This window comes from Synchiropus splendidus, chromosome 4 (genome assembly GCF_027744825.2).
Source record: "Synchiropus splendidus isolate RoL2022-P1 chromosome 4, RoL_Sspl_1.0, whole genome shotgun sequence".
NCBI classification, from domain to species: domain Eukaryota; kingdom Metazoa; phylum Chordata; class Actinopteri; order Syngnathiformes; family Callionymidae; genus Synchiropus; species Synchiropus splendidus.
In genome coordinates this window covers 2,790,515-2,899,030 of record NC_071337.1, presented here as the reverse complement: position 1 = coordinate 2,899,030, position 108,516 = coordinate 2,790,515, and the positions used below count along the sequence as shown (strand labels likewise).

General features: G+C 49.0%; 3 protein-coding genes across 3 annotated transcripts; 2 read left to right on the top strand and 1 right to left on the bottom strand.

Annotated features, from left to right (window-relative positions):
• Window positions 1-14,783: 14,783 nt before the first annotated feature.
• On the top strand, window positions 14,784-55,435 carry sema3c (sema domain, immunoglobulin domain (Ig), short basic domain, secreted, (semaphorin) 3C). The gene is made up of 18 exons (XM_053861726.1): window positions 14,784-14,922; window positions 19,352-19,518; window positions 32,536-32,696; window positions 34,229-34,291; window positions 37,437-37,556; window positions 39,867-39,957; window positions 40,706-40,825; window positions 42,805-42,947; window positions 43,027-43,141; window positions 43,490-43,559; window positions 45,550-45,694; window positions 46,364-46,586; window positions 47,962-48,050; window positions 49,044-49,085; window positions 49,244-49,401; window positions 51,034-51,101; window positions 51,994-52,124; window positions 53,755-55,435. The coding sequence occupies exons 2-18, from the start codon at window positions 19,383-19,385 to the stop codon at window positions 54,178-54,180; spliced, it is 2,301 nt and encodes a 766-aa protein (XP_053717701.1). The 5' UTR covers window positions 14,784-14,922; window positions 19,352-19,382; the 3' UTR covers window positions 54,181-55,435.
• Window positions 55,436-56,116: 681 nt separating this feature from the next.
• Window positions 56,117-62,871, bottom strand: cd36 (CD36 molecule (thrombospondin receptor)). The gene is made up of 12 exons (XM_053862895.1): window positions 62,673-62,871; window positions 62,321-62,481; window positions 62,111-62,255; window positions 60,091-60,237; window positions 59,934-60,025; window positions 59,828-59,877; window positions 59,695-59,764; window positions 59,442-59,629; window positions 58,732-58,850; window positions 58,596-58,669; window positions 57,202-57,256; window positions 56,117-57,117 (listed from the first exon to the last, which is right to left on the bottom strand). The coding sequence occupies exons 1-12, from the start codon at window positions 62,793-62,795 to the stop codon at window positions 56,941-56,943; spliced, it is 1,401 nt and encodes a 466-aa protein (XP_053718870.1). The 5' UTR covers window positions 62,796-62,871; the 3' UTR covers window positions 56,117-56,940.
• A 4,104-nt stretch (window positions 62,872-66,975) lies between these two features.
• gnai1 (guanine nucleotide binding protein (G protein), alpha inhibiting activity polypeptide 1) lies at window positions 66,976-81,187 on the top strand. Its single transcript, XM_053861973.1, has 9 exons — window positions 66,976-67,317; window positions 74,165-74,207; window positions 75,289-75,430; window positions 75,496-75,653; window positions 77,517-77,645; window positions 79,342-79,471; window positions 79,546-79,699; window positions 80,639-80,848; window positions 80,968-81,187. The coding sequence occupies exons 1-8, from the start codon at window positions 67,200-67,202 to the stop codon at window positions 80,827-80,829; spliced, it is 1,065 nt and encodes a 354-aa protein (XP_053717948.1). The 5' UTR covers window positions 66,976-67,199; the 3' UTR covers window positions 80,830-80,848; window positions 80,968-81,187.
• The last annotated feature ends 27,329 nt before the right edge of the window (window positions 81,188-108,516 follow it).

The window sequence follows — 108,516 nt, the reverse complement described above, 5'->3', positions numbered from 1 at the left end:
TTCTATTGAAACATCAACAAACCATGATGTTGGAGACAAACTCCACTCATAAGTTTATCATCATCATAAAACAGTTTCAAGAGAGAGCAGCATCAGGTCACATGCTCGCCACTACTTGTGTATTTCGTTGAAGTGAAACCTGTTTCTGCAACACTGTGAAAAGGCCGACAACATTCACACGGTTTCACTCTGTTTCAGATCAGCTTCCTCCTGACTGAGACCTAGTGTTCCAGCTGCAGAGCTGCTGGAATGCCGAGCCGCATATTTGAGAGCAGAGAACGCTGGCGGGCCGTGGGACGCTCGATAACACTCTCCTGTCCTCCCTGAAGTGTTATCTGACGCTGCTGTGCCGCAGGCGTCTCCTGGGTGTGGAGGTATGTTGTGGGGAGAACAGTGGATTGACTTTGGCAGGTGGGGCGGGCTCGGGGGAAATCCTGGGGTGGGGATGAGAGCCTGATATTGAAAGTGCACGACTGATAAAAGTCCAGGTCTCATCCATGCATGGATGTGAAACACTGATCCACGTGGTCAGGGCAGCAGAACCGTGGGTCAGTGGCAGACTTCATGAGGATGGAACGCCACTCTGCAGCAGCTCCACACCGCTGACTGTGATGCTCTTCCTCTCTTTACTAACAAACATGCACTGCTTTACTGTGCGTGAGTAGAGCAGTCTCACCAAAGAGGAGCAGCCGTGGGACTCCACTGGTCTTCATTCATGAAGGAGACCCGTGCCCAGACCCCGCTCACCAGTCGCTGACTCTACTCTGGGCTTCTCACAGAGTCAGGAGGTTCACTCCCTCACTGCAGTCCATTATTGCTGCAGTGACTCATGCAGCTAGACAGATAGATAGATAGATAGAGAGATAGACAGATAGATAGATAGAGAGATAGACAGATAGATAGATAGATAGATAGATAGATGGACAGATGGACAGATGGACGGACGGACGGACAGACAGACAGACAGACAGACAGACAGACAGATAGATAGATAGAGGTATATAGATGGATTGACGGATGATAGATGGACAGATGGATAGATGGATGGATGGATAGATGACAGATGGATAGATGGATAGATGGATGGATGGATAGACAGACAGACAGACAGATGGACGGTCAGACAGACGGACGGACGGACAGACAGACACACAGACAGACAGACAGACAGACAGATAGATAGATAGATAGATAGATAGATAGATGGACAGATGGATAGATGGATAGATGGATGGATGGATAGATGGACAGATGGATAGATGGATGGATGGATAGACAGACAGACAGACAGATGGACGGTCAGACAGACGGACAGACGGACAGACAGACAGAAAGACAGATGGACGGTCAGACAGACGGACGGACAGACGGACAGACAGACAGACAGACAGATGGACGGTCAGACAGACGGACGGACGGACAGACAGACAGACGGACAGACGGACAGACGGACAGACGGACAGACGGACAGACGGACGGACGGACGGACGGACAGACAGACAGACAGACAGACAGATGGACGGTCAGACAGACGGACGGACGGACAGACAGACAGACAGATGGATGGTCAGACAGACGGACGGACAGACAGACGGATGGATGGATGGATGGATAGATGAGTTTGGCAGAGAAACAACAGTGAGACAGGAAAGTCTGTGCAGCGGCGTCTTCTTGAATACATTGGTGACAGAGCGTCATAATCCCAGAGGCCTCTGGGCCCGGGGCAGCAGTGGCTGGACATTGTGCTGAGTCCACACGACGCTGCGCACACGCCTCCCATCTGGGCTCCATTTGCAGATCATGGCGTCCAAACCTCCTCAGATCCGCTTGTGTCAGCTGGGTGAATAAATAACGTCAGTCAGACGCCCAATATCGAGCGCTCAAGTGACGGCCCTGATGTCAGCGTCACGTATGAGCGTCCTATTGATGCCACTCCGCCAACACTGCCCCCGCCCCCCGAATAAACGCATCGATCGCCGTATATTACACAGCACTCAGACTCATTACTGTGAACCCATACTGCACACAGTCCATGATGGTGTTGCTCTGATGCAGTTGTTTCAAACATGCTTCAGCGCATGTGAAACTATGGCGGCGGCGGAGAACACGCTGCACTGATGTGAGGCGGAGCTGTGTTTACCATCACTCCGAAGCACAAAGCGATGGAGGAACAGGCCGGTGACACACGTGGCTACACACTAGCAAAGCTCCAGCGCCACCTGAGGGTTTGTTCCTAGGTGAGTCCCAACAAGTGGCGTGAACACACCACGTGTTGATCCTGTCAGTGGAGCGTCAGTTGTGATCCAGACTCGACGTTTCCCACAGAACTCTTGGTGCAAATGAGCTGCTGCTGCTGCTGCTGCTGGGCTTGAATGAGCTTGGTTGGCGCTGCTGAGCTCCAGCTTCAGTTAGCTTGGTTGTGCTAACCTCACTAGCTCATGTGTGTCACTGCAGCTAGTGATGTGGCGGCGACATGTTGTCAGCACCGACGGACTCAACAGTAGAGAGACATGAGAGTTTTGGCCAATGTTCAGTGTGTTGTGCGCCACCATGTGGTCAGTAAGCAACTGATCAAATGTGTTGTTTCTTTTCTGAAAATTGTTGTATTTGGACAAAATGATGAAACACATAAATGTGTGTGTGTGTGTTATATCCATAATACTGCAGTGCACATTTTTATATTTGGAAGATATTCAGTTATATAGTATATAGATGTGATATCCTCATATATTTATAGATAGTTATGTAGTATATACAGATATATAGTTGATGTACCTGCAGGAGTCTGTACACAGTGGTAAGTGCCTCTTTTATTTCTTATTCATACAATAATAATTTCTCTCAGACTGAAATAGACTAAAGTGTCATTGAGCTTTCGTCACTTAAAACTAGACAAATCTATTCCAAGTATTCATGACTGAAGTGTGACTCCAACTGACGGGTATTTCTCGTCCAAAACACTCGAACTCAGAGTGAAGCAGAACTGGCAGCCAGAACCAAGCCGACCCACAAGGAGAGCCCGTCCCCTCCTGGAGTCCAGCGCGGCTCCGGTCCATCAGCGGAACACTCGCACCTGTGCCGCTCACAGTGGACTCACTCTTCTAATGAGCAGAAGCCATCCGTCTGCAGGGGGCGGCGACGCGGCGCTGCCACTCGGGGGTTGGAGCCATTAGAGCGGCGCTGCCTCACTGACTGAGTGCCTCCGCTCATTTACTTCAAGTCTTTTCATCAGCGTTGCACCCATTGACTGCTACCTGTCTAATGAGCTCAGCCGGGGGGGAGGGGGGGAGGCAATCTGGGGAATGGCTGCTGACAGGCAGCAAAGCTCATCTGGAGGTGGATGACGCTGGAGACTGAAGATCCATCGAGGCGGCTCCAGTCTGATTCTCTGTCAGGCCGTCTGAAAATGGCCGCAGCATCTGAGGGATGTTTGTGTCGCGCTCATCGCGTGGCGAGCGAAGAGACGGCTATTGAGACAGTCGTGACGGAGTCAGGTTATCTGACTATGTTGGCAAAGCGCGGCCACTTGTCCTGGTCCTCTCCTGGGCCCTCAGGCAGCTGCCGGATGGCTGTGGGGCGGAGCCTCTCTCTTGGGATCAGAGGAGCTTTAGGACATTATTTTTCTGCCTCCACTTTATTCTTGTTTTTGTTGATGTAGAATCGGTGTTTACAGTTGCTACAGAGCAGAGGTTCTGAACCTTTCTGACCTCAGGACTGGCACGAAAACAAACTAAAACCTTGTGAAATGACATGAAACCATGTGCAGCAAATATTAATCTGGTCACGTCTAGTCTAGTCTAGTCTCGTCTAGTCAGGTCTGGTCTAGTTTAGTCTAACCCAGTCTAGTCTAATCTCTAGGCCAGTCTAGTCTCGTCTGGTCTAGTCTAGTCTACTCTAATAGAGTCTAGTCACGTCTAGTCTAGTCTAGTCTCGTCTAGTCAGGTCTGGTCTAGTCTAACCCAGTCTAGTCTAATCTCTAGTCTAGTCTAGTCTCGTCTAATCTAGTCTCGTCTAATCTAGTCTAGTCTAGTCTAGTCTACTCTAGTCTGGTCTAGTCTAGTCTAATCTAATCTAACCTAGTCTAGTCTAATCTCTAGTCTAGTCTAGTCTACTCTAGTCTAGTCTAATCTAATCTAATTAAAGTCTAGTCTAGTCTAGTCTAATCTAATCTAACCTAGTCTAGTCTAATCTCTAGTCTAGTCTAGTCTAGTCTAGTCTACTCTAGTCTAATCTAGTCTAGTCTAGTCTAGTCTAATCTAATCTAATTAAAGTCTAGTCTAGTCTAGTCTAATCTAATTAAAGTCTAGTCTAGTCTAGTCTAGTCTAATCTAATCTAATTAAAGTCTAGTCTAGTCTTGTCTAGTCTAATCTAATCTAACCTAGTCTAGTCTAATCTCTAGTCTACTCTAGTCTCCTGTAGTCTAGTCTAATCTAACCTAGTCTAGTCTAATCTCTAGTCTACTCTAGTCTAGTCTAGTCTAGTGTAGTCTCGTCTCATCTAGTCAGGTCTGGTCTAGTCTAGTCTAGTCTAATCTCTAGTCTAGTCTACTCTAGTCTAGTCTAGTCTCGTCTAGTCAGGTCTGGTCTAGTCTAGTCTAGTCTAATCTCTAGTCTAGTCTACTCTAGTCTAGTCTAGTCTCGTCTAGTCAGGTCTGGTCTAGTCTAATCTAATATAGTCCAGTCTACTCTAGTCTAGTCTAGTCTAATTAGTTCTGGTCTAGTCTGGTCTAGTCTAATCTAATCTAACCTAGTCTAGTCTAATCTCTAGTCTACTCTAGTCTAGTCTAGTCTAGTGTAGTCTCGTCTCGTCTAGTCAGGTCTGGTCTAGTCTAGTCTATCCTACTCTAGTCTAGATTGGAAGAGAAACTGTGGAGTCAGCGTTTGTAGAGAGAACGTGTGTGGCCCATGTTACAGAACGTGACCCTCCTCTGGTTCCCTGCTTTCCCTCCGCAGGTGAGTGCTACTCTGCTGGAAGTCTGGGGGCCGTTTCCTCCCGTGTTTGTGTGAGAATAAATGAAAGCATGCCGGTCCTCTGAGGGCAGGGCATCAGGGTGGTGAAGGTTCATGGTGAGCGGGCGCTGAGATTGCCGCGCAAACATGTCAGAGAAGGTGCTGTCAACCTCCAGGTCGCCACACGCCGACTGAACTGCTGCTTCCTGCTCTAGTGCCAAGGTCAGGTAAGGGATATGACTTGACCCTCGCCCTCCGGGTGCAAGTCACTCATTCGTCACGCATCGCGGGAGCTGGGCTCCCGGCTCCTGGCACATCTGTTCCTCATGCAGGTCAAAGGAGGGGGGCGCCACTCCGGGACCCGTCTCCCGCACTGGAAAGGTTCTGTTTTCATGGAGTTACGTTCACATGAACACAATATTACACTTCAGCTCCTTCCACTCCGAGAGAGTGACAGGAAGCAGAGAATGTGAAAAGGAGGCGTGGCCAGAGAGGCTTCAGGATCAGTGATGCCCCACGTCTCTTGCTCCTGTGGCGACGATCCATCATCCAGCCGTGGCTCATGTCGTCCTCCGCTCATGTTTAAAATCCCTGAAGGGCGCAGTGTTTACATTGTCCCGCGCTCCGTGCGCACGCCACCATCAGGGGTCACCGCGCAGAAATATGGATGTTGGAGGGGACGAGGGCCCGATTCCACTGAGGAGTGGAAAACAAGGTCAACAGATTTTATTTTATGTGTTATTATTATTTATTATCATGTTATTTTTATGTGTTATTACAGTGGAGCGGACAAGGGCCCGATTCCACTGAGGAGTGTACAAACAAGGTCAACAGATTTTATTTTATATGTTATTATTATTTATTATGTTGTTATTATGTGTTATTACAGTGGAGGGGGCGAGGGCCCCGAGTGCACAAACAAGATCAACAGATTTTATTTTATTTATAAACAAATAAACCAGACTCAAACTTTTGCCGGCAGCTCATGACTTGATGAACTGGAGCAGCACTGAACCCAAGTGCCACTGTTGACTCACAGATCGTGACAGGTCCATGAGGCTTCATGAAACAGTGTCCTCATCTTCAAAGCCCTCTGGATGGCGCTATCTGCTGAAAACTCTTTGGATTTCAGCAACCACTTCAAGGAAACCTCACATCATTTTTAAAGCAACAGCGCCACCTACTGTGCTCTGAAAATGAGGACGCTGTTTCATGAAGCTTCATCAGCTCACCACGACTGGAAGGCCACCTTCTCAGGCTGAGAGCCGGGAGTCGCGCTCCTGGTGCGGAGGAGAACACAGCACAATACAGTCCACAGAACAACTTCCGTGATTCAAAATAGTGTCGCTCCATGGTTAAAACAAAGACCCTTGGAGCTCGTGTTGATTCACTCGTGTGCTGGGCACCTGGACAGCAGCCGTGTGATCAGGATCTGCAGTCCTGAAGCGGCTCCATCGTAATTGACTCGAAATACATGAGTTCAATTCCAGAATCTCTGTTCAGATCTGAGGGAGGAGCGATGTCCACAGCTTTAATCCACAGGATTGGTCCCTGGACGTGCGCGGACCTTATTGATGCTGCGTCTCGCTCAGAGGTCAAACTCTGCTTTACATATCGACGTGATGACAATTGACCCCGTGACCTTAAACAATGGGCAGGATCACTGCTGAATGTAAATGGAGCCTGTCCATCATCTGACCTTGTTACGGAGCAGTTTGGGCGGCGACAGAGGGTGAAGCGCTTTGTTTTGCCTGCCGACCAGACGATGCGGCTTCAGGACGACCGAACGCCTTGGACATCACGGTCTAATGATGAAAGCGTGTTCCGTGTTGGATCAGTGACAGTGGACACTGCTGAGCTAACAGCTACGTTGATGGTTAGCATGGCGCTAACTGTGGACTTGTTTTTAATGACGTCCCACACAGGTCAGATCTGCGACCAAGCTTGTTTTTACGGTGATGTAGGGAAGTGTCCCCAGTCTGTGTCCTCGGGAAGCAGGTGTGGTTGTCCTGCACCGACGATAATCACCAGAACCAAACTCAGGAGCGACACTGAAGGCATCATTTCAGATGTGAATATCGTTATTCAAATCAGACTGTTTAAGCACGGTGAGCAGATCTATTTAATGAGATGTTTCAAGGACCAAGAAAGATCCCAGCTGAACAGAACTGCTGCTCTCTGTCCACTGGTCCATGGTTCAGGAGTCACAGGCTTCATTTCTGTTCCAGACCAGACTCATCCCGTCTTCTCTGATGCTAAATCCACAGAGCTTTTTCAACTCTATTTCTGTATCTGTGCTTTTATTTTGGCGTTTCCTGGTGGTTGTGTGCTCTGTTTCCTGTCTTGTGTTTCGTCACTTCCTCCCCCCGGTGTTGCAGGCACACAGCTGGGACCAATCCTCTCATCAACCTTCCCTTCATCGACTCCCAGGTTCCAGGTTCCAGTCTAGTTACTTTGCATCCACCAGTAAAGTTTTCCCTCTCGTGCCTTTGCTTCCTGTGTGGTTGACAGATTTCTATTGTGAGCGCGTGTTTGTTTTCTGTTTGTTTTCATTTCTCATTTGGTTGTCTGTATTTCACTGTTTGCTGTGTGCGGCGTGTGAGTGTTTTGCTACTCACCTTTGTTTCCTCGAGTTACTTTTCTCCCTCGTGTGTGTGTTTGTTTCTCCACCACCCAGTGCTTTTTGTTCTTTGGGCCTCGTGAGATTTTCCGAGTCCATTTTTGTTTTTCGTTATTTAAGGCTAGACTTTGATTCGCCTATTTTCTCGGTCAGGTTTTTCCTCGTCCCTGTATGGTGCCGACATCCTTTGTTTTCCTTCTTTCCTGTTTGTGTCCTGAGTTTGGTGTGTTTTGTGTTAAATCTCTGTTCAACTTTGTCTTGTTTGGAGTTTCACCGTCAACAGTTCAGCACTTGGGTCTGGTCCCCTGAGCCACCATGACATACTCGACAAGTTCTCCTGTCATTTGTGCTACACAGTAAAGCGAGCAACAGGTTTACAGACATCGTCTTTGACCCTGATTTGACTCTTTAAAAACAATTGTTACAATCGTCACAACACAGTTTGAGTGAGTAGCATCATGAATGGAACTGCACTCACCTAAAACCCAAATCTATTTCTCTTCCTTTTTTCCCCATAAAGAATCGATCAGCGAATCACTGAGGAACCGAATCATTAAATCGCGAGTCTCCCCATGACGCGGCGGGGAAGTGATGCAGTGCAGCGGCTCCCAGCACCGTCTGGCCATCTCACCGGACCATGGTGAAGTTCAGCGCCAGAGAAACACGTGGCCTCAGCATCAGAATGTGGAGTCATCAAGTCTGTTCCTCCACAGCATCCACATTGTTCCAGGACTGTGGAACTGAGAGCATCTGCTGTGTGGCTCTGGGTGAATAGACCTCTTTCACTGGCCGCATCATCGCGGCAGGCTGACCTTTCCTCTCCGACTCACCCTCCTGCTCTGGTCAAGACAGTCCACCCGAGCCGTGGATGTGTTCCTGAGTCTGATCCGCTCCAGAACGCTGCCTGCTCTCACTGCTCTCTGTCAAACAGGCCAATAGCTTTGAACAAACTCCAGGCTTGAAATGATGCAGCCACAAGTGGAGCTCCGAGTCCTGGCCATTGCATTGACAACCTAATGTTCTGTACCTTCTTTTTTGTTTTTGTGACCTGCTCACGCTCCTGGTGTCGTGAGCGTCGGCGGCTCTGACAGCGGCTCAGCCTCCGAACATCTGGAGCCAGAAGCCTCCTCCCAGCAGCTGCCCCTCGCTCCAAACACCCGTCCAGGCCTCAGGTCTCTGGGGCAAATTCTCTCATTGTTTAACAACCCTGTCCATCCTGGATCACTGCTGCTGATGGTCGCCTCTCTGGTTGTTATGATCAAGTTGAAATAACTACAGATTTAAAGGGCAGACATTTGCATCAGAGTGTGGAAGCAACATCGGTTCAGTCTGAAGAAGCTTCATGTGTCAGTGTTCTGGATAGGGGGCGCTCTCTCATGCCTCGACTTTGGCACCACGTTCTGTCCTCTCCTGTTAACCGCAATGATTCTTCCTTGTGAGGACCGACACAGACAGTGGCGGTTTTAGGTACGGTGCCAAATCTGGGTTACCTAATGTAACCACAGTTCTATGAAGGACTAGCCGATAGCGGCGGCATGAGCCGTGTCAAAATAAATAACAGGGGACGAGCGCCAGGTCACGCTCTGATACTGCAACACGTGTGTCACTCCTCCTCCGCTGCCTTCCCATCCTCAGAGCAGAGGTCAGAGCAGTCAGCTAGCATGGCTAAGGCTAATCAACAAAACATGAACAGGAAGCAGCAGTGAACTTTGGATCCATTTTTCATCCAAGAAACTGCCGGGTCCAGTGTTGGCCCAGCGGCGGAGGGAGGAGCAGGATTCAGGCTGTTCACCGGCACGATGGCTCAAGGAGTCTGATATCCAAGTGCTGGATTGTTGCCAATACACAGAAGACTCTGCACCACCAGAGTATGAATTAATTTAATACAATACACACAAATAATACAGGAGCAGGAACAGAGAACCGGGGACATCGACACTAGAAGTGGAGCGAGGACAGACAAACACGACTAAACCCGAATAACGGGGACAACTGAAACACACTCGGAAACAAAACTCATCAGGCCCAAATAACATCAAGCGCTCTGTGGTGGAATAGCACACACACACACACACAGAGACACACACAAGGAGTATAAATCTATCAAGAAGAAAAACTAGAGAAAACAAGTGAGGACAACAACTAAGGAGGCGGCAGAAAAGAACTAGCATGCACGTGGAAAACCGACATATAAACAGGAGCAACGAGAGAGCGGAGGGTTGAGAGAGAGAGAGTTTACCGTAGGAACACGAAGTGACCATCTGGCAGCGCAGACTGGAACCCAGGTGTATCAATCAGTGGAGTCTGATCAGCGGAATCGGATCCAGCTGCGCTGCTGTGAAGCTGAACAGAAAGAAGGAAAAGGAAACAACACCCAGGAAAACGGATAATTAGAAAATCAATGCAAACAAAAACCAAAACAACATTCACATTGTTAACTAGACTGGTACTGAAATTCTTATGTTTCATGAGGATGTTTGGGGATTATTGTGTTATTGTTAAAAACACTGTAAGTGGCCTTGTCATTTAGTTTGATATTTGAAACAGGATCACGGTAAAATGCATTCATTTTTAAAGTAGCAAGTTAACCAGCTGCCACGGGGCTGAATCACGAGGCGGTGCTTTTTCTTTTTCTTGTTTTAAAATATATTTTACAATTATAATAAAAAAAGAATTAAAAGAAACACTCATATTTCTCACTTAAATGCTCTATTCCTTCTTTTGTCTCTCGGCTTTCAGGCTAGTTTCTTCTCCTTTGTTTCATTTTTCTGTTCCTTCATCCTCTTTTTTGGATTTTTTTATTATTACAACTTAAAACTACTGTCATACATAATTCATTCAGACTTTGGAGTTGTTCCTTCTTCTTCAATTTTTATTGGTTGGGTTCCTTGTAAAAATAATTTTTCAAAAAATGGATGCAAAAACTTTCAACATTGAAATAAAAATGTAAAGATCCCAGATGGATTCATTTCCTTCTCCTCGTATTGTGTTACGTTCCCTCTCACTAAGCATCATATTCAATTCCACTTCCTTCAATTCTCATATTCAATAACCACTACATGACCGCAAAGTCACATGGCCTGATGCTCAGCCTTGATTTCCACACCACAGTTTTGAATAGATCCGGGTCAGGATCCGTCATGGAGAACAAAATGACACCACACTTGTGGTGTCCCTCAGAAAAGGCAAGTTTACTCTATTCAACTGGGTGGAAGGCGGCGGCGGGGCAGGTTCGCCCGGGGAGTCATTCAGCCAAGGACACAGACTCTTCATCATCAGCAGGTCAGGGACCATCTGTGTGGGTGTGTTTAGGAACAGGAACAGACTCGCTGAGGAGGAAGGTGGTGCCACGATGAGATCAGATGTAGGTGACATCACGTGAAGATGGGGGGGGGCGCCGGATGACCTTGACAAATCAGGAACATCTGGAGAGCTATCAGGGGACGTGTTGTTTACAGGTGTCTGGGAGGACCAACACACACACCCACCCCTGCGAGTCTGAAGCAGCTGCTGTGTCTCCACACAAGAGAAACAAATACTCGGACCAGGGTCACTAATGAGATCCCGGTCCGAGTCTGACCGTGAGACCGCGGCGCTGCCTTGGTGAGGCTAATTTACCGCCGCGGCTCTTTCATGGCGGTCGTAAAGGACCCGCCTGGTCTTTCTTCTCCCTTCAACCTCCCCGATCCATGATTCATCCTCTCTGCCAATAAAGGAGAGGCTTTCACAGCGCAGTAAAAAGGAACCTGCATCACCCTGGTGGGCCGGCGTGACACTTTAACAGGAGGCGCGTAAATCAGTTGTCAGCCAGGATGATGGTTTCCTCCCGTCACATCAGCAGCATCTTCTCTGGCGCCACCAGGACACTTGCGCTGTGTCGCCCTTGGAAGAGGAGCGACACCAGGAGCGCCATCGATCGCTGTCCTTTTACCTGCTCATCTCCCCTAAACTTCTTCGTTTGACTTGGCCGGGTTAGGAGCGGTTCCAGGCAAGCGAAGGTGGCGCTACAATCCCTCCAGCTGGTCTCTCTTCTGCCTCGCCGCCTCCCCACTGATCCCTTTATTTGGGAGCTTCACCAGTGACTCCATGGCTGTCAGAGAAACAGGCTGAGGCCGTGATTGTTTCCAGCATTCCTCAGTCCGGTCACCTGACATTCATCAGCAATGCAGGCGGCGTGTCTCCAGCCCTCACAAAGTTCAGTAACGTCTCCACAAGACGTGATTTCTCTGCTGCTCACGCTCCTGCCAAACATCGAGTCGTCTCTGTCCTCCCAGGTGCTGGACTGAATAAGATGTTTTCAGCTAGTAATCTCCTAATCTCACGTCACCGTTCCTGACCTCTGGAGACACGAGCGTCTGTCTGGAGAGTCTTTCTCCAAATCTGATTTGAGAAGGACTATAATATAAGCCACCCACTAAATCTAATGGTTTAGTTGCAGCAGAGCTTGCCGTCTACACCGTGGAAACACCAGCGATTTCTGGCCTAGAAATGGATGAGGACACGTGACATGACATTGGGAAAGAGGACTTTTGCGTCCTATACGTCCTATATGTCTGCGTAAAATGTTCTTTCAATGAACAGACAGAACCTTCTGTAGTGTTCCACCGTGGGGAGACGTGCTGCCCTCTTCACTGAATTACACTCGATGTCAGTTTCTTCTTTCTCTTATAACCCCTTAGGTGCCTCTCCTTCTCAGTGACGGTAGTGAAAGACAGACGTTTGATGGGCTTTAGATAGCAGTTTGACACATTATTAAATGTAGATTGACTGAAGCGTCACCCTATCAGTCACCCTAACTCCTTTTTTTGCCAATGTGTCGACATGCGACGCTGAACGCTGCCTTTTTCGTCATTATAGGACGCAAAAAGCAACTTTCCCAACGTCGACATGTGACGCCATGAGAGTGAGGACGGGTTGCAACCTTAACAGGGTCCAACATCTTGGCAGACTGAAGCCTGTTTCCCTGTGAAAATTGACATGTTAGTGGAAATTACTGTGACAACTTCTGTCTTCAACAGATGACTCAGTTACTAACTATGGTTTGTTCTGGTCTGCTCTAGTGTTCCTCACTCTGTTCAGCATCCAATGATGAAGAAGCCTCCCACAACCTTCAGGACTCAAGCGTACTGAGCTGATCCATCCACCTGAGGAGCCCCACCTGCTGATCCATCCTGGTATCACATCCCCATAGTTCCAAACTGAAGGTTCACCAACCGTCTTCAGTGGCGACACAGCGAAGCTTCACCTCATCCCTTCCACGAGAGGCGTTCCCTCGCTGCCCCGAGCTCCAAACCGGGGCTTCAGTGACCAGAGTGCTGGGGACGCTGGCTGCCAGGAACCAAAACCATCCTGTTTGTGGCACGACTTCTCACAGGAAGGAATTAATTTGTACTGCTGAGGATAAAACAGAGGACATCAGCAAATACAGAAACATCCACTCAGCGTTTTTAGGAATGTGGTGGTTTGGACCGGGCAGATGCCTCTAATGGCCCGTCAGCCCACTCGCATGAAAACTTTCCTGTTCCTTCACAGGCTTCTAGGCTGTCCAGCGCGCTGCTGATCCACTTCTCTGAGGTCCAACACTGATCGGAAATTCATCTAGCAGCCACAGAGAAGATGTTCTTGTCATGTCTGTTTCCAGGGATCAGGAGTTTGTCGGTGACTTGCTGGGGAAGCTCCGCCTCTGCTGGCACCGATTCAGCACAGGGGAAAGAAACATTGCACAGGGAGGTTTGAGCATCACTGAACAGCAAATGGTGCGGCTTTGAAAATGAACGAGAAAAGCACTGTGACAGGGCAGACCTCCACCCAGCAGATCACCGCCACTGCCATGTTATTGTCCTGATTTGAACCTTGTTCCTGACAGGCTGCAGGTCTCCAAAGGCCTGAGATGGTGGTCTACAACTGATGAGGCTTCATGAAACAGTGTCCACATTTTCCTCGCTCACTACATGGCGCCATTTCTTTAAAACTGAACTTGCAGCGACTGTTAAAATCCAAAGATTTTTCTTTAGCAGTGCCATCTAGTGGGCTTTGAAGATGAGGACACTGTTTCATGAAGCCTCATCAGCCCGTCACTGCCTCCAACGATGCTGATGAAGTCATTGTTTTTTCAAACCGTCCTGAACGCAGCACGTGGCTGCAGCTCACAACGCAGGATGAATCCTGGTTCCAGATGGAGATCCAGAGCTCTCTTCATCTGTTCCTTGTTGCAGCACCATCCTTTCCTGGAAACACATTCACTGCTTTGAGGTGTTTCTGCAGCCATGTTCTGTGTGACTTTCAGTCTTGGTGGAGCTGACCAACCAGCGCAAATGTCGATGTTATTACTGGCATCTTGTAGTCAGAAATGCTAGTCCTGACCCGCCAAACTGGAGACTCCAGCGCCACGTCTGACCCACCACCTCTTCATATAGTCCTTCCTGAAGTCCACACATCCAAGCTCTGATGTCAAGTCACGTGAAAAAGGCCTGAAACGGGATTTGGAGATTGGCAGGCTGGAGCGGAGAAGGTTCCAGCTGTGTTCCGCTCTGTCGCTCAAGCCTCTCGCTGGGCTTCATCCAGGTAATTGATTTCATCAATCAATCACCCGGGGGCGAAAAACGCTGAGTCAGGAATCGCTCTGACCTGTCAAGCATCACCGCAAGTGTGTGTGTGCCTGTGCAGCTGGTACTGTGGGGACCTTTTGTCCGGTCCCTCAAGGCTAAGCCTCAATTTGAGGGTTAAAACTTGAGTTTTAGCTGGGTTTGGTTCAGAGTCCTGGTGTTTTGGATGGGTAGGTTCAGGGGGAGAGGCTGGGGAAAGGGTGATGGCCATGAGAGGCCCTCACAAATATGTTGTGACAAACCTGTGTGTGTGCATACATGTATTAATAATCTTGTGTGGACCAATCTTTGACTTATGAGGAGATTTTGGCCGGTCCATGTAGAGTTTTGAGGGTGAAAAGGTCAAAATACCTGGGTCATTCTAACTGGGCTTCAGTTAGGTTCAGGGGGGGAGAGGCTGGGGAAAGGGTTGCGGCCATGAGAGGTCCCCACAAGGACAGAGCTACGAACCTGTGTGTCCCTGTTAAAGTCATCTGCTGGCTGTCTAGTTAACAGAGAGAGAGGGAGGGAGGATGAGCGAGCGAGGGAGGGGAGTAGGAGGAGAAGAGGGGGGGTTCAGTGAAGGGTGTGTAACGGGACACCAGCCCCTCTCCGTCTCTCCTGCTCCAGTCCTCTTCTCTCTCATTCAAGTCTGCGCGAGAGCTTCCAGATGGAATAGCAGCGCTTCTCTGTCTGTGGAGGAGGATCCGAGCTTGACTTCAGGACCGCGTCTCCAGTGAGGTTCCGGCGGGACTGGACCCATCCCAGGTGAGCCGAGGAAGGGAGCAGGTGTGGTGTCCTGGAGGAGCCTCCAGAATCTCTGGTTTAGTCACCCAGGTCTTCCACATAGATCCAGTTTGAGTGTGGACTGGATGGTGTGTTGCTGGAGGGTGTGGTGCCGACTCACCTCTGGGATCAACATTCTGGTGGTTGATGCTTCAGGATCAGGTCCAGAGGAGCTGAAGGGACGTGAGGTGGATCTGCGGGCAGCAGCTGTTTCTGATATCAGCAGGTAAACAGTCCGCGCGCGGCGCAGGGGCTGGTGGCGAGGAAACTTGAGGAGCGCAGGTTTCGTTTCACCTCTGGAGCGCCACTCACGCACGCGCTGGCGAGGAGCGCTTCCTTCCCGCCACTGAGATTCCTGGCCGCCGGACTGGAACTTTGAAACTTCCGAGGAGCTTTGAGTAATTCACTGCACGTGGCCGCAAAGCTTTTAATAGGAGGAAGCAGGCGGCGGTTACTCCGCGCTGGAGGTGATGACCTCATTCAGATGCTCCGGCGGGTGAAGCACAGGACGCCTCTGAACCTGAGCTGCCGCGGTGTCATGGCACACCGTGATGGCTGAAGCAGCTGTGAGAGCCACGCGGCACAGGTCACCTCCGGGAGCCCTCTTCATCAGGAGGGCTTCTGCAGGAGGTTAGATGGCTGGCGTGAGGACCACCTCACCTCCACTGCTGAGCCAGGACCGGCTTGGTCTCATTCAACACCAGGCCGCAGGGCCAGTGCTTTGTTGTAACCACGGCACACGCAAATGAACCGGCACACATTCGTGTCCCAGGCGCTCGGTGGTGGAGTCGGACTGCAGACTTGGCTCAAATGTTCGACGTGTGAACTCAAGCCGTGGACTTGATCCCACCTGGAGAGCTGAACCTGGTCCCGGGAAGCTCTCTGTGGGGACCCGAGGACTCGCTGCGTGTGAGGGTGTTTGATAACTCACTTGTTTGGGCCTTTTTCAGGCTTTTTTTATTGACAGACAGATTCACTAGTGATGTTCCATTCCACTGAATTCCACATTCCAACATTCAGACTGGTATCGCCGATACAGACACCGATACCTACAGTACTTGTATGTGACTAGGCCCAAATCATAGCTTCCTTAAGAATACAAGAATGGGAAACCTGTTTATTTATTTACTCTGAAAAAAAACATAAAAATAAATTATTTTTAAATGATCAACAACCACTATAAATAGCATATTTACCGTCTGCTGCCTTTGAAAAGACTCGGTACAGAAGTGGCAGTGACTCCCAGGTTTCTCACTGAAAATGATGGCACGACTCAGCACGGAATACTTCATGTTACTAGCTTCAACTGTCGACAAAAAGGGGTACAAACCATTATTATACTGACAACTCAAACGTGAAATTGCTGGTCAAATGTTTAAACAATAACTGCACTGTTAAAGTGATATACATTATTCATTCAAGTGTTATATATTAATTTAACAGGTCATTTAACAGTTTAAGTTTGATTGGAAATAATGCAATATGTTGGTTTTATTCATCTTTTCTCCTCCAGTTTTATAGTCATTGCACTGTATAGTGTGAAAGACCTACTTTGAGTGGTGAACCACCTCAGAATCCTTCCATGAACTCATCCAAACTCAAGTCAGGAAGGGTGAGATCATTTCAGCGACACACATCCTGCTACTTTATTGTTGTTATTATTATTGATATAATCTATGACCATACCTTACGTGGATGTTGCCTGCCTCTGCATGGAATGACGCCCCATAACAGGCGGAAGGAAAGTAGTTCCCACCCACCGCGTGTCCAGACAGGATCTCACTAGTCCAGTTACTTTTACTTCAGGAGATACATGACCTCAAATTTCTTAAGTATCGAAAGTATTGATGTTTTGGTTTGAGAATTGATTTTAGAGAGTCAAGATCCGGTATCGGAGGTATCGATATTTCAGGATCGATCCACACGTCACAAAGATTCACTTCAGTGAATCATGTTTTCACTGTGGTGGTCCTGCAGCTGTCTGCATGAGGAGAAAGAGTCTGGTTTCTCTCAAGCGACTGAAGATCACCAGACGATTCCTGGATCATTTCTGACGTCTGGATCTGAACTTCACTGATAAAAACCTCACATCTCTCTCACTGTGTGTTGTGAGAGCAGTGTGGATCAGTCAAGATGATCCGTATTACGCAGCTTGTTTCCACTGTTTCCTTGTAAAACAAACATGACAAGACTCTTCCATGTTTAGTTTTGGCTGTGAAACACCACGTTCTGTTCCAGCTGTGGCTGAGCTCCGTCACCAGTTCATATCTGAGGTGACCACGACTCGTGGTGTTAAGAAGTGACGGAGAAATAAGAAGGTCAAGCTAATGGTGGTGAATAGGTCAGGGGTCGTGACCTTAGTGTCCGGCAGATGACGACTTCTGTGAGATCTGCTTGGTGGTGGGTCACAAACCAGCTATTTTGCGCAGAGCGCCCCCAGCTGGGGAGAAAAGAGAGGACATCACCTGAGGCTGCACAGCAGGAGGTGCCACCGGAGACAGAACCTGAGACTCTGGAGTCAGAGTCAGAAGTGTCAGATATGAAGCACCATATCAGTCCGTCTGAGGGGCATGTGGAGAAGTTAGGAGGCCAAGATAGGGAGGACAGATGTGGAGAGGAGAGACAAGGGTGGAGGAGAGGAGGGCCACAGTGAAGGTCACGATGAAGGTGCGTGGGGCAAGCTGAAGTGAAGCTGGAGGAGCGTCAGATGTTGGACAAAGAAGGTCTCACCTGTGAACAGTGAAGCATGCGCTTCCTTTCGTCCGGACTGAGCTGCAGGAGCCTCATCCTGATGGAGCACATGAGGAACCCTAACTGTTCGATACAGCCTCAGTCAGTCAAATCCACAGTTGCTGTTGTAGCCAGACGGAACATTTCATTGCAACCCTGCCGCTGTCTTTTCTTATGGCCATGAATATTTCAGAGCGCATCAATAAGCCATGACCACCGGGATCTGCAGATTAAAAACTCTATCAAACCTGTCTTGCAACCTGACGTTTCCATCAGGTCCGGCTCCCGTCTGTGGACCGCACATCCGCGCGGGTCAGAGGTGCTGAGGGTGGGACAGGTCCAGCCGCGGAGGCCCGCTACCTGTCTGTATATCAATTATTGACGTGCGTATGTCGTGTTCCGGAGGAAAAACAGGCGGAGGAGGGAGGGATGTTGCGTCTGTTGTGAAGGTTTATCTCATGCATCTTTCAGGCCAGTGCATCTGCAGAGGTAACGTGTCCGACAAGACCTTCCTTCTGAGCAGCAGGAGCTGCTGCTGGAGGGTTTGCTGTCCTTCATCCTGTGGCTGGTAGTGGGACGGAAGAGGATCCAACTCAAGGCCCGGGGCCAAACTCAGCCGAGCAAGGCATGTTACGTGGCCGGAAAGATGATGAGGAGGATGAGGATGAGGATGATGAAGGTTATGATGATGGTGATCATGATAGTGAAAATGATGATGACGATGATGATGATAGTGATGAAGATGAAGATGTGATGATGATGATGATGACAAAGATTATGAAGATGAAGATGCTGATGAAGATGAAGCTGAAGATGAAGATGAAGATGAAGATGAAGATGATGGTGATGATGATGAAGACAATCGTGATGACGATGGTGATGATGATAGTGACGATGATGATGAAGATTATGAAGATGAAGATGAAGATGATGGTGATGATGATAGTGATGATGATGATTATGAAGATGAAGATGAAGATGATGATGATGATGATGATGAAGACAATCGTGATGATGACGGTGAAGATGATTATAGTGACGATGATGATGAAGATGAAGATGATGATGATGATGATGTAATGATGAAGATGATGAAGATGATGTGATGGTGATGATGATGATAGTGACAATGATGATGATGATGATGAAGATGGTGTAATGATGATAAGGAAGATGATGAAGATGGTGTCATGATGATGAGGAAGATGATGATGATGATGATGTAATGGTGAAGATGATGAAGATGATGGTGATGGTGATGATGATGATAGTGACAATGATGATGAAGATGAAGATGGTGTAATGATGATGAAGAAGATGATGATGATGAAGAACAAACAGACAGTGTCTGACTCTCTTATTTCCTCTCAAAGCCACCTCAGTTCCACCAAAGCTGTGGTTTACATTTGAGTGATGGAGTTGTGGGAGCGTGGAGTCAGAGAGGAAGGCTTCCATAACCAGTGGCGGCGTCTCTCTCCTCACATGTCCATGAGTCATGAGCCAGAAAGGTGGAGCTGCTTCTTCTCTGCCTGCAGCTGCAGTGACGGCACCACCTCCTCTCAGAACACGGCGGGCTTCTTGGTGGAGCAGTGCTTCACTTGACACTTACTTTCAAGCCTTCCCACAATGCTTTGCAACAAACGTTAAAGATCTTCTTTGACTCCTTTCATTTCTCTCCCAGAGCTCAACCTCGACCAGACGCCTTCAGGGTCATGGGCGGGTCAGCGGCGTGGGCCGGGCCACCTCTGGCGTGGACCATGGCTCCTCCCCTCCTGGCTCTCTCCATCATCTGCGCCGCCGCCTCCATCCTGCCGCAGCCTGTGCCGCGAGTCTTCCTCTCCTTCCAAGGTAGGACACCACCAACGCCTCACTGGGGAAAGATCGGGAAAAACCTCTTCCCACCCGGAGACTCCAGGCCATGAGGTAGAGTCAGGAGCAGCACTCAGCTGAGGCTCTCCAGAGAGGAACCCTCGAGCCTCACTGTGGTGACACCTCTCTGTCACCATCTTCTCAGCTACATGTGAGAGCTCCGCAGCGCCACCTACAGGCCATGGTTTCTGTGAGACTTTTCTCTGAAATGACTGTTTATGGAGCAGTCAGAGGAAAAGTCTGGATGGGGAATGAGGTGAGAGGCAGGTGAACAGGTCCAGACACTTTCATTTGAAGATCATGAGCAGCAGCTGCTCGACTGGTGGAGTTGGTGGGAGCGGATGGACTCTTGACATCATCATGACGTAGGAATGAACCCACTCTCCTGGAGCCACAGGGTGGCGCCGGTGGTCACAGCACTCACCTCACTGAAACCTGCCCGGGGAGACAGTGAATCCTCGTGAACCCATGAATGCTGCGGTGATGTCGGCCCCCGACTCTGACTCACTTCCAAATACTTTCCCTCTGGAGACCTTTGTTTCACTTTCATGCTTTCAATTTGACTCAGAATATTCCAACATTCCTTCTCCATTTGAAACAGTCTGCCGCGGAGCGCCAGGAGGTTTCGCTCTGCAGTCAGTCTAATGACCGAATCTGAGACTCCGGCCGAGTCAGAAACGTGGAGTCATGTGCTTCTCTCCAACATTGTTTATCAATGGATTCTGACCTGTGACAGTCACAGCGAAGCATCTGTTTTCGACCCTCGATCAGGAGGAACTCGGCCGCTCCAGGACGGGCTCCATGTTTTTGTTAGTCTGGTGCTGCTAGTTCCAGCTGGTTTATCAGCGTGACTTTGGTTGGTTGGCACAAACCTGCCCCCACTGCAGCTTGGTTCACCCTGACCCACAGAGAGTTTGGTGGCCCACTATTGACTGAAGAAAGACTTGTTCATTCGTGTCGGCCATTTTTTTCCCAGCGCGATTTTCGGCTTGCTCTTCCTCCCAGAGCTTTCATCGTACACACACCGTTCCAAAGCCAAAAAGTGCGGCCCAATCGTGTGGCGCCTGCTATTACTTTTCTCAAGCCTGGGTCCCAGAATTCCCAAGATATTCCAGGATTAGTCCCTAAATTTTCCCATTGAAAATGAATGGGAACAGGATTTAACACTTCAGAAATGTGCCTCTACTTCAATGACTCGCAGTTCCCCCAAACTTTGGCCTAGAAACTCTGTTATGAGCTTAAAATGTGGTCGCACTCGCCCTCAGTCGCCCTAAGAAATGACAATGGAGCCAGGTCCTATCGTTTTTCCACAAATCTGCCTCAAGCAACTGGACAATATGGCAAAAAAAGTTCGAGTGGGCGATCAGGAGAGCGGAGAATAACATTGGAAACAACGGTTTCTTTCGCCGATTGTGACCAAACGCCACACCGCACAAACATGAACATCTCCACTATTGTAGTCACACTTGTCCTTTCACGTATGATGTGTTCAGAAATACTGCAGCACTTTCAGACTGTGCGTGAGACTCAAAAAACGCACAGGCACACCCGGTTTTCGGCTCCATTCACTTGCATTAAAGAGGAGCAGGTTACTCATTTTCAACTCTCCATCCTTGCTCGCTGTCACGCGGGCTTTCATGTGGGTCAAAGGTCATGCGGGTGAAGACCAGATGGAGACTTGAAGGACCAAGGAGGAGCCCGTAAAAAAAGGGGAGTCTCTAGAGAGCCAGTGGGATCAGAGACAGTGGAGGAAAAGTGCCGTCCTGGGACTGATAAAACACCTGCTGGGTGGCCAGAGGGTGAGGTCCCTGAAGACCAGGTCCCGTCATTCTTCGGTCCCCCAGCTGACTCAAGCAAGAAAATAAAGGCTCCATCTGCAGATGAGGGGTATCTGCCGGCCTCTCTCGGTGTCGCTGCTGAAATTCCATCCCGGGGTGAGCGAGGTTCAGGAGCCTCTCTGAGGAGTCGCCGCCTCTGACATTCCTCCCGCTCGTCCTGCCTCCGTCTCCTACCTCCAGCCAAACCACACGCTGTGCCAGTGGCTTCAGGGCACCGCAGTGGACCGTCGGGGCAACGTTTCCATTGCTTTTATTTTTAGCTGCGGGTGTATTGCTCTGATTGGCTGACACCCTCTCAGAGTGACACTTCACATTCCAACCACATGTGTACGGCTGACAAGGCTGACGTCACTCCAGATCCCAGCACAGATGGGACGCACTTGTGGCTTCCTGCTCCAGGAAAACCGTCTATTTTCTTGTCGGACTCTCCACCTTTCCCACCTGGGGTCAGCCTCCTTCTCCTCTGCTCTTCATGTCCTCCTTTATCACCTCCATGAACCTCAACAGTCGTCTTCCTCTCCTTGTTTAGCTTGGTACAGCTAGCTCTCACTCTTCATCCAACATGTCCCCTGCATCTCCAGCCTTCTCTTCCGATATACTAGTGTCTGACGTAGTCTATCCGAGTCACTCCCGATGAAACCTTGGCATCTTCAGCTCTGACTCTTCTCACTCTGCTTCCTGTCTCTGGACCAAACATGGCAGGTCTCACTACTGTCCTGCAGAGCTTCTCCTTCACTCTTGCTGCCACAGATCACACCTGACAGTCGTCTCCACCTGTTCCACCCTGCCCGCACTCACCTCTTCACTTCCCATGGTCTCAGTCCATCACTCTGGATGACTGGTCCCTTGAGGTCATTGGGGAACGTGACAGTGTCAGATCATGTCAGCGTCAGTCTTATGTGAGAGGTTGGAGCAACACCACCAGCAGCAGGTTAGGTCGAGGTCCGACTGAGTCACGTCTGTCCATCTTGCCGAGTCATCATCATTCCGGACTGACCCTCTTCTCACGTGTGGATTAAAGCCTAACAGAGAAGGTTACGTGTTTGAACCTGAGATTGAGTTTAATCTGAAGTTCTTCAGTCGGAGCTGAAGTTCCCTCTGTGGTGCTGAGATGAAAGCAGGCTGGTTGACTGTTGAAGCTGAGGTTATGGACGCACAACCCGAGTGTCAACGTCCCTCAGGTTATGGTGTTTGACCGTCGTTCTAAGTTGCATATTCCTCTCTATAAACATGAAGACGTGCTCCCACCCTCCCCTGAAAGGGTCTGACTCTCCCGAGTCTGTGTTTACGACGAGGATCATTTCCCCTCATCAGTGGTCTCTCCCAGCTCTGGCAGCGCTCCAGTGTCCGAGGACGAATGGAACCAGAAATATAAACACTTCATCCTCAGTCTATGATGGATGTTTACAAGAGAGCAAGTGGCCCCGAACGGGCTTCTCTTTGAATAATGTAGCGGGACGTCAGGACAGATGAAGACGTGGGGCGGCTCCCCCACACACAGCCAGCGGTGGATCCACAGGCCCAGAGTGCAGGTCCGATGAACCAGGTGCTGCCGCCTCTACCACTTTCTCCAGGTCTTCCATCATGCGTCAGCACGACTCACTCTCCTGGGTTGTGTAACCGACATGCTGCTGCTCCTACACAAGCTCATCTCCTACGTGTCTTGTAAGCAGAAGCTAGAGTTGCTTACTAGAACCAGCAACTTATCAGCAGGAACTCTACTCCAAGCCACGCGTGAATGTCCCCCTCTCTTCCGACGTTATTTTCCGCTCTGCTCCAGTCTGATTGTCCACTGTAACTTTCCGCTTTCTGCCAAATGTCGGGTTGCTTGAGGCCGATTTGTGGACGTACAATACGACTAGGTTCCAATCTTCTTATGGGGCGAGAGAGGACAAGTGTGGCCACGTTTTAAGCTCTTTACAGAGATTCTCGGCCAAAGTTTGCGAGAGCTGTGAGCCGTTGACATAGAGCCACATTTCTGAAGTGTTGAATTCTCTTCCCATTCATTTTCAACGGCAAAGTTTTGGGCCAAATCCTGGAATATCTTGAAAGCGAAGCAGCCATGTTCACAGGTACAGGTTGTCTGAACAGGACATGTTGCGCGTGAGTTGTCAAACCATGGTGGTGTAGCGCCATCTACTGGTGAGAATGTCCTACTCAATGTCATTTTTTCATTGTCTTGAGTATCGGTGGCTGGTATCGGCAGCCGTTCACCAGTACTGAGTACACTGAAAAAAGGCTTGGCCGATACCGACACTGATACCTGGTATCAGCTCGTGGTGGGCTGATGAGGCTTCATGAAACAGCGTCCTCATTTTCAGATTAGATGGCGCTGTTGCTTTAAATGTGATGTGAGGTTTCATTGACGTGGTTGTTGAGAATCCAAAGATTTTTGAGCAGATAGTGCCATCTAGTGGGCTTTGAAGATGATGACACTGTTTCATGAAGCCTCATCAGCCTGTCACCACCCCTAAAAAAACATTTGAAAAACCGTTTGCAGCGCCTCAGGGAGCCGCTCAGTAATATTAACAGGGCAAAAGCGACGTGAGGCGGATGGTTTGTTTTCCTCCTTCCAGCCTGGTCATGTGCTGAGAGGCGCGGCCAAACACAGGCGCTCATGAGCCGGCCTTGTTTTAACAGCAGGCCTGCTGATGTCACAGGCATCTGCTGACTCCTGGGAGGTCGGCTGCATCTGAACACACTGCAGGACACTGCGCTCGGTGGCTGGTTTACAACTGGAATAAATGAGCGTCGTGAGCATGACGTCGAATAGATGACCCCCGAAACTCTCCAGAAATCCCAGCACAGCGACCGTGAAAACTTAAACCAAGCACTTCCTTAAACGGCTCTGATGAACCTGGTCTTGGGTCGACCGCAGGTCCAAATCCTGCGCAATAGATTCTCTGACATGGGCTTGGAACAAGAGCTCAGCTGCGTCGGATGCCCCTGTCGTTTAGCTAGCTGAGGCATTAGCGGCATGCCTGACTGGTGCTATGTCGTTTTTTTGAGGTCACTAAAAGGTCATGGGGTCAAAGGCCAGCGCTGACAGGAGACCTTGCTGTGGAGTTTTATGTCTCTATTTGTGCTTCAGTCATGTCAAGAGTGAGCGGCTTGCTGCTTTCCTCTGACCCGGGTCTTCAGTGGTCCACCTGCAGCGGGCGCCACCTCGGGTCTGACGGCGCGCGAGCCGCGCGGCAGCCACTGGCCTGAGCTGTGCTTCAACATTACAGCGGGAAGGCTGTGTCCTGCGTGTCCAGTCTGGAGTCACAGAATGAATAAAAGATTCACTGTGAGGAGGAACTGGAAGCCCACGCTGAGCAGAGGTCAGGGGTCAGCGCTAACAGGTGGCGTCGGAGCTAAAGTCCTCCTGACATGTGACGGCGAGGTCGGGAGCTAATTGAGGCCTGAGGAACCATGACTCTCTGCCTGGTGCGACAGACAGGTCGCGTCTCCAGTTTCTGCTGGGAATATTAGCCAAGGCCTCAGCAGTGAGACCAGGAGATCTTCACGCCATCACGGGAAACTCCCTGCCCTCGGATTCACCCAGCTCAGGCCGCGAGATTTCCGTTGCCAGGATCAAGTCTTCGACTGGCGCGGTATGTAAGAGCGGGTCAGATCCAGTCTCGGATAAGTGCAGCCATCCAGAACACCCCCCCCGCCCCCCGAGCCTGGGCCGGACAGGACTTGGCTCGGAGTTTCAAGTCAGACCTTTAGGATGAAAGCCCCCCATCTCTGAGCGAAGATGAAGTACAGGAGGGCGGCGTAAGCTGCTGCTCCAATATTTATCAAGGCGGGTGCTTTGGCTCCTCCCGCAGGAAACCCATGGCAACGCCACAAGAGTCTTGTTCAGGAGCACAACCCCAATTAGCGCCGGGCTAATTCATTCACGTCGGCTGCTCAGGTGGAGGCAGCGGCGGCCAAGTCCGAGGCTGCTGTTAATTAGCGGCCGGCCCCTCCCGGTTCCAGGTCCAGACAAGTGTTAATGGGAAAGTGGCGCTGCTGCAGATGTGCGAGCGAGCTGCCCAAACACGGCGCTGACTAAAGTCAATAATCCCGCCAGATCACTCCCACAGCTCCACAAAAGAGCCGTGCCATTTAGTTTTCCTGCTCCAAGATGGAAGTCGTGCTCTCAGCCAAGCCTGAACTCGACTTGGAGGCACTCGGAGTGCCACACACCCAGACGTTTGAAGACTTTTATTTTAGCTTTAGGTGGCACATTTCCAAGTCATTATTGCGATTACCTGAAATTCTATCATCCATTGTGTCACGGTGTCTCTCTAAGTCTGCTGACAGCTGTACCTCAAAATAAGTCTTGTCTGCAAAACTACTTTGAGACAGAGACGGGGGACTCGAGTCATGGGACTTAACTCGAGTCCGGGTTAAGTCACCAGATCAGGGACTTGTGACTTGCTTGACAAACAGTGGTAAATGACTCAACTAACCCCAACCCCGACTTTAGAGTTAAGACTTGAGACTTGCTTGAGACTTGAGGGTTAAAACTCCAGGGTTAAGACTCGAGACTTGCTTGAAACTTGAGGGTTAAAACTCCAGGGTTAAGACTCAAGACTTGCTTGAGACATAAGGGTTCAGAGTTGAGACTTGAGGGTTTAGACTTGAGACTTGCCTGAGACACGAGGGTTAAGACTCAAGACTATGCTTGAGACAAAATGGTTCAAAGTTGAGACTTGAGGGTTAAGACTCGAGACTGGCCTGAGACATGAGGCTTAAGACTCGAAACTTGCTCGAGACTTGAAGGTTGAGACTTGAGGGTTAAGACTTGAGACTGGCCTGAGACATGAGGCTTAAGACTCGAAACTTGTTCGAGACTTGAAGGTTAAGACTTGAGGGTTAAGACTCGAAACTTGCTTGAGACGTAAGGGTTCAGATTTGAGACTTGCCTGAGACTTGAGGGTTAAGACTTGAGCCTAGCTTGAGACTCAAGGGTTAAGACTCGAGACCTGTTTGAGATATAAGGGTTCAGAGTTGACACTTGGGGGTTAAGACTTGAGACTTGCTTAAGACTTGAGGGTTAAGACCTGAGGGTGAAGACTCCAGACTTGCCTGAGATGTGAGGGTTAAGACTTGAGACTTGAGGGTTAAAACACAAAATTTGCTTGAGACCTGAGGCTTAAGACTCGAAACTTGCTTGAGACTCGAGGGTTATGACTCAAGACCTGCTTGAGATATAAGGGTTCAGAGTTGAGACTCGAGGGTAAAGACTCGAGACTTGCACAGCCGAGGTGTGACTTACTCCCACCTCTGCTTTGAGACAAAGACAGAAGTCAGAGTCAGTTGAGTCAGAGTTGAAGCTGCAGAAACCCAGAAGGACAAGATGAGGAAGGTGTGGAGGAGATGGTCTCTGCAGGGCAGGTTCTGGGGTGACGGTGTGTGAGGAGCTCTTGGCAGTGATCCACATCTGCGCCTTCACCGCTCGCTCCCTCTCAATAGAGCAAGTACCCTCCAGGATTGAGACGAACCGCCACAATGGATCCCATTTGTGAAGAGCACAACAAGCCACTCCTTGTAGCTGCGTGCGGCTCCACAACTGTGGACTCATTGTGTGGCGCTTCTGTGATTCCAACACTGTCGGAGGCCTTTCCAGGCATGAAACAGGACGGAAGTGTTTTTGTGGCTTCACGCCGCCTCTTTCCTTCCTGTTTCCAAGAGGTTTCACCAGCACTTCCATCAGGGAGGATCAAGTCTGCTGGCTGCTCTCTGAAGTTCCACCACGGCGAGGTCCAACTCAGCATCTGATGTGAGACACGGTCACCAGTGCTGACCACTGACCACACTGGGCTGGCAGGGAACACACTCGAAGCCACCGTGCGTCCATCTGGACCGTGGCTGTCTTCTTCAAATGGTTCAAAAGCTCCCTCAAGACTCAGCTTGAGACTCGAGGGTTAAGACTCGAGACCTGCTTGAGACTCGAGGGTAAGACTTGAGATATGCTTGAGACTTGAGGGTTAAGATTTCGAGACTTGCTTGAAACTCGAGGGTTAAGACTCGAGACTTGCTTGAGACTTGAGAGTTAAGACTCGAGGGTTAAAACCGAAGACTTGCTTGAGAGGTGTGGGTTAAGACTTGAGACTTGAGGGTTAAGACTCGAAACTTGCTTGAGACTTGAAGGTCAAGACTCAAGGGTTTAGACTTGAGACTTGCTTGAGACTCGAGGGGTGTGACTCGAAACATGCTTAAAACTTGAAGGTCAAGGCTCGACAGTAAAGACTTGCTTGAGATATAAGGCTTCAGAGTTGAGACTTGTTTAAGGCTTGACGGTTAAGACTCGAGACTTGCTCGAGACTCAAGGGTTAAAACTCGAGACTTGCTTGAGATGTGAGGGTTAGGACTTGAGGGTTAAGACTGAAATCTTGCTTGAGACCCGAGGGTTAAGACTCGAGATTTGCTTGAGACTTGAGGGTTAAGACTCAAGTCTTGCTTGAAACTAGAGGGTGAAGACTCAAGAGTTAAAACTTGAGACTTGCCTGAGATGTGAAGGTTAAGACTCGAGGCTTGCTTGAGACTTGAGGGTTAAGACTCAAGTCTTGCTTGAAACTAGAGGGTGAAGACTCAAGAGTTAAAACTTGAGACTTGCCTGAGATGTGAAGGTTACGACTCGAGGCTTGCTTGAGACTCAAGGGTTAAGACTCGAAACTTTGTTGAGACTTGAAGGTAAAGACTCAAGGGTTAAGACTCGGGGCTTGCTTGAGACTCGAGGGTTAAAACTCGAGACTTGCTTGAGAGGCGATGGTTAAGACTTGAGACTTGAGGGTTAAGACTCAAAACTTTCTTGATACTTGAAGGTAAAGACTCAAGGGTTAAGACTCGAGACTTGCTTGAGATATAAGGGTTCAGAGTTGAGACTTGCTTCAGACTTGAGGGTTATGACTCGAGGGTTAAAGTTCAAGACATGCTTGAGACATGAGGGTGAAGACTTGAAACTCGAAAGGATCAAGTCTGCTCACTGCTCTGAATCTGAGTCTGTGGAGCCGCTGTGTTGGTCTCGTCTCAACAAAAGCCTTCGTGCTGCTAAGAGCAGGATGAAACAGTTGCTTCCGCTCCAAAGCGTCAGCAGCTTAAAGTGGGAGAGCGACTCCAGCCACCTGCAGAGAGGTCCGCACTCGCGCTGAAGACCTGCTGCCATGCATAATAGAGGAGCCACCACCTGTCCAATCCTCTTCTCTCCTGCCCACTGGCACCGCGGGTTCAGAGGAGCTGAAGAGCATCCGTCCTCTGAAGACGTCAGATGTTCTGACTCGTCTCACAGCACGAGTTTGTTCCTCCATCATGGCTGTACAACAGTGAACTCTGATGGACCGGTCCATGTTGGCTGTCCATCATTTGTTTATTTATTACATAGTTATTATTCATATAACGTATTGTTATCTTTACTTGTGTTTTATTTTTTACCATGATATTTGTTTACATATCACGGCCATTTATTGTATTGTCTCATGTTGTTTGACAGCTTGACTTTTTTTTGCTGACGCTTTGTGGACGTCTTTGATGTTTGTTTTGCATCTTTAATGTCTTTGTTGTCACTGGCTGCTGTGACATGTTGAATTGCCAAAGAATCGGAATCAGCTCTATTGCCAATGTCAATGAGGATCCCACCAACTGGGAAAGTGCTTCAGTACATTGTGCAAAAAGAAAAGAAAATAAAGTAAAACAACGATGTTCCTAGCACGCGAGCGGCGCGGTGCTCACCGCCGCGTGGCTTCATGAACTCCGCGTCGCTCTGTTGACACTCGTGATCTCAGCCAGGAGGAACGCTGTAAACCCTGGGCTAATGAACCACATGTGGCGGAGAGATTTCATTTTCTCTGGAGAGACTGAGAGCTGTTTGTCTTGGACTGACGTTAACTTGAGCAGGAGCAGATTTCACCTGCGATGTCGCACGATGCAAATGAAGCAGGAAGCCGCTGCCCCACGTGGCCGACGCTCGGGAAGAGACTCTGGATCATCCTCACCCTCCCTCCGGACGGAACCTGAGGTGTCTTGATCTTGACTTCATGGACCTCAGCTGAGCAACTCTCCCAGCGCATGGTGACTTGAAATGAACCTGCACAACAAACCCGGGGTCTCCAACACGGCGGCTCACGCAGCAGCCAAGTTTCAGCCGTGAAAGACTCATGGGATGGAAAGTGTTTGAATTGTTGTTAGTTTGGGTTTCGTGACGTTTTATTTGTTCAGCTCTCTTCAGAAGATGCGTTGCATGTTGTGCCTCAGCCTCCAAGCTGCAGCCTCTCTTCTGCAGGGAGAGAAAGAATAACAAACAATAACAAAACAATATGGAATCTTTACCACACCAATCTATGATTTGTGTTTTTGGTGGTTGGTAGGACACTGACTCTGGTCCAGGCCTGAGGTGCCAGGTCTCAGGGGAAAGTTCTCCTGCGTTACAACGTGGAGACGACATGAGCTGCAGACAAAACAGAGTCACTTCCCGAGAGAGTGTGGGAGCAGCTTCACCCCCCAAAAGGCGAGTGCAGCCCAGCGACATGGCTGTCGATGAGAGGGTCTCTGACCCAGGCTCCATGAGGAGGAGAGGAGGAGGGACCAGACCCCCCTCTCCCCCCTCCGTCCTGCTCTCAGCTCTGATTGAAAAAGTGATAAATATTCATGAGTTTGCCTTTACAGCGCAGCTTTTGATGCTGCGGTGGAGGGTCCTCTGTCTCTGGAGTAAATGGGCTGAAAATAACTGGCGGAGGATGTTTTCCTGAACAGTGTGCGCTTTAATGAGTCCGGTCCTGTGAAGGAACCGACAGAGAGTCGATGTGGAAACAAGGAATTTGGGGGCCCCAGGCAAAAGAGAATGGCTAGCATGGCATCGAGCCTACGCCGCCTCCATCACAAGCCAAGCTAACAGTGTTAGCATACGACAGGACAAACAGCCGCGTCGTAGCTGGTCAGATAATATCAGGGATTCAGCAAAATGAACATTTGTGGACGGAGTTTTGCCACTATTTATTCATTTATTTTCATATTGCACATAAATATCTGTGATACGTTTTGAGACAAAGTCAATTGTATTGAAAGGTAATTCATGTTTTGACAAAATAGAATCCAGGAGACTTTACTTTTGAAAATAGGCACAACAAAACTGTTCATTTCTACTAAGCCTTTCAAAACTCTTGTTCTCTTGTCAGAAGTCAGAGGATCAGCTACTGTCATCGTATTAACACAGGGCTCCAGAACACTCGCTGCAAACTGCTATTTTACCCTCGCTGTACGCAAGCGCTTACGTTGAAGCGTCACCATGACGACAGAGCAGGTCGCGCTCGATACGTGACACTGCGAACAACAAGGAAGGTTATGAAATAAAGAGCAAACATGGGTTGCACAGACCAAATGGTTTCGACTTCGACTGTGTTGAACCGTGCCGTGAGCCTCTGCTGAAGTGGTGGATCAGGTGGCCAGGTATCTGTGAATGGTGGAGTGGGTTGCCAGACTTTGGCTTCAGCTCTGAGCTGCATTTTTTGGTTTGAAAAACATGTTCTGTAATACCACCTTGTTGCTTTGAAGATAAGTTAAAGGCATTTGTTGTTACATTCAATTGATAAACCATGTTGTCTGGGGGCCCCAGTTGACTCGGGCCCCTACTAAAGAACTTGCCTTGCTGCAACGGTACTGAACAGGAGCCCGGGTGCGGTCCGACAGGCTGCTTTGGGCCAAATGAAAGAAGTTGCAATTCAGCTGGGCTGTTTTTGGATGAAAACATGATGAAATTAGTGTTTAGTCCCGAGTTAGTCATGAAATGCACGGAAAAAATGCCACATGTTTCCTGCTGAGCTGGACGTGGCGAGGCCTCCATATCCATGAAGAGCCCAGACCTGCCTCTCTCAGAGCAACGGCAGCTCCTGGGTCTGTCCCGAGGCATCCTCCCACTGGGACATGCTCCCCAGTAGGTGTCCCAGGACAGATCCTGACCAGAAACCCAACCTGCCACGGCGGACTTCTCTCAACAGCGAGGAGCAGTGGCTCTACTCTGACTCCCTCCCGGATCTCTGAAGGAGAGTCCTGCCAGCTGTGGAGAAAACCCTCTTCACGCTGTTCAAAAGCTGCTTCACCTTCTTCTCCTTCCTCATTTTTCCTGCCGATACATTCACCGACCGACGTGTGCTTGCTCTGTCCTGTGTCGGTCACGTTGTGCCATTCTGCGCCCTGAAGCCAGAGGCAGCCATTACAAAGAGAACACAGTGTGTGACTCCGTGGAAATGTTTGTCTTTGATCGTAAACACTGGAGGACTTGTTGAGGCAGCGATCATGTGACCAAGAAACACACAGAGATGAAATGTTTCCTCGCTGGTCAGATGAGTCATTGCTCTCATGAGTGAGTCATCAGTGTGAGTCGTCATGAGGCACATGGGTCCGTGTCGGATTTGTTCAATCAATTTTGGAATTTGAAATGGTAGAAATAAAACAAAATAATGGCTCATTTTATTATTGTTTCATAAATGTATTCCATAAAACAAAAAAACAAGTTGTTTTTCGTGCAGTGGATTTTGTGCTGAAAGCAGAATAACAAAAATGAAAATACTACGGGGATGGCTCATTTGAACTGAATACAAGTAACAGCAAGTGCTTATTTTTCTTTTATTCAGTGTCCGGCAGCGCAGCACGTAGCAGCCCAGCATCACGTACGACAGTGACGGCAGCACAGTATCCCAGCTTCTCACTCTCACACAGCCACCTACCACTACAGTGGTACCTATAACACTTGCATCGGCTGTTTTGAATGGCATTCCACTTACATGCAATCTGACTTACGACCGGTTGGTTGGAACCGATCCCGGTCCTAAGTCGGATGTCACTTGTATTCAATTCAAATGAGCCATTCCGATCGTATTTTCGTTTTTGTTATACTATTTTCAGGACAAAATCCTCTCAACGAAAAACGACTTCTTTGTTTTATGGAATTCATTTGTAAAGTAAAGTCATTATTTTGTTTTATTTTCGTTTCACAACTAAAACTGAATGAACGAATCACACTCGGACCCACATGTTCTCGCTGAAGCAGCATCAGAGGAGTCAAACCGACGCTCCGAGGTGGAGGTTTTCCAGTTCATCTGCAGCTCGTGCTTTCTCTGCTGACCTCGAATTGGAATGTCCTTCAGAAACAGCTCCTTCTGAAATCACGCCTCTTCCGTCTCTCTTCCAGATCTGCAGGCGTCCAAGACCTTTGAACACTACAGTCTGTCAGAGACGCCGATGGACTACAGGATCCTGCAGATGGACGAAGACCAGGACAGGATGTATGTGGGCTGCAAGGACCACGTTCTCTCCGTGGACATCAACAACATCACCCACGGCACACTGAAGGTCCGACAGCAGGGTCAAGCAGCACACATTAGCCGCGTCACAGGACGCTCTCAGGTGCTTCACGCCGGAGCCAGAAAGCTGCAGATATGGGCTTGGCTCCCTCACGGGCCCCTCTTCAGACTAATTGACGGGCATGAAGTGCGTAAACAGACAGCCCCGCCCACCTCTCTGCCTGGCTTTTAGCGCCTGATTTATTCAGCGTGCTGGACCTTTGCACCTCGACTCCTCCACAGATGGTGGAGAGGTTTCAGCGCTGCGTCCACGCTCATGTAAATCACTGCCATATTTGCTGTTCTCCTCCGCGGCAGAGCCACTGAAGGAGCTCAGCAGAAATGAGCTCCACGTCAGAACTATCAACACAAAACAAGTTGAACTTCCCACTTCATGCTCAAGACACCAGAGCGGTGCTTCTCAGGTGGAATCCTGAGAGGGAGGTCAGTCACACGCTGAGCCTCAGCCAGTGTTGGTAATGGCTGCCATTCCACTTTCAGCTCTAGTCTTTTGGACAAAAGTAGTTTTAGTCGTAGTCAAGTTTAGTCATGAATACTTGGAATAGTTTTTGTCTAGTTTCAGGCGACGAAAACCCGATAGCATTTTAGTCAATTTTAGTCAATATAACCATGTGCACTGGAGAATTATGGATATAACACACTCACACATTTATGCTGCATCGCATCATGTGTTTCATCATTTTGTCCAAATACAACAATGTTCAGAAAAGAGTGGCCTTAACAACACATTTGATCATTTGCTTACTGACCACATGGTGGCGCACAACACACTGAACATTGGCCAAAACTCTCATGTCTCTCCACTGTTGAGTCCGTCGGTGCTGACAACATGTCGCCGCCACATCACTCGCTGCAGTGACACACATGAGCTAGTGAGGTTAGCACAACCAAGCTAACTGACGCTGGAGCTCAGCAGCGCCAACCAAGCTCATTCAAGCCCAGCAGCAGCAGCAGCAGCAGCGCATTTGCACCAAGAGTTCTGTGGGAAACGTCGTGTCTGGATCACAACTGACGCTCCACTGAGAGGATCAACACGTGGTGTGTTCACGCCACTTGTTGGGACTCACCTAGGAACAAGCGCCGCAGCTGGGCGGGTGGTGGTCGTGTGCAAATACGGGAGCTTCGTCTGACAGATATTGTGGATCATACGCACAATAACGTCTCAAGTTTTGAATGTCTGACAGACCATCGACATACATTTCCGCCAAAAAAACTTGCAAACGTAACCGTCGTTACGTTAGGACCCATGTTTAGCTTGTCGTCGTCATGTTATCGCCATAAAAACAGGGCGGTTAACAAAATATTTTCATCATCGTAGACAGAAAACAACACCGGCTCAAACCGATGACGCATGCTGTGATTGACAGTCACTGAGGGCACCGTAGCACTAGCTATATGATTTCCACCTCGCCAGTTGAACAGATGTAAAAATGGTTTGTGCTGACAGAGGAGTTGTTTTCAGTGGTGTGAGTGACCACTGCAGCAGCAGCAGCTCTTGAACTTATGTGTGCTGTCCTGCAGGTGTTTTGGCCGGCTTCCCCCAGCAAGGTCGAGGAGTGCCAGATGGCAGGCAAGGACCCCACGGTAAGAGCCTTCAACACGAACACGAACAGGTCCAGTGTTTACTCCTTATCAGTTATGAGCGTAAACAAGCTAGCATTTCTGCTGACGGTGACCTGGCCGGGACCCAACCTGGTGTCTTCACTGAAGCAGAGATCATCACTGGCTCTGGACCAGCAGGTCTCACCCCCCACCGCAGGCTTTAGGAGCCACCGAGGAAAAATATATCGCCCTGTTAAACAACTTATCGGAGCAAGCCGCCAACTGAAGAGTTGTGTCCGTGCAGGTGTCGGGTTTGAAGCCCTGACTTTATGTAGCAGTAAAGAAGTCAGAGGACTCAAATCACTCCTTATCAGTGAGAGAGATGACTGAGGATGGAGAAGGTTTTCATCAGTGAAGTCCAGATCCAGACGTCAGAAATGATCCAGGAATCGTCTGGTGATCTTCAGTCGCTTGAGAGAAAACAGTGTCTTTCCTCCTGGCTGTTCAGACAGCTGCAGGACCACCGCAGTGAAAACATGATCCACTGAAGTGAATCTGTCTTTCAATAAAACCAGTTTAACCATGTTTATCAGCCAATACATCGTGGCTGTCTGTGGGATCAGAGCCAGGTGCTGAATTGTCGAACCGACCGACAGACGGCTCGGAAGCGCGAGACTAGATTTAACAAGGTTTATTGGCAATTACGCGAGAACTCAAAAGACGAACAGGAACGCTGAACCAAGGGCACCGACACCAGAAGACGGAACAGGAAACACACTCATGGGCAGGAGAAAACCTGAAACAGAAAACAGGCAACGCTTCGGAAATGAACTCACGAGGCCCAAATAACAGAAAGCGCTCAGTGGTGGATCTACACACACACACAAGGAAATAACTACAACGAGAGGAAACTAAAAGGTGAGTCGTGCAAAGAACTCACACACAATCAGATAGCCAGAAGCGAGAAGCAGAAAACGGTGCGAGGCGGACAAACTAAGGAGGCAGCAGAAAGAAGATCAAGCACGCACGGAATTTGGAACATAAACAGGCGAACGAGAGAGCGGAGGATCAAGAGAGAGTTTACCGTGAGGACGCGAAGCAACCATCTGGAGCGCAGTCTGGAAACCAGGTGTAGAAATCGTCTGATCAGCAGAATTGGATGCAGCTGCGCTGCTGTGAAGCTGAAGAAAGGAAAGCAACCACACACAGGAACACAGACAATAACAAAATAAAAGCACAAGAGTGACCTAATAAAGGTGGAAACAACTGAGCTGTCAACTTCACCCCCTGTGGTGAGCAGGGAGCAGGTCTGCAGCCAAAACCCAACAGAGAGTGTGAAATATTCACACATTCATATCTGGTCATCTGTCAGGTCATAGCAGCCGCCAAACATCCGCCACGCTGACTCAACACTCCAGTCCCAGCTGTCTCACTCTACACATCGCTGTATCTGACATCAGCCACAGCTGGAGCTCCATTCAAGGCAGCTGCTTCACCTCCTTGGACTTTCCCCATCCACCTCTCAGGTCCAGGCTTCTGGTCCTCCTGGTATCAGTGCGGTTTCCTGGGCCGAACGTCGATCCCAGCGCCTTGTTCGCTGACTTCTTCCCGCGCCCTGATTCCAGCTTCATTTGTTAGTGAGATGGAAGCAGGAGGGCGGCGCTGTTCGCTCTAATTGTGTTGCTGCTGGAATCTGCTCTTCTTATAAATAGACATAGCATGAACCAGAGACGCAGCTACGCTCCACAGCAGCGGCAGGATGACTTCTCTGTGGGAAACATGGGAGTCAAACACCGGGCCTAGCTTCCCGTCACGGCTCCAGCCCGTCGTCCCTGGCAACTCGTCTCCGTCGTCAAATCTTTCCGCTTCCGTGCTCAAGTCCCTTCACTGCTGAACTCAGTGACAACTAGTCATCCCCGTGTCCGCCCCCTCCTGGACCTCACCAGGCTCCGAGTGCAACAAGACGCTCCAGGTTTGGCTGTAACCTGGCTCGCATGAGAACATCTTTGCTCAGCAGCTCTCGTGTGCTTTGACGTGGATGAAGAGAAGCACTGGGTCCAGATCCTCGGGTGGGAGGCGCATGAGTCACTTGGACCGTTCGCTCTCTGGATGACTGGACTCTGCTGTGACTTTCCAGTCATGAGCTGGAGCAGTTAGCAGCCATGATCCGACTCCACCTGAGGTTTATGAAACTTGCTGGAGTTCATTCCTTTTGGCTGATGGTCCTGCTGCCGGGTTCTGTTGTAGGTCGTGACTCACTCCCCCTAGTGGAGGAGTCCACGCACTGTTGATGAGGATTGATGGATGGATGGAGGGACTGGATCAGTCAGTCCTGGGCATGGCGACTGTTCTGGAGGTCTCCTGGACATGAGCCCAGGAGGAAGTGTCTGAAATGGAGATGGAGAGGTCTTCCAAAAGCGTTGAAGCTGACTCAGTTGTGCCCATCAAAACAGGCCCTCAAACAGGCAAGTGGGTGGAGGTCTAATGTCACGGCCGTCTCCGCCCTCAACTTCCGATCAGTGGTCATCCAGACTCAAGGTCAGCGTGACCCTGCACCTGTGTCTGGTTTGAAAACACCTTGTTTCCTATCAGACGTTATTCACAACAGTTCAGGTCTGACCTCTGAGTCTGGTAAACTGAAAGCACCGGACTGGAGTGTGGACCGACGTCCTCAGAAGCGCTGGTCCAGATAAAGACTTGAAGGACCGTCTGGTTCCGGCTCACCGGGATCCAGGAGGTGGAGCTATTGAGCGAGGAAGGGAGATATAAAAACACAGATGGGTGTGGGGTGATCAAATATGTGGGGGTTTTCTGTGCGCCCTCTGGACGGACCTCTGAGCTGGATCTGAAGTGCAACAGCTGCCATTTTGGAGGCCAAGGCCCAGTCCCCAGACTGGGACTCGCTCTTCACCTCTGACCTCATGAGCCGTTCCAGCCAAGAGGCCGACTGACCGATCCACGCCTCAAACAGCTTCAGGATGTTGTGGTCAGAGTTGGCCCAAGTGGGTGACACATACAGTTGACTCAGTTCCCTCCTCCAACCAAAATATGAGCTGGAAAGAAGCCCCTGTGCGTGTGCGTGTGTGCGTGTGTGTGTGTCGACCTGGCTCCTGTGACGGACGCCACAAGCTGCTGACAGTGAAACCAGTGACGGTAGTGACTGGTCTGTCTCCTCCTTCTCTTCCAGCACGGCTGTGGCAACTTCATCCGTGTGGTGCAGCCGTACAACCGCACTCATCTGTTCATGTGTGGCAGCGGAGCCTACAGTCCTGTCTGCGTCTACCTCAACCGAGGTCGCAGGCCCGAGGTCAGTGCTGGACCTGTCCGCGCCCACCCTGCTGTCATGCTTTACACTGGTGCCCAGATCATCGTCTTCATCCTCTTCATCCTCATCCTCACACCATCATCTTCATCATCATCCTCTTATCATCATAGTCACCATCATCATCATCCTCATCCTCACACCATCATCATCTTCATCATCATCCTCTTATCATCATAGTCACCATCATCATCATCCTCATCCTCACACCATCATCATCTTCATCATCATCCTCTTATCATCATAGTCACCATCATCATCATAATGATCATCTTCTTCATTATCTTCATCATCTTCATCATCCTTGTATCATCACAGTCACATCATCTTCATCCTCATCGTCCTCACCCTTTTATCATCATAGTCACCATCATCATCATCCTCATCCTCACGCCATCATCATCTTCATCATCCTCCTCCCAGATCATCATCTTCATCCTCTTCATCTTCATCCTCACACCATCATCATCTTCATCATCATCCTCCCAGATCATCATCTTCATCCTCTTCATCTTCATCCTCACACCATCATCATCTTCATCATCATCCTCTTATCATCATAGTCACCATCATCATCATCCTCATCCTCACGCCATCATCATCTTCATCATCCTCCTCTTATCATCATAGTCACCATCATCATCATCCTCATCCTCACACCATCATCATCTTCATCATCCTCCTCTTATCATCATTGTCACCATCATCATCATCATCATCCTCATCCTCACGTCATCATCATCTTCATCATCCTCCTCTTATCATCATAGTCACCATCACCATCATCATCATCCTCATCCTCACACCATCATCATCTTCATCATCCTCCTCTTATCATCATTGTCACCATCATCATCATCATCATCCTCATCCTCACGTTATCATCATCTTCATCATCATCCTCTTATCATCATAGTCACCATCATCATCATGATGATCATCTTCTTCATTATCTTCATCATCTTCATCATCCTTGTATCATCACAGTCACATCATCTTCATCCTCATCGTCCTCATCCTCACGTCATCATAGTCATCATCATCTTCATCATCCTCCTCATATCATCATAGTCACCATCATCATCATGATCATGATCATCCTCATGCCATCATCATCTTCATCATCCTTGCATCATCACAGTCACATCATCATCATCCTCAAGTTGACCCCGTGGATCAGACAGGTGAGACTAGAGCAGACGGCTGCAGCGTCAGAGCCGAACCTCGACTGAAGTGGTGATACACAAAGAAGAACCAGACCCAGATGACCAGAACATTGGTCGCTGTAGCTGTCCTGCTGTTTCAGTGGTTTGTAATTGTAGCTTAAAAGCTGTGACGAACATGTGAAGACATCATGTTCTTGGACGAGGTGAGAAACACTGACGGGTTGCCAGAGTGATGTGACGCAAAAGACAGCAGCACACAAGGTCATCTGAGGGTCATTCAAATAGGCCTCAGAGAACAAGCAGAAGAGTCAGCCATTGTGACTGAGGTCTTGGCTGATGCTGGGCTGAGCGCTGGGTTGGGAACAGTCGATCTGGACTGTGACTCCTCTTGGAGTCTGGGTTGGGTTCCTCCGGCAGGCAGCGTCAGAGCCTGGAATCTGACTCCACTTGCTGGAGGCTCATGTTTGGGAGGAGAAAAGGCTCATTTCGGACGCTCAAACGTGACAGCTCCTCCACGCCAGAGCTCTGTGGTGCATAGCAAGCTGTGAGGGTCCAGACCTTTGACCCACAGTGCACCCGGAGCCTGGGCCAGTTAAATCACCAAACCCACTCGCAACCGTCAACCTGCCAAAGTCTTTGTTTCTTCCATTTAAACATGTTCATTTTCCACTCCATTCATCTCACACATGGAGTGTGTCTGACACGAGACACAATCTGTGTTTGCTTGTGCTGCTCATGAACTGCTTCCTCTCGCCGACATCCAAGGTCAGAGCAGATCCCTCCAAAATGTAGGAAGTGTCGGTCGCATCTGCTGTCAGATGTTTTCCTACGGAGCAGCATGGAGAGGCGAGCCCGGCCCAGATGCTTGATCCGCTTCCAGTCAGGCTGACAGTTTCTTGGAACAGCTGCACCCGACTCCTCTGTTGCGGGAGCATTTTATCTCTTTTCAACTTATTTCCACGTGGGAGGACGACAGAACAAAGACAGAGCAATTGTTTTTTCGTTTCTCATTTTGGAAGTTTGTGGTTTTTAATATTCAATATTTGTTCCTCATGAAACACATTGGATTTATTTGACCTTCCATTTAGAATGAATGAGAGTACCTGATGGATTTATTTCTCTTCGGCAGGAGCAGATCTTCCACATTGATTCCAAGACGGAGCCCGGGAAGGGACGGTGCTCCTTCAACCCCGACGTCAACACCGTCTCAGTCATGCTCAGTAGGTGGCCCGCACCTTTGATAGGATTCACGCGCTGCACTAGAAACCTCTGTGACTCTAGTCGCGTTGTCATCAACCAACCGAGACCAAGACATTATCGAGACTGGAGGGTATTTGGTGTTTGGGATTAGTCAGGACCTGCTGTAAAACCAGCTGTGGCCCTTCTGTGGACCAGTTAGACACCCCTGACGTGTCAAGCCAGAATCCTTCTTGCACCAGTTTTCTCTGTTGGTCTCGATCAGTCTTGAATAGACTCCGCCGAGTCTGAGACAAGACCGAGTAAAGATGCATTTGAGACCCTAAAATAGAGACCAACACCAACCTGGAGTACTACAACACACTCTTTACTCTCTCACCTCTGAAGTGACGACGTGGACTCGGACGCGAATGAAATATCCAAGTGTATTCAGTCCCACTGACTCTGTTGTGAACCTCCAGTGTGTTCAAACAGTCTGTGGGGTAAACTTGAGCCCCAGGGGCCTGTTTGATGGGCTGCAGTGTTGTGTTGCTGTTGACGAGGCAGACGGCGACTCGTCTTAATTTTCCTGACACCAGAGCTCCACCACGTCAGCAGCAGCGACACCCGGCAGGGTGACACTCCAGAAGTGGAGCAGAGGCAGAGGCTCTGATAAAACTCCCTGCAGTTCACAGCCAAACATGTGGTCTCTTGGTGTCATGACAGAACAATAACACTGTCGGGACAAGCCTCACATCTGTGTTCTGACTCCTTGTGGTGTCCTGGATCCAGACCAGGAGCTGTTTTCGGGCATGTACATCGACTTCATGGGGACGGATGCCGCCATCTTCAGGAGCCTGACGAAGAGGAACGCGGTGCGGACGGACCAGCACAACTCCAAGTGGCTCAGTGGTGAGACTGTGTTTCCGTGACCTCTCCCTGCACAACAGCCCCAGCAAGTCCGTGCTCTCGACCCCAAAACGGCTTCCCCTGCATTCCTGAGAAATGCTGAGTCGGTTCTTTTCTCTCTGCTGATGCCACGTTTTGCACAGCAAAGATGAAATAACCCTCATGCTCAAGTGCATCCTTTCTATTTGGGATATAAATCAGAAAGCAGGACAGAAAAACCTTTTGATGTTGGGGACCCTCCAGCACCCCTGGAGGGGGAAAGGCTGTTCCCCAAATCTAGCGATAAATGCAGTGGTGAGTGGATGAGGCTTCATGAAACAGTCTCCTCATTTTGAGAGCTCAGTAGATGGCGCTGTCGCTTTGAATATGATGTGAGTTTTTTTAAGAAGATAGTGCCATCTAGTGGGCTTGGAAGTGAAGACACTGTTTCATGAAGCCTCATCAGCCCGTCACTAGATGAATGGGACGTTAACATCAATAGTAGACGCTGCTGTTTATGAATAAACAGCTCGTGAATGCACCGTGTGCCACCGCGAGTGGAGGTCTGCATCGAGTGTCTGTGGCTGTAGTGTGAGCAGGCTGTGACCTTTCCTCGACTCTGCAGCTTCGTCGCCATGGCAACGCTCCATATCTCAGAAACCGTAGCAAATCCTGAGGCTTCCGTCTCATACTGAGTTGAGACTTCATGTCTCTACAGTCTACAGTTTGACCAGGATGGCGACTTGCTCCAATGCATTTTCAATGGAGGCGCAAACCGGTTTCACCTCACGTTAGCGACTCTCGCGGAAATTCAGAAAGTGCTACAGGAATTCTGAGCACATTTTACAAGAGAGGACAAGTGTGACTACAAAACTGGAGGTTTTCATGTTTCAAAATGCAGTCAAAGAAGGAAAGCTAATGAAGGAAATGGACTCAGTTTGAACCTCACACTGCGCAATGGAGCAGGTTGGTGAACAGTGGGTGATGGAAAAGTCACCCACTGAATGCCCACTTTGGGTCCTGATCCAGCAGTTGAGACCAGCAGCAGGTCACGAAACAGTTTCGCGGCGGTGCCCAACCTCTGCAGCAAAGCAGGGAGTAACGAATGAGTATGAAGGAGGAACATCTCTGCAGCTCAGGACACTCAACAATCAGGAGTTACTGAGGCTCTGCTCCTGGGTTGACACGATCCTGGTTTTGTTTTTCTCAGTCTCTGAAGAACCGCGTCTCCTCAGCAATCACTGTCCCGTCACTCAATTCACACAGATGCCTCAGATTAGAAGGAGCCAGAACACTGTTGAACCGAACCATCTGGTGAGGAGACAGGAGAATGTGGCCTCCTGCTGGGACGGGGAAAAAAAAACCCAACCACAAACACATTCTATATCAACGGCGTGGTCACATGACGCAGATAGAGAACACATTTCGGGGCCATGTGTGCGGGGCCTTTCAGGACATTACCTTTTTCGCATTTATACAATGAGAAAAATGGAAAGTCATGGTGCAACATCGTGGACAAGCTGCCTGAAGACAGTCAGTCTGATCTCTCACTCTCTGTGTGTGATCAAACACACATGGGTGAAGCCGAACGTATCCCTCAGAGGACCACACCGAGCAGCCAGGGTGGGGCGACGCAGCCCACACTTGGACGTGAATTCGAGTTTGGCCTGTCACAAGGTCCAAGACAAGAGAATCCGACAGCCTCCCAATCACAAGTGGAACGCTCTAAACTGGTTGTTTGCGAACAGAGTGACTCCTAAAGGGAGAAGAACTCAGAAGCGGTTTGATTCTGTTGGGGTTCTGGATTTATTTATCTAAGGTTTCATGCATTACTGGGTCCAGAAGCAGCTCCAGCTCCAGTTACAACCCGCTGGTGCAGGAATCTGTTACAGGAATTTGGTGACTCTACTGCCACCCGCTGCCCGAGGCAGGTCACAGCTGAAGTGAGACCCTTGTCGGGTGTATATGAGCAGGCGTCCTAGGTCCTTGTGTTTCTCTCTCAGAGCCCATCTACATCGACGCCCACCTGATACCCGATGGCTCCGACCCCAACGACGCCAAGCTCTACTTCTTCTTCCGTGAGCGGCTGGTGGACAACAGCGGCAACACCAAGAACATCCACACCATGGTGGCGCGGGTCTGTCCGGTGAGTGTGTTCCAGCAGGGGAGGACCTCCACCGCAGCCTGTCTTTGTCCTCACGTCTGAAGTGTGGTCTCTGCTCTAGAATGACGTCGGTGGTCAGCGCAGTCTGGTGAACAAGTGGACCACGTTCCTCAAGGCGCGGATGGTGTGCTCTGTTCTGGAGGAGGACGGAACCGAAACCCATTTCGATGAGCTGGGTGAGCTGAAGGTCCAACCCTGGTTTCATGGGAACAATGAAAGGAACGTGTGGTCCAGAAGCAGCCTCGGATTCCTGAAATGACTCGGTTCCCTTTGCTTGTTTTCTCCACAAACATTCCTTGAGACTTGCTCAGTTTAGCCGGGATCAATTGCCGTAACAATGGCGCCGTTCATGGACAGATCTTCCAGATGTAAACCACAAACCCCCCTGCATCATCCCTGTCCTTCTGCCATGGCGCTAGTCGCTCTACTGAAAGCGTTATCGTCCACGTGCAGACCTGATGTGACGGCGGATTAAAGTCGAATGTTGCATTAAAATGTCGCTCCCCACCTGCTTTCCTTCACAGAGAGCGTGTTTTTGCTGGAAAGTGATCAGCCCAAGGCTCTGCTGGTGTTCGGCGTCTTCACCTCCACAAGGTAAGACACCAGACACCAGAGCTAACCGGACCTTTCCCACAGGCCTCGTGGGTCACTCACTGACACTACATGGAGCACTGTTGAGTCCATTCTTCTACTTCTCCCTCGAAGCTAAAAAACAACCTGAAGGTGCAAGGTGCAGACGATGTATGCAGAGAGAGAGAGTATCGTTGCAGCGCAGTTTCAGAGACCACACACCATTCACTGAGAAAAAACAGTGTCGTCTGGGAAAGAAACCTGTTCCTCCTTCAACTTAGCCCAACTAACACTGGCTCACTGCTTCATGAGCAGCGGTCACAGAATACGGTGGCCTCAAGTGGACAAAATTCAGTCAGTCTGTTTGGGAATGGATTTGTAAAAGTTGCTTCAAGTTCTTTGATATCCAGCGCCTTCAGTGTTGGATTGTGCTTTCAGTGACAAGGGTTAGTTTACCTATTGCATTCAGAGATTCCATATATATATATATGTAATATATTACATTATTGTTCAGTTTAACAAATGTGTAATTACCTATACAATTCAAAGACAGTTGAAAGGCTTATATTTCTACCTTTTTTTATTTTTGTATTGCACACACGCCTCAATGTGAACTATGCAAATTGCTAAATCCCCATTTCTGTTTGAAATGCTTATAAACTGTTCCCGCAGTCACCACAGCGAGCGTGTGCGTTTGCTCAGACACATGGAAAAAATGCGGGGAACATTGGTGCCAGAAACGTGCACTCTACTCCAGCACTCCTGCAGGGGCAGCCACCTTTGCCGCTCCGCTGTGTGAGAACCAGGCAGAGAGTGACTGGGTACATGATAGAGCATTGATGTGAAGGTAGTTAGGCAGGGAGGTCAGACACCACGAGGCGCCAACATTTCAAACTCAACCATGAGCTCAGACGTGATGAGGATTGGTGAGCACTAAGTTTAGAGCAGGGGTCTCCGACATGGTGCCTGCCGGGATCAAAGGAGTGAAAAACACATTTCATGTAACAACCATCTTATTGTGTTTGATTCAGTTTGGGGTTTTTTTTCTTTTCTTGTTGGTAGTGGTTGGTAGTGATGAGGCTTCATGAAACTTTCTAAGCCCACTAGATGGCACCATCTGCTGAAAAATCTTTGGATTTGAACAACTACTTCAATGAAACCTCACATCATATTTAAAGCAACCATTGTATATGGTGATTTCAGAAGCGTGGAACTGAACCGCTGGTCGCCCTTCGGGTCACACAGTGCCCTTGGAGTAAAAGGTGGTGACCCCTGCTGTAGAGCAACTTGAGAGATGAAATGACTTAGGAACCAGTGCTGACCTGAAACCTAGTCTTCACACGGCCATGAAACCTTCAGGTGACCATGTGTGAAGAATTACATTAGCATCGATCTTGGCCGATCACACGTCTTCTCTAGGGCCACGTCAAAAGACACGGCCGGCCGGATTTGGCCCCCCAGCCTTGGCTTGACTGGGGATGCAGTAGCTGGACGCTTCTGTCCATCAGAGGTTTAGAGGGAGTTTGAAGGCTCCACTCAGCTCCGATATTCAAGCGTCCGACATCTGCGGACAATGAAGCGAATTCTGCTGACTAAAGAGATGAAAAGGCCTCAGAGCCCCATGGCTACTCGGTGAATTAGACGGCGAAAGGCCAGTTACCTGATCCCCCTCTTCTGATCTTTAATTGGGCCCGTCTGGTTAACCCGGCGGTCACATGGCCTGGATCCATGCGTAACACAGGGATCATTTCCAGCTTATAAACCGCCGCCAAAGCAAACAGCGTGGTGCTGGAGGTCTCAGCGAGGTGTTGTTCCTCCTGCTCTGACTCCGCGTCAGTGCTCCTGTTGCTCCTCAACAGAGCTCCTTTATGTGCTCAAGTGGCCTGGTTCCGAGGCGCTGAGCCAAACCACAACAGAAGGAGGGAGAGGTGAGGTGGTCTTGGCTTCACCCCGGAATCCAGCGAGTATTTCAGCTGGTGACTCGCAGCTAAAACAAGGACTTTTGTTTCCTCAGCTCCGTGTTCCAAGGCTCAGCGGTGTGTGTGTACAACATGGCCGACATCCTGACTGTGTTCAATGGACCCTTCGCTCACAGGGAGGGGCCCAACTATCAGTGGACGGCGTTCCAGGGACGCATTCCGTACCCGAGGCCAGGAACGGTGAGTCCGTTAGACTCGGAGTGACTGAACTTTCTGATCCTCCGAGTCAGTTTGTGTTGCAAACAAATCTGTCCTCTTACCGAAAGTGTCCTACCTGCAGCGGTATCATGACGTCACATCCGTTTTTTTCCAATGTTTTAATGAGCCAGATAAAATTGAACTGAAGGATTTGTCGGCACATTCCACAAAATCGTTGCAAAGTATATGTCTGTTCTTCTCCGCGGAACAACACGTGGCTGACATGCAGGCTATTGTCTCCCGGTACACGTGACGCGTGACTACAAAACATCGTCTTTTGCCCATATAAATGTTATACTAGAACACGTCGTCGAATCCTCGGCGTTAGTTTTCTCAGGCTCATTGAAACATTTGAAAAAACATAGCTGACGGATGTGATGTCATCATCCCGCGACACCTTTGGTTTGGTACCTACCGGTTCCTCACTTGTCATCACAGTGGAGTGTCGCGGGTCACATAAATCAATCAGCTGCATCTTATCAACCCCTTGATCACGTGATCGATATTCCAGTCTCGGGCTGCGTGACTCATTAAGCCGGTTTTATGTGACGGGCCGTAAACATAGCTGGGAGTAAACAGGAAGCATCACCTGCGACGGTTCAGACCCTTGGTATCGGAGTTGATCTTTATCGCTGTGCTCGGTCCTTGCAGTGTCCCGGCGGGGCCTTCACGCCCGACATCCACACCACCAAAGATTTTCCCGACGACGTGGTGACCTTCGTGCGGAACCACCCGGTCATGTTCAACCCCATCTACCCGCTGGGCAGGAAGCCCCTGGTGGTCCGGACCAACGCCGATTACAAGTACACGTCGGTGGCGGTGGACCAGGTCGCGGCGTCAGACGGCAACTACCAGGTGCTGTTCCTGGGCACAGGTGGGTTCAAAGTCCCAGAGGTATCGGCAGCGTGGATCACTTATCGCAGCCTGTTGATCAGAAAGGCTGTTAACGCTGATACGACACCGTTGGAGGAGCAAACACTTCCTCAGAGACACGCACAGTTATGTTTGACGGTTTGTTCCGTCATTCAAAACACCCAGACTTTCATCACTTTCTTGTTCGTTTCTGGGATCCAGACAGTGTCTCCAGCTTCCAGGCGCATGTCCTCCTGCTGCTCCTCCAGCCCTCTGGCACTGTGGAGAAACATCTGTTCAGCAGGTGGCGCTCTTCTCGCAGAAAGAGCTGAGCCAATAGCTGGCTCCCATCTTATCAGATCTTAATGCTTCTTTAATGTGCAACATGAGACAAGGAGGGGGCCAAAGTGCCCTCAGAATAACAGCGGCATCATCACCAGCTAATCTCCTGACACGATCGGCAGAAATCTGCGTGACACGACCTTCGTCTTTTCTCACTGATCAGTCAATGATTGTTGCCTTCAGATCTATAGATAAACAGTGCGCTTGGCAGCCGCTCAGATTCACCTCTGTAGTCAGACGGCAGACGATTCCACAGACAGCTGTGGACCTGTAAAGTCGGAGACCTTTGAACTCCTCTGCCTCTCGCTGTCTCTGCAAACCCTTGGACGTATGTGGCATCCGAAGCCTGATCTCGCTTCAACACTGCTGACTCATCTTTGGAGAAGAAGCACTGAACGCTCACGACGGTGGAGCCAGCTCCGTCTGTCCTCTCCACATCCCCTCGGTCAGGCCTTCCAACAGGGAGGAAGCCCCGGGGCCGACCCAGAGCCTGCCACGCTGCTGTTGCAGCTTCAATGTTTCAAGGGTTGAAGAGAGTTCAGATAAATCTTTAACTCAGAGCAGCGGTGCCTGTTATCTGGGTTTGGAACTCATGTACATCACATGGGAGACAGAGGATCAGGTCACCATAGAAACGCCTCACAGGAAATACAAAATACCTGCTTGTTTTTAAAGCAAAACATGGAACAAGTGAGTCCAAAAAACATTTGTTCAAGTGGTGATATGTGTCACGGACGGTTCTAGAACAGGTCACAGCAAAACTGTGCAAACAATATTTTTCCTTGTGTCTTTCGACATGACGGCCCCCACAACACAGTATATATCATGAGGCCGCTTGGGAAATTGAAGCTAAATGCTGTTCAGAGAGTCTCTCTCTGAGGTTCTGCCGCTCTCTTCAAAAGTGCTTCCTCCTGGTGCGGAGTGAGAGGCAAAACATGCCACTTGCAAAAGCAAACACCAGCGCAAGTGTTTCCATATTCAGCGACAGCTGACAGTCTTTGTGTGTTTATCATGTCAAGCTGCGTCAGTTTCACGGCTGACATCTCTGTCCACAGACAAAGGGACGATCCAGAAGGTGATCGTGCTGCCCACCAACCACTCACTGCATGAGGACCTGATCCTGGAGGAGCTGGAAGTGTTTAAGGTCTGCACTCGCTCTGCTTTTCATCCCCTTTCTTTTTCTGAGGAATCAAAGGCAGCAGGGGGGGCGGGGTGGGGGGATCAGACGTGTTCTGCTGTGGAGCAGTGCTATGTTCTGTCTGGGCTGAAGTTAGCCAAGGACCAGAGAACCATCCTCGCTGCTTCTGAAATTACATCCAGCGCCCGGGCCTCGAGTTGGACTTGTGCCGTGTAGTGTTCAGTTTGTCGCCCGATTTTTCAGTTGAGTCTTAGTTATGTGCCAAAGTAAATTGGTACATAATTTACTTTGGCACATAAGTAACAATTTTGTCTTGTTTTAATCAAATGGAAACTCAATGTATTTTAGTCAAGTTTTAGTCAAAAACATTTGAGTCATTCTTTTCTTTCCAGAGATGCTTATTGTTTATTTATTCCAGTTGACCCAATGTTCCATGGCTAAAATATGGACTGAAGATCTGGAATAATAAGCCTCTTGAATGAATCTTCTTTGCTGCTTCCATTGTTGACTCAGTATGCATTTATAAATGATACACGTGTTCATTTATTCATGTTTTATATTTCATTTTTTGACCAAAAAAATATAAACTGAAAATGTTGGGTTTCTTCCAGGATTAACAAAACAGACATGGAATAGAAATGGAAAGCAGCAAAGTTTTGACATACATTGAATTGGTGACAATGAAAAAGCTAGTTTTTAATGAAGAGAAGTGAGTCTCTCTTCAGTCTGCAGCCGTCTTCACCCGCTTTGTCCGGCTGGATGCGCCACTTTAGCTCTGCCAGCAATAACAAAAAAGAGGAGGAGTTTTTATTCTTGCAAAACGGTTACATCTTGTTTTTATTCATCAACTACGACACACACGCATTTTCCGTCAGTGTCATTGGTGCCGTCTCGTCACCGTCCTGGTACAAAGTGGTGTTGGCAAACATATTTCGTGTGGTCTGACGAAGTTAACACAAGTGCGACGCAGTGCTAATTTTTTGTTTCTCTCTTCCCCAGAAAGCGACTCCAGTGACCAACTTGAGAATCTCATCCAAAAAAGTAAGTGAAAGGCCCATTCATTCTTCTTGTTTTAACGTGGCATTGATCATGTTCCTGAGACTCCCCGAGGCAGGAAAATAACCAGCCCTAACTCCGTCTCACCCTTCCACTCCTGAAGCCAAACAAGGCGGCTGACATTTGACCCGTTTGCTTCGCAGCAACAGCTGTACGCCAGCTCCCAGCTGGGGCTCTCGCAGGTCTCCCTGCACCGCTGCCATGCCTACGGCTCGGCCTGCGCCGACTGCTGCCTGGCCAGGGACCCCTACTGTGCCTGGGACGGACTCAGCTGCTCCCGCTTCTACCCCAACGGTAAAAGGTACCCCGGCTTCTGCTTCTTGTTTCTTTCAGGCTGAAGCGGTGATGCGATGGCCAGAACCAGCGCTGCATCTGAGACGCTCTCCACCTCCAGTGCTGTCGCCTGGTGACATCCAGTCTGGGGCTGTTGATAGATAGAAATATTTCATCTCAATTCATCGCACTGAAGCTGAGTTAACTCACGATCAATGGCAAATGAATCCCACATTCTGTATCTGTTTTAGACGTAGCTTAAAGCAGGGGTTCTTCACCTTTTTGATTTCGGGGCCCACCTTTCCCAGAACAAATGGGCCCGGGGCCCATTCAAGTGATAGAACTGATTCATGACTCTTGATTTCATCTGTGATCAATAACCATATTTAGTCAACTGACACGTAAACAAACCTAGAAACCATGTGATCGTCACGAAGATATTTGTCATGGAAAAGTCCAACCTGCAGCAGAAGCAGGTGCAGAACATATTCATGAAATTTACTGAACAAAAAAATACACTGATGCAAACTGTTGAGAAAATGGAAAAAAACTGAATAAAATTGAGTATAAAATAAATATAATCAAACCATGTCTAAATATCATAAAATAAAAATAACATTTTATTTAAACTCCATAGAAGATATAAGTAAATGAAAGGGAACACGAAGGAAAACAGCCCAGAAATAACCAAGAAAGAGTTTCCTGCACGGGAGCAGGGACGATCTGGCGCACAGCACTGGAACAGCAGAGCAGGTGAGCAGGTGTTGTTGAATGCAAGATCAGTCCCAGGTGTGTGCCACGACTAGATCAAGCTCGGGTGGACGTAGTGGAGAGAACACAGGAAATGAGCTGACAAAATAAAAGCAGATCATGACACTTTTGTAGAAGCACCACAGAGACTCTAGAGAGGCTCAACAACATGCCAACAGCAGCGCACTGGAGACATCACTTCCTTTACGCTGCATTTAGAGCGTGAGTTAACTGGGCTTCAGTGCGATCAACTGAGATTAAAGATTGTCTATTGACAGACAACACATGGCCAGAGCAGCTGGAGGATGGGAGTCCTCGGGCTCTTAGTGAGGACGAGTCAAAGGGATGTCAGCGACTTGGTCAGCATTGTTCAGAGGAGATCTGGTGGCGGACCCAGGCCCGAAGTGACTACCTAGAGTCGGAGGAAGCAGCGAGCTAAACAGAAGAGTTCCCATCCTGCATCACCTCATGTCTAATACGTGTCCTCAGCAGCAAGCTAGCCAGGGTCGTGCGGTGTCGGGGCACCTGCTCTACTCATCAGGCTCATGTGGTTCTAATTTCACAGCGACACAAATGAATGTTGTCGGATGTGAAGTCAGTCTGAGGTCAATTCCTTGTTCCCGGCTCGTCCCTTCCCCCGGACACTGGGGTTGTTTCCTCGCCCGTCTAGACTGGATACAGCCAAGAAGGCTTGAGTGACGCCTCGCCTCAGGTTTGGTTTGGTCCCACAACAGAGCAGAGCCAGCGTCTGTTGTTTACCTTCTCCCTTCCTTCTGCGCCGAGCTTCCTGCTGCTGTTGATGTACCGGCTGCTGCTTCCACATTTGAATATCAGAGGAACACCAGGGGGATGGGAGCGGCTGTTCACGTCTCTCCGCATTTGTATTTATTGTGCTGTGTTTCCTCCTCAGGAGGAGCAGGCGGCAGGATGTCATGCACGGCAACCCGCTCACACAGTGCAGAGGCTTCAACCTGAAAGGTAAAGCAACTCAAACATACAAGTGAATGAACCTGATGCTTCCTTTTGTTCGGCGTTAGTGTGAGTTCAGCATGAAGGTGCATCAGGCCTTTCATCCACACAGTCCCAGAGAGGACAGTCCGGGTCTTCCGACCGAACCAGTAAATCATGACGTCATAGCCCCGTCTCTCTGGCCTCTGGCTTCCACCCCAAAGGTCACAACTTTTGAGCTCTTTCGGTCTTGAAGTGATGTTTTGGTGGAGTCAGTGATGTCATCACAGGGCAGCATCCGAGCTCCTGAGCAAAGGTCGGTCATAAAGCAACTCAACGGTTGCACAGCTTTATTGGACAACTCAGGTGTTTTCTCCTTTATTAGGCTGATAAACACCTGACGTTATTGACAGACAGATTCACTTCACTGACTCATGTTTTCACTGCTGTGATCTCACAGCTGTCTGCATGAGGAAAACAGCCAGGAGGAAAGAGGCTGGTTTTTCCCAAGTGACTGAAGATCACCAGACGATTCATGGATCATTTCTGACGTCTGGATCTGAACTTCACTCATAAAGACCTTCTCCATCCTCCGTCATCTCTCTCACCGCATCAGACTCAGACCACCTGAGACAGAACCCTCAGTGTGAAAAGCCCCAGAGATTGCAGCAGGTTTAGTCAGAGAAATGGCGTTGTTGCTCCCCAGGGAGCCGCACGGAGCCCAGCAGTTTCCATCTCTGACTGAACTGGAGCTGAAGCAGCCGAGCAGATGGCCATTACCGCGAATGACTTCCAGGCATGTCGCCCATCCAGCTGTGTGTTAAAGCGTTTAGACGCAATAAAACGACAACACAGAGTTCGCAGCTGCAGGTGGAGGTGGAACACGTTCTCCACTTGTCTCTGACGGATGTGTCTCCGACAGCCTACAGGAACGCGGTGGAGAGGACGCAGTACGGCGTGAAGAACAACACCACCTTCCTGGAGTGTATGCCCAAGACCCCTCAGGCTTCTGTACGCTGGCTCATTCACCGCGACAACGACAGACGGAAAGAGGTCAGTTCAGCAAAACCCCGAGCCGTGGCAGGGCCTGTTGTTGCATGTCATGGCTAAATCGCCTGTACTTTGAAAGACAGGTGACATTTTTGGTCCCTGTGTGGAAGTTTTGTTTGTCCAGCAGAAGTGTAGGCTCTTCCAGGTCGAGACCTCAGGCAGCTCTATGTGTCGGGGCAGTTGAGCATCCGCTCTGCTAAATGTGTTTCTACTGCCTACGCCAGGCTGAGCTCTCATATCTGGGGATCTCGGTTTGAAGGAAGGGTAGAATGGAATGCACCAGTGCAGGGTCTCCAGCGATGAGAAGATCACACCAGTCAGAAGTCTTAGTCATCCATGAGAGGTGCTGACGAGAAACATGGCCTACCTGCATGAGAGGGGCCAGACAGGTGCCTCGGGCATCTTGTGTGGAGACGTCCTGCTGGCTTTGTTGAGGTGTTCCAGTCCTGTCCCAGAGGAAGGGGCTACCGTGGTTGACACTGAAGGGACTGGATTAAGAGGGTGTCCAAAGGAGGCCTCCAGAGATTGTGTCGTCGATGCGGAGACGATGGACAGATGGATGAATGGATGGACGGACGGATGGATAGATGGGTAGATGGAGGGACGGCAGGATGATGTATGGATTGGATGGATGGATGGACAGACGGTCGGAGTAATGGGTGGATGGATGGATGGATTGATGGACAGATGAGTCAATGGACAGATGGGTGGATGGATGGATAATAAATGGGCAGAGTAATAGGGGATGATGGATGGATGGACAGACAGACGGATGGACAAACAGACAGTTGGATGGACGGACGGAGTAATGGATGGATGGATGATTGGTGGATGTATGGATGATAGGCGGATGGAGTAATGGGCATGATGGATGGTTGATGGATGGATGGAGAGACAGATAGATAAACCAACGGACAGGTGGATGGATGATGGAATAATGGATGGATGGATGGGTGGATGGATGATGATAGACGGGCGGAATAATGAAAGGATGGATGGATTGATCGTAGGAAGGACAGCTTGAAGGGCAGATGGATGGATGGCAGAATGATGTATGGATAGATGGGTAGATGAATTAATGGACCAATAGACAGACGGTTGGAGTAATAGGTGGATGGATGGTTGTTTGGATGGATTGATGGACAGATGAATTAATGGACAGATGGGTTGATAGATGGATGGACAGATGGGTGGATGGATGGATGGATGGATGGATGGATGGGTGGGTGAATGGATGATAGACGGACAGAGTAATGGGTGGAAGGATGGATGGAGAGACAGACAGATGGATGGACCAATGGACAGATGGACAGACGGTTGGAGTAATGGGTGGATGGATGGTTGGTTGGATGGATTGATGGACAGATGAATCAATAGACAGATGGGTTGATAGATGGATGGACAGATGGGTGGATGGATGGATGGACAGATGGGTGGATGGATGGATGGACAGATGGGTGGATGGATGGATGGACAGATGGGTAGATGGATGGATGGACGGATGGGTGGATGGATGGATGATAGACGGACAGAGTAATGGGTGGAAGGATGGATGGAGAGACAGACAGATGGATGGACCAACGTACAGATGGATGGAGAGATTCATCATGTTGCTGATCTCTTCTTCCACCAGGTGAAGCTGAGTGAGCGAGTCATATCCACGGAGCACGGCCTCCTCATCCGCTCCGTCCAGCTGTCGGATCAGGGCCTCTACTACTGCCTGACCACGGAAAACAGCTTCAAGCGCACGGTTGCCAAGCTTCGCCTGCGTGTCCTCAGCCACTCCATGGTGAGCTTGCTGACCGAGAAGCAGCAGTCGCCGTGGGCCTGGGCCAGCACCATACATCCCAAGGTCACGCTGGAAGCCTTCAGCCCCGCGGAGACCATGGCTGTGGAGCAGTTCTGCAAGGAGAGGCGGGAGTTCAAGAGCCTCCAGCAGAAGCAGCAGCAGCGGCAGCCGCAGCCGCCGGGGCCGCTGCGGGGCGACCTGGCCAAACTCAAGCCCCTGCTGGACCGTCGGAAGAGTCGCAATCGCAGGTTTGACTCTCCAGAGGCGTAAAGCAGCAGCAGCAGCCAAGCCGCACCGTCCGTCTAATGTGTGAGAGTGAGGACACGAGCAATGAGGCTGCGGACGTTGAGGGCAGCTCCGGATCCCAGTGGGGGGCGCGGCATGCATGAAGCCACTATTGGGCTGTGACTTTCTCTGAGTGCAGGGGCTGGTAGCGACACCTTTCACTCTCGTCCTGTCCTGTCTGACCCAGCGGCAGTCTCCATCTTCTTCTGACTAATGGAAGCTGAGATGCATCCAGGCTTCTCTGACTCGTCTGTGCTGTGTGGTCTCCAACCACTGCTTCTGAAGGAACACCCAGATCCAACTGACCCGGTGAGACCCACACAACATTGTGAGCCCACAGTCTCTGGCGGACGATCCTCCACGACCGTCTGGACCGGACGGTGCACGATGACCTTGGCGTTTCAAGAAGGTCCACCTCAACACTTCACTTGCCAAACATGAGTGGCATGACTTCTCTCACTGTGGAAGACAAAACGCACACAGCAAACAGACGTGCGTCGATGTGTGACCATTCCTCTCGGCTCACGCTGTTTATTTATTACTCAGTTATGACTTCATAAGTTGCTGCCAATGTTTAAAGCCGACTGCCTGACGAGTGAAGCCGTGGGGCTGCATCATGGTGGGAGGATCTCAAAGCCAAACCACCCTCGACTCCATCCGCCATGATCACAAATGTACAGGTCATGTGACGACCTGCCAGCGAGTGCCCTGGGGGCTCGCCACGCTCCCCCTCCAGGTGGCAGGCTGAGCAGAGAGGCCCGGACGTCCCGCTTCCCTGGAGCCCTGACATCCTCCTGAGCCAGGGGTCTGGCCCTCTTGGGCTTCAGTCAGGACTCGGTTTGTCTCCTCTGTTCTTGTAGATAGAAAACATGACGTGCAGTGAGTTACAGGGGTGGGCGGAGTCGGGGGCGGGGCACTAGTATTGTTGCATGGGAAGACTGTCAGATCACATGGGTTCGCTTGCTCCTCTCAAGCTCCAGGTTTGTCTCGTGAACCTGGAGATAGAAACCCTCTGAATTGAGTGAGTGATAAAGAAGGGCAGGGCGCTCGCGTGTCACACTCCTGGTGCGGTCACATGACCCGCTGCTGCTGTCAAACACTCGTCCACTTCCTCTTGGCTTATTTGCCGGTGGAAGGTGAAGATGTGTGTGAGTGTGTGTCTCGTGAAAATGGTCTATTTGATGTCGTCCCCCGTGTCAGTGTGCTTGTATATATTTTCCCTCTGAGGACAGCGTTGTAGTCTCACTCAATAAAACTGCTTCAGTCATGTCTGCAGGTGTCCTCTCCATGTTAGCATCAGCTCGGAGGCTGCTCCTCCATCAGTTTTATAACGGTCCACTTCCATGACTCCTCCCCTTCATCATGGCTGAAAGAGTCCAGACTGACCCGGTGAACGGTCCGTCTCCATCCTGGGCCCAGTGGTGCTGACTCTTCCGAGGTTCTCCTGTCTCCATGGTGACAGGAGAACTGGACCTTGTTGCTCCATTGTTGGAACCAGCCTGTTCAGCTCAGTCCAGGAAGCTGCTGACCAGGACTGAAGCAGGGAAGGATGTCTTCAACAAGTGACATGTCTTCACCCACAGGGTTCATATGTTTCTGGATAGAAATGTTTCCAGTCGCTATTAAAACCTTCAGTTGAAGTGGAGTTGCGCAGTGATGTCATCAACACGTGACATGTCTTCACCCACAGGGCTCATCCGACACTATTTAAAGAAACAGACTTTGTTTTACAAGACATTTATTGCGAACCAGAGAGTAAAGTAGTATAAAGTAAAGCAGTAAAATGTGCCGAAACTCAGTCTCGTGACAGATGTTACCTCAGTGGTACGTGATGTTTGTTTTGGCAGATCTCAGAATTAGAAACCACACAGCAAAATGAGTCATGTTTCATGTGAATAATCCTCTTTAATGATAGATAAAGTTAATAATTTCAGGAGTCAAATCAATTTTCAGGAATCAAGACGTGAAACATTGTAATTCACAGAAAAGGGATTCATTATGTTTGTTCATTTTGAGCCGTGGTCTTGTGGACACTTGTTCCACTGGGAGTCCCACACCACGCACTTGCTCTGGCTTCTGTGCAGGTCATGTCATGTGTGAAAGCAGGAGGTCCTGATGTAGCGGCGGGTGGCTTGACTTTAATAGTCAGACAGGTCGATTCCATTCCTCCCGCCAGGCCGTTCACAACGCTGAGGCATCTTCGTTCCGGAGCTGATGCACATGGTAAACCACCTGAGGAATGAAGTGGTAATGCAGTGGCACAAAGTACGGATGATCCTGACTAGCAGAGGTCTGAGGTCGTCCCTACTTTCTCAACCCTCTCACAGGTGATGGAGAGTTTCTCCTGGTGAAGAACAATGCTTTGTTTGTACTTCAGTGAAGCTGAAAGGCAGTGAACGGAGTCCAGAGTGGAAAAAGTCTTTATCAGCCTTTATTTATACTTGAAGCGTTGAAGAATGTCCAGGAGCATCTGTGTGCGGTGACAGCTCACGTAGCGAGGCATGTTATGGACAAAGGAAAGTCGTCGAAGCCTGGCTCTTCTGTCTGTGATCCCTGATTGAGACTGAGTTGGCGACGATAGCAGTACTACTGACGTTCTCAAAATCACAGTACGTCTCCCACACCAGCGAGAATTCCTTCTTAAATAACACTGAAATTACAAAAAAAGTGCAAGTCCTTGTAAAAAAAAATGGGCGTTTTTGTGTTTGGCTTTTTGAGCTTGGCAGCACCGACGTTGCAGAGCGCTCAGGCTAACTTATGGCCTCGGAGTCGCCTCCGGCAGATCAACAGCATGATGAGCGAGACGCCGAACATGGCCACTCCCACCCCGATCAGCGTCTTCTGGATCACGTCCAGCAGCTCGATCCTGGAGAAGAGCTCCGTCTTGAACATCTGGGCCGTCGGCTCGTCCAGCTCGGCTGTCTGGAAGCAGAGAGAGAGGGAGAGACCGCGGTGAGGTGTCGCAGCCAGCAGCTCAAACCTGCCTGCTTGTCTCTGGAGGCTCACCTCGTTCAGCCAGACCAGAGGGACGATGGTGTAGTTCTTGACCTTCTTCAGAATCCTGCAAACAAGCCGCATCATAAGCCAAGGTCGGGCTGCTTCCTGAGATCGTGTCATCACTTGAATTGATTTCTCTTATGAAGCGTTTCCTGCCCGTGGTCAAGTTCCCTGACTGAGAACTGAAGTGAGCATGAGAACCCAAAGCTCTCTGCCGCAGGAGATGGTTCCAGAATTCACACTAGAGCGGTGACTGTCAGTGACCTGGTCGCTGTGTTGCCACAGTTACTTTGAAAAAGTATTCCGACTACCGATTACTCCCCCAAAAAGTAACTAAGTTACTTTACGGATTACTTGAATTTAAAAGTAACTAAGTTAGATTACAAGTTACTTGTCAAGTTACATTTGGCAGCCGACGACTGCTCTCTTGTCTAAACAATATCTTTCATGTCAATTTTGAGGTTGGAGTTTTTTGGAGTCCAGTGTTTTTCCATGTTTTTTAGCACACTCTCAGTTATATGAATATACAGTCAATGTTTTGCTTTGACTCACTCTGCAACCATTGGAGCGAAAACCACTCACAAAAAGCAAGAAGTATGAAAAACAAAACAAAGTGAAATATTGTCATGTACATCATGAAATGTAGGGAATGCCCCATCATGCCGCATTATTATTATTATTTTGCTACTTTTTTGCTTTTTTTTTTTAACTACATGGCAAAAGTTTACTAAGTCTCAGAGTGTTACGTCTCCTGCAGGCAGTAGTTTCACTTCAGTGGCTGCTGTTACTCGCCTCTACGCTCCATCACGCCGGAGGACGAGTTTATTTCTGACTTTCAAAAGAAAAGACAACATCAGTACATCACATTAGTCCCGTTGCTTCCTGTACCAAAGGAAAAATAATCTATAAAAGTCTAAATGTCGTCTTGACCGGTCAAGAGGAAAACTGCTACATGGTTTTGAGTCCACACTTCCGACACATTTGCGAGGCTGCTTTATTTCGCTCTCTTTACCTGGTGATCTCTGCACGTTCGTGGACGCTGCAGGGTCGATACTGTCATCTACAGCAGACACTAGTTCAAAGAAACGTGCATCTCTCTCCTCACGCCTCTGTTATTTACTGCCGTGTAGCCGGCAGCTTGACACGTGAGCTGCCAGTAGAAAACGTGACTGGCGTGTCCCGCACATGACGTCATGCCCAAAGACGCAGTTATCGAAAGCGAATGTTAATATTTCGCTTCCCGACAATGGCAACAACAGCAACACATGGTGACCTAGATAAGTAACTGTAATTGGATTACTTCGTCTGACATAGTAACGCGTGAGATTACTCCTTCCTGAAAAAGGTTATCATATAAGAGTGAGGCGTTACTGGGGTCACTGCCAGGTTGCGTCTGGACTTACTTGATGACCTTGGACGGGCCGTACATCATGTTGACCTGGATCCTCTTGGCGAACCTCAGGGTGAAGCCGGTGGTCTGAACAAACAAAGACTCAGGTCAGTGGCTGCTCTCCGCCGCCGCATGTCCACCCATCTTACAGGCTCCACGTCCAGGTAGGTGAAGTGCTCCTCCTCGACTGGATTCAAGCCGACGATGTTGTCCTGCAGGGACTTGCTCCCGTACAGGAAGTGTGGCAGGGAGATGTAGACGGGCTTCCCTGGTGGAAAACAGCGTGAGAGCTCATCCAAGTGCCGTCTTCAACGACAAAGCAAGTGGCTGAAATGGCACTGAAACTGTAGACTTCATCTCTGTTGCGTTACGAGACCCCGCCCTCTGCCCTACCCTGGGTCTCCTCACTTTTGTTCCCCAGACAGGATCAGTTGTGGACTCTCTCTCTGGAAGTCCAAAATCACATTCAACTATTTGAGGAGTTTTTTTTCCTTTGCCCTCCTTTGCCTCCAACTAGTGTTGGGCTGATGAGGCTTCACGAAACAGTATCCCCATTTTCAGAATTTGAATATGAGCACACTGTTTCATGAAGCCTCACCTGTCCATCACGACCTTCAAACCTGGATTACTGCCAGATTTTTGTGAGGCCGATGGCGAAGCTGCAAGCGTGTCGTTGAAGGAAGTTCAGCACATTACTCATCCAGCGTGAGGACTTGCTGTAGATGAGGTGAATGCTGACATCGACCCAGCTGTCTGTCAAGCAAAGGTCCACCTGTCCTGGCTCTAACAGACCGTTGACTCTGCACTGAGGTCACGCCCCTGAATGGTGTGTGGTCCCCCAGAAGTTGAGTTGACTGACCATTTTGGCAGGTGCGGATGTCCAGGACTCCAGCCAGGGTGCAGTTCTTGGTGGTCAGCTGGTCTTTGCAGAAGCATGCGTTGTCTGGGTTGACGTTGGGGGACGCCAGGGTCGACTCCAGGAGGCTGTATCGATACACTTGGATCCCCCTCAGATCCAGACTCTCCTTGAAGCTGGCGGACACAGACCTGAGGAGCGGACACTCGGCATCATCAGCTCTGACCTCTAGTGGCCACCGATGCAAAAACTCTACCTGCAGATGTCCGAGGAGAAGAAGTAGAGGGGCACGTTCTTGTCCACGAATGGAGCGAAGGAGGAGCCATCTGAGGGGGAAGAAAGACGGTGACCAACATCTCTTGTGAAGCAGGGAGTCACCTGACGCTCACCTGTCCCGTTGATCATGTCGCAGTACGGGTCGTCCCAGAAGGTCAGGTTCCTGCCAGAACAGAGGTCATGTGAGCGGGTCTCTGACGTGAACACGCCAGCACTCACCGCTCGCCTCTCCATCGGTCGATCATCGCCACTTTGGAGATGTCGTCCTTCCCGGTGAAGACGTTGTAGAGTTCGTCAACCGTGTCGTTGTTCTGAGACGAGAACCGCGTCAGTGTGTGCTGTCCCGAGTGGCGTGTTTCAGAGTGCTGCCGCTCACCGTCACGAAGAGGCCCACCGTTCCTCGCAGAATCGGGTCGTAGTAACCCCACAGCAGCTCCTTCACTGTCCGCCGGTGGAACAAGGAGGCCTTGCTGGCGTTGATCAGAATCTCCACCAAGAAGTGTGGAAGAGTGCCGTATGCCCCCTGCGCCAAAGACACCATGACCTCTGCTGTTGTCGCCCGCGATAAGACAATTATCAGGGTTTATGAGTTTATGGCGTTGTGTAATGGTTGACGGAGGCACAAACGCTTATGCAAACAATCAACATGGAGCGAGGAGACAGCGTTTCTGTCACCACTAAACCGCTTCACACTCAGTTGTGCTACTGGAGAGACACTCGGGAAACCAGTGCTGGAGTCCATTCACCATTCTGCTCCACCAATCCTCAATTCAAAAAGGAAATTGAAGCTGATCCATGTTTCATATGTATATATACATGCACCGTCATTTCTGGACTATAGAGCGCACCGGAATATTAGCCCACTAAATGTAAGAAGGAAAACAGATCTTGCTCATACATAAGCTGCACCGGTGGACAGGTCACTGGTGCACCGGCTTAAAAACACTTTTTAAAACTAGTTTTCGTCGGACTTTTGAGCTGAACGCACTTTGCCTCCAGACAGTGTCTCACATTTTGCATTCACATTAAAGCGCTCAAAGGTTTTCACCCGCGTTACGACACCACTGCTGGTCTCATAAAAAAGTAGCGGTAGTTAAGTAGTCCGGAAATTAAGGTCCAACCTCACCATCTTCTTACCAATGTACTGGCTCTGTCGCCTCTGTCCATGTCCAAACCATCTCCATCCAGCCTCTCTGACTTGGTCTCCTAAACACCTGAGCACATGTGCTGTCCCTCTGATCTACTGGTTAGGTCACGACTGCATTTTATATCGATATCCTAGAAAAGTTCTGCATGGATCTTCCATGACATCTTTGGGAAAAGTGGGTGGTGGGACAAGGAACGGAGGGAAACCATCCAGACCCTGATCATCTGCTGTCCAGCACAAAGGAGATCAGCTGAGTTCTGCCACCTGTTGCGCTGACTCAATGATATTTCAAATGCTAAAGACGGCGCTCATGACTCAGATCATGTCGAGCCACTGTCGGCGAGTCAGATCCCCAACATGGGTGGAAGCAAGCCTGCGCCTCTACCTGACATCTGAGGCCTCCCAGACTTTTAAAGCTCCAGGATTACTGATCCAGACTGAAGTAAAGTTTGTCACATCCCTCTGAGATCGTTCAGGGCGGTGATTGATGTCTTCAGTGGAGCAGAGCAGACAGGTATAAATAAGTCATCATACATAAACAAGCCAGTCTTGCTTCACTAACTGCGGATGTGATTTGTTGGAGACACGTGCCGCAGGCCAGGAAGAGTTGAGATTGATGTGAAGGAGGAGGACAAAAGTGTCCCCAGCCACCGAGCCGCGCCGCACTGCCGGAGCCACCGGCCGCTGCAGAGACACGCGCAGATCCAGACCTCCATTTTTGAAAGTGCTTCTCATTCACTTGAGGTTTTTTTTTCTTTAATGAATGAATAGATGAATCCCAGGTTAGTATTTGAGGTTGAATCTGCACACTGCTTAAGCTGCTCTGCACGTTTTTTAAACTTCAATTCGAATGTTTACTTCTCTTCAGCGTGGATAGTTCAGTGACACTGGAAATGTCCTGTTTCTCCTGTGGTGGACTGATGGAAATGAACAGCTCCACATACTTTAACTGAGACATGACTTTGCTCTAACGCTGGACTCTCGTGTGAATGGCCGCTCGCTTTCACTGGTTTTTGATTCACTATTGAGTCCACCTGGTTTCAGCTCATCAAACCTGGTGTAAAAGGGCTGTGACTCATCGTTGGTATTGACTCATTGGCGTGTGTGACAGCCCGACATAGATCAGCCTTCCTCTCGCTGCAGCTCTGTTTGTCTCAGTCCTCGCAGACACGCGAGCCTCCGTGCGAGTCCTTCATCTCTATTTTAAGTGGAGCCTTTCTTCTAAAACTGGAGCAGCAACGACACTTACAGCCACCACCAGGTTCAGGGACGTGATGTTGTCCTCCTCCGGCCCCACGGACATGGAGGGTTCGAAGATGGCGCCCGGCGGCAGCACGAAGCTGATGGTGAAGTTGGAGTTCCTGGTGATGTCTTCCTTCGGGAGGAACCTGGTCCTGCAACAGGGATGGGCGCTCAGCGGACTGGTCGCGCCGCAGGACCCCAGCAGCTCGGCTCTTACTTGTACGTGTAGGGTCCCCGCTGCACCACCTCTGGGGCCGAGCCGTTCTTCACCACGTCAGCGGCATTTTGCACGTCAAAGAACCAGAACTGTCGGTAGACCGCCGCCCCTGTGGACACCCAGTTGTCATACGCCGTCGTCCCGGGCTCGATCACGGATTCCTGAATCCCAAAGACACACAGACTATTTTTAACCGGCTGGAAGCTGCCAGCAGGCCGGAGTGACAGAGAGACAATCTGTCGGCGCCGCCAGTCTTTTGGAGAGAGCTGGAGAAGGATCCTTGTTTGGCAGGCTTCACCTTGATCTGTGGCTCTCACACTCTTGGCTCCCAGCAGGAAAGTGGAGACCTTACCTTCACCACCGTGCTCTCGATGACCCAGTTCCCCAGCGGAATCAGGAGGGCTCCGACGACGGCCACCACGGCGCCGACGGCGGCCAGTGCGATCAGTCCACAGGTTCGGTTGCAGCAGCCCATGGCGACGTGCGTCTCCCTCCGTCCCAGCCTCGCTCTGTCTCTCCTCCTCTGCTCCTCCTGTCTCAGCTGGTGTCACAGGCAGCGGCGTCACAGACCCAACTGACGGCTCAGCACAGGCCAGGTAAAGGTACAGTCGGCTCTGAAAAGCATCACAGTAAAGTTGCGCAAGGGGAGGCGAGGCTTGACACTGGGCTGACGGGACGGCGGAGAGCTTTATCTGAGCGGCTGATAACCGGAGCAGAGGGTGAAAGATTGACCGGGGGCTGGCAGCAGAGGGGCGGGGGGTGCTGGGATGGGCAGCTGGTACTGCAAGTGGAGTGTCAGTGACAATATTATGATCAATAAAAGAATGGAAGGTTAGCTTTGTCATGCATTTGGAGGTGAGAGATTAGATGAGATTAGATCTGCTTTATTACATACACAGCCAGGAGACACGTGTCTCAGCTGCAGCACTAAAGCATCGCGTGGCGCGGTACATGCACCAGGTGGTACAGCAAGCCGCAGCCAAGTAGAGTATGGCGCAGGGGTCCCTAACCTTTTGGGTCTCGGGGACCACCTTCTCCACAGCAAATGGGGCCGGGGCCCAGTCAAGGAATGTTCCTGTTCAAGAACCATATTTGATCTGTTTAGACGTCAACAAACTGAAATGACATGAAAACATGTGATCAGCACAATGATGTTTATGTGCCATTAAAAAGTCCAACCAGCAGCAGAAGCAGCTGCAAGTCATATTCATCAAATGTACTAAAGAAAATTGAGAAAATTAGGGGAAAAAAATACAATACAATTCTGAATAAAATAAATCTAATAAAACAATGTCAAAATATCTTCTTTTTTTTTTTCAAAATAAACTCTAAAGAAGATATAAGTGCGCCATAACATGTTCTGATTCATTTTAATAACTGCTTCAATAGGTGCTTTCATGGACAGTGTTTACTGTTGGGGGCAGCATCACCTTTTTTTTCTTTTCAAAAACTCTCACAGATTTGCAGTTGTCATGTCAGTTCAACGACACACTACTATGAGGCACTGAATGTAAAAATGAAGACACCTTCGTTACTTTTGAGACACTACACTTTAATGTGACGTCCCATTGTTTGTTGTTAATATTTTCATTGAATATTGAAATCTAAATATTCAATCTAAATATTCATCTCAATATTAATTCTATATATTGAATCTAAATCTAAATATTCATTTTAAATAATTATATTAAATGAAAATATTAAATCTAAATCAAAATATTAACTCTAAATAATGACATTAAATGAAAATATTAAATCTAAATCTCTATATTAATTCTAAATAATGATATTAAATCAAAATATTAAATCTAAATCTTAATATTAATTCTAAATAATGATATTAAATCAAAATATTAAATCTAAATCTTAATATTAATTCTAAATAATGATATTAAATCTACATATTCAATCTAAATCTCAATATTATTTCAAAATATTAAATGTACATGTAAATATTAAATCTAAATGTAAATCTAAATCTTGTGAGCCTCTTACCTGTGATGCCGACTGCGGAGGAATGAAGCCAGCACCTTGTCGTGCAGCTGCCACGCTGGCCACAAAAACCCCTTCCAGTTGCTGCTGGGGAGCCATTTCAAAATCACAGAGTTTCAGTTGGAAGCCTGATGGACGGTCAGAGGAGGCGAGGGGCAGAGGGGGGCGTCTAAATCTCCACTTGGAGGAAAGGGGCGTCTAACTCCTTAAAACTGAGATTTAGATTTAGATTTAGATTTAGATTTGATATTCAAAATTTAAGACTTAGATTTAATCTCTAAATTTAGACTTAGCATTTAGTGTGATTTAGCATTTAAAGTGACAAATATTTGCTAAATCTGTGAAAATATTGCCAAAGATTTCTGCTAAATCAAGGACAGAAAACGGGTGTCTTCATGTTTACATTCAACGCCCTGGGCCACAGCCAGAGGCAGCGATCTTGGACTCCTGTTCCGCTGTCATGGAAACTGGAAACCAAAAGCAGGTCAAGGGTCAGAACCAAGCTCAGTAAATGGAGCGCTGTAGTAATGTATAGTGCAATATGCTGTAATATAGTATGTATTATGTAGTATACATTATACATGCAGTATAGTAAAGCAATATATTGTATACAATCTCATAGTATATTCAAGTGAAGTATAGCGTAGTACATTTAAGTAGGAGGCACAGTGGAATTCTATTTCTTGCAGTAGAGTATCGTATTTTGTAGCACAGGATTGTACAGTATTTACCTACGACTTTATTGCCTGGATCAATGACATAGTCACAATACCGTATTGATGTTGGGATATTACAGTATAATACAGTATATACAGTACACTGCAGTGAGGTGTAAGCGTACAGTACATGACAGCATGGGATGGGGCAGTAGTAGCCACTGGTACAAGGGTCAACACTATGGACCCGAATACACGCGTGTTGGTCTCCGGAGGTCACGGTACCAGAACAATCCTGACCTCTGCCGGCAGAGGGCAGCATCGCCCGTCTGCCGCCGCCGCCGCCTCCTCTCACAGCAGTTTCTCACCTCACCTTTCTGTGTGGGCTCAGACTCTCTCGCTGAACCTCACAGGACGGAAAGTCGTGGGTTTTCTGAGCAGAAGACAAACCGCCAGTGGCGTCATCCTGGCGGGGTCTGGTGCCAAACTTGAGCAGCATTTCATGCGTGAAGCTGAATAATGCGCCAAAGGTTTGGGCACAGCGCCGCCCAGCGGCCGAGGCTTGCAGCACCAGCAGGACGACAGATCCTGCAGTTCATATTTCTGACCGCACAGACTCACCTACAGAGAGAGAGAGGCAGACTGTTGGCTCTGCGGGCAGAAAGCGAGGCGGTGACCTTTGGACCGGCTGTTGGCTTTGGCTGCTCTCACTTGACTTTGACCTCCAGGCTGATGATTTCACCTGCAAACACTGGCCACGGGCCATGGACCCGCTCTGGTGTGTGGGATTCAAATGCTCCGCTGCAGGAGAGCAGAGAAAACAAACAGACTCTGAAGTGCAAAACATCGTTTGACCTGTGGCTCATTCAGAAATGCCTCCATGCTCTTGAAGGTTCTTCGAGCTGGACAGGTACCGCACAACCCACCTCCTCCCTGGCTCCTCTTCTCACACCAGTGGTCAGATGGATGGAAGGGTGTTGACCACAACCACATTGACAACAACATTGTATTATAGCCTGGAATTATTTTCACTGTGTCTACACCGTCAATATGTTCAGATGGTTCTCATATCCTGTTCTATTCTATCGTGATCTTAGTGTGTATTAGTATTTTTGTACATCTTTTTTTTTTAGAAATACAGTGGTGCCTTGGTTTTCGAACGTCCCGGACTTCGAACACAACGAAAATCCAGAACTGGAACGCCCGTGAAAAAAGCCGGAAAAACCATAACGTGCGCGGACGGATCAGCTGACCCACAACGCGCTCTGTTATTGTGTATAACGCAGCCTCTGTATGCAGACGTGTCCCGTTAGCTCCATTTACTGACTGTTTCTTCTTCATATTGAGGTGTAAAACCTTTCCTGTCTCCGCACTGGACCGTGGTAGAGTGTCACAGGGGAGGTGCTGGAGCGCTCACTCCAGGGTTTGATGTCCTGTTGTGGGCTGGAGCTGGGACAGGGATGAGGCCAGTCTGGGACAGAGCGTGACTTGGTTTATGACTTTGTCACAGCCAAACTGCACAGAAGCGCACATTCAGAGCTGGACACGCACCGGGCACCTCTTCCCTTCTGGAGAGACCTCACTCACTCGGCAACCCCTCCCACATGCAGCGGCCACACACATAGAGGAACAGCCACCTGCAGCACTCTACACTCGACATTCACTCCTACAAAAGACTGTTTTAAGGCTTGGAACGCATTAGTTCTTTTTCCATTCATTGTAATGGGAAAAAGCCATTCAGATTTCAACCAATTCGCTTCTTGAACGGCCGCCTGGAGCGGATTGTGGTCGACAACTCCTTGAGACATACTAGGGTGCATACTATTGCAAATCCCATAAAGCACCGCAACAGTTGCACTGCAACACTTTTTCCATGATTGTGGTGATGGTTTCTACACGGGGTGAATGCTGGACGTCGCTTTTATTTTGAAGGAACGAACAGGAAGTGCAGCCCTCTCTCGCCTCGCTCCAGTCGCTCGCGCGCCTCGCCAGTCGCTGCAGCGGATGGAGACGAGCAGCAGCTGCGAGACTCATCTCCGAGGACTTCCCACTCGCCTTTTCCTCGCAGACGCGCCGAGGATTTAAACTGAAGACGCTTTTTGCGGGAGCGCCGAAGCCGAGACGGACCTCGCCCGAAGCGAGCGGCTGTGTTTTGAGGCAGGAGGGCGTGCGTGAGCGGGGCTTGTCCAGCGTTTCATGTGGGTGTTGGGTGGGCTCCAGCCGCTCTGAGGATGGGATGCACGCTGAGCACCGAGGACAAGGCGGCGGTGGAGCGCAGCAAGATGATCGACCGGAACCTGCGGGACGACGGGGAGAAGGCGGCGCGGGAGGTCAAGCTGCTGCTGCTCGGTAAGGAGTCCCGCCGCTCCGTCTCGCTGGTCCGTGAACGCACCGCTCGGGGCGATACAGCTGCACGAACGTTCAGTCGAGGCGGAGCGCGTGTGGACCTGGTGACCGTGCGTGATCTGGGCGTGTTGCTCGCATCCAGCCCGTGTGGTTTGTTCACACGCAGCTGAGACTCGCCTGACTTCCTCTCTGCTGCTGCAGCAGCAGGAACTGTGGCTCATCACAAGCCCGGGCCTGAGCGACTACACCCACAAACTTCGGGGAAACTCGGCGACACAGCCGGTTTTGAAGTTGTTCCCCGGCTCCTCGCTGTCACCCGGGGCCAGTTTGTGGTGAAGCCACTGAAAACAAAAAGAGCTGTTTCACAGCGGATGATTCATGGTGAGGAACACCAGGTTGGTGAGAGCGAGTGTCTCCTGGTTCCTGGCGCAGATGTTCCTCAGTGAAGGAAGACAGGAGGTCCTCAGCAGCGGAGCCTCAGGATGACATCACTTCCTGCTGTCTGAGAGACCACAACTGCACGTGTGTTTGTTGAGACAGGAAGTCAGCGTCAGGCTCTTGTGGGGCGAAGTGTCTGAATCCAGGGCCCGGCGCGACGCCTGGGGTCGGTCGCTGCTGAGGCTGACCAGGGGCTGGAGGGTCCAAGCTCCCGCAGGCCTTGTTGGAGAATTAGACGGGCTGAATTTGGCCCCTGTGCCTTAGCTTTGACGGTCAGCTTTATTGAAAGTGCTCTGCTACGTCGTGCAGTAATGAAAACAAAACAGCCGGATGGATCTCAACCGTGCATCAGAACGGTGGCCGCCTTCGACCCGGGACTCGGCCGGGTCAGGTGATGTGGTCCCGGCAGGGCGGCCGTTGTGCGTTTGCCGGTCGGGTTTCGGTGTTGCAGGTGTAAACAGACCGGAGGTGGGGAACTTTTCCGTCCAGCCCTGAGGGAGCTGCTTCCTGTTGACATACACACACGGGCTATGTGGGTCACCAGGACGCAAAGCCTGCTCACAAGATGCTTCGCCACCAAGTCGGGTCTTGATCCGCCAGCGCGTTGGATAAGCATCAGAGCGGTCCTGCCGGGGCAAGCGTGTGCCGGAGGTGGCCTGCATTCCTCAGGTGCTGGGAGAGCCAGCGCCGGCAAGTCGGGTCAAGTTGCTGCGACGCGGCTTCACAGCCTTGAGCAGCCACTTCTTCTCTTGCTGCTGCGCCTGGGAGGCGCTCGGTTCCCACCTGGGTGACCAGTGTTTGTCCTCCCGCCGCCGTAGCCAGGTGACTCACGGTAACACGAGCACGCTGACCAGAGTATTAAAAATGGAGGAGGCAGCGTTAGTCACCAGCGTTTGTGGTGTTGGCTGCTGAGGCTTCATGCTTGTAAAAAACTAGTGTCAGCAGGTCCCCTGACCCTGAAGAGCCAGCACGGGTTCCTGCTGCTTCTCCTCCCTCACCTTCTGCTGCAGAGGGATTTGTGGACACTTGACCTCCTGGATTTGTTTCTACACGACTGATCTATCCGCATCCTGTGAACTGCAATACATGTAAAAATGGACGCCCTCCTGTAGCCACAGCTGGACGCCATGACTGCATGTATAGTGTCCTGCTCGTGGTGTCATCACACTGGTTTCCGCCTGGTAATTCCGCAGAATATGATTGGAATTCAACGATTCTCTACTCTTTTGCAGTTGTAGCTTAACCACCACGGTCGCCATGTAATCTGGTGGTTATCCACATCCGGTGAGTCGTCAGACTCGAAGCATGGAAGCGCTGTGATTGGTGGGATGTCGGAGTATTTTGGCCTTTTGTTTTGGCACGAAGCTCCTCCCCCTACTCCCCAGTGCCGTGCAGCGAGCTGCGCTGGGGAGTGGGAGGGAGCTGGGTGTCACACAGCGCTGAGCTAAAATATTTTACCAGGGATCCAAATTCAGGTGGTTTTATTGACTTAGCCAAGAGACAAACCTTCATATATATGTAGTTTGAATGAATGAAGGTTTAAGTGTGTGAAAGTTGAGATCCACAGCTGATACAGCTGTTGCTCATCTTGCATAAACACATGAAATAAGATGAACAAAAGTGTGGACACTTAGCCTGTTGTGAGGGAAAGAATCATGATGAAAATCTGTTCTTCATAAATCAGGGTCAGCTGAGTCAAACAGTTGCCCAGGAGACTCCTGCATTTGAGAGTGTAGCAACAGCTACTGAGTTCATCTCCGTTCACCATTATTTGACTCAGATTTTTTTTATAAACACTTATTTTGGTACAAATAGATGTTTTCAGCTTGTTTTTCTAAGTTGTAAAGTCAGTCGTTGACATGGCGTGTCTGGAGGGGAATGGGCGGGGGGCGGGGCTTCGGACGCCCCGTTTCAAAGTCCGAGCTCGGAGCCCGTTTCAGCCTCTGATATCCCGCTGTTGATACGGCTCCCTCTGGTCCCCTCCGTGTTTTGAGATGGAGCGAGGATCTGTCAGGTGCCTTCATGAGCAGTCGCTAGCCTTTGCTGAATAATCACAATCCTCCCGTGATTAAAGACGATGCGCCGTTCTGAAAGCAGCTCTGACCTTTTTATCAGCTCCAGAGGCGAAACGCCTCCCCACAGCTTCTTCTGCGGCTCCTTCAGGACATGTGGGAAGCGGTGGCACTGGCTCGTCACTTGGATCCCGCTAACTAAGCGCGGCCATGTTGGACATGATCTTTCAGGCCGTCTGAAGCGGGACGCTGGCTCAGTAGGACTCAGTTGGACTCCTAGCTTCAGACCAGCCAGCCCACCCGGGGCCTCTCCTCATGTAGTCCCAGATCAGGTCTCGGCCACGGAGGATGAGTCTCTGTAGAAGGCTCCTGCAGAGTCACTTCCTGTGACGATATTTGGCCCTGGACGACAAACATTCCCGATGTCGTAGAAGGATTTCAGTCCTTTTCATATCAGCAGGTGAAACACAGAAAAGGAAAGCAAGAAACAAAAACACTTGTCACACAAGTGCCGAGGACCGTAAACAAGTAAACCAGGGTCGGCGGTTCCCGGGCCCAGTTCAGTGTGTCCCCGTCTCTGAGCAGCTGGGGGGCGGGCCATGCCACCACTGTCTCATCGTCGGTGTGTATGTGAAAGCAAACTTTCAACTTTATCCAACTGATCGTGACATGCTGTTGAACGGTAGAGTGTCGTCCAGGCTCGGTCGCTCACGCTTGGCCTCTGCTTCCTGCAAGGCATGTGCTCCTCGCCTCACCAGCAGGAAACGTGTGAAACTGAAATATAAACTGAGTGAAAGAGTCTTGAGAGGACACACTGAACAAAAGCGTCTGAGCCCTGTAGAGTGAACACATGGCTGTGGCTGCTTAGCCTGAACAAATGACCGCTAATCTGACACGGTAAGCACAAAGAACTGCACTAAAAGCAGCCTGAGTTCCGTGTGGGCCGCCTGCGCTCCGGATCACAGCGCTGGAGCCAGGCTGGGATTGGACGGCTGCCTGCCCTGAGAGGCAGGTAAACTGCTGTGTCGGCTCCCAGTGTGGCACGGAGGGATGCAGCCATCCACATGTTGGGACTTCTGATCCCATCCCGATACCTGAAGTTGGAAATCCTGATGACAGTGAAAACATTACCCTGAAAACAAACGCTGAAGGTTTCACATCGGCATTTTATGTTTATTAAACCCAAGACAGACGTATGTAGAAAGTGAGTGGATCCAAGACGCTGCTTCCTTTGAACAGCAAAACGTCATGTCCTCGCTCCTGGAACGTAAATAAATCCATTTTCCGACTGACAAGTGACAAGTCCAACATCCCAGATATTTGACTCATTTAAGGACACGCACTGCGTCCAATCTAATTCGCGGTTCGTTCACCTGCTGCGACACCTCAATTCACTGTCTCACACTCCTGCTGTGTTCGGTCAGCAAACACCAGCTCACCACTTTACGTCTACTTTGGATCCAACTGACTCATGAACTCCGCAAGTCCCAGGACTGGAGTCGGGGGGGTTTTGCTCCGGGAGCATCCTGCTAAACACTAGCATGCTAAATGGCTACAGGAAGTCTTAAACCGCTGCTCTGCGAGCTCACTGCAAACGGTGGCATGGACTTCCTGAGGCACGTCTCTTGCCTCTCACCACTGTACAGGAAATCCATCCCACAGTTAGCGGTGAACTCGCAGAGACTCAGCTCTTGGATTGGTCATTATCTCTGCAGTTCCCGATCAAAAACGTTGGCATCGGAGCCCAATACCGACACTGCATCAGACCGGTCCCCTCCCTAGTCACAGCAGCAGGCTGACCTGCTGAGACCCCAGAACATTGTCAGGACAATTCCAGAGTGAGCTCTTCGTCAGAGCTTCATGGAGTCTGGTGGTTTGAAGCCAAACTAAAGGCTGTATCTTGGCTGTTGGCATCGGACAGGCTCCAGTGTGACCACAGTTCCTGCAGCTGGGACTGAAACAGTGTTGAAAAGATCCGATGATAAGACCTATCTGCTTCCTCAACCTGTTGCTGCAGAAGCGCTGAGTCATCCCGCTGTGACTCAGCGTCCGTCACGGTTGGATGTTCACACCACATGATGCTCATCATTAAACCGGCAAATGTCGCGGAATACCAGGAATCCACGCTCAGATCAAGGGTGTTTAGCTGCACTCAGATCAGTTGGTTGATCATGGTGACGTCAAAGAATTGACTCTCGGGAGGAAGGTGGCACTGAGTGGCCCTCAGGCTCTCATGATGAGGAGCAAGAACCATCAGAGGACGACATGAGGTGAAAGTCCAACTCGGATTCATTGGGAAGACTCGGGTGGTCTGAGCGTCGCGTGGCTTGTTGAAGCTCTTCTGCGAGTCTTTGAGGCGGGATGGTGTTTCCCGGGCTTCCTGCTCTGTTGGATGGACTGGACTGATGTTGGGGGTCGGTTCTGCTGGGACTCACTGGCTGTGTGGGCCTGAAGGTTGAATCCACCTTCTGAGGTGCACCAGGTGTGAGTCTGGTGCGAGGCCACCCCTACCACCCGGGGAACTGTGGGAAGTGTCTCAGGAGCAGCAGAGGAAGGAGCCGTGTCCACTGGCCTGGACTCCCCTCACATAGTTTGAACTCCCTGAAAGTGAAAACAGCTGCTCCTGTGGTTGCTCTGGGGAGGCATCAAAGCTGTGGCTCTGTAACATGACTCTGAGCGAGCGAGCGAGCGCGCGCGCGCGTGTGTGTGTAACATCAGAGGTGGGAGTGAGTCCTGCAAGTCTCGAGCAAGTCCAGTCCTTTTTTGTCAGTCAAGTCACAGCTTTGCTAGAGCAAGTCCCAAGTCAAGCCATGATATTCTAACAATAGGCTTGAACATGACCGTCGAAACAGCGGTTTGTCTCCTCTTTCAAGCCAAATCGACCCACGTGTGTGACGCTGGAACCTCCTGCTCCTTCCATTGTTCAGTTCTCCTGTGGTTGCCACGCTGGAACCTCCTGCTTGGTGCATGCGTCACATGATCATTCATCCGGGTTGCCAGGTTGGGTAACATCCGTATATGATCGAAACAAATACATGGAATATGTTTTTAATAATTCTCTCAATAGTCAGTCATTTACCACTGTTTGTCAAGCGAGTTACCCATCCCTGATCTGGCAACTTAAGTCAGGCTCAACTCAAGTCATTAGACTCGAGCGATGTTTATTTGTTGTTTATTAAGTCATGGTTTTACAAATGGATGTTTAGAACTTCCTTTTAATACAAAGCAAGTTGTCAAGTCAGATGTTGTCATGGCGGGTCGGGAGGAGAATGGGCTGGGAGGCGGGGCTTTGGACCTTTACATCATTTCTTCTTCTGTGGGCTTCTCCCTTCAGGGGTGGCCACAGCGGATCATCTTCCTCCATCTGTCCTCTGCTTCCTCTTCTCTCAAACCTCATGTCCTCCTTCACCACCTCCATCAATCTCCTCTGTGGCCTTCCTCTCCACCTTCTGCCTGGCAGTTCCAACCTCTCAACATCTTCATCTACCAATGTACTGGCTCTCTCTCTCTCCTCTGTACATGTCCAAACCATCTCCATCCAGCCTCTCTGACTTGGTCTCCTAAACACCTGAGCACATGTGCTGTCCCTCTGATCCTATCATCATCCTGCTCACTCCCAGAGAGAAGCTCAGCATCTTCATCTCTGCTCCCTCCAGCTCTGCCTTCTGCCTTCTCCTCAGTGCCACTGTTTCCAAACCATAGAAAAACTCCTTTACATCAATTGTATAATTGAAAAAGAAGAAGAAGAAGGAGGAATTATCAGCAGCAGCCGCTGCATAAATAGACAACTTTCTCCAGAGAATCAAGGAGAAAGACTATGATGTAAGATGTGAAGAAGATTATTATAACTTGGTTGTCCTCTCCTTCTACTGCTCTCTGTCTGGATCATGGAGCGGGTGGGGCAGTTTCAAGTGGTTCCGAAGAAGCGTCATGACAGCGTGGTCCGTAACATGACCCTCACATTTAATGCATCTGATGGAGATGGGCATTAGCGCTGAAGGCTCAGGACAGATGGTCCTCAGACACCAGGCCCCGGCCAAGATGATGGTGGTGATGCATAATTCAGGCCGGTGAAACCTGCCACCGCCGCTCTTCAGGTGACCCGACCTCAGTGGACAATGTTGCCATGGCGCCGTGGCTAAACAAACCGAAGGAGGCTGCCCCCTGCTGGTCACGTTTTAAACGCTGCTGTCGCCTTCTGAAGGTCAAGCGGATGAGACTCGTGCAGCTATGACTCTAATGAGCCGACCTCACCCCCCCAGAAGGTCACGAGCCACCAGGTTCACTGGTGATAGCAGAGAGTCAGTGGAGTGTGTGTTGCTGAAGGTGCGGTGACGTGAGAGCCGTCCGTCTGTCTCCCTGCTCTCTGGAGCCTCACTGACCTTGGCTTTCTCCCACAGGTGCTGGTGAATCAGGGAAGAGCACCATCGTCAAGCAGATGAAGTGAGTTCCCTGTGGACGCCGGGCCACTTCTGCCGGCCGCTCTGACTCGGCTCATCCTCGTCACTCGTCTCCTCTAGTGTTCAATGCAGAGTCAGGGTTTCAGTTCAGGACCAGATGGAAACACTGAGCTTGAGCAGAAACCTGCATGTTTGTAGGAGTTGGTCAGGGAGGAGTGGGATTCATTCACCAATCCCCAAGGTTTTCATAGTTTAGTTTTCCTTTTTATTTAGTTTTGAATTGTTGTCTTCCATATTCAGTTAGTTGTCATGCGTTTTTAGAGCAGGTTGGCTAGTTTTAACCAGTTTCGGTTTTTGAAAAATGCTTCGTTTCTGTTCACTTTTTATTAGTTTTTAATTTTTTTTTTTTTCCCCCTTCAATATGGGGCATTGGAACAAGATTGTAGATTGGAATTGGTCACAAAAATAATAATAAAACCTCTGCAAAAGACACCATGTAAAAGAGTTAGGAAAGATGAGGCTTTTGGACGCCGTTTTGGAGTCGGGTGCAGCGTTTGTGGGCCACCTGAATCTGAACTTTTGAAAACATCCGGAGTGGAAACTTTTATAAATGCGGCGCTCTCTGTCTCCTGCAGAGTCCTGCTACAAGTGGCCAGTATATAAATGTTTCACAGACACAGCAAGGTCTCAAGAGATTCACCAAACTGTGACGTCTCACGTCAAATTAAATCTTTTTAATTTGGTCCTTTTGACACAGTAGTTGCTGCAGTCAGCAAGGCTGACCGGAGCATCCCGACAAAATAGAGTAAAATCATCTGAAAGTGCTTCTTCAATAAAGAGGAAAACAAGGGCAATTTCACTGTCATTTTAGTTTGTTTTGATTAGTTTTGTATGGAGACAACGCAGTTTCAGTTTGTTTTTTGAAAAACTTTTTTATTTCAGCTCACAAAAGTGATTTGCAGTTCTAGTTTTTGGGAAGCATAGTAACCTTGTCAATCTCACGGGGGGTTACTGCACATGTGGGGTTGCTAGGGTTCAGTTCTGGGGTCAGGCGGGATGGTTTCTCCGGTCCAGTGTGGTGGAAACGGCAGGGCCGTGAACCTGTGCTTGGCGATGTCGTGCAGAATCATCCATGAGGCGGGCTACTCCGAGGAGGAGTGCAAGCAGTACAAGGCCGTGGTCTACAGCAACACCATCCAGTCCATCATCGCCATCATCAGAGCCATGGGCCGCCTCAAGATCGACTTCGGCGACGCGGCCCGAGCGGTGAGCGCCCGCCGGCGGGGTGCCGTGTTTCAGGGCGGATTCTGACCGGCGCCTGCTCTTCGCAGGACGACGCCCGGCAGCTCTTCGTGCTGGCCGGCTCGGCGGAGGAAGGCTTCATGACGGCGGAGCTGGCAGGCGTCATCAAGCGCCTGTGGAAGGACGGCGGAGTCCAAGCCTGCTTCAGCCGATCCCGCGAGTATCAGCTCAACGACTCTGCGGCATAGTGAGTATCACGCGCCTCATCCAGCCGTACCTGGGATTTAAGATTCATGATTCATATTTTTCTTTTATTATGATGTCATTACATCTTATCATGAAGCTCATCTTTTTAAGACCATTGATCACAATGTTTATTAGAAATGTTCAAGGCAAATATATATTTACTTCTTTGTTGATGGACTACATCAAATATCAAATGCATTTGCCACAATTTCATTGATTTATAATCTATAAAATAAAGAAAATTATGTCACTATTTTCCATTACTTATTATTATTACTACTACAAATAATAATAATAGCAATAATAAATTGTAAACATAAATGATAAAGAATAATTATATAATAAATGTATAGGAATATAATAAATAGATAATAATAATGGTGATGATAATATAAGAAATAATCATGAATTATTATCATTCTTAACGTAATCATCATCATCATCATCATAATGGAGTATTAATAATAATTATGTAACCGTTTCTCCTTACTTATTATTCTTATTACTACTACTGTTTCAAATAATAATAAAATCATCAATTATATATGTAAATAATGAATATATAATAATAAATAAATAATAATAATGCTGATATAATAATGAGGAATAATAATAAATTATGAATAAATAATAATACCACAAGTAATAATAAGTAACAGTAATAATAATAATAACAAAGTAGTAATAAGAAGAAGTAATGAAAATTAGCTAACTATTTCTCATTACTTATTATTATTATTACCTCTACTACAAATAATACAAATCATAATAATAAATTGTAAATATAATAACAAATATGTAATAAATACATAAATGGTGATGATAAGAATAAGGAATAATAATAAATCATCTATAATCTTACACAGCCACTGTGAGGCAGGTCCTTGTGTAGCGGTGACTGTGAGAAGTGAGGCACGAAGCTTGCACCTTGCCTGGTGCCCCAGAGGGTTCGGGGCCTCCCCTCTTCCTGGGCCCTCTGCTAAAGCCCTGTACAAACCTGTTGGCAGCCGCTCGACCTCGACCTTCCCAAAGCTGTTTAATCTCCAGCCGCTGCTGAGTTGCTCAACTGACGTAAAGCCACCAAACGCTGGTGACGTACCCAGAAACTGAGCTCTTCGCTGCAGGGCCCTCTCTTTGGGACCCCGCCGTGTGCGTCAGTGCGCTCGACGTCCTGAGGCTCATATCTGGGTCTGAGATCTGCTGGCGTCTTCCACAGCAGCGTCCCGGTCCAGGGGAGCGCTCTTGTTGGGCCTCTCTCTAATAGGTTCCTGTAATCCTGCTCTCATGAATAGAGCCGCCGCTGCCAGACCGTGTGGGACTCTGGTGTCACCTCACAGCTGGGAGGACAGATTACTTGCCTGTGCTCCCAGCAGCTCCAACGATCACTCAGGTTCTCAGGAGGAGTCCCACCTCAGCAGGGCCACAGCAGCTGCTCGTGCTCAGACGAGGATTTGTGGATACAAGCTGCTGAAGGTGGAACCTCACCTTCTTCAAGGTCAGGTGGCCAGACTCCAGCTGAGGCAGTCACCATGGTCTTCAGCTGCTGAGAGCTTCAGAGCCAGTGTTGGGCCCTGAGAGGGAGCCTGCTGGGTGGAGCTCTCGGCTCATTTCGTCAACACATTTGAGGAGATGCAGATGGAGATGAGATCAAGACCCTTGGAGACATGAAACCAATGACATCGTGGGTTTCACTTCATGCAGCTGACGCTCAGATCCAGCTGACCGAGGGGTCCAGAGGCTGGCGCCCCCTGAAGGTCCCATGTTGGGACCTCACAAATGCCCCTCAAGCTTGACGTTTTCTCCCTTGGTTTAGTATTCGCTCGCTCTCTCCCTCGCTCACCTGCTGCTGCTGCTTTGTTTTCAGCTACTTGAACGATCTGGACCGGATTTCCCAGACCACCTACATCCCCACGCAGCAGGACGTCCTGAGGACCCGGGTGAAAACCACTGGCATCGTTGAGACTCATTTCACCTTCAAGGACCTGCACTTCAAGTGAGCGCTTTCTCTCTCTCTCGCTCCCTCTTCTTATCTCTCCCTCTCCCGCTCTGCCTCTCTCTCTCTCTTTTGCCCTCTTTCTTGCTCTCTCCCTCTCTCTCTCTTTTGCCCTCTTTCTTGCTCTCTCCCTCTCTCACTCTTTTGCCCTCTTGCTTGCTCTCCCTCTCTCACTCTTTTGCCCTCTTGCTTGCTCTCCCTCTCTCACTCTTTTGCCCTCTTGCTTGCTCTCCCTCTCTCACTCTTTTGCCCTCTTGCTTGCTCTCCCTCTCTCACTCTTTTGCCCTATTGCTTGCTCTCCCTCTCTCTCTCTTTTGCCCTCTTTCTTGCTCTCTTGCTCTCTCCCTCTCTCACTCTTTTGCCCTCTTGCTTGCTCTCCCTCTCTCACTCCTTTGCCCTCTCGCTCACGCGCTCTCTCTCTCTCTCTCTCTCTCTCTCTGTCTCTCTCTCTCTCTCTCTCTCTCTCTGTCCACTGCTTCATTGACTTTCCTTCCTCTTCATGATTCATATCCTCCTGTGAAAACTCCAGACTCCAACTGCGGGAGAGTTGCTGATGACTCAGGTTCGGTCTCCGACCGCAGGTGCGCTCGGTGGAGCCACGTTCACGATCCACTGCTGACATGCTGTGGAGTCGATCTAATTACAACTGGCGATACAGGAAAAAAAAGAAAAAACAGAAGGGGGTCCAACTCATCTGATGCCAAATTATGCTGAGCTTGCGATTTTAATTTTGGTCCAGATCTTTCAAAACACCTCCCAAGTTCATCCATGAGCTGGGCCGGCCCTAACTAAACCAGGTGCCCACATGAGCCACAAGGCTCACGGCGAGGCTCACGGCGAGGCTCACGGCGACTACGTGTCCCAAACAGGACCCTCGCACTGAGGGAGCTGGAGGGAAGAAGGGCCGAACCTGGTCAGGCCGGAGCTTCACTGGAGGGGGAGGGGCCTTCGCTGGCATGACGTCCTGCTGCGGCTCCTCAGATAGGAAGCTCTGGTTGGTGGTTTCCCAGCGTTCACAGTGCTGAAGTGACCTTGGTGGTTGCATGTTAGCTTTGGTCAGTATATTGGCTCAAGTGGTTCATTGATAAACAGCAAGTTGTAGTCCATCAGTTGTTGTTGCTAGTGTTGTACTGGCAGCAGGAGCAGGTGTGTGGAAGATACTCATGTAATCTGAGCAGCAATATTCTCTCTATTGTTTTGTATTATTTTTTAAGGAACTGTTCAGTTTGACTGATGTTCTTTTCTGTCATTCAGGTTACATTTTTACTAGTGTTGGGCTGATGAGGCTTCATGAAACAGTGTCCTCATTTTCAGAGCTCAGTTGCTTTAAAAATGACGTGAGGTTTTATTGAAGTGGTTGTGTAAATCCAAAGAGTTTTGAGCGGATAGTGCCATCTAGTGGCCTATGACAATGAAGACGCTGTTTCATGAAGCCTCATCAACACATGAGTAAATTTTACTGTGAAACATGGGGGGATTTCAGAGGCTTTCCGTCCTGTGGTTGCCAGAGAGATGATTGACAGATGGATATGAGCGGATATTATCGAGACATTCAGTTGCGTATTTAGTTGCTGTGAATGACATTGCTGCGTGGTGTTGGAGGGAAATAAGGGTCGGAGGTTTGAGTGTGAATCCAAGGCCCCGTGACCTTCTGTCTGTGTTGAGGAGGGTGTGACAGGCTGCTCTGTCCACACAGGATGTTCGATGTGGGCGGTCAGCGGTCGGAGAGGAAGAAGTGGATCCACTGCTTCGAGGGCGTGACGGCCATCATCTTCTGCGTGGCCCTGAGCGACTACGACCTGGTGCTGGCTGAGGACGAGGAGATGGTGACCCTGCCGCACTGCGATGAGTCCCGCCCTGTGTGGACCGGACGCTAACCCGGCTCTTCCCCCTCCCTCAGAACCGTATGCACGAGAGCATGAAGCTGTTCGACAGCATCTGCAACAACAAGTGGTTCACCGACACCTCCATCATCCTCTTCCTCAACAAGAAGGATCTGTTCGAGGAGAAGATCAGGAAGAGTCCGCTCACCATCTGCTACCCGGAGTACGCCGGTAATGGTCCTCTCAGATCTCAGATGGTCCTCACATGAAGGGCATGTGGGGCCCAGTGTCACGACCGGGGCTCACCAAACTGTTGCGGTGGGTTCGGGTCTTTGTTCCTAAACAACAAGCACACACAGCTCCACCAACCAAAACCAAGTCCCGCACCCACTGCAGCCCCTGTGGAACAGTTTGGTGGCCCCTGGTCAAGATGGTCGGGGTCTCCCCTTCTCCTCCTGTTGAGGTTGGACCGGACCAAACCTCTCCTCTTCACTGCTCTGCATCACTCTGTTTTAATTCCCTCCACTTTCACCGCGCTCTGTTCCTCATGATGTTTACTGGACTGAATGGAAAGGTAGAGTTGAGCAGGATCAGATCAGAGAGCTTTGGTCCTCACTCTGGCAGCGGAATGTCAACAGATATCCGGGAAAAGTAAAGACAGAAGTGCAGCAGCGTCTGTTTGGAGAGAAGCTGTGATGTTAAAAGCGCTGCGCGGTCACGTGACGACCCAGAAAACCAAATTATTGCATTAGTCAGACTCAAATCCGACTTTTAAATGCTGAGCTAAGCTAGCATGTAGCTAGTAAGATGACTAAGCTAGCATGTAGTCAGTAGCTGTACTAAGCTAGCATGTAGCCAGTAGCTGGAGGAAGCTAGCATGTAGCCAGTAGCTGCACTAAGCTAGCATGTAGCCAGTAGCTGCACTAAGCTAGCATGTAGCCAGTAGCTGGACGAAGCTAGCATGTAGCCAGTAGCTGCACTAAGCTAGCATGTAGCCAGTAGCTGCACTAAGCTAGCATGTAGCCAGTAGCTGCACTAAGCTAGCATGTAGCCAGTAGCTGGACTAAGCTAGCATGTAGCCAGTAGCTGGAGGAAGCTAGCGTGTAGCCAGTAGCTGGACTAAGTCTGAGTCAAGTCTAAGACTGAGTCAAGTCTCCCGTCTGTGTCCAGGCTCCAACACGTACGAGGAAGCCGCCGCCTACATCCAGTGTCAGTTCGAGGACCTGAACAAGAGGAAGGACACCAAGGAGATCTACACCCACTTCACCTGCGCCACCGACACCAAGAACGTGCAGTTTGTGTTCGACGCTGTCACCGACGTCATCATCAAGAACAACCTGAAAGACTGCGGGCTCTTCTGAGGACGGCGGCGAGGCGTTGGTGAGGGACCTCTGGACTCACTTCTGTTTGCAGTGTTGCTGTGAGGCCCGTAGCTCCAGCCGTTTGTCGTATGTCTTTGAAGCGTGGGTGACGTCCCTCTCTGGCCGCGTCTCTTTCAGGCTGAGGAGCTTCTGTGGTGGGAGGACCGAGCGAGTCGGGAGGGTCATCCTGCTCTACCGTACACCCCTTTCAACAGCTTTATTTACGTCCTCTTTTCTGAACTAGCGATCCATCCGTGTTAGGACGTGCGTGTCGCCGTGGAAGCCTCATCGTAGACCTTTTTCTTTTCACGCCCATTTGCCTGTGTGGGGGGGTAGTGGGGGGTTCTGTGGGTTCTTCTGCCGCCGACTCCGGAAGAGAAAGAGGGGAAGGACGGAGCGGGAGGGAGGGAGGGAGGTGGGAGGGGTTCGACTCAAGTCCAGTTGGTTGGTACTTGTGCCTTGGCATGCCTTTCTCCAGATGCTTGTTCTGTTGCCTGCTGACTCGTCGGAATGTTCAGAGATCCACCGTTTCCATCGGTCGCGTGTCCCTTCTCCGTGATGTGCGCGCCACTGAGCTCAGAGGAGGAGGCGGGCGGAGCCTCCGTGCTGACGGACATGTAGCCTCCTCAGTCCCGCTCCCAGGTCACACATGCAGCACAAACTCACCTGTAACTTCGGCGCCCCCTCTGGTGGCTTTTAAACCGCGTCCAGCTCACCCCCCGTCTGGTGGCTGGCACGTTTTTCTGGAGACGAGAGACACTTGGATATGGTGAAGACAAGGGCTGGAGCAGTGGAGGGCTTCATGTCCAGAAGGTGCCACGCGTACGTGCGCGCTCTCCACCCACGGAGGACCTTTGTAGACTCATCTCCCTTATTTTGCTAATAAATGCCATTTCCAAGCCAGCGTGTCTCACTGACCTCCGCCGGGACTCGGGTCACGTCTGGATCCACGAGCCAGTTCCTGTTGGACAGCCAGTGACGGAAGCACTGAAATACAGGTGAGCGATGCGCGCGACTGTGTCCAGTTGAAGCAGGAGGCTGCGTTCAGGTGCCGCTGCTCTGGATGCTCGGCTGTGTTGCAGGTCGACCTCTGAGCTGGTGTTCCCATGCCATCGATCACTGTCCACATTTGCCTTGTAAATCTGACACCAGCGACCAAACAGGGGTCACAGAGGCCTTCAGGGACTCAGAATTTACATTCCCACCTTCAGGTGGCGCCGATGATGTCATCACAGGCTGCTTTTCCTTCACTTCCAATGATGTGTTCAGGAACATCCTGAAATTTAATTCCTCACCGTCCGAGTGTTGTCATCTGTTTTTTCCTGATTTAGCAGAAATTTTTGGCACTATTTTCACAGATAGCAAATATCTGTTACTTTTGAGATGTTACACTTTAATGTCGGTCTAAATCTAAATATTAAATGTAAATGAGAATATTAAATCTAAATATTACATGTGAATCTAAATATTAACTATAAGTTTAAATATTAAATGTAAACCTACAAAATGTAAATCTAAATATTAAATCAGGTTTGCAACTGAAAATCCTTAAAACTGAGGTTTAAGGTTCAGATTTAGATTTTTAGTTTTAGCACAGTGATGAAACAATGGGACGCAACGTTGGTGTAGTGTCTGAACTGTAAGAAATGTTTGCTATGTCTGTGAAAATATTGCCAAAGAGTTCTGCTGAATGAGGAAAACGACGGGTGTCTTCATGTTTACATGAGAGATGGAGAAACTGTGACTGGAAGGACGCCATCATGAGCCTCAGGAGGTGGAGAGCGAGCTCGGTGGTTTGGACCAAGGATGCAGGAGACGGAGAAGAGGGGGACTAGAGTGAGGTCCGTGATGGAGGAGGAGGCTGAAATGGAGACAGACTGGTGCTCCTTTGATGATGGTGGTCAAAGGAAAAGCCAGAGCTCAGCTGAGAACATGTGAGTGCTTTGCTGCCACGTAGCAGTGACCCTCAGAGGGAGGAAAGAGCGGCGGCCATGTTTCATGGTTCAGTCCCGGTCCATGGTCTCGACATGCTGTGGGCTTTTGGTTTTTTGTTCTGTTTCCCTTTTGCCTCAGACGCTGCTCCAGCTCTGCAGCACTCACGCTGGCGTCCTGTCTTCAATGAGGCGGAGTGGATCTAAGAGGGACAGATGGGGAAGAGGGTTGGCGAACTGAGGGAGGGGAGGGAGTCACTTTTGGCGCCTCCAGATGAGGGCGGCAGGTGAGGGGGCCGTAAGGACGTGTGAAGGGGGAGAAGGTGCGAGTGGCTTTCTGCAGCACTTTCCTCTGCGCCACAGCAGCCTCAGGTCACATGACTGTGGAGCTAAAGACCTCTTATGAGGTCAGCAGACCAGAGGGGGACACGAGTCAGGTGTGAAAACAAGCCTCGACAAACGTCTGAGTGGGAGTCTGAAGCAAATGTTTCCCAGGCGTCAACACCGCTGCACCTCTCTGACTCGTCCACGAGGCCCATCTGGGGCGGGGGGGGGGGTTGAGTCCGACACCCCTGGTGGAGACCAACCACTCTGTGCTGCCCTCCCAGTCGCTGCCAACAGTGGCAGGTCCGGTCTTCAGCCATCCAGACAGGAGTGTCTCGGCCCATGTGAATATGACCCTTGACCCTGACTCTCTTCTGCTGAACTACTAGAGGTGGTTCATTTTCGGATCAGCGTCACAATCACCAGCGGCCCGCTCTTGTTTTGAATATCCACTTCCTGCTGTGTTTCCTGAGCTTCAGAGCGACAGTGTTGCTGTCACCTGCCTGAGTCCGGCAGCAACAGCGCCCGCACCTGTCCTCCTCCCCTCACTTCGGCCTGCAGGTCACTCTGATCTACTCCTCCTGACCGCAGCTTCTCCACCGCCTGTGTTTTTGTCGGACGTCTGGAGGCACCTCGAGTGTGTGTGTGTGTGTTCACAGCGGGTCAGATGGGAGCTGGGACCAGACCAGCTGCTGGTTAAAGCAGTGATTTTCAACCTTTTTCATGCCGCGTCACACTTAAAAAGCCTCACCACCAGAGGAACCTCGGCCAAAACGCAACGCTGCTCCGTCGAACGTCCAGTAGAAAGTCCCTTGTTGAATTTGTAAAATGTAGCTACTGACACTTGGATATTTTGGCTATTGGCAGAAACAAATGTCTCTAGAAAGGGGTGGGAAACATGGCAAAATATTTATCAGGATTTGTTTATTTTAGGGGTGGGATTCGATTAAAAATTAATCTAGTTAATGAGAATTTGTGATGAATTCATCTCAATTAATCGCAGTTTAATGGTATCAGAATATTTGCCATAAGAAGCCACATGTTTCAATGTGAATGAATGTGGTATGAATCCAATGATGGAGCCATACATACATTTAAACAACACAATATTGTGTATTTTGCATCAGTTTGACAACAGCACAATAAATCACCATGGTGGCTATATTCAAGTTTTTACATCACCTGATTTAAACTAAAGCTCTTTTCATGTCTTGAAAAAAACTGTTCCATTCAATTACATTAAATTAAAATATTTTTGTAATGAATGAATTGTAACAATTTTGTAATTAATTAATCGTAATTAACTTGTTAAAGTCCCACCACTAGTTTATTTACTTTAGACAATTGTCTTGATTTCATCCCTTTCATCACATTCTTTGCCTCAGCTTCATAACAACAGTGAGTCTTTCTCTCTTGTCATTGTGGACCACATTTATTTGGTTCTTCATTTAGTTTTTAGTTGGCTTTCAAACCATGGAGCAAACCTTGATGGTCGACAAGTGTTTTGAAGTGAGACGTCATGTTAGCTCTGTTAGCTCAGCGGTGCAGACAGTCTTTGGCCTGGCGGGTCCCACAAGCAACACTCCATGGTTCTGTGGTGAAGGTGTGTGGTCACATTAGAGGAGCATCAGGTTTAGACACAGCTGGAAGTGGAGCATTTGACCGGCTTCTTCACTGTGAGTGTGAGGGAGCTGGAGAACCCCACGCAGCCAAGCTGCAACTATAGATCTATAGTGTGTAGGAAGACAGTGACTGAATCCATGTGATCTGCTCAGGTTGGTAGATCATCAACAGGTTTTAGTTGTTCATGATTTAACGTCATCATATCGTCCACCTCTGTCTCCGGACAAAAGGGTGAAACTGGATCATTTCCCGGGGGTTGAAAACGAACCCTGTCCCGCTGGATTGAGGCAGGGGCCGATGGTGGTTTTACTGTCGAAGACAGATGTGAAGGTCAGAGACGCTCAGCTGGGTCAGACCTGCCTCTGGACTGAGAGCCGTGGGCTCCGGTGACCCTTGCTGGACTGGCCCCTCCCTGGCAGGTCCGGCTCTGAGCGAGGAGACTCCAGGTGCAAGTCATGAAGTGGCTCTTTATCTTCCCCTCCCAGACTGGTCTGAGGCCGCGTTCATTCGCTCTCTGGATTCCAGCTCTCATCTCCTCGCTCGCTCTCAAACACGGCTATGATGTCATTGATTTCAAGCTCCATGGCAACCGCGGGAACTGCGGCGGGCGGGAGGGGGGACGAGGGGACGGGGGAGATGGAAACACAGATTCTTAGCAAGGGGGACCAAGTTGGTATAAATAGCTCCTGATGTTTCGCCGTCCCACAACAGTGTGTGTGTGTTTCCACTTGTATAGCGATACTTGTGGGGACCCATTCTTGACAAATCACCTCCTCGTGAGGACCTTCATGGAGACCATTTGGCTGGATGGGCTTGGTTTCGGGGTGAGAGGCTGGGGAAAGGGTTAAGGCACAAGGAAACACCACAATGTCCCCACAAGGACAGAAATACAAATGTTTGTACATGTGTTGGGGGGGTGCTTGTTTATCCCACTACGTGGGGACCAATTCTTGACACCTTTGTGGGGACTGGTCCCCACAAGGTCAAGCCTCAATTTAAAGGTTAAAGCTTCCAAATAACCAGGTGATTCTAACTGGGTTCCAGTTTGGTTGAGAGTCCTGGGTCAGGTGAGCCATGTGTTTGGTTCAGGCGGAGAAAGGTCCCCACAAGGACAGAGGTACACATGTGTGCGTGTGTGTCCTGAGGGCGAGCGGAGGTGAGCAACAGAGAGGACTTGCTTCCCCGGGAACACCGCGTCTCTGTCAGTTTCCAGATAGCCGAGTACTTTGGCTGAAACCACCCAGTTATTTTGGGACACGATCTGTGAGCTTGAGTCACAGCTCCATCCACGTCCTCCTTGTTTTCCTCCTCACCGTCACTGGCTGTGTCTGCATCAGCTCTGCAGGAGTTGAATGACCGGAGGTTGGTTCATCTCTCCCCTCGACTCTCCAGCTCCCCCTGCTGGTCTGAACGGTGTGGTTGGTTGAGCAGTCTGAAGTCAAACCCAAGTGTTCGACTGAAAACTCGGCTCCTGGAGGTCGGCCATCTTGTCACCAGGTTCCTTTAGGTGAGCGGTTGAATGTGTGAACCATCAGACAGGAGCGTCATCTTTGGCTATTCCAGATCAGAGCTTTGTTGTCCAAGGTCTTAGAGCTGGAGGTCCTGGTGATAAAGGACGTCCCTTAGGTCACCACCATGACTCCAGCTACTCACCCCAGGTTTCGCTCGGCTCGTTCAGCAGCTGCTGCAGCAGTGATCAGGCTAAACCGCTGACAGTGCTGCTGTGGGCAGCTGGTGTTTCCGATGAAGTTCATTCTTCAAGCTATATTTGGTCTGAACCCAGACCTTTCTCATGTGAGTCATGTGTCTCCGCTCTTCACCTGGTGAAGCATGTGCTGTAGCGCAGCTGGGTTGAAGAGTCTGTGTGTTTCACGGTCACCACTCCACCATCTTCAAACCAGACCATCTGATGTTTCATGCTCAAATGTAGTCCATCGCAGTGATCCAGGCAGCTTCTGCACAAAGGATTATGGGAGGAGTGTTGAGGGGTCAATACGGACAGTGGTTTTGTGATGATGTGAATGTCTGTGTAGAGTGTTCATGTTTCCCCTCCTCACCAACACTGTGATCGGTCTGTTCAACAGTGTTTATTCTAGTGTTTTCATTCCCCTTTTATGCAATGTGTTTACTGAAAAATACATATTTTATGATGAGGAAACTTTTGCCTGAACTGACCTCGAGGCATTTCCCCTTGATTTCAGTGTTCACCGGGTGTGTTCCTTCCTTCATCCTCAACCTCAGGCCTCAAAAATGCTCGAGGAGCAAGGACTGGCCCAATTCTTAGGACGTTAAATTGAGGAACAAGACTGAGGAACTCTGCGACCTCCCTGGGTATTCAGGAATACCCAGAATGCTTTGCGTAGTATCAAAGATGGCGTCGAAAACAAATACACCGAGCTACAAATGTAAATATTTTCTTTGTTAATGGACCTGGTCCTGTAGATGCGTCTTGCTCCTCTACTCTTCTTCTTCTTCATCTTCTTCTTCTTCTTCTTCTTCTTCTTCTTCTTCTTCTTCTTCTTCTGCATTGACAGACAGAACGCTGCTGCATCGCCCCCAGCAGGCTAAGGACGTACCTGCATTAAGGAGTGTCCCTTTTCTCAGGAACAAAATCTTCCTTAACCCCTGGTTTTGAGGTTGAGGATCCAAGATTGAGGTCTGAGGTTGAGGCCTGAGGATGGAAGTGGACTTCACCCATCATCCTTTTTCTGGTCTTGATACAGAGACTCATTTGAAGTCATATCTATTTGAATCTAGTTTCAGTAGCTCACGTTCAGCCTAACTTCAAGTATTTATTATCAATAATTTAGTATATGGTTCACACATTCACCATAGAATTCTTATGTCTAGCTCTGAGCTTGTTTCAAGACGCCAAAAATCTCAATGATACCGTCTCTAAAACTGCTTGATATTCCTGTTAAAAGCCTGGATTTGGACGACACTGTTTTGCTGTGCAGTGTTGAACTCACAGCCACATTGTTGGGAAGCTGAACTGACAGGACCAGACCCTGCGGACCTCCAGAGCCCGGGTCGGCATTCAAGTGGGCCTCTTAACATTCCCGCCTGATCAGTGCTGAAGAGTGCGACCCACTTGAACCCAGTCACAGCCAGGTTCCAACATGACTCCAGCCGTGTGATGTCGCCTGCCCGACTCGGGCCGAGTCTCCTCCAGAGTTTGGACTCCACCGTGTGGAGGACCGTGACTTCGGACGTGGACTCGGACTCTGCGTGAGAAGGAGCTGACGTCTGATGTCAGACATGAGCCGATGAAGAAGTGAGTGTTCTGGCTCAGACCGGAACTCATCCATATTTAATCCTCTAAATGGTCATTTAGATGCTCTTCCAGCAGAAGCCTCTTGCTCATGACGAAGGAAGAGAATCTCCCGGAGGCAAAGCACATAATCGATAAGAGCCGTCTCTCACCGCGCTCCTCACTTGGTCGGCCAGAAACGGCTCCTCAGTTATTCACCGCAGCGTGAAGGATCCAGTGCTGTCACATGCTCGGCATGTTGGGCTGAGAGCGAGGCCTCTTCATGTCTGCCTGGGAATGAAGCTGGGTGGGAGCACCACGTGCCCTCGAGCCAGGAGAGAGTCAGGTGTGATGAAGAAGAGCAGGAGGGAGGAGGCCACCGCCGTGATGTCTGACTGAACTGTGATGTCACTTCCTCTGCAGGATCAGGAGCAAACATGAACTGGAAACTAGTGAAATGATCTGTCCACGCAGCAGGATCATATCTCTCCACAAGACGAAGACAAGAAGACTGGACGATCTGGGAATGAGATGTATCGTGAAATGAGCAAGAAACGCAGGGTTGAAGTTGACACGACTTAAAGTGGTCACTTTTCACAGGCCAAAAATGAGTGTAACATACTAAATTTGAGCAGAAAATATTTGGGTTTCAGATGAGTTTGCTGAGATTCTTTCTTTTAATTGCTACGAAAGAGGTGAAATAAATCACTGCTGTGATATGGCTGTCGCTCAACAAGCTTGAAACAAGCGACTCTAGTTGTTACTAAAGCCAAAAGCAAGAGACGGGGGCGAAGCCCAAATATTCATATCATATTTGTGTTGTAAATCTCACTACTGAATCACGATGGAGACACTTTTACATTAGCTGGGAGAGAATGACACCACTGCTGGTGTTCGTGTCACACTTCTTCTGTCTTTTTATTATTCACATACAACACAGGGTCACCAAACAATACAGGCGCCACCTATTGTTCAGTCTCGGCATGGCGTCCATTAATCCCATACATAACAATTTTAACATTTAGTGTCTCATTTTTACGGAGCCCTGGAAGTGACATGCATGAGCCCCAGATAACAGTTACAGTATCTCGAGATCATTTTTATCTCAAGAAACGATGACTTCCTGTAACCACTATGTCTCCCATGGCTTCGAAACTGTTCGTCAACGTTGTCATTCGCTGTCTGCAAGTCAGAATATTGCTGACGGCAAAGTCTGTGCGCTTTTAAGACTCTGATCAAGTGGCTTCAACTCAAAATAATACCACATGTGGCATGCATGACTTTATTTTTTCTTTATTTTTTTATTTTTAAGTCAAGCATGTAGCTTCCAGGGAGGCGTAACACATAAAAGCGCACAGACTTGCGGACAGTGAATGACAACGTTGACGAACAGTTTCGAAGCCATGGGAGGATTACAGGAGGATGTGTACAAAATGCTTTGCCAGAGAGGCAGTTACGCATGCGCTGACGTTCACGATTGTATCTTGAGATAAAAAAAAATATCTCGAGATAACAGTTATCTCGAGATAGTTGTTATCTTGGGCAAAAAATAAATAAAGTCATGCATGTCACATCCAAAAAAAAATACACACATGCATGTCATTTCCAGGACTCCGTACATTTTCACACCTGACACGTGGTACTGATGTCGAAGTCAGCACGTGTGGAAGTCTGCTGCGCCCTCTAGGGGCCAGAGCGCAGCACTGCACAGCGCAGCAGCTCAGGCGATATTGGATTAACAGCGTTATCTGGTCGTGGTGGATGTCACCTGACCTTCGTGTTCCCAGCCGTAACTCATCTCATCTGAGAGCAGGCGGCAGGGAGGAAATGATGTGTGAGAGTGTGTGTGTCAGTGGGACACGGACGCTCTAAATCAAGACCATCTGGTCAGGAAAGTCCATGAAATGCATGAGTTGTCTTCAGAGTAAGGGTTGTTTTCATTGTCGACTAATCTGTTTATGATATTTTCGATGAGTCGACTCATCGCGATGGCCTTTGCTTGGACCTGTTTTGTTTCACCTGAAGTGGCTTTCATCATCTCACGGTGATGCTCCGACACCACACGTTTGTAAACAAGTTAAAACAATGACACACCATCCAGGAACATGCACGAACCCTGTGAAGCATGAATGGAACATTTGTCAGCTGTGTTTCCTCAGATGCCAACGTGAATCTGTCCGTCATCTGGAAGACAGCTGTGGTGTGACTTGAGTGACGGCTCCACAGCAAACGCGTTGAAAACGCAACATGTTCCATTTCATTGTCTCCTGCGCAGCTGCTAGTCCCTGTAGAGACTCGCGCTTCACTTCGGAGCTAAACGCTTTTGAAATCCACTGAAATGCATCACAAGTTCTGCCACATATTGTCGGAATTACACCTCCCGTGTACCTCCGCATGTCCGTTTACTCGTGAGAATGACGACCAAGAATCCAACAAGTTATGGCCAAGAAATGTATTCCCTAACAGAGGAGTTTAACACATAGGCAGAATTCTGGCTCAGCAACTATGCCTGACTTAGCTTTAGCAGAACTGTCTGAGGTCGTGACCCTTTATACGCAAAAGTTTCTCCACGTGGGCTCCGTCCTTGTCCGATTGGTCCCCAGCCACTGACCATGGCTCCCTCGTAACCATGGCAACGGTCACAAGACACACGCCCCTCCTTCAGACCCCGGTGGCTCTTATCAGAACCAGCTCCATCCAGCCCTGGAGAAGATGGTACTGTCCAGCCTCCTGCGTCTGACCTTGGACCCTCTGTTGAGTTCCAATGTTTGTTCCTCCAGTGTGGTTCAACCCCGTCTTTGGTCTCCACCTGCAACTTCAAATTTTCCCACACACTCAGCCACACTCCTTCACTCAGCATTCCTTCCTCTGTAAATAACCGCTTTATTAGTAGCACAAACAATGAATGATATTCATACTGTAGAATAAATGCACATATTCACATTAATATAAATATGTCATGTCAAACATAAAAACGATGTATTTTTAAAGATGAAATCTCACGTGATAAAACGTGAAAGATCGAAACAAACTGACAACACACGAGACAGAAGGGTTGACAATGTTTGGAGAATTCAAAATAAAAGCGTTTCTGCTGAAGAAGTTTGAAGCTCAGACAATGAATGTGATTAAAAGTTGAACTCCAAAAAAAAAAAATCTGCTCTCAAGTTGTATCACGTTCACTATAAAACTTTTTTTATGATTCGTTTCAGTGATTCCACCTCATTGTGATGCACATCACACGCTTCGGTTTCTGAGGCTGCTGTGACCTGACGTGCTCACCTCCACCAGCAGAGGGCAGCATGGCCGCTCCCACTGACGAAGGCAAGTTTCTCTCACGGACGACGCGTCAGTGCAGTCGAGAGCGCGAGTTGCGTGGCAGATATGAGATGTAAAAATACACAACATTTGCCCGCTGCTAATTCCCATCCGTGACCCTGTCCTTGGCTGACGGCACCGTCTAATGATGACTGATGAGTCGGGTTGGTTGGTTGTTTTATCGCCTGCCTGCAGTGAAGACGAGATTAAAATGGAGAGATTTATGCTCGTGTCTGACATGTGAATGAATCATGCAGAGATTTCTCTCTGTATTATCTATAGATTGAGGAAATGACGCGTCATCGGGTTCCAGCGTGTTTTTCTGTGAGGAGACTTTTCTTCACGAGTGATGGAGCTCTGTTCCTCTCTGGCTCTGACAGGCTCGAAACTGCTTCAGAAGAAAAACCTCTCTGCAAAACCACTGACGGTCCGCTGTGTTTCTCAGGCTTCAGCGGCGCGTGTGGGGAACGCGTCACAGCCTCCACGGGAGCGCGCGCACAGTGTTGGCGCTTGGCTCCTTCATTACCCGCTGTGAGACACGGAGGATCTTCTGTACCGTCTGGCTTCTGTGGAGGACAGAGGTCGGTTGATATGGGTTTCATTACCGCCAAACTAAAACTCCGCCCAGGAAAGGCATGATTAAAACAATACAAATTATGAGCCATATGACTATTGTCAAAGGACCTTTATTATGAAAGTACCCATGTAACTTCCTGTGTTTCTACTGTCTCTCAACTGTCAGTCTATTCAAACGGTTTCATTTTCAAAAGTAAATAATTGTCCTTTAAAATCCATTTTGGTGCCTTTACTTTGAAGGACCTGGCTGGACCTTAACGCACAAGATCGAATTCTGCCACTCCGACTGGGTGCGGGCTTCACCATGGTCTCAGAATCACCTCAGATGATTGGCTGCCTATTATTTATTAGGCCCTCTTTTTTCAGTCGTGTTGCTCCAATCCAAGCTGTTGCTCTGCATCACCTGACCCATCTTCAGGTGTCCATCCACCCGTCCAGCATCACTAACTCTTTTCTCTCCTGGAGCTCCATCTTTCAGGCGTCCACTTATCTGGCCATCGTAGCCCAGCTCCAAACTCTGTCACCAAGTTCTGGTGACTGGACCAAAGTTTCATCACTGAGTTAAGGGGCGGGGCTATTTTGATTCAAGGGAAAGTTGAAGCTACAACTGCGTTCTGGACTGTGCGTATCTTCGATGAGGCTCAGCCCCGTCTCTCTCGTGTCTCTGGACGTGACTGGGCTCACCGTGACCTGCGGCTGCGGCGGCAGGCAGCCAGGATCAGGGACGCCGAGCGAGTCGGATCCCGTGCAGGTGCGCAGGTCGGACGGTGACAGAGAAGAATCCGTGCGGCGGCTCTTTAATGAGACTCTTTAATCCACCCGGGTGGGTTGGGACCGCTGCGTGAGATCCAGCCGTGCCCCCCGCACGTGGAGCCGCTGGCTAATCTCTCTAGCATCCTGGTTATAATGAACTGTCAGCTTCCACCTGCTGAGTCCAAAAAATGGAGATGAAATGTGGTTCAGAGGTAGAAGACTGGTGCTGGTCCTGCAGCTGGAGGGTGGAGGAGAAGCTATCGCTGAGGACCTCTGACTTCCCTCACACCCCACTGTTCTTCAGGGAGGAGGAGGATCGGAGCAGGTTCTTCTCTGGATGAATGGGGGACGGAGTCAACCCCACACACTGAAACACCCGCTGACATCTGCACACACTGAGGGGACGAGCTTCCACTCCACTGACAGGAGACCCAAGATGATGGCTCTCTGTCAGGTGGATGTGCTGCAGACACGTCTCAGCATCGTTCCTCTGTGTCTCCTGGAGGAGGAGGTGCCTCGCAAGTTTTGGCATCCATCTAATCTGTTGTCAGATGGATGGATGGATGATGGATAGCGGGGTAGATAGAATGATGGAGGAGTGAATGCATGAATGGATGGCTGGATGAATGGATGGATGGAGGAGTGAATGCATGAATGGATGGCTAGATGAATGGATGGATGGATGGATGGATGGATGGAGGAGTGAATGCATGAATGGATGGCTAGATGAATGGATGGATGGAGGAGTGAATGCATGAATGGATGGCTGGATGAATGGATGGATGGAGGAGTGAATGCATGAATGGATGGCTGGATGGATGCTTGAAGGCATGGATGGGTGGATGGATGATGGATAGCGGGGTAGATAAAATGATGGAGTGAATCCATGACTGGATGGATGGATGGGTGAATGGATTGATGGACAGATTAATGGATGATCGATGGTGGAGTAGATGAAATGATGGAGGGATGAATGGATGGATGATTGATGGAATGATGGTGGGGTGAATGCATGAATGGATGGCTGAATGAATGGGTGAATGGATGGATGGAGGGGTGAATGGATGGATGGAGGGGTGAATGGATGGATGGATTAATGGATGGGCGGGTGAATGCCTGAATGGATCGCTGGATGGATGCTTGAACACATGGATGGGTGGATGGATGATGGATGGTGGGGTAGATAGAATAATGGAGTGAATCCATGAATGGATGGCTGGATGGATGGGTGAATGGATTGATGGACAGATTAATGGATGATCGATGGTGGGGTAGATGAAATGATGAGGGATGAATGGATGGATGATTGATGGAATGATGGTGGGATGAATGCGTGAATGGATGTGTGAGTGAATGGACGATTGGATGGATGATGGATGGACTAATGGATGGATGGATGGATTGATGACTGGAGGGATGAATGCATGAATGGATGTGTGAGTAAATGAACGATTGGATGGATGATGGATGGATGGATTGATGACTGGAGGGATGAATGCATGAATGGATGTGTGGGTGAATGCATGGAAGGATGAATGATGGACGGATCAATGGCTGGATGGATGAAGTGGTGAATGCATGAATGGATGGGCAGGTATGGAGTGATGGTGAGGAAAATAAAAGGTTGAATTGTCTCATGAAACCCATGGACGACTGGTGGTCGATCCATGACTGGATGTGGACATTACAGTCACCAGGTGGTTCCAGGTGGAACTCAAGCTGCCATGAAGACAGCTGAAATCACCAGGCTTCCGCTGATCACTTTGAATCAGGAGTCTTGTGAGAAATGGGCCTCTCTGCCCCGAACCTTCCGACCCATTCACTCACAGCTCTGGGGTCAGTCCAGGGCCAGCAGTCCGACCTCTTGTGTTTTCCCTGTCCGGAGACTTGAGCAGACCTCAGGGGGGTCTCACATGAAGGGAAGCCGAGGCGGCATGTTGATCCATGATACTTGCCTTTGTCATGGAACCGATAGACCAGAGGTGAAGCCGGGGAGATGCCTGCTGCTCCAGGGACCTCGCGGAGCTCGAGGTAAACAACGTTCAAGTCGGGACTTTGACAGCTGCCTGTGGCCAACAGGATGATGAATGGATGAATGAGTTCCGTCCTTCGGGATCAACTGAAGCGCTTCTTTCACTGTGGTAATCCGGCAGCGAACGCCTTTTTTGAGGTGCGAAGAGGCGGGTTTAAAGGCGCGTCCCGCTCCCACCTAGGACACGGTGTGAAATATCGCCAGCCGGCCCGGGCCGTGGTAATGGAGGCTCTTAAAAATGCCTGCCATCCCAACTTTATCGCCGCCGCGCTGCCAAGCAGGTGGTGAGACCTTGGAGCTGCCGCCCATAGTTTATTAGCACAGGTCTGGAGAGCAGCGGTGTCACTGGGGGACACTTGTGATTCAAGGGAAAGTTGCAGCTGAAAACTTCATGTCCTGACGTTCCTCACGTTCCTTAGATTAGATTAGATTAGGTGATTGTGATGTCAAAGAAGAATTTGTCATCTGGTCCTGGAGAGTATCCAGGAGTCAGGGGTCGAGGTGAGGATCAAGTCTGTCCCAAATGGAGAGTCTGGTGTTTGAAGGCTGGAGGTCTGAAGGTAATGAGAGGCAGAGGGTAAGAGTGGCTCGGTGGGAGGAGTCTGTCGGACCGGAGGGACTTCAGTGGAAGCCAGTGAAGGTCAGCATGGTGGAAAACCTTGGCAGGGGATTGGGAAGCAGGTGCCCCAGCTGGGTCCAGGAGGCAGGTGGTTCATTCATGACTGAGATGTTTCCGTTCAAAGCCGCCGCAGCCACAAAGAAGCCAGCACTGATCATGTGATGAAGCACGGCAAGTTTGCTAACACAAATCTTCTTATCAACATAAGACAGAGGGTGGGTCAGGTCCAAATGACGGACCATCCAAAGTCACAGCCTGCTTCCTGTGTGTGGAAGTGTTTGCACATCCTTGACCTTCCTGTCTGTGTTTCTCAGTGCAGAAACAGCAGGTTATTTCACCACAAAGCTCTGATGGATGGACACTGAGGAACAATAAAGTCACATAGTGTTCATGCACTCTGGCAACATGAGGCTCAGCTCTGCTCCGCTGGGCTGGTGGCTCAGTTGGAGGACAGCAAAGAGCAGTGTTTTGACAAGACATTTTGGCGCTCAGGAGAGGACGGCAGCCAGTGAAAAGAGGCTTCTCCACGCGCTTCTCCTCTCACTCTGGCAGCACTCAGGCGACCTGAGGACCAGCGGGTCTGAGAGTGCTGGTGTGGTAAAAGCAAGGCAGATAAAAAACCAGGACGAAGAGCAGCCAGGGATTTGTGGACCAAAAGAAAGCATCTTAAAATGGGTTCTGAGGCTCACAGGTCAGCGCCGTGCTCAGTGAGAATCAGGAGTGTGAGGTCTACAACAATAATTGCTGGACGACCAGTCCAGTCATGTGACGCGTGCCTTGCTGTCGATGATCTAGCTGCAGCAGGAGGCTAGCGCTGAACTTGGTCGTCTCTCGCCTTCCATTAGCTGCGGGAGGAACACGGGCGGAACAGTGAAACACCTACGGTCTGAAAGCCTGGCAGGAGAGAGGTGAGCCATGAAAGTGCTGCTGCGATGGTCTTTCCATGACCCTGCCAGCTCAAAGAAAAAGCTCAAAGACAGTCCCACTGAAGGGTTTTCTTCCTCTCGACACGGGACCCGACCACCACTCTAGTCTGGACCAAGCCGCTGTGCACGTTCCTTCAGTCTTCCCAGAGCTGAACATGTCTGGGTGCATCAGGCTTTTCACCAGGAGGGTGTGCAAAACATGAAAACTGGACGCCCGGTGTCTCTCAGCAGGACGCCCCAAACCTTAGTATCACCTACTGTTAGTGACGTCACACTGGTCTCCATGAAAACAGTGTTTCCACCTCCTCCTCCTCCCGCTCCCCAGCGCACTTCGCTGCATGGCACTGGGCGAGATGGGTGATGTGAGCCAAATAGCTTGACAAGTTGAGAAAACAGATCCACAGCTGATACAACTGTTGCTTATCTTGCATAAATATATGAAAGAAGACCAACAAAAGCGACACTTAGCTTGTAGTGAGGGAAAGAATCATGATAAAAACATGTATTTTATTTATTATATTTTTATGAATCAGGGTCAGCTGAGTAAAAGCGCTGCCCAGGAGACTCCAGCGTCTATTGAGTTCATCTCTGTTAACCATTATTTGACTCTGATGCTTTTATAAAAAGCTATTTCTGTACAAATCGATGTTTACAGCTTAAAAACCAAGTTGTTAAGTCAGTCGTTGTCATGGTGTGTCAGGAGGGGACTGAACTGGGGGCGGGGCTTTGGACGCTCTGTTTCAAAATCCTAGCTAAAAGCCTGTGTCGCATCGTCCCGTCGTCTGACTAGATGACTCGAAGCCTTCACCTGACAGCAGCCACTGCACTCTTTTCTCTTGCAACACCACACCCAGTCCACTGAAGCATGATCTCCTCTCGCTACTCACCGACACAACTTGCCTCGGTCCACAGGCGTCTGAGTTTGTCAGCCCTTCATTTACCTTTTCCAAGCCACAAACTCCACTTCCAGCTCTCAGATTTGGACCTTAAAACCCCTCTGAGCTTGAGCTGCGGAGTCATGTTTTGATGCATGTTGTCATTGAAAATCGCATTGAAAATCTCCCATCACGAATGTGATCTATATTCCTGAGTAGATGCAGCTCTCCAGATCAACAGACGACATTTTCAAAGCTGCTCTCGCTGTAGAAAATGACGGCGTTTTGACGCAGCCCCAGTTGTGTCGCCATCTCTCCAAGAGTGAGTGCGGGGAAGTGTGTCAGTGGGACACGGATGAACTCCCTCTCATCATCCTCCTGTCGACCCGAGCGAGCAAACACTTGGAGCTGGATTACTTTTGCAAGTCTTTTGCAGCAACATGATCGCAGGGCTCTGCTCTCTGTCGCATGGAGGCCACAGGGCTCCCACTGAGCAATGCCATCTCTCACGATCCGCCTGCGACAAGAGCCAAAGAAGTCAAACAACTCCGCTCTGTCAGATCAGACTTCAGCCGGTCACTCACCTCTATTAAGCTTCACATGGTGAGTTTAAACACAGAGCAGTTTTCGATTGCTTCTGTCTGGTCTGGCTGTGAAGGTAAAGTGTGTGACACTGAACTCAAATACCATCTTTATTCATAACCACCCAGGAGCTGAAGGCTCCTCTCTTTTTTTTTTTTTCTTTCAGCAAAGTTTCATTAACAAAACAAGGGATGGAACATGATCATCAAACCTTAAATAAGAATATTATATATTGATAATGGAGAATATACAGTAGGTCAGTATAAATAAAGTTAATAAGACAATAATATTGAAGAGAAAGGAAACAGAGAGGAAATCATAATAAATAAAAATAAATAAAGGAGAATAATTCTTGAATTATATTCAGTGTATGCACACATTTCTTGTTATCAAAACCTTTTATACACGCAAGGTGATTCACAAATTCAGTTTCAAACACAGGAAAATCTTTTCTCTCTGGATATCTGGAGCTATTTGGATATGGAATTTAAAAAAATATGAAGTTTCGTCTCTCCTTTCACTCTGTCAATACGGGTGACGTACACTTACATCCCACTGGCTTAAGCGAGAAGAGTGGTTGCCATAGTGACGCCATTCGGCTCATTTCTTGAGAGTTTGAGTTCATTGTTAAATGCTAACTGTTTGCATCTGGTACAAACTTGTTAGTTTTTGACACGCTCACTGTTTACTCGTCGCTGGGAAATATGGCGGCCTGGATTAGACTGTTTTTTTTTTTATCTTTTTTCCGACTGTCAGACGTTGAGGCTTTGAATTATTTTTTGGGAGGCAGCCGACGCAGAAGGCATAATTAGTTTCCACTAGTGTGACTGTTCTGTCAGCAGAGATCTTCCTCCTCCTGCGCCGAGTTTGGCATGGTGATTCTCCGAGATAAAACTGGCAGCATGGAATTCATCTCTGATTCACGAGCATACGTCCCTCTCCGTCTATACGTCCCCCTCAGCCCGAGTCGACTCTTCCAGATAAGCAGGAGCGGCGGCGCGTCATGTGACTCGGCCTTTAATTACAGCCCTTCCACGCCGAGCGCTGCCTCAGAGAGAGAGACGGGCCGCGCCGCGCACTGCGATAACAAAGACCCCCTGACGCGCCACATCTGAGCGCTCTGAATTAGGACGACTGGTTTATGAGCTGGATCAGTCCGTGACCTCCGCCGCAGCATCCGGCAGAGGCGGCTGCAATTGACATGGCCTGTCAGCGGTTTAAATCACGAGTTTGGGTTCAGTCATGCCACCTGTTTGACTCGACTCAACACGATTTCCAACATGTGTCTGGAGCTGTGTCTGGTTCCTTATAGAGGGTTTTCCGCCATGTTGGAGATACTCACTGCTCAGCACGGAGCAGTACTGAAGGCCATTCTGCAGCGTTTCCTTGAAAATATGGTGAATCACAGTCGTGTTCTGGATTGTACGAATCGTTCCGATCGTGAAAAACATTTGGAATTTTATTGACTTCCCAAAGTTATGACAAATCAAGGAGAACAATGCCAGAAGTTGTCGGAAGAAAGGAGGCGCTTGTGGTTAGCGACGCTGAAGCAGGACCTTGGTGGCAAAACTGTGGATGACATCCGAATATTTTGCTCATTAAAAAAAGAAAACGTATAGCCTAAATGACTGTTAATTTGCATTATATTGCTGTGGAAGAGAATACGCCAAAGTTTTATCAGAACATATTGATTGACACGCAGTTTTCAGAACGTTCCCTCCATCTCACACACACACTTGAGCACAAACTAAAATAGCACACAAACTCAAAATGAAACATCACCATATTTAAATACGTCATATTCTCATATAAGGTGCAAATGTTGTCCATGACTCGGTATGACAGTTCCCTGACCCATCCGCACACCATCTGGTTACATGGCTCCAAACTCCGGTGACATTTCAGTGTCTGGATCGTCGCTCACCCACGACGACGGAGCTAACTCGTCCTGTTCTGCACCACCAATAAAGCTCAACTTTTCCAAGTGTTGCGTATTTCCATGTTCATTAAGTCCCTCTCAGTATGTCCTGTGAGTCCTGTCGTTTCAACTAGCCATTCTGGGTTTATTCGCGTCTTTCCATCTCACTCCAGTCACAGTCTATGTGGGTGTTTACAAAGAGGATCTCCAACATGGCGGCTTCCGGGTCGGATGACGCGCCGTGAAAACCCTCAATTCATTATTGAGGCCGAAATGGAGGGCAGAGCTCAGACCTCCTCCTCTCTGGGTCCAATAATGATCTGTTTAACGGCCGGTGAAGAGTTCTGACATCTGCCTCGCTCCATTTTCCGAGCCAATTCCTGACTCTATGCATCAGCAAGCGGCTCGCCATGTCTGATGTGGTGTGGAGAGGTGGTCAGTCAAAGCAGGCTCACAACCGTTCTGTGTCACTGCAGGTCATTTCCACTCAGTCCAGAGCTCTGTGGGGCACGTGAGGCAACTAGGGACCCGTTCGTCCTCCACTCGATTCTTCCTTTGAGTCCAGCCGTTCATCAGAGGCCACGTCCACATGACAGACCAGAAGAGCAAGTGACTGCCTCAGGTGAGACTTGCAAACATCTTAGTGTGACTACGTGGAGGAATTACTCAGATAAACTGGTGAATGAAGCGCTGGCGTTAGCTCGTGTGCCAGATGCTAACTGCGCTAGCTTGTAGCACCTCAGAAGTAAACAACTCACCTGAAGACAGACCAGCAGCTTCATATTCAACAGACACGTGTGTGTGTACATGTATTAATGTTTTTGTGTGGACCAATCTTTGACGAGACACTGGTCTTATGAGGACATTTAGCTTTGTGCGGACATTTTGACCGGTCCACACTGAGTTTTGAGGGTGAAAAGGTTAAACTCACTGGGTGATTCAGTTTGGTTCAGAGTCCTGGTTCAGATGAGACATGTGTTTTGGATGGTTGGGTTTAGAGCAGTGATTCTTAACCATAGTGCCGGGGCCCATGGTTGGGCCGCGAGCGCCCCCTACAGGGCCGTTTTACACCTCTGGGCCGTGAGACGCTCAGCTTTAATCCATGAGCCATGTATGGTGGCAGTAGTGAGTCACTGAATTGACTTGACAGCTGCACATCTGTGATAGTGACCAACTATGGAGAAGTTATTGGAAAGAAACAGAGATAAAGAAAGTGATGGCGCCCCCTACAGTAAAAACTGTTCATGAAAGTGTCTGTTGAAGCAGTTTTCAAAATGAATTAGAACATTTTATGGTGATACTTTCATTTCCACTTTACTTATATCTTCTTTGGAGTTTAAATAAAATACATTGTTTTTATGTTATGATATTTAGACATGGATTTATTATATTATTTTAGTCTGAATTGTATTCAGTTTTTCCAATTTTCTCGACAGTTTGCAAGTGTATTTTTTCTTTTTTTCTTTGCTAAATTTGATGAAGATGTCTTGCACCTGCTTCTGCTGCTGGTTGGACTTTTCCATTATCACATGGTTTCATGTCATTTCACAAGGTTTCGGTTTGTTTTCGTGTAAGTAGATTAAACATGTTATTGATCACAAATGAAATCAAGAGTCATGAATCAGTTCTATTACTTTGTTCTGGGAAAGGTGGGCCCCGAGATCAAAAAGCTTAAGAACACCTGGTTTAGGGGAAAAGGCTGGGGAAAGGGTGATGGCTATGAGAGGTTCTCACAAACAAAACGTATGTGTGTGTGTGTGTACCTGGAGCACATAAAAAAATGCTTAACAATATTATATAAGTGTATATCATTATGTGTTTTAGTTGTAAACACCAGGATAAAAATATTACAAAATTATTTTCATATTTACTTTGATGGACACGTTTAAAATAAGGAAAAAAGTTCATAGTTTTCCCTCAGGCTTCATGAGGGCGAGGGTATGAGACCAAGGCGACTCCCACATCCACCGCAGCACAGCAAACCTGCCCCACACCAGCCATGGCCTGCAGACATCTGCCACCAGCTCACCGGGTCAAGGTTGGGCTTCTGACTGGATTCCAGGTCCTGCAACAGAATTCCACACACGCTGCGAAACCAAAATAAACATGAGTTTGCTGCAACATTCTTGGTTCCTGTGACTCATGGCTGGATTGTCCTCTGACACGTCAGCTGGGCTCGACATCACTCAACGTCGAACACGGTTTAAAACTCAAAACAAACCAACTGTGGACGTATAGACGCAACTGTTCTTCAGCTGAATGTGTCAGTGGTGGCGTTTGCACCACCCTAATCCCCGTCTCAACCAGTCCAGATCCAGGTGGAGAACGGATGCTCCTGCCTGTTAGCTCACTCCAGTCTTGATATCAGCATCTGTAGTGGGTCATGTCAGCTTCGATCACATCCAGACCGGGCTCCAGTGATCAACCCATTGATCGTTCCTCGCCTGCTTTGCATTGGTCTCACTGCAACACTCGGACATTTGAAGATGAAGACACACAGAGACAGACTCCTCCCCCTACTGAGGTTGATACGACACGCTGGTTGAGTTGGTCCACACTGTACAGCAGGGGTCACTGTTGATCTGAAACGCTGCCTCCTCCTCTCGCAGCCTGACACTGGAACAATAGGTTGATTTCATATCTAGGTCATGCGAAAATCTCCAGCCTTGGAACAGAGACTGTTGAAGAAGTGACGCGAGGACTGGAGACGCTGAGATGCCTGACAGGTGAGGACCTGGCTGATATCCTTGCCGTGAAGTGATGAAGGAAGAAGGCGCCTGGCTAATGAGCGAGGTCTCCAGAGGAGCTCATGAGAGGAGCTCATGAGAGGAGCATGGAGCTGCGTTGTTGCCAGCGCTGTGCCTCCGCCCCTCCGTCTGAAGCGCTGCCCTGAGGGAAGCACTGTCATAATCCGTCCATCCTCTCGCAGAGCCTTAACAATCTGAGCCGTAATTAGAGTCTGTCACGCGGAAAAGTCGAGTTGCTGTTAACGCACACTGCAGCGCTGCCAAACATCATCATCAAAGCGAGGCCCTCACCCCGACGTGGTGTGGAGGAGCATCGTCTCCTGGAGGTCTGCGCTTCTCTGCATGGTCCACACTCGCCTGTCCTCCTCCCTTTGAGACCCCGGACTTGACTGAAGCTGTGTTCCTCTGGCCAAATGACAAAGTGTGTTTGAGCCGTGTCAATGACCTGAAGATTGCTTTGCATCTGCCTTCTTCATTTAGAGCCGAAGGATTCATCACCTGTTCATGATGCGAACACAGGAGAGTGGGCTTGTTGAAAAGTGCCTCCAATTTAGACTAGACATGACTGGGTTAGATTAGACTAGACTAGACTACAGTAGACTAGACTAGGCTAGACTCGACTAGGTTAGATTAGACTGCACTACAGTAGACTAGACTATCTTAGACTAGACTAGACTAGGTTAGATTAGACTACACTTCAGTAGACTAGACAAGACTAGAGATTAGACTAGACTAGGTTAGATTAGACTAGACTACAGTAGACTAGACAAGACTAGAGATTAGACTAGACTAGGTTAGATTAGACTAGACTAGGTTAGATTAGACTACACTACAGTAGACTAGACTAGACTAGAGATTAGACTTGACTAGGTTAGATTAGACTACACTACAGTAGACTAGACAAGACTAGAGATTAGACTAGACTAGGTTAGATTAAACTACACTACAGTAGATTAGACTAGATTATCTTAGACTAGACTACATTAGATTAGACAAGACTAGACTAGACTAGACTAGGTTAGATTAGACTACACTACAGTAGACTAAACAAGACTAGTGATTAGACTTGACTGGGTTAGATTAGACTACACTACAGTAGACTAGACTAGACTATTTTAGACTAGACTAGACTAGACTAGGTTAGATTAGACTACACTACAGTAGACTAAACAAGACTAGTGATTAGACTAGACTGGGTTAGATTAGACTACACTACAGTAGACTAGACAAGACTAGAGATTAGACTAGACTGGGTTAGATTAGACTACACTACAGTAGATTAGACAAGACTATTTTAGACTAGACTACATTAGATTAGACAAAACGAGACTACAGTAGACTAGACGAGACTAGGTTAGATTAGACTACACTACAGTAGACTAGACAAGACTAGAGATTAGACTAGACTAGGTTAGGTTAGACTAGTCTATTGTAGACTAGACTAGACTAGACTATCTTAGACTAGACTACATTAGATTAGACCAGACTAGACTACAGTAGACTAGACTAGACTATCTTAGACTAGACTACATTAGATTAGACCAGACTAGACTACAGTAGTCTAGACTAGACTAGACTATCTTAGACTAGACTACATTAGATTAGACAAGACTAGACTACAGTAGACTAGACTAGACAAGACTAGACTACAGTAGACTAGACTAGACTATCTTAGACTAGACTAGACTAGACTAGGTTAGATTAGACTACACTACAGTAGACTAAACAAGACTAGAGATTAGACTAGACTAGGTTAGATTAGACTACACCACAGTAGACTAGACAAGACTAGCGATTAGACTAGACTAGGTTAGATTAGACTAGACTACAGTAGACTAGACTAGACTTGAGATTAGACTAGACTAGGTTAGATTAGACTACACTACAGTAGACTAGACTAGACTATTTTAGACTAGACTACATTAGATTAGACTAGACTAGACTAGGTTAGATTAGACTAGACTATTGTAGACTAGACTAAACTATCTTAGACTAGACTACATTTGATTAGACCAGACTACACTACAGTAGACTAGACTAGACTATTTTAGACTAGACTAGGTTAGATTAGACTAGACTACAGTAGACTAGACAAGACTAGAGATTAGACTAGACTAGGTTAGATTAGACTAGACTACATTACATGATACTAACCTAGATTAGACAACACAAGACAAATAAATCAATACCCATAATATATGAACGAATATCATGACAACAAATTTTTCTTTCTTCATTAGTCAGTGGACACTGACCATGAGAAGGGAGGTGGCAGAGAAATGACATCTTAGTTTTCAACCAAACATGAAGTCCAGAAAACATCAGGTGATCGATGGAAGAGTTGACCTGCCAGATAACCACTTCTGAGTTAGATTTCTCATTGTAGAACTTCGTCTTTCACCTCACATGGTGCTCCTCCAGCCACACCTTCATATCCTCCTCAACATGAACCACTCGTGGTCCAACACTGTCTCTGCGTGTCTTTGCCTTTCACATCGATGTCGTTATTTGTTCCGAACAAGCCTCTACAAAGTGATACGGCTGTTGTTGTTCGCTGCCCCTCCAGCATCCAAACATGCCGACGACTCATGGAACCAGCGCACCGAGGAAGAAGGCCATTTCTCCAGCGACTCTACTGTGTTTGGAACTTGCCGCTGGGCAGTTCTGCCTCGTCATTTGTCGTGGTGATCCCAACAAACCAGCAGCTGCAGTGCCACTGATCAAACCTGCTGTCACGCTCCGACGCCGGCGTCGCCGCATGAATACAAATTCAGTTGCAGAACTACAGAAGAGCAAAAAAAATCTTGTACAAACCGTGGCAAAACATTTCCGTGCACTCAAGTACACGGTGCGAGACTTCCAAACTGAATGATTTCTGGAGGTGGGTCGGGCTGAGCTGGTGATGTCAACAGATCAGCCCACTCGGCGTGACGGCAACATCCCAGCCGCGACTGATGGAGGATGGAGGTGCGATGTCTGTCGCCCTGGAAGTTCCTGCCTCTTATCGGGAGTCGGCTTAAGCAGAAATAAGCCGCTGGAGTCTTGCCAGACTCCTCATGCCAAACCCTCTGCATGGGAAAGAGCTGATTCTCTCTGTCTGGGCGGAAATGCCACCAAGAGCAGCGATGATGATGATGACGGAAAACACTTTTCACGCTGTTGTCTGACCTTCTGAGCAACAGTGAGGACAGTCTCCTCGCCATGACAATGCTGTGAGTCCAGTTGAGACGACCATCAAATGAAGACTAACACAGAGGCGTCACAGCTGCACCTCGCTGCTGTCCTGCTCATCATGAGTCACCACATTCATATTCTTATTTAGAATGGCTTGTATTGAATGGATTGTATTTGAGGAAACTTGAAGTATTTTTAACTTTAAGCATAAAGACTGGTGTGAATACTGTGGATATATTTATGTATTTATATGATTATTATTATTATTATTATATTATATTATATTATATTATTATTATATTATTATTATCGACATCATCATCAAAAGATTTTTTTTTATTTATTTTTTTACAAAAACTCCCCCACCCAAAGATAGCAAACTGCAACACAAAAAAACTATTCAGTGATTTGGAAAAATAAATAAATTAGAATCATAACATTAAACAATGAGTAGCCCAAATACAATCAGATCACATGGGTGCACACACTAATGATGCAGCCATTATATAAGAATATCCACAGTGATTTATTCTTGCCATTTTTCTCCATATATTTTCTCCAAAGGTGCTTCCTCCTAACCCGCACCAAAGCTTAATGTACACTTAATTCATGAGTATAATTTCATAATATTAATATATATATAATAATAGAAATAATTCATCATTTAAATTATTATTTTATTTTTTTAACGGCCCACGCTGGTGACCGCGGTTCACAACATTCTGCCATGTCATGTCTGTAAAATATGAAGGTCATTTGTTCCAGAGGTCATCCAGGGTCACGTTTCTCTTCCTGACAGGGATCAATCTTGAAGACTTTCTGGAGGTGAAGAAGGAAAGCATGCATTGCAACATCATATCATGTTATTGAATATCTCTTTTTTAATGACAAATGCTGAAATGCTGAAATTTATGAAAATATTGTTTCTGCTTTTATGTTTTTTGAGCGTTTGTTTTCAAAACTCTGGTGTCTTACCTGATGGTTCGACATCTCCGAACTGTGGTCGGACTTTATGACATGGCCCTTGATGGAACCCTCATCCCCCTCCCCTCTGGGTACGACCTTGCTTCACCTTCAAATTGATGCTAAGAGTCTCTGAGTAAAACATGATTCCGGAATATGATTCTCAGCTCCGATCACGGTCAAGATTAAAGCCGAACCTCGGGTGTGAAATAACAGCCAAGTTATTGGCTTTGGGAGAGAAGAGGCCTAAAAGTCCTTTCCCAGGTGAGAGGTCACGCAGAGGAGCCTAATAATAAAGTGGGAGACTCATGACCACACGCCGAGCTCAACACTCTGCTTAATGCTTTGCTATAAAACGGAACATGGCAGCTGAATCTCAAAGAGCCGCGCAGTGCTGGGAAGGCTGCACGTGCTCAGAGTGGATAATGACTTCCTCGGTCCTCAGAGGCCCGTGCCATCATCAGGCTATTTCACTTTATCCCCGGACAGCTTTAATTACCCAGCAATGAGCCTGTCATAACCATTACATCATGGAGCGCTGAAGCACAGCAGGAGCAACGTCTCTGACTCAGCCAATGAGCTTCATCTGTTCACGGAGAAGCTGACTGTGTTGTGAGTGCCCTTGCACCGCCGCCACCTCCTCTGCAGCGATTCTGCCACGCAGGACACATTCCTCCCGTGACTCAAACACTGACGACAGAATTCCTGCTCCAGTGAAAACACTCCCTTTTCGCCCTTAATTTCTGGACTCATCCTCTTCTCCCGTTTCATCACAACAAGCCTCTGCTACGATGGTCCATGATGTTTCTTGCGTCTGAAACCTGCAGAGCCAGTTGAGTCAGAGAGAACGGACCTCTGCCAAGCAGCTCATTTCCAGCCATCATCTCTGGACTTTTCGTCCCTCAGAATCAGGTTATAGGCCAAGTGTGAGCAGGTACGTGGAGTTCTGTCCCGGCAGATGTTGTCTACAGATTCTATGAGGCCCGTGGAGACACTGAGGGATCAGGGTTGATTTACAAGAATAATCAACATAAAGGAACATGGCGTTGCTCCAAATGAAACCTTCATTTAAGAATGCTGATGGCAAGACGTTGCCCGTCGATGGTCATGGTTTGGAGCAGGGCTTCTTCACCTTTCTGACTCAACCTTTTCCAGAACAAATGGGTCCAAGACCCATTCAAGGAATAGAACTGATTCATTACTGTGATTACTGATTTCTGACTTCAGAATTACTGATTTCATTTGTGTTCAACAGCCATACATGTAAACAAACCAAAACCTTGTGAAACTATGTGATGGTCGACAATGATATTTGTCATGGAAAGACCAAACAGCTGCAGAAGCAGGTGCAAGTCATGTTCATCAAATTTACTAAATAAAAAAAGAAGAAAAACTGTGGAGAAAATTGGAAAAACTGTATGTCATCAATGAATTTCTGAATAAAATAAATATAATAAAACAAAAATATGACAAAAGATGTGATGAACTCTGAAAGTAATGAAAGATGTAATTTTCAAAACTGCTTCAACAGGTGCTTTCATGAACAGTTTTTACTGTTGGGGGTGCCATTACTTTCTTTATCATTGTTTCTTTTCAAGAACTTCTCCATAGTTGGTAACTATCACAGATGTGCGGCTGTCAAGTCAATTCAGTGACTCACTACTGCCACCATACGTGGCTCATGGATTAAAGCTGAGCATCTCACGGCCCAAAAAAACTCTAGGGGACTCCGCTAGGGGACCAGCCATGGGGCTCTGCCCTATGGTTAAGAATCACTGGTCTGGAAGGATCTGGGGCACCTCTGGGACGGGAGCACTTCGCAGCTGAGAGGAGTCCATCATGACCCGCTGCAGTCTGATTCTGTCCTGCTATGTTGCAGCACTGAACCACACGGTGATGTCGGAGCGTGGAAGGAATGTGGTGCTGCTGCAGCAGCGCCTGGGTTACTTCTGAGTCTCTTCTTGAGCCTGGTGCTGATCTTCTGCTCCCACTTAAGCTCCATGGTCATGAATCCGTGGGCGCCCATGGTGGACACAAGGCTGCTGAGGGCTGCGAGAGGTGGAAGAGCTCCTGAAG

Coding starts and splice junctions, on each gene's coding strand:
- sema3c (XM_053861726.1), top strand. CDS start 19,383: ATGGGCGGGTCAGCGGCGTGGGCCGGGCCACCTCTGGCGTGGACCATG. Junction 19,519..32,535: donor AGTCTTCCTCTCCTTCCAAG/GTAGGACACCAC, acceptor TCTCTCTTCCAG/ATCTGCAGGCGTCCAAGACC. Junction 42,948..43,026: donor TGGTGGCGCGGGTCTGTCCG/GTGAGTGTGTTC, acceptor TCTCTGCTCTAG/AATGACGTCGGTGGTCAGCG.
- cd36 (XM_053862895.1), bottom strand. CDS start 62,795: ATGGGCTGCTGCAACCGAACCTGTGGACTGATCGCACTGGCCGCCGTC. Junction 59,630..59,694: donor TTCTCCTCGGACATCTGCAG/GTAGAGTTTTTG, acceptor TCCGCTCCTCAG/GTCTGTGTCCGCCAGCTTCA. Junction 57,118..57,201: donor CTCTGGTCTGGCTGAACGAG/GTGAGCCTCCAG, acceptor CTCTGCTTCCAG/ACAGCCGAGCTGGACGAGCC.
- gnai1 (XM_053861973.1), top strand. CDS start 67,200: ATGGGATGCACGCTGAGCACCGAGGACAAGGCGGCGGTGGAGCGCAGC. Junction 74,208..75,288: donor ACCATCGTCAAGCAGATGAA/GTGAGTTCCCTG, acceptor GATGTCGTGCAG/AATCATCCATGAGGCGGGCT. Junction 75,654..77,516: donor CTCAACGACTCTGCGGCATA/GTGAGTATCACG, acceptor CTTTGTTTTCAG/CTACTTGAACGATCTGGACC.